Source organism: Phocoena phocoena, chromosome 13, assembly GCF_963924675.1.
Source record: "Phocoena phocoena chromosome 13, mPhoPho1.1, whole genome shotgun sequence".
Classification (NCBI taxonomy): domain Eukaryota; kingdom Metazoa; phylum Chordata; class Mammalia; order Artiodactyla; family Phocoenidae; genus Phocoena; species Phocoena phocoena.
The window spans coordinates 23,355,104-23,499,282 of NC_089231.1; the positions used below are offsets into that span (position 1 = coordinate 23,355,104).

Here is a 144,179-nt window from a genome sequence, read left to right on the forward strand (position 1 = left end):
GTTGGATCTGTTTCTTTTACATTAAACCTTTGCTCTCTGTTACTTTTTGTTGCTATAATCACTAAAATGATGTTGTCTACAGCTGTTGGCATAAATAATGTCATGCCTAGGGGAACCCTGCCCGTCTGCCTGAATGTTAAACTAAAGTGCCTTTGTTCAGCTCACAGGGAGACTTTCTGACAGTGCCCACCTGTGAATGGCTGCAGAAAAGAAGAAATTAACACATCCCCTCCCTGATGCTGGCCAAGCCAAGAGATATTTTGCAAGACTAATGGCCTTTTCACTTCACTTCCTCACCTCCTCCCCGTCTCTGTTCTATAAAGGAAACTGGCATCCATACCTCGATAAGATGGTACTCTAGGATATTAGTCTGCCATCTTCTCAGATGCCTAGCTTTCCGAATAGAGTCGCTATTCCTGGCCTCAACACCTCATCTTCCGGTTTATTGGCCTGTCGTGCAGCAAGCAGAACGAGCTTGGACTCGGTACCAAATCTGGCTTATAGAAGGTGCTCTGGAAACCCTAGTTAATTTTGCTCCTCACCTGCAACCAGCTCTCCAGATACTGTTCCTTCTCTTTCTGAAGGCACCCAGGTCTTCAGCAAGGCCCACTCTGGCCTGTGGTATGGGGGTGTGAGTCTCATCCCAGTTCTCCCCAATGAATGACTGGAGCCCCAGGGGTAGCTGTGCGTCCTGCTGCTCACGAGGCCCCCAAGACTGTGGCTTTGAGCCTGGCCCACCAGCCGTATTCGGTGAAGATGGTTGCGCTTATTGAATTGCAAATGCTGGTACCTCAGCCAAGCCTGAATCTGTCACCTTGTAGGTGTTGGTATGGCTTAATGCATCTTAATAAGAAAGAATCGTAACTGAATAAGAATAGCAAGTTGTTCTTTTCCACTGGGCTCTTGCTGGGGTGCTGTGACTGCTCAGAGCGGGAGGTGGGCCTTTGCTTGTGTCTTTTCTTCCTCCAGAGATAGCTTCAAGGGCTCTCTTCATTCCGTCCTAACAGCTCTGTTAATCATTCTGTGTTGTATCTTGGGAGTGATCGCTTGTTAATAATTAACGCCTTACCTTCTGTTTCCAAATATGACTGCTGTAATCATGTTCCTTTCAAGCTAATGAGTTTCCTGCAGCACTTTGCAAATGTTAACCAGGAAATGGCCCCAATGTCTCCCTGCAAGAAGAAGTGTTTTTCAGAAATGTAGATCAGAGAGTTAAAATGTCATTTCTTAACCCATGCTACTAGAGGCACAGGCCTCTGCCAGAGCAAAAATGTGACCAGAAGTCCAAAGCTTTCCACCTGCTTATATTGACTGCATCAGCAGATATAGCCTCCAGAGAAACTTGATTCCCAAATGTGACATCATGTGCACTGGAAGGACACAGCACTTGACAACAGAAGACCTGCACCCTGACTTTGTCACCTACTGGCTTATTGCCTTCAGCAAGTCACATAATCTCTCAGAGCCTCCGTTCCTTCATCTGTGAAGTGGGAGGAAAACTCACCACACAAGATATTCTGATGATCAAATGAGATAGTCTGTGTAAACTGTAAAATGTTACCCCAAGATGAGGTGTTAATTACATGGTAGCCACTCATTATTGTAGCCTATTTATACAAGGAAAAGCAGTGGAAAGAATGAAATACAATATTAACACAGGTTTCTGTTTAAAAATAACAAACAATCGGGACTTCCGTGGTGGTCCAGTGGTTAAGAATCCGCCTTCCAATACAGGGGAAGCAGGTTCGATCTCTGGTCGGGGAACTAAGATCCCACATGCCATGGGGCAACTAAGCCCGCATGCTGCAACTACTGAGCCCACGTGTTCTGGAGCCCACGAGCCACAACTAGAGAGCCTGTGTGCTGCAACTAGAGAGTCTGTGAGCTCTGGAGCCCACACACGACAACTAGAGAGAAGCCCACGAGCTGCAACTAAGACCTGACGCAGCCCCCCCCCAAAAAATCCATATATAAAAATCTTAAAAATATAAAAACAGTAAAATTAGGTACACTACATGGCTTTACATCAACATGCTTTGCCAGATAACAAGTACCCCTGTTACTCTGTGAAATAGGATTCCATTTACAAGTTCAACACGGATCTATTTTGTACAATTTAGTTACACCCAAACCTTTTCTATATGATAGGAAGAGTAATGTTCAGAAATCATGGCGATTTTCTTTTGGATCACTCGAATATTGGGATCAAATTTAACTCGAAACATTTATGACTCTGTTAAGGAAAAATAAAAGTTTCAATCTGTTTAGATTTAAAGCTGCTAGAGTGACAGTTTATTTATTAGACCCTTATAAGCCTGAGAAAAACGAACCCAGGAGTTGGGGATTTTCTGACCAGCAATAAAATCCATACCATGTGCAGAACGCTGGGTTAAATTGATTCACTAGTGAGCTCATCTGACAGCCTTAGCAAACGAATTCAATTCCCTAAACAAAAATTTTGTGACATAAGGGAGCAAATCTAATTTCCTGTATTAAACATAGTTTACTTGTTTAGATGGTTAACCTATTTTATTTATGTGTTGCTTCTTATTAGCTACAAGTAAACAAAGAAAGAATATTATCTTGATAACGGAATACATGCAGTTAAGTCTGTTTTCAGGCGTACCTCATTTTATTGTGCGTTTTATTGCCTTTCCCAGATATTGCATTTTTTACAAATTGAAGGTTTGTGGCAACCCTGCGTTGAGCAAGCCCACGAGTGCCATTTTTCCAATAGCATTTGCTCACTGCACGTCTCTGTGTCACATCTCTGTGTCACATTAATTCTCTCAATATTTTAAACTTTTTCATGATTATATTTGTTATGGTGATCTGTGATCAGTGATCTATGTTGTTACTATTGTAACTGATTTGGAGGGGTCACAAACAACGCCATCCATATAAGATGACGAACTTAATAAATGTTGTGTGTGTTCTGACTGCTCTACCATCCGGCTGTTCCCTTATCTCTCCCCTTCTCATTGGGCCTCCCTATTCTCTGAGATACAACAATATGGAAATTAGGCCAATTAATAATCATACAGTGGCCTCTCAGTGTTCAAGTGAAAGGAAGAGTCACGTATCTCTCACTTTAAATCAAAAGCTAGAAATGACTAGGCTTAGTGAGGAGGCACATTGAGAGCACAGAGAGGCCGAAAGTTAGGCCTCTCAGGCCAGTTAGCCACACTGTGAATGCAAAGGAAAAGTTCTTGAAGGAAATGAAGAGAGCTACTCCAGTGAACACATGAATAATAAGAAAGTGAAACAGCCTGTCGCTGATGTGGAGAAAGTTTTAGTGGTCTCAACAGAAGATCAAACCAGTCCCAACATTCCTTTAATCCAAGGCCTAATCCAGAGCAAGGCCCTAACTTTCTGCCATTCTGTGAAGGCTGAGGGAGGCGAGGAAGCAGCAGAAGAAAAGTTTGAAGCTGGCAGAGGTTTGCTCATGGAGTTTAAGGAAAGAAGCCGTCTCCATAATATCGAAGTGCCAGGTGAAGCAGCAAGTGCTGACGTAGAAGCTGCAGCAAGTTATCCAGAAGATCTAGGTAAGATAACCAGGGTGGGTGGCTATACTAAACAACAGGTTTTCAATGTAGATGAAACAGCCCTCCCTATATTGGAAGAAGATGCCATCTAGGACTTCATAGCTGAAGAGACGCCTGGCCTCAAAGTTTCAAATGTCAGGCTGACCCTTTTGTTACGGGCTAATGGCAGCCAGTGACTTTAAGTTGAAGCCAATGCTTATTTATCATTCTGAAAATCCTAAGGCTCTTAAGAATTATGCGAAATTTCCTCTACCTGTGCTCTATAAATGGAAAAACAAAGCCTGGATGGTAGCACATCTGTTTACAACATGGTGTACTGGATATCTTAAGCTGAGTGTTGAGACCTATTGCTCAGAAAATAAAGATTCCTTTCAAAGTTTTACTGCTCATGGACAATGCACCTGGTCACCCAAGAGCTCTGATGCTCCATGTACAATGAAATTAATGTTGTGTTCATGGCTGGTAACAAAACACCCATTCTGCAGCCCATGGATCAAGGAGTGATTTTGACTTTCAAGTCTTATTCTTTAAGAAACACATTTCAGGGGCTTCTCTGGTGGCGCAGTGGTTGAGAGTCCTCCTGCCGATGCAGGGGACACGGGTTCGTAGCCCGGTCCGGGAGGATCCCACATGCAGCAGAGCGGCTGGGCCCGTGAGCCATGGCCGCAGGGCCTGCGCGTTCAGAGCCTGTGCTCCACAACGGGAGAGGCCACAACAGTGAGAGGCCTGCGTACCGCAAAAAAAAAAAAAAAAAAAAAGAAACACATTTCGTAAGGCTATAGCTGCCACAGGTAGTGATCCTCTGATGGATCAGGGCAGAGTGAATTGAAAACTTTCTGGAAAGGATTCGCCATTCTAGATGCCACTAAGAACATTAATAAGAGTTTGGAAGAAATTGATTCCAACCCTCACAGATGACTTCGAGGGTTTTAAGACTTCAGTGGAGGAAGTAACTGCAGATGTGGTAGAAACAACAAGAGAGCTAGAATTAGAAGTGGAGCCTGAAGATGTGACTGAATGGCTGTCATCTTATGATAAAACTTTAGTGGAGGTGGAGTTGCTTCTTCTGGATGAGCAAATAGAGAGGTTTCTTGAGATGGAAGCTACTCCTGGTGAAGATGCTGTGAAGATTGTCGAAATGGCAACAAAGGATTTAGAATATTCCATGAACTTAGTTGATAAAGCAGTGGCAAAGGTTGAGAGGATTAACTCTAATTTTAAAGACGTTCCACTGTGGGTAAAATGCTTTTAAGCAGCATTGCATGCTAAGAGAAATAGTTCATGGCAGGAAGAGTCAGTCGGTGTGGCAAACTCAATACGTCTTATTTTAAGGAATTGCCACAGCTGCCCCAACCTTTAGCAGCCACCACCTCCATCAGTCAGCTGTCATCAACATCAAGGCCAGACTTTCCATCAGCAAAAAGGTTATGACCCACTGAAGATTCAGGTGATGGTTAGCATTTTTCAGCAGGAACGTATTTTAAAATTAAGGTATGTGTGTTGCTTTTTCCGACACAATGCTATTACACACTTAATAGACTACAGTATAGTGGAAACATTCATATGTACTGGGAAACCAGAAAATTCATGTGACTCACTTTATTGCAATAGTTGCTTTATTGCAATGGTCTGGACCTGCAATAACTCTGAGGTATGTCTATAAACTTAAAAGACCTTTGTCCTACTTGGTTTATTTCTGGACCTCACTATTGATTAACCTCCTCTCTCTACCTTTCCCAAGAAAAGTAATGGCTGGCCTCGCATTTTGGATTTCACAAGGCTTTTTATTAAATATGATTTAAACTTACATGTCAATGAATGAAGTCTGCCTGAGAAATCAAAGCCTGTAACTTCTGGTTTCCCCAACATTAATGTAACGCTGTCCCCAGCTGGCTCCTGGGAAGGCACTTCTCAGACTGTAGCATGGGGAGCTGTCAGAAGGGGGGACATGGGGTTATACCTTTTCTAAGGGGGCATCCAAATCTTACCCTTCACGCTTCTAGAGCTGGAGCCCGTGGTGTGGCAAATGACCCACAGTCCACAGCAGGGGACTGAGCTTTGGGGCTTTTTTCATTTATAACGTTCTTTAATGAGAGCAGTGAATGGTGATCTCTCAAACAATTAAAGGCACCCGGCAATTTTTTTCCTTGCCTGGGCGTGAAACAACCATTCAAAATAAAAAACCAAACTGGCATCCCCCTTTGCCTCTTCTTTGGTTCATCCCTCCAGTCTCCTCTTTCTGGCCCTCCCCTGGCTCCCCTGGGCTGAATAAAGGCAGTTTCTGTGCTATGTGATGTCCTTGCATGAAGGGGTGGTGGACAAGACAACATAGGGGGCTCACTGGAAGTGGGGGTCTAACTAGGATGGGATTTGCCTGCTGGGTCTGTTGGGTGGAAGGTAGAAATCGTTTCTGGCCTCAAAACTCAACTCCTTCCTCCCCACCACTAACAGAGCTGCCCTCGGGGGCCCATCAGGCACTTCTCCTTGTTCTTTTGAGCACAGCTCTTCCGCTTGAGGTCAGCTCAGTGAGTGAATGCTTAGTATTCAGTTTAGGCTTCGCACTCTTCCGCTGGGTTATTCATTGTAGCCCTGCCTGTTATGGCAGGTTTGAAGGTTGCCTGAAGAACTCCGAGTTCCTCATGCTGCCCTGGCCTTTCTAGGACTACTTAACAGCACAAGCTGAACTAACCACACAGACTCTGCCAGGAAGGCAAGCATAGTCAATTAGGATCGCTGTACACCTCCTCCTGCCATCAGACTGTCATTTCTTGCCAAATTTAAACTTATTTCTTTGGTATTAATTCCAAAAATCAGTGGGGCATGAATGTGTGTGTGTGTGTGTGTGTGTGTGTGTGTGTGTGTGTGTGTGTACAAGGTATGTTTGGGTAACTGCAGAGAGAAAATCTCTTCCAAGCATACTCCACTTATTAAGGAACCTGTATCACAAAGAGTGCTAGAAAACTCAGTGCAGCTGCTTTAAAAACACCTCCATCCCACCACAACAAATAGCCCAGTCTAGCCGGGCTCCCATTTTGTCTTCTCAAATTTTTCTTCTGAGGCACTTAGGATTTGACAACCTACTTTTGGGCTCTAGGGATAAATCCCTTCTCTGATCCATTCATTACATTCAGGGCCCTTAGAGACCATCCAGGACCTTGGCGCCCACTTGATCTCTTGAAGAAGGCCTTCTATATTAAGAACTGCTTCTCTTTCCCTGGGACCCCATTTGGAAGTGCTGCCTGTAGGATTCTGCCTACGTGGTGCTGATATGAGCTAATGTATTCACTTCAGCTGCATGGAATGTTCCTGGGAAGAGAGGTGCTCTGAGTGGATGATGGCTAACAATGTTGTCAGCTGAGGAAGCCTAGCTGGATGGGGATGGAAGCGTGAGGCCCTCCTCATTTCTCTGTATGGCCCCGTGACACCCCTTCTCACTTCCTCTTCTGAAAGTCGTCACCAGGGGCCCTCAGCCCTGGGTGTAATTACCCTCTTGCAGCCCCTTGGCCTGCTATCTCAGACCATGGATCCAGGTGCAGAACTTCTAGCGTGGGCCCCCTGCCCAGAGGTGGGTGGCAGCAGCCCCAGGTGAACCTACACTTCTTAGTCTGGCCTTGACTTTTCTCTACTACAATCGATAATCAATAATTCCATATCCTATTTCATAAGGGCCCTGTTCCCTCTGACCTCCAAGGAGACAGAGCTGTTGGATGATGACACATGAACGGTGATTGCGCTGTAGTATCCTCCTCAGGGATGTTTGCATAGTGTCCTGGGCTTCTAGTATACACAGTCCAGTATGGTAGCCACCAGCCACAAGTGACTATTCATTACTTTAAATATGGCTGGTCTGAATTAAGATGTGTTGTGAGTGTAAAAAAAATGAACTCCTAGTGCTCCATTGTGTGGTTGTATTATGATTTATTTAACCCCTCTCCTGTTGAGCATCGAAGATTTCCCCATTTTTGTTATTAGGAGCTGTATTGCAATAAACACCCTTATCATTTCATCCATGTAGAAGGATATATACTTGATGATACGTGAAAGTTGAATTGTTGAGTGAAAGCATCTGTGCATTCAAAATTTTGACAGATATTGCCAAGTTGTTCTTTGTAGAGGCTGCACTAATTTTCACCCCCATGTGCAACAAATAGGAAACGGCCTGGCTTTGCCAACTTGGTAAATTATCAAACTTTTTTTTTTTTTGGTGGGCTGTGTGGCTTGCAGGATCTTAGTTCCCTGACCACGGATTGAATCTGGGCCATAACAGTGAAAGTGCTGAGTCCTAACCACTGGACCACCAGGGAATTTCCTTATCAGACTCTTTGATCGCTGCCAATCTGGTAGTGAAAAATAGCATCTCACTGCAATTTTATGTTGCGTTTCTCTTATCAGTTGTGAGATTGAGTATGTTTCTGATGGTTTATGAATATGTCAAAGTAAAGTGGTCAGCTAGTAAAGGCTGTATCTTTGGGCGGGCAAGCTTGTCGTGATCTCTCCTGTTACCCTGAGCGGGCAGCTCTTTATCTACATAAAAGGTCCAGGGAAGAAGTCCTTGTGGTCTGGGCAGCCCCCTGTTAGATCTTCAGAGATGAAATGAGACCAACTGAGACAAAGGGGACACGTGTTTGCCAGTCTGATCTTTGTCACTGGCCTGGGAAGAAGAGTCTTCTTGGTGAGCAATCCCAATGGCTCTCACTGTGTCTGGGCAGATTGAAGGAGAGAGTGTAGGAGAGTTCCCTCCCTAGGAGTGGGAGCTGGAGTCATCCCCAATTTATCACCCCACAAAGGAGAAGTCTGGCACTACGAATAAGAGGCATTATATCTTTGTAATTTCTCCAGGTTCTCAGTAGGGATTAGCTGTGAACATGGAGGAAGGTGTGAACCTGTCTTCTGAGCAGCGAGCAGAGGGATGTGGATGTCTGCAGGGTCAGATGGGAGAGGAGGACAGGCTGGGACCCAGGAGCCTGACGTATGGGAGGGTGGAGGGTGCAGGACACCAGTGTGTGTGTGTGTGTGTGTGTGTGCATGTGAAGGGGTGAGGGGACCGCAAAGGCCGTGCTGCCTTCACAACCCCAGTCCCTCAAGCTTCCTGAACATCTCAAGACCCCAGAATGCACGCAGAGTGAGGGGGGAACCTCTGGTGCCTCAGCCAGCGGGTAGTAACCACCTTCCCGGTGGTTTTCTCAGAGGGAGAAAACCAAAGCTGCTCAGTGGCCAGAAGAGGGCGACAACGCCCTGCCTTTCACCTTCTAAGAGGCATTCTTCAGGTGGTGGTGACTGCGGGACGATGATTTAGGATTTCCAGGGCACACTCGGAATTCTCGGGGGAGAAAGGATATGTTCTTCTGCTGCAGGTGAAGTGGGGAGGGGAAAGTATCATTCTTCACAGCAAAGGCAGGAAGTTTCTTTCATTTTTGTCTCCAGCGCTTCAATAGGAATTTGTTGAAGTCTTTCATGTGCTTAGTTGGCAACTGCCTAAGGGTCACCTTAGGCAGTTATGTGGAAACTGCAGGTGCACGTCTGGGCTTTTGAGATGTCCCTGCCCTGCGGCTCCCCTTGGCCTGGGTTGCCCCAAGGCAAGCACCTCTCCCTGTTTCCTGCGGCTGGCTAACTCCCCCTCACTCCGTGCCAACTCCTTTTCCATATATTTTTTGTTTTGTTTTGCTTTTTTTTTTTTTTTTTTTTTTTTTTTTTGCGGTACACGGGCCTCTCACTGTTGTGGCCTCTCCCGTTGCGGAGCACAGGCCCCGGACGCGCAGGCTCAGCGGCCATGGCTCACGGGCCCAGCCGCTCCGCGGCATGTGGGATCTTCCCGGACCGGGGCACGAACCCGTGTCCCCTGCATCGGCAGGCGGACGCTCAACCACTGCGCCACCAGGGAAGCCCTTGCTTTTTTTTTTTTTGGTGGTCATATTCATATAACTTAAAACTCACCATTTAAATCACTTTAAGTGTACAATTCAGTGGCATTTAGTATAGTCACAATGTTATACAATCATCACCACTATACAGTTCCAGAACTTTTTCATTACCGCAAAGGAAAATGCTATACCCTTTAAACAGTCACTCCTATTTCTTATCCCCTCCCCCCTCCAACCCAATCCTTGGCAACCACTAATCTACTTTCTGGATATTTCTTATATGTAAATGGAATTGTATTGATACAATATATGGTCCTTTGTTTCTGGCTTTCTTTGCTTAGTGTAGTGTTTTTAAGGTTCATCCATGTTTAGTGTTGTTATGACTTTGTGAAATGAACATTTGTTAAGAGGAGCACAGGGTGCTGGTGAGTCCCCTAGTTCAACAGACCACAAGAGAAATTGAAATAGAGACGTTCATTACCCACAGGTCCTGGCGGAAGTGTATGGCATACCTCAAGGGGCCATGTGGGAGGGTCAAGGCAGGGGCAGATAGAGAGAGACAAGACCTGGGGCACATGCCTTTATTAGGCTCCATGGATGGAGTGTTTTTTTTGTTTTCTTTTGTTTTTGTTTTGCCATAGAAGGGTTTTATTATTCCATGTCATCTTTCCTGAATTCTTTTTTTTTTAATTTTATTTTGATTGAAGTATAGTTGATTTACAATATTATATTAGTTTCAGGTGTAGAACACAGTGATTCAATATTTTTAGAGATTATACTGCATTTAAAGTTATTATAAAATATTGGCCATAGTCCTTGTGTTGTACAAGATATCCTTATTTATTTTATAAATGCAGTTCGTACCTGTTAATACCCTACCACTATCTTGCCCTTCCCTGCTCCTCTCTCCCCACTGGTAACCACTAGTTTGTTCTTTATATCTGTGAGTCTGTTTCTGTTTTGTTGTGTTCGTTCATCTGTTTCATTTTTCAGATTCTACATATAAGTGATAATATATGGTGTTTACCTTTCTCTGTCTGACTTATTTGACTAAGTATAATACCCTCTAGATCCATCTATGTTGTTACAAATGGCAGAATTTCATTATTTTTTATGGCTGAGTAATAGTCCGTTGTATATATCTACACCACATCACATCTTCTTTAATCATTCATCTGTTGATGGACACTTAGGTGCTTCTGTATCTTGGGTATTGTAAATAATGCTGCTATGAACATTGGGGTTCAAGTATCTTTTAGAATTAATGTTTTAATTCCCTTCAGATATATACATGGGTGCAGTGTTTTGGGGTGCCTTGCTTAGGGCCAGATTGGTCAATTCATAACAAAAGAGTAGGGTTTTGGTAAGCTCCACAGGGGGTCTCTCCTAAGGGATGCCTAAGGAACACAAGTGTTGGGCAGTGGGGAGGCTGTTGATCACAAGGGCTGTTGGGGAAACATATCAGGAACTTACATATGCTTGTAACTCTGTGGATGCCATCTAGGGCATGTGCTTGCATGAGGGGATAGTGTCAGTTTAAGGTCCCTATAAGCAGCTTGGCCAAACAAAATGGATGCTGAGGCAGCAATACTCAGGAGTAGCTTAGCTAAACTCTTGACAAGGCTGCATCAGTACTTCATTCCTTTTCATGGCCGGATAATATTCCATTGTGTGGACATACCACAGTTGGTTTATCATTCATCTGCTGAGGAATATTTAGGTTGTTTTCACCTTTTGGCTATTGTGAATAATGCTGCCATGGACGTTGGTGTATAAGTGTCTGAGTCCCTGCTTTCAGTTCTTCGGGGTATATACCTAGGGGTGGAATTGCTGAGTCATATGGTAATTCTATGTTTAACTTTTTGAGGAACACCCAAATGTTTTCCACAGTGGCTGCAACATTGTGCATTCCCACCAACAATGTATGAGAGTTCCAACTTTGCCACATCTTCACCAACATTTTATTTCATGTTTTTATTGTTGCTATTGTTATTATATCCTTCCTAGTGGGTATGAAGTGATATGTTATTGTGGTTTTCATTTACATTTCTCTAATAACTAATGATGTTAAGCATCTTTTCATGTGTCTGTTGGCCACTTGTATATCTTCTTTAGAGAACTGTCTATTCAAATCCTTTGCCCACTTAAAAAAAATCGGATTTTTTTGTGGTTGAATTTTAAAAGTTCTTTATATATTCTAGATACTAGAACCTTATCAGATATTTGCTTTGCAAATGTTTCTCCTAGTCTGTGGGTTGTCTTCACTTTCTTGATAGTGTCCTCTGATGCACAAAAGTTTTAAATTTTGATGACATTTAATTAATTAATTTATTTAGTTGCTTGTGCTTTTGGTGTCATATCTAAGAAACCATTGCTAAATTAAAGGTAACAAAAACATTAACTCCTATGTTTTCTTTTGAGAGTTTAATAATTTTATTTCTTATATTCAGGGCTTTGACCCCTTTTGAGTTAATTTTTTAATTTGGTATGAGGTAAGGGTCCAAGGGTCAACTTTATTCTTTTGCATGTGGCTATCCAGTTGTCCCAGCACCATTTGGTGAAGACACTATTTTTTCCCCATTGAAAGGTTTGGCGCCCTTGTTGAAAATCAGTTGATCATAGATGTATGGTTTCTAGACTCTCATTTCTATTTCATTCCCTTTGCTTTTAAGCCCCCCGGACTATTTGAGAATAAGGTGCTTCCCTTCTATTTTCCTATTCCTTGTCACTCTTCTTAGTCACTATCATTGATGCTCTCTTTTCATTCGCCATGTGCTCCCCTCCAAACCTTTGCCTAAGATACTGTGATGTCTGTGTCCATGTAGACAATTCTGTTTATGACCTGATCTCTCAGGTCTGAAGCCTCTTCTAGTCTAGTATTTTTCCCTTACCCTACCGTATCTGCCCACTTCCAATGATATTCTGTTGACCTTGTTGTCACCAGTAGCTCCACTCTCCCTAATCATAGTTTCAGAAATCCCAGGTTTCAACCACCAAATCGTACATCATTAGGGGATTGCAAATTAAAACAATGAGATACCAATACACACTTACGAGAATGGCTAAAAGCCAACACACTGACAACACCAAATGCTGGTAAGGATGTGGAGCAACAGGAACTCTCATTTATTGCTGATGGGAATGCAAAATGCTACCGCCACTTTGGAAGTATCCATCTTGCAACCGTAATAAGGCTGAGCACAAGACCAAACTCCCCAAAGCGAACAGAATTTTTAAAATCCCATCTTTGAAGCTATTGAAGGGTAAGATTAACTCTGAAATTGCCCCCTTTCTCGTAAGAAAATAAATCTCTCATTGTTGTCACTTTTAATTGATCTTCATTTACCCTCAGTTGAAAACATCCTAATCCATGTATGAGTCTAATTAGCCCATTTTATACATAAGTAAACTGAGGTTAGGAGAGATTCATTGCTTTTAGGTAGATAAACTGCTTGTCCAAGATCACACAGCAATAGAAAACTAATAAACTATCCCTTGCATGAGCCATATTTTGATTCTCCACAATTATCTAAATTGTGTTTTACAAATCTTGACATTGATACAAATATTAGATTTATGTTTCAGATGGGTAAACAATGATTCTGGAATGAAATAATTTGCCAGCAAGAGTTCTTATTTTCTGTTTTGAATTTCAGAAAAAACAAAAGAAATGTGTGTCATTTGAACTGAACATAATTAAACTGTCTTTCTTGAGACCTTGTATCAATCTGATTAGCAAGCAAATTAAAAAAAATTTTTTTTATATGTGGTGCACGGGCCTCTCACTGTTGTGACCTCTCCCGTCGCGGAGCAGAGGCTCCGGACGCGCAGGCTCAGCGGCCATGGCTCAGGGGCTCAGCCGCTCAGCGGCACGCGGAACCCTCCCAGACCGGGGCACAAACCCCTGTCCCCTGCAGCGGCAGGCAGACTCTCAACCACTGTGCCACCAGGGAAGCCCGCAAGCAAATTGTTTTTGCTTTTAGTTACCTGGGTTGTAAATATTCTATCTTCTAACTCCTTTTTCCAGAAAGGATTGATGACATAAATAACACAGTACTTTCTGGTCCAAATGATTTGTTTCATAGTTTTTTTTTTTTTTTTTTTTTTTTTTTTTTTTTTTTTTTTGAGGTACGCGGGCCTGTCACTGCTGTGGCCTCTCCCACCGCGGAGCACAGGCTCCGGACGCGCAGGCTCAGCGGCCATAGCTCACGGGCCCAGCCGCTCCGCGGCATGTGGGATCTTCACGGATGGGGGCACGAACCCGTGTCCCCTGCATCGGCAGGCGGACTCTCAACCACTGCGCCACCAGGGAAGCCCAGTTTTTTTTTTTTTAATAATGAAAAGCTTATCCTATTTTAAAGAGACCCATGCAACTGATTTTATATTTCTCTTTCTAAAATTGGGACTTAAATACGCTAACTATACGCATAGACCTCACGTAAGCAATTCCTGTTAACAGCCCTCCACCAGACAAAGGGTACAATCTCTTATATTGCGGAGGTGTAGCTGAGATGCAGCCTGGAGGGAAGAATCATGATTTCCTAGCCCAGTCACCCCAGCTCACAGGTTTGACTTACAAAAGTGAGATTCCGTTACACTGAGGACCAAGGGGGTGGAGAGAACTTCAAAGCCAAGTCCATGCCCAGTTCTAGACCATAACATTAAAACTAGCCAAGAACTCTGGTTTTGAGTTACTAGCATGTGGGACTGACTAGAAATAGACTGGAATTCTATTAAATTTTTAAGGAAGCTTTATTGTCAAAGAAATTCCAGAGCTGGCAGACAATCACTAGGTCAATTCTTAAGTTGCTCACAAAGAAAGGGCTGCCAAACCTGTAGGATCCTCAGAAAGGACATTCTTTCCAATGGCCACCTGAGAAGTGACTGTGGAAGACAAGCTTCCCCTTCAGGGAGCAGAACTCTGGGCAGCCACTGGACTGCCACCAGGATAGGGAGTCCTCGCTATTTCTATTCTAGGGACCCCAGTGTGTGGTTTACCTTTCTTTTTCCAAGTGGGAGTTCGTATTGCAGTTATCCTTTTCTCTTCATAGCTGGATTTTGGGCTTGATGGGATAGATTGCTTCTTCTTTAGCCTTTGGTCACTGATTTGCTCCATCAAGGCCTGTTAGGGGATTGGTCATATCTCAACGATCCTCTGTTTGGAGGTGGATGAAGCAACTAGCTCAGCCTTTAGATACTCTCTCGGGGAGGGACTGAGCATACAGCATATGGCCTGAGGTTTTGGAAAGTGTACTTACAAGAGGAAGGACATACATGGAAGTCAGGTAGCCAAGGGCTGAACTATATTAGATATTTTCTGGTTGTCTCTCTCTCCTCCATTTCCGTCTTTTCACCTGGAAATTCCTTACGGCAACAGTGAAAGTGGGTGCCCATCTGATAATAGTCCTTTGAGAAGTTGACCTCTCTCCTGTCATTTGTATGACCTTGGAAGTTACGACTGTTAAGCTACATAAAGTCAGAGAGATCTGCAGAATCCAATCAAATGTCATTTTGATGGATTCAAATGGATTCATGGATTGTAGGGAGACTATGAAAAGAATTCACAGGAGAAATAAGTAAATAGATAGTGAAATCCCATCAAGTGGCTGCCAGTGATTTAGGTACACAATCATTTAGATCTAATGAGGTAAGGTGTAATGAATTCAAGCAACTTAATCAGTAGAATCACCCTGTCAAACGGTGGTCAAGTTTAATCCGTTAGAACCACTTTACTAACAAATGCATACTGCAAGTAAAAATGTCCCTTTAGCTATGTGCCTAATGTTAAGAAAACTGATTCAGTCCTTTTCTATGAGTTGAGTTCATTTGAGCCAGACAAGTGCTGTCATAGTGAATTAATTTGTCACCAAGATTGTTGGGAAAAATCAACTTCCTATGACAAGTGTAGCTTATAACTCAAAGTGAGCAAACACCATTTTCTACAATAAACATCCTTTCAAATGTAGTTACACAAAACAAACCTATTAGTCTTAAGATTATAAGTCAAAATCCTTGGAACTGTAAGAATAAAACTTTTAATACTACAACAAAGCTCTTTGTACTTTTTAGCAAACTAGACAGGATTTCAACTGTGATGACAAGATACAGAATGTGCATAGAATTAGCTTATGTTATCTGTTCACAGGTGTGTAAATATTCACTACTATTTCCTTTTCTACCTAATAAGATTTAATGGCTACCCCAGGACTTACGTTTGCAGAGCACCTGTATCAACAATCTCTCATTTTCTCAGGAATCTTCTTTAACAATGGCTGAGTCTTAGAGATTCTGCCTCCTCCTCCATTTTCCAGCCAAAGCTGAATGAAAAAATGTGTAGGATATGATCTCTGTTTCCATAATTCCGTTCAGAAGGCATGGACTTGGATTCACACTGGCCTAGTGACTGTGGAAGATGTTTCTGTGTCTCCTCACCCTGGAGAACCACAGTTTCTGTTCTCACATCCTGCCAGAATCTCTGGTCAATTTGAGAAATGGTCAGCTGAAAGGTAACCTCAAAGTTTGCTTGGAAATCCACTAAATTGATTAGAATAACTTAATTGTTCCCTTAGTGTTGTTATGAATTGAATTGCATCCTCCAAGAAAGACAAATTGAAGTCCTAATTTCCAGTATCTCAGAATGTGATCTTATTAGGAAATAGGATCTTTGCAGATTTATCCAAGTTAAGATAAGGTCGTTAGGGTGGGCCCTAATCCAGTGAGTGGTATCCTTATAAAAAGGGGAAATTTGGACACAGACACACACAGAGGGAAGACGATGTGAAGAAACACAGTGAGAATGCCATGTAAAGGCAGACCGTAGAAGCTGCAAGCTGAAGGACTCTAAGGATTGCTAGTTGCCACCAGAGCCTGGGAGAGGTAAGGAAGGATTCTACCCCGAGTCTCAGAGGGAGGAGAGCCCTGCTGCCACCTTGATTTCAGTCTTCCAGCCTCCAGAACTATGAGAGAATACATTTCAATTGTTTTAAGGCATCCAATTTGTGGGACTTTGTTATGGCAGTTCTAGTGGGTCTTTAAACCTGGGGATGACTTAGAATTGAGAACAGAGATTATGAGGCAAAACAAACCCATGGTATCACTATTGTGTGAAATCTGGGAATCATACGTGTGTACTGCATCACCCCTTAGCCTGCATCACCCCTAGGAAGCAGAGCTGCTATGATGATGGCGTTTGGGCAGGTAATTTGTTTTGATAAGGAATCCCAGGGAATAGGAAGAAAACAATAAAACTGGGTGCATAATTGAGTTGGTCATCACTGTGGGTCGCTGAGGCTCCATCCTTCAAGCACCTCTGAGGAACCTTGTGGAATGTGCCATAGAATTGTCTGCCCGAGGAACAGTAGAGGAGAACATGGAAAGAAACACTGGCTTCTTTCTCCCACTGGATTTCCCCTACATGACATCAAATCCCTTACACTTCTGGGTCTGTGCATGGATGCAGAGTGGTTCCCAAGGGGTCCTTGGCCTTGGGTCTGAGAAGCAAGACAAGGGTGAGAAGCAAGAGAGACTGAGGATGGGAGATGCTGTCAGGCCTCGTCTGTGCAAAGCAAGGGGCCGCAGCAGTGACTAGTGCAAAGGATGTGAGGTGGGACACAAGAGTTATCCAGAAGGATTTGGAGAATTTGACTTATTAGAGTATTGAACAATTAATTCTGATTTTAAGCTGAAAAGCGCAAAAGACATGTAGTCTATAAACAACATCAGAACATTTAGAAGAACTTAACCATCATATTGATCAACTTTATTAGATTTCTAAGAATTACTTAAGTACTTGGAAAAGTTGTTCGGTTTGCCAGCCACTGACTTACTTTAAAAAGGAAATTGAGTATGCTGGATTTATCCATATAGTTAAAAATACTTAAAGGAATTTAATTAAATTATAAAAGTCTCCTTAAACATTTTTGTGGAAAGTTGAAAGATTTATAAATAGAACTTATTTCTAAATTGAGCTTAAAAACTTAAGGAGAACCAGGACTTTGAGTGATTTGAATATTAACTTTAAATACCAAAGTAGCTCCTGAGTGTTCTTTTCTGTAAAAAAAAGCCATTCCTAAAGACTAAAAAAAATTCATAATTACATCTTCCATTCCTATGGAAATCATCATTCTTTCCTATGCTGTTCATCCAAAAAGTGGGATAAATGTAACACATCCATTTAATTTGCAGCTTAAATTGTGTTTTAGTTGGGGTTCTTTGGCTGCAAATAACAGAAAGCAATTTTGGCAAAGTAAAGGGAACTTACTGGAAGGATTCTGGGTAGCTCAGAGAGTCAATGAAAAGGCTGGGATGCAGTCTCTGAAATGGATAGGAGTCACGTTTGCTTGGTAGTCTAAGCAGGGTGCATGGACTCTGCCCCAGGGCGATTCAGTTGCAGGTATCAGAAGCCACTCTGGCTCTCGTCTGTGGAAAAGGATTTAATACTGGGAGTTGGGTGCTTCCAAGATCCATGGAAAGGCCAGAGGAGCGGGGTGTAGAACACCACCAGGAGACTCACCTGCCAAGGGAGTGCTAACTTCGCCACTGCCAGGAAGTCCGAGAGTCCTACGAGCTGTCCTTCCCTCCCCATAGCCTCACCTTTCCTGGTACCAGAGCATCTAAGTTCCCAGCAGGTCTCTCCTCGTGCTGGGATGACTGGAGCTCAAGCCACTTTCTCCTGCCGTGTACTGGAGAGTCGTCCTCAGCACCTGGGGCTGGCCCAGTGTCCTCAGCTCAAGCCTTTGTTGTGATTGATTCATTGCTGCAAAACAACTATGCCAATACCTCGGGGTGTAAAACAAGGCACAGAGGACAGGGCTTCCTCTGCTCTGCAGGGTCTGGGAAGACTCGAATGGTTAGACTCTGGAGTCACTGGAAGGCTTCTTTGCTCATGTATCAGGAGTCTCTCTGAAGAATGGGCTGGACAGGGGCTGCCATCCAGAGCTCACACATGTGGTCTCTCTGGGATGCCGTCTTAGGGTAGTGGAATTTCATATGTGGAAGCTCAGTTCTCCAAGGGCACAGGTTCCAATGAGCAAGATGGAAGTCCAAGGTCAAGGTGCCAGCAGATTTGGTGTCTGGTGAGAACCCACTTCCTCATAGACGGCCTCTTCTCACTGTAACTTTACATGGCAGGAGGGGCAAGGGAGCTTTCTCAAGCCTCTCTTATAAGAGAACTGAACCCATTCATGGCTCCACTCTCATGAACTAATCACCTCCCAAATTCCCCGTCTCCTAGGGGGTTAAAATTTCAACATGAATTTTGAGGGACACAAATGTCCAGCCTATAGCACCCACTTTCCCTCCAAGACCTCCATCATAGTCTACCTCCAAACCTCTGGGCCATCTGGGCCTCCAAATTTGGAGGCTCAATTCCATAGCCCAGTCCAGCCACGGACCAGTTATGAAGGCGTGGACAGAGCGCTGAAGCCCCTCCCTCGGAGTTCGTATCTAGAACTTTCCTGTCTCCCTCCTGGGCTGTGTGGGGCTCATAGTGGAAGCCCTCTCTGCAAGTTCAGAAGGCTTCTCAATAGGGAGGCACATGTGCTTTTAGTTGAAGGTCTGTAGTATTTATCTGTTTTCCCAGGTCTCGGCCCCAGTCGCCGGGCTATAGTAGATCCTCACTCTGTATTTGTTCATTGAGGGAATGATTGAAGTGATTTTAAATTGCCCTGGTTTTGCACCTCAGGAAGTGGAGGCACGGAGGCGGGAGAGGCCTGACCTGGGCTGAGGGACAGGTGAAGTTTCAGATGGACACTTGCTGAATCGCCCATTGTCTCGGCCCCCAGATGTCTTCCTTTCTTATTGTCCACGTCGGTTGGAACAATGAGGCCCGAGGATCAAATTCAAACTGTGGCTGCGAGAGCGCTCAGGCTTTGTCAATTCAGCATCTCTTTCTACTCAATTCAGCGGGTTCCTGCTCATTTCATTTCTTCCCTGATTCTGATGGAAGTTTGGCTCCAGGTGCTGGGTCTGCAAGTCAGGCTCTTGGATGCAGAGCGAACATTCCTGGCCGAATAGTGCAGAGAAGAGCAGAGACCCACCAGCTGGGAGTTAGAGGTGATCGGTGCAGACTCCTCTTGCAGGGGCCTCATTCCAAGGGCAGGAAAGGCTCATTCCACGTCTTTCTCGTGTCCTCTAGTTTTCCCACTTGGTGGGTGTGTTTCGCGTATTTCGAAATAGATGTCTGTCCTTGGCCTCCAGAAGGGCAGGTTGTGAATCAGGGGAGCTGCTGGGGGGTGTGCTGTTAGAGACACTGATTAGAACAAATAGCTCTTGAGGGTAAGTACACAAAAAACAAACTGAGAGACATTCTCATTCACATGAAAACAAGCCCCTGGGTCACGGGTGCCAGATGAGGTAAGTGGAAAACATGATGTCATTATTCAGACAGGAGTCTCTCTCTCTCTCTCTGGCACCCCTCCCCACTCCCTTCTGCTCTGTGTCTCTTTCCATCACCTCTTGTTGCCTCCCTCCGTCTCCCACTCCTTTAATCTCAGGGTAAGCTCACCTCCTTGCCCTCTCTCTCTCTCCACCAGTCGTGGGGGCATCTTATTTCCTTCCCTTGGGCCCTTCTGACAAGACCCATGCAGGGTATCTCCCTTCCTTTAAGATAAACTCAGTAACGTGAGGGGCCTGACAGGGCATGGAATCTGTTGGTTTCCGAGGGCACTATATTGGCCTTTTGTCAGGCGACAAGCCTCTCAAAGCTTCCTCCCCAAAGGAGAAAAGGGGTCTCTGATGGTGGAGCTTCCTCCCCATCCCAGGAATGGGGGGTGCTTTCTTGTGTTTGGGCCTATTTTGGAGTCGTATCCTACAGACCCTACCTACGAGGCTGGCAAATTCAGAATTCAGCTGAGTCGAAGCATTTGGGGAGGTGGGAAAGGAAGGGACCCAGTGAACTCGGCCCAGAAGCAGATCTGGTCGGTTTTGCGGGCCTGTGGGACCTCCCGCCGCCCCTCCCTCCTGGAGCAGGTGGTCGGTAGAGCCTGGACAGGGGGTTGGTCCTGCCTGTTCCTTTGTCTTCGCCCAGTCGGGTCAGATCTCATTTTCCTCTCCTCCAGGTCTTTGCAGCAGCTGCTGGCTGATTCCTCCTCGGCAGTTCCCCCCACCCCCAGCCTGCTGCCCTCACTTCTCCCCCTCCCAACGCCCCCAGTCCTCCTTGTACTTCCTGGTAATTCCATCACCAGGCATTTGATCCAATTTGGGGGGCACAGCTTCCCAGGAGTGGCAGATGGAAGGCACCAGAGTCCCCAAGTGAAGAGCTGGCTTGGGACTTCCCCTGAGTCAGAGTGGAGATGCTCGAAGCCTAGGAGCAGCCATGGTGGATCAATTTCCAACTCCCTTCACCTGGCTGCCCGGTCCTTTAGGGGAGGAGTAGATTGGTTTTGTTCATGCTCCATCTCAGCTCTAAGCACCATAAAAGTGCTTCATCAGATGTGTTCAGCGTGTTCAGTGTTAACCTTGTCCTGTCCTGCCTGAGGCTCTTGTTGCTGTGGAGACTTGCCCAGAGGAAACCTCTTGTGGCCCTAGAACCATCCATCCAGGCGTGTGTACACCTTAGCTCTGTTTTGTGAAGTAGTCTTTCCCACTACACGTACGTGCAGGACTTCATAAGAGGGCACATTTCTGAACTCATCATCTCGTGCAACGGACACAAGGCATGGTCCACACTCGCCATGATACAGGTGGGCAGGCGAGGGACCCAAACTCCTATCTCCTGGCCCTGAGGTCTTCTCACTACTATACATACATATGCCCCAAGCCTTCTTTACATTTCTGCTTTCCCACAGTCCACCTCACTGGAGAGTGAATCCACTCTCCTTCCCTCTGTCTGAACCAGCCGTGCCAGGTTTAAACCTGGGCTCTGTAGTCTAGCCCTACATCTCACAACCAGAGCCCTGCTTCCCCGACCCAGCTGCTTGGATTTCACATACGCCGCCCAGGGCCCCTCTCTGTCTCAGCCAGATTCCCCACTTACGCTTTCACGTCTTCCTCAGCATAGCGAAGGCCATCTTCTGGCCCTGACCTGAGGATTGGTCCTCTCCTTAACACCCCCCGACCCCTGCCCCTCACGTTTGACCCTGGTTCTGTGGGTATTTTCCAGCAAATTCTTAGCTTCTTGAGATATCTAAAAATAATGCCCCTCCTCCCACTGTTTGGAACTGCTAACCCCTCTGCTCAGTATGTGGGGTTCGCATTTCAAAGCCCTGATTAAAATTGTTTAACATTCCTTTATAGCTAACTACCCCTAACCGCTACTTCCCAGGCTGGTTAGGAACAAAACAGCAGTAAAGGTAGAAGCTACGGTTCCTTTGACAGTGGTCACTGTTTCTTCCTCGCACCCCACTCGTCCTCCACATCCAGCCGAAGGGAGCTGGGAGCCATGGGGTGGCGGGAGTGACAGGAAGATGAAGGATGCTCTGGGCAGGTGAGTGCACAGTGAGGGCAAGGTGCCTTTGATGGAAACCTAGCGCGATGGCTCCGTGCGGCTGCTTCATTCTGGGGCGGTCGCTGAAAACTGTCCCCTCTCAGTTGTGAAGGAGACCAGAATACGCCACCCCCAAAATATGCCACTTTAGCATAAAGATTATTTTGAGCTGAAGGCAATTGAGAATCAAAAGGTACAGAAAGAAACCTCCTTGGGGCTGCTTTCCTCATCTGATTAAAAGCAACAAACTCTGGGAAATAAGGCTGCCGTAAATTTCTTCTACAGGGCAGATCTACCCCCAGAAGGGAGAATGCGAATAAAATCCACATTAAGTCTCTCCTCTAGGGGAGTTTTGAGGCCCTGAAGGAGACGGAAACTTTATTCGTACTTGTACAAACACTATCACAAGTTTTATCTCTTGATTGCTCTCCTAAAAACTCATTTATTTTTTCCAAAAGCCCATAAAAGGCTTTTCCTTCCCCTACCTTTCCCCTACTAGAGGTATATAATCCTCTAACTTCACCTACAGTTGACCCTTGAGCAATGCAGGGGTTAATCTGTGTATAATTTGGACCCCCGCATCAGAGGTTCGTCTGCACCTGTGGATTCAACCAACCCTGGACCGAGTAGTACTGTAGTATTCACTACTGGAAAAAATCCATGAATAAATGGACCCTCACAGTTCAAACCTGTGCCGTTCAAGGGTCCGCTGTACTGAACAAGCCAGTTACTTCTTTTGTTGGCTTTCATGTGTTCACAAATAAGCCTTTTTGTCTTGTTAATCCGTCTTTTGTCAGTTGAATTCACAGACCCCAGATTAAGAACAAAGGAGGGGGGAGGAAAAGTTTTTCCTCTCCAACAGTCGCATGTCTTGATGTGGAGAGTGACAGCCGGCAGCTTGGACTCTGGACCCACCTTCCCGTGGGAACACCTCACACACCTTCTCTGGACTACTGCAGATGATTTTAATTTAGAAGGGCATAGCTTTCCACTGCACGTTACCTCAGCCCCCAAAGTAAACACATTTAGCCTTCATCTCGGGTGGTTTACAGAGGGAGATTTATAATAATAATAATAATAATGTCAATAATAATAATAAACTGTTTGCTTCATAATCATTACACACAAAAATCCATACTCACAATCACTATTTTTCAAAGCACCCCTGAACTGGAAGTACAGCTATTGAAATCAAGACCTCCAAAAAATGAGGGTTTATCGCCATATCTCAGTCTCATCACTTGTTTGGTTCTCACTAAACCTCCATAGAGCTACGAGCCATGTAAACAGAGAGTTAAAATGAAGCATCGCACTTTCCAGGGAGGGTTGAGGTCTGGCCCCAGCACAGTGGAGTAGTGGTGTCCTTGGAGAGAGTGAGAGACTGTCTTCCAGTTCTTTCCTCTCTTGCCATCACTCTTGCCTTTGGTTCCAGGAAGACCATTTGCAGTGTAAATCAGGGGCCTGGGAGGTGGAACTGCCTTGGGGCTCCTCCTGGTCTAGTTACCTAGTAAGTCAATTCTCTCAAATGGACACTCCTTCAGGGTGCCTGGATTTTCAAGCATTCCTATGGGAGTCCTCCTTGGTCCTTTCTGTTGTAACCTGTCACTAAGTCAGATGGTGGAAGCTCTGGCCTCTGGGGCGCGTCACCACATCTGGGCACCAGCTGGGATTTGCAGGTGGGGCTGAGCCCTGTTTGACGGATGATAGGACTGAGCTGCCACGTAGAGCAGAGAATGCTGAACTTAATTCTGACCTATCAGCCCAGCCTACCGGGGAATCCTCCCCCTGGAAGCCTGGTGTTCCTAAACTTGAATGGTGACTTCACGGGGTCCAGTCCCATAGGCTGGCAGGACTTCCCCCTCCTTCTCTGAAGTCAATAGACTTTGTTTCTAGAAGAGAAGATCCAAGGAAGTGACCTGCTTCTTACTTGCACGGCAGGGACTCTGGCTTGAGCCCCAGAGCACAGACAGGACTGGCCGCTCAGAGGCAGGTGGGGAGGCCCTGCTGGGAGTCTACCTCAGGGGAATGAGCCTTCCCGCTCCCTCTGTCTAAGTGAAGGGAGCCTTGAAGCAGTAGGAAGAGGCAGGAAAATGTAGAATGGTTCTATGTATAGAATTTCTGAGAAGCTCTGGCAGCTACAGGAAGGGGCTCTGAGTTGGGCTTCACCGTAGCTTCTCTGCAGCTACTGCCACTTGGACATTCATCCCAGGGGCCTCGCAGCAAACACGGCCTCTCAGAGCCTGCGCTGAAGAGGGGAGACATGGTAGGTGTCAGGAGTGGCCAAGATGGCGTCTTTGGTGCACACGTGGAGAAGAGCTTGGCTAAGGCTGGGAGTCCTGCACGATCTAGAGAAGAGACGAGAAACGCTATCCCATTGCTCTTGCTGCAACAGGCCAGCTCAGCTCTCCGGCTACTCGGCTTGGGAAACATGGTGATAGAGTTTGTAGAAGGAGAAATGGTCAACTTGGGCTTTACTACCACGGAAAGATGCTCTACGGGGCTCCAGATTAGCAGCCAGGCCAGCCCAGGAGGCAGCATCTGAAACACTGAAGGTTCCCAGCGTGGAAGAAAAGAAGGTTAAGCTCTGGGGCCTCACATTGCCAAGAGTTTCTGATCTGAATGCTCCTACTCTATCATCCCCACCTTTTCATAGTCTCTCCTGGGATGGATTTCAGAGCGTTTGTCCAGAAAAAACTTTCCCCAGAGGCCCTTCCCCACATCTCCCTGTGGAAATTCCCCCTTCATTCTCAGCCCAGCTCAACTTCCTTCATCAAGTGGCCAATGGTTCTTCCTCCTGGTTTCCATCTCTCTTCCTTTGAAGAGGGGAGGCCAAACTTCACCTCTAAGCATCTTAGGTTTTCAGGTGGGACCCTAACAAAAAGATTAACAAGAGAAAAACAGTTTATTAACATACAATGCATATCACAGGGGAGAAACCCAAAATGAAGAGTAACTCAAAATGGCGGCTCAGAACTCTGCTTTATATAGCATCTTCAACAAAGGACAATGCATCCGTAGAGAAATGACACACAAAGGAAAACAGTTTCAGCCTTCCAAAGGTGGCAAGTGGCAGGAAGGTAAATTAATGGGAGGAAATGGAGTGAGGTTTGTTTGCAGATTCCTCTGGTGCCTTCTCTGGGCTGATAAGAGTCTGTCTCCAGTAAAAGGAAAATTTATATCTTCTCTTTAGGCAGAAAAGAGGACAGATAGGGAGAGCTGAGCTTTCTTGCACTTGCTGCTTTTTTTTTTAAATTAATTAATTAATTTTTGGCTGCTTTGGGTCTTTGTTGCCGCACACGGGCTTTTCTCTAGTTGCGGTGAGCGGGGACTACTCTTCGTTGCGGTGCGTGGGCTTCTCATTGCAGTGGCTTCTCTTGCTGCGAAGCACAGGCTCCAGGCGTGCGGGCTTCAGTAGTTACGGCACATGGGCTCAGTAGTTGTGGCTCGCGGGTTCTAGAGCTCAGGCTCAGTAATTGTGGCGCACGGGCTTAGTTACTCTGCCGCATGTGGGATCTTCCTGGGCCAGGGATCGAACCCATGTCCCCTGCATTGGCAGGCGGATTCTTAACCACTGTACCACCAGGCAAGCCCCGTGCTTGCTGATTCTTAATTGCCTTCAGCTCAAAATAATTTTTAGGCCAAAGTGGCTTATTTTGGCGTGGCATATTCTGCTACCCTTCATTCCATTGCAGGTCACACTAGTTGTAGGACAAGTTTGGGTCTCACCCGAGCTAGTCTGACCTCTGTTGCTTTCTCTTAGGCCTTGCTCTCAATGTAGTTGGTGAAGGATCTCATGCTAGTGCAATGTGTTGTTCCTTCCAGGTAACATGGTGCACGCAAGAATGGAACGCTGGAATGTGAGAGGTGTTGGCTTGGGAAAGAATGGAGTAGGAGGGTCAGTGAGGGGGTCTTCTCTGCAGAGCTTTGTTCAATCCATTTGGGGAATGTCTGCCACCCACACGAGAGGTCTAACCTTGACCGCTTTTTTTTTTTTTTTTTTTTTGCGTTACGCGGGCCTCTCACTGTTGTGGCCTCTCCCGTTGTGGAGCACAGGCTCTGGACGCACAGGCTCAGCGGCCATGGCTCACGGGCCCAGCCACTCCGCGGCATGTGGGATCTTCCCGGACCGGGGCACGAACCCGTGTCCCCTGCATCGGCAGGCGGACTCTCAACCACTACGCCACCAGGGAAGCCCTTGACTGCTTTTTTCATCTGACCAGGTCCCATTAGGGTTTTAAGGGATGAAGTTTTGTTTATACAGTCCTCCACATACGCAGATCTTTGTAATAATGAGTTATCTTAACGAGTTCCCTCCCTTGTGACCTAATTTTACAAGCTCCCTGATGGTGAGGAGGCACACCCACCATTAAATCAGTGTCCATCCTTGGCACAGCTCCTTCTGCTTTCTGATTCAGACTGAAATTTCCTCTGTGCGCACCAGGCAGACTCAGCTCATTGTCAAGTCTAATAAATAAATCACAGCTCAGCGTGATGGGATCCAAATGTAAAATGCAGTCTCTGGCGCCACTGGAGGTAAAATAAATTACCTGTAATCTGGTAAGCAGGTCATCTTGATCCTCCACTCTGTTCTGGTGACTTCAGTGATTGATTTTGCTAAACTCAGAAAAAGCAGAAGGACGTTCAGGTTCAGGGCTCCAAGTCAAATGAAAGTGGTTGGGTGGGCCAGGAGATGAGATAATAAAACCCTTTGCAAAGGGAGGTGAAGAGAAGAACTTTGATTCTTGGCTTCTCCAGGGCTTCTGTTTAAGTTCCTCATAACTCTCCATTCTGCTTCTGGCCTTCAGATTTCAAGAGACACTATTGTATCTGTGTAATAAACACTTTTTTTGGTTTGTTTGTTTAGGGCTGTTTAAGTGGGTCTGCAAACAATCTTTAAGACAAGAGGCCAACACTTTTATGTTCTGATTTGATTTGAAAGAGACCTGTTCCACATAGACTGCTTGAGGCCTGGAATTCTGGGGTCACTCTTTTAGTTTGAGAAGATGGAGACCTCACTGAAATGAAATATTATTGTAGAAGAATTAAAGCCATAGTCAGTTCATAGCATTCTAGAACTGTACTGTCCTACAGAAGTACAATGCGGGGCACTTATATAATTTTAAACTTTTGTATTAGCCAGCCACATTGAAAGAAGTAAAAAGAGACAGGTGAAGTTAGTTTTAATATATCTTATTTAATATGATTTCAAAAATGTTATAATTTTAATATATAATCAATATAAATAATTATGAATGAGATATTCTACAGTCTTTTGCAGGGGGTACTAAATCTTTGAAATCTGATGTGTATTTGACACTTACAGCACCTCTCAACTAGGACCGGCTACATTTCAAGGGCTCAGTAGCCACGTGTGACCAGTGGCTACTGAATTGGACAGTGGCTGGAAGTCATGAGGGAATGGGGCTTGCAGATGGGCACTTCTCTGGATAGATGTCTATCTTCTCCCAGGAAGTACAAAGGTGGGAGATAGGAGCAGATATGAAAGCCAGGGAGGAGGACTTGTAAATCGGGGACTGTGGCTATTTCTGAGAGGAGCTAGGTGTCCAGTAAACATCTCGGGAAATAGGCTGGAGAAACAGGATGGCTAGAGAACTATAGGTTAAATACACAATAAATAATGCAAGAAGGTTTCCCTGGGTGGCAGGAGGGGATGAGAACAACATTTGGCTGCCTCTACAAGAGAGCCCAAACACTCATTTTGGTTGGGAACTTTTGCACGTGTGTTCTAGGAAAAGCCAGGTTCTTTGCAATAAAAGGCATAACCCTGAGCAGAAATATGCCCCTGCGGTCAGCCAAGAGTCTACCAAGCTGCAGGAGCCTGGACTGTAACAGTGACAGGAATGAAGTAGAATAAGATAGTGGAGGAATTAGGGACCTTCAAATAAGTATTCACTGGGATGCTTTCAGCTGCGAGTTAAAGAAAACTTGGAACTGAAGACTAATGGCTTAATCACAAGGATATTTATTGTTTTCTTAACAAACAGTCTGAAAGTAGGCAGTTCTAGGACTGGTTCAGTAACTTAATGACATCATTATGAACTTGGGCTCTTTCTATCCCTCTTTTTTCACCCCCACAGTCTGTTTAACTTTTGTTCTGTTCTTTGGCTTTGTTGTCTCATGATCTTAAGATGGCTGCTGCAGTTCCAGCACTGCATCCAAATTCAAAAGCAGGAAGCAGAGGTAAAAGGTTTTCTTCTCATATGTATTGAGAAGATCCTCAGGAAACATCCCTTTATACCTCATTGACGAGAACTGGGTCACATGGCTGTAGAATGCTTCCGGGAAGGTTGGAAAAGCAAAGTGTTTCAGCCTCTAGGGACGTAGACAAGAGGAAAGGGTGTTGGAAATTACTTCTGGATAGCCAACCATAGTGAATGCTTCAAGCCCCAAGATAAGGCATCATGCTGTAGAAGGAAGAGAATTAGATTATGAGCCAGAAGCCACCATCTTGCTATATGATCTTACTCTGGTCAGCTAGCTCTCCCTGAACCTACAACCTTATCTCTAGGGTAAAATTCAGTAGATGGTCTCTTTCTGCCCTGACACTGCTGATTTTATTAAAACTCCTTGAGGGCATTGAATGAGCTGTCCAGTGGTAATGTAATTAATTTAATGAGATCCATTTGGTAAAACTCAGCTGTGGCTCTTTTCCTTCCTATGGTCAGAGGACGTTTGTTGGCTGGATAAACTCTCATGCTCACAGATTTTGATAGAAGTTTAATTATACCAACAGCTTGGTGTCCTTGATCTTTTGAAGTTTGTTCCCAATGAGAGTGTCAGAGAGTGCTATCCAATAGAAGTAAAAGGTGGGGCACATACGTAATTTAAAACTTTTGTATTAGCCAGTCGTATTAAAAAAAATAATGGGACACAGATGAAGTTAGTTTTAACATATTGATATTTTATTTAATACCATATCAAAAATGTGATTTTAATGTGTAATCAATATAATTATGAATGAGATATTTTACATTCTTTTTTGAATGTAAACCTTTGAAATCTGGTGTGTATTTGACACTTACGGCACATCTCGATACAGACCAGCCACACTTCAAGGGTTCAGTAGCCACATGTGGTGAGTGGCTACCGAATTGGAAAGTGGCTGGAAATCATGAGGGGGTGGGGCTGGCAGCTGGGAGCTACTCCTGCCATCGACTGACCTCTGCCCTTCTCAGTTCAGAGCAGCCTCAGGCAGAATTTTAGAGGAGATGAAACTGGCCCCAGAGGTCCTTCCACATCTTTCCCTGCCACCTGGCACTCATTACTCTCCCACAGTTGGGTTCACAAAATTCTGATCCAGGTGAGGGCTTTATCTAAATCCTTCCCAGAGCCCCTCACTTCATGGAACTACCACGCAGTCTCCTCCCTTTTTCTGCAAAGAACTGCTCACAGGAGGCTGCTGTGATGAGCGACCTGTGCCAAAGTGTGAAAGGATGCTGGGGGATACAGGTCCTCCACATCCAGGTCAGGTGTGGAGGTTCAGCACAGGCTTGGGCTCTTCTCAGCCTCCAGAGTCCAGTCAAGGGAGTTGCACATAAAGCGGTGTTAGTCTAAGGTCATGGGGTAACCAATGGGAACCAGGGGCAGAAGGTGCAGCCAGGTCCCCACAAGACACTGAAACTGGGAGAAACCTGACCAGCACTAGGGCAGTTTCTTTGTCTCTCTCTCTCTCCTCTTGCTTTTTCCTCTCCCTTTGTGATTAAAGATACACAGTGAACCTGGTCACCTCACAGTTCTGAGGTTGGTTTGTCCTCAGTTCAAGCAACAGCAAACACTGACAAATGTCTCTGCATCTTAAATTTAAATTCCCAGGAGAAGGAACGTGATTGGCCCAACTCAGGTCAGGTGTGTGCCCTGGTCCAGTCACCTGGGTGGAGGTGGGACAGGTGAGGGAGGAAGGTCACCAAAACACAAACGTGGATGCAGAGGACTCCCCTGTGAATGCGGGAGTACACTTCTCAGAGAAGGGAGGTTGTGGGCTGGGCAAATACTTCAGATGGTGGGGTTTTGCTCTTGACTTTTGTTTTTAATGGAGATGTGGATTTTCCACATGTTTGACATAATGTAAAAACCCCAGAGAACAAATAACACTGAAAGTGTTATTTATTAGGTACAAATTTGGGTCCACCACTTACTATTGGTATTATCTTGTTTATCTTAATTACTAATCAAACACTTATAAAGCACTTTCTACACATATAACGCTGTATTGTACAAAGACTAAGTGCTTTACATATTTTAACACTTTAATCTTTGCAATGATTCTATGAGATAGCTATTATTATTATTATCCCCATTTTACAGATGAGGAAATGGAGGCATAGAAAGGTTATGTAACTTGCCCCAGGTCACACAGCGTGTGAGTGGTGGAGCTAGAATTCCAGCCCGGGCTGTCTGGATCTATTAGTCCTGTTCTGAAACCCTATGTTATACTGACCTTGGATAAGTTATTTAACTTCTCTGTGGCTCAGTTTCCTCATTTCTAAAATGGGTTTAATGACATCGGTCTCCTCAATTGTGGTGAGGATTAAAATGGAAAGTACATTTAAAGTCCTGCCCTCTTTACTAGTCAGGGCTGTCCAGGGAAACAGGACCAATAAGGTGTGTTTGTGTGTGTGTGTGTGTGTGTGTATGTGTGTGTGTGTGTGTGTGTGTGTGTGTGTGTGTGTAGAGAGAGAGATTTATTTTAAAGAATTGGCTCACAATTATGGAGGCTGGAGTCTGACAAACCTGAAATCTGCAAGGTAGCCCAGCAGGCTGGAGACCCCACGAATAGCTGACATTACAGATTAAGCCCAAAGGCTTGTCTGCTGGCAGATTTCCTTCATGCTCGGGGGAGGTCAATTTTTTTCTCTATTCAGATCTTCAACTCATTGAATAAGGCCCCACCATATTATGAAGGGCAGTCTGCTTTACTCAAAGCCCACTGATGTAAATGTTAATTTCATCCCAAAACACTCTTAAAGAAACATCCGGAATAATGTTTGACCAAATACCCAGCCACCATGGCCCAATCAGGCTGGCACATAAAATTAACCATCACACCCTCTAATCACACCTGGTAGGTGCCCGTAGGTAAAGAGTCTGGTCTTTCCCTTCCTTCTCACCTCCAGAGCCCCCCGAGCACCATCTTCTTGAGGACTGGAGCTGGCCGTGGCTCAGCCTGACTGTTGCATCCTCAGTTCTCAACCGTGCCTCTTGCTTCACGTGGTCATCCCTCAGGCAGCTGCACAGCCAGAGAGCTCCTTCAGCCGCAGAACTCCGCAGCCGCAGCGCGGTGTTCCAATGCAGATCTGGTATCGTTGGAAATGGTTGCTTCCCAAAGCAATCCATCATGCACGTGGCACAATTGCCCCAGTGGTAATAACCACGCTGACAGAATGAGCAGTGAGCTAGCTTGCAAATCTGGTGACAGTCTGGGCTTTCATAAGCAGACTGTGATTTAATAAGAAAAGGCATCTCAGGTGTTAGATTTGCCTAACACCTGCCTCAGCATGCATGCTATTTCTATTTTTTATATATATATATATATATATTTTTTTTTTGCGGTACGCGGGCCTCTCACTGTTGTGGCGCCTCCCGTTGCGGAGCACAGGCTCCAGACGCGCAGGCTCAGCAGCCATGGCTCACGGGCCCAGCCGCTCCGCGGCACATGGGATCTTCCCAGACTGGGGCACGAACCCATGTCCCCTGCATCGGCAGGCGGACTCTCAACCACTGCGCCACCAGGGAAACCTCTATTATTATATTTAAATAATGCTGCATATTCTTAAAAATAAGTAGGCATATTGTACCAAATAAGATTTCTATTATAAGCAGCTGTGTTGCCTCAGCTTTGCTGTAATGGTCACATTAGACAAACTCTCACGTGACTTTAGAATTGCAGGAGACACAAATATATTCAATGTCACCATGCAGTAGAGGGTTAACTCAGCAGGGCCTAGTACAGCTGATCCTTGAACAACATGGAGATTAGGGACACTGACCCCTACACAGTAGAAAATTCACATATAACTTTATGGTCAGCTCTCTATCAGTTTTTCCAGATTTGCAGATTCAACCAACCGTGGATTGTGTAGTACAGTAGTATACATTTATTGAAAAAAATCTACGTATAAGTAGACCCATGGAGTTCAAACCCCTGTTGCTCAAGGATCAAGTGTACATTCCAGAGGAAGGCCTATCTTCAGAAGCACTGGCCCTTGACTGGCCCCTGAGAGGTAATCTCTGAGCCTTTGGAATACCCTGCCTGATAAGAATGTTTTGTATGTCTGAGGCTCTGGGCCATGCTGTATCAGTTTGACTTCTTGGGGGGCTGGAGACTGAGTAACGTAGATCAGTCCAGAGTCCTGCATAACTGATCCCCGGTAAAAACCCTGAACGCCGTGGCTCAGGTCAGATTCCCCGGCTGATAATACTTCACATGTGTTGTCACACATTGCTGCTGGGAGAATGAAGCATGTCCCCATGCAACTCCGCTGGGAGGGAAAACCTGGAATCTTGTACCTGGCTTCTCCTGGATTTAGCTTATGTACCTTTTCCTTTCATGTAATAACCCATAACCATGAGTATAATAGCTTCTCTGAATCCTGTGGGTCCTTCTTGCTGTGAATTATCAAGCCTGAGGGTGGTCTTGGGGACCCCCAACACAGTCACTTGGCTGAGGGTTCCATGGTAGGGGGCAGTGGTGGAGAGGCTGCTTTTGGGAAAGTTAACAGCAGGAAATGTATAACGAAAGGGCTGGAACTGGGCCTTGGAGTGCTCACCAGGTGGGGAACTTTGAAGGTCTCTTACTTGCACCTCAGAGGTTTTATATAGTTGCCCCATTTATCCACTCAAACCATAAAAGTCTGCTGGGCAGTCTCCTTTTCTCCCTCTTTATCCCCCATAGTGCCTAGTGCAGTGCTCTGTGATGTGGGTGGTACCCTACCCAGATAGGTCCCCTTCAGCAGTGAGTCTGCCAATTGCCCAGTGGCTGTGGGTTTGGCCGCTGAATGGCTCACGGCTGCTCCTAGGAGAGCTGCTTTTGGTGAGAAGGTTCTACTCCTCCATCTTACCCTCACAGCCTGCAACCAGGGACTGGCTGACATGGAGGCACAAAAGGCCGTCCTCTTATCCTCAAGGTGGGGTCAATTCCATGGTGCAATTTGTGCTCCAGAGCTCTCTGTAGGTTGGAGCTGAAGCTGGTTTTTAGCCTGGACCATGTTCTTGCTGAGTGTTCTTCCCCAACCCTAATCTGCATCCCATACTCCCCCTTGTCTTCAGGCATCCCCTCCATCAATCATTTACTCAGGAATCCCCATCCCAGGATTCCTGAGAACCAAGCCAAGACGGTAGTGACTAAGCTCTGATGGCCATTGGGACCCCTACAACCATATTTTGATGCATCTCAGCCTGGCTCACAGTATCCTTGTTTCTGCAAAGGAATTTCTCAGTCATTTAAAGCTCTATCTTAGTTTTGAGCCCATGAATTAAAGTGGAGAAGATGTAAGCCTTGTCCAGACAGAGGGTGGAACAATTGTTGGACGGGAGGTTTTGCTCTTAGACACAAACTTGTCATTCATATGCTTGTTCTCTCCCATAACAGAGCCTGTTTGCAACAAGCCTGTCAACTAAGATTGACCAGAGGGACTGGGTGAAGTAGGTGCTCCGAGGGCCAATCTGATCCCACATTGTCATTCCCATGGGAATTAGCCACTGGGCGCTCAAGTAACGAGGCCTACGAGTGTTAACGTTCCTGTTAGTCAAGAATGTGCAGAGCAAGAAAGAGACATCAGTGGAGACTAAGTAACTTGAACTCTGAATGTCAAAGTCTGGAAGGGTTTTTTACGGTGTTCGTGAAGTTCTTAGGGTAAAAAGCAAAATTCAAGCCTCAAGGATCAAAGTGGCCCTATGCACAGGCAAGAAAAGTGCTCCTGCACTCACACCACAGGCCTGCCAGTAGGTTCTGACACAAAGACCCCCATTGGTTTGACGCCACATCTTCTCAACAGTGACAGGGATTGCTGATCCCAGAGTTTGATGAGTGGGACTAATGGCTGGGACACTGATGCTGGGCATGGGATGTTTAGGAGGTTGAAAGGAAAAGCCGCGGGTAGCTTAGGTAGCAACCCAGCTTAGGTAGTACCTCCAGCTTCTTTCACCTCTACTTGCTGAAGCTTTATGAAAGTGCAGCTTCCTGCCCTGTGACCAGTTTTAATTGTTATAGGCCGGGAGGAGGGGATAGGAAAGGTTGAGAAAACCTGAGTGTATTGCCAACACTAGGAGATGTTCTCTGTCTGGGTCCTGAACACTCTTCAACGTTAAATCCCATTGTTGACACCTGTGGGTGTAGTTGGTGCTCTACCGAGATCCCCTTTGTCCTCATCTTTCTGTGTGTGCCACTCCAACTTCCACCTGCCAGCACCTGTGTCCTTTTGCCTGTGGCCTTTCTCTGTCCACTGGAGCCTGTGCTGCGGTGCAGAACAGGCCAGAAGTGCTGGGGAAGTAACAGCCAGGGGTGTGTTCATCAGCCAGGGGTGGGCAGGGTGGGAAGGCCCTGAGGTGGATGTTCCTTCCACTCTGCTTAATGGAGCTCCACACCAGAATGAAGCTGCTTTGCCCACAGTGGTGACGCGCACGCACCCTTTGTTGGCTTCTTTCCCCTCCCCATCACTTCCCCATCACCTCTCAGTGTCTCCTGAGGTCATTCCTCCCACCCCCAAATTATTTGCACTTGATTCTTTGTCTCAGAGTTTGCTTCTGAAGGAAACTAAGCCAGTGCCCCATTTGACTTTTCTTACCGATAGAGCCCCAAGCTAGGAAGAAGCTATCGGACCAAGGACCAGCCTTGGTCAGAAGGTTTGGAATTGGCTCCAAAAGTTGGTTTGAAATCTACTATATGGACACTGGGCCTGACCCAGGTGATTCTGGAATGTCTTCCCTTTCTACCAATCTGTGTAGATTCTCCCCTCGCCTCCCCTGCAACTGCAAACCCTCAAAACGCTGGCCTTCATGGGTGCAGGGAGAAGCCAGCCGGGCTCCAGTGGCTCATCTGCTGTTAAAGACGGGATCAGATAATGTGTAAATGAATGAGAGAGTAAGTAAATGAACAAACGGATCTATGTTCCAATAAAGCTTTATTTGGCCCATCCTGATCAAGTTTAATAATGTTTAATAGATTTTTTTAAAACATGAGTAAGTCATAGCAATTCCTCTGTAATAACAATTATACATGAACTCCTGGTCAAGGTCAGCAGCTTGCTCCTTTACCAAAAAAGTAAAGCCACCCTTTGAGGACAAATGGCACATGAGGAGTGGTGTACATTTCCTTTTCTTTAAAACAAAAAAGAAAGAAAAGAAACCCAGACACTTCATATTTACATATTTTCCATTTAAAAATTGGGCAGTATGGTTGTTTTTAAATATAAGTTTCTAACGTGTTGCAGGTTTCGACGCACAGATCCTAGTTAGCGGATTAGATTTAAGGTGCTGTGGAGGTGAGGGTGAACCCAGCCTAAGCTCAGCACTGAGGAATCCTCTGTTTACAGACTGGCTCCTGTGGGCATCTTTGGGGGAAGCTGAACGCCAGCGGTGGAAATGGCAGAGCTTTTCCAGGGGACTGGGCTCCATGCTTCTGCAGAGGGCCTGCTGTGCCCACACACCATCCCCCCTCAGGCTCTGTGTACAAGTGCACCTTTGGTTTGCCATGCTCCGAACTCATCCCGGCCTAAGCTAGGAGGGACATGGTGGCCTCGAGTCCTTTCTTTTGTCGTGGGGTCCCCATGCTGGTGCCTGACCCCTGAAGGCCCTCGATGTTGGCACCCCCCCTTTCATACCTTCCTACCCTTCCAGATTCCCTGTCCCCAAGGCCTCTTGCTCTCCAATGCATTTTTTCGGGGCCTGCTCTTTGCCGGGGCTAAATGGATAATCAAAATCAAGGGCAGTATTAATGAAGTCGGATGGGCCCTGTGTGAAATCTTCTCTCCTAACACATTTGCTCTAGGCAGGCACCTCACTGCTCTCCACCAAATGAGCAATTCATGCCGAGAACATGAGTTCCTAAAGTAGGCTTGGAGCGGGGCTATGAGTATGGGGGTTGGGGTGTGGGGCAGGCTGGAGGGATTCTTGGAATTGCTGTCTTCAAACTCACCCGTGTATGACATTCCCTCGGGAGCAAGAGCTGTGTCATTGTGTCTGTGCGTGTGTCAGGAAGGTGCATAGGAAGTTCTGCAAAAGGTGTGTGCACAGGCCTGGGAGAATGGGTTATTTTACCCACAGAGCCCAAACTGGTCTGGTCTGCAACCAAGATTTCAGACCACACGGGGTGAGGCAAATACTACAGGGGTGAGGCAGATGGGAATATTTACGTACTTGAGGAGCCAGAAAAAAAGATGCTTGGTGACTAGGGGAAAGAAGCTGGCTCAGTTTCCAGTTTCAGAGTTCAAGGGGCATTGCTCTGAGTAAAAGCACGTAGAATGGGTCAGATGGTAATGGACAGGGAAGAAACATCTTGAAGCAAGTTTTCTGAGCGAAAAGCCGGAGTGACGCCAGTAGAGGAAGACACTGTTTAGTGGACAGACACTGGCCTGGGGGCCAGGGGCCTGGGGTTCAAGGCTTTCCCTGACACTGACTAGGCCCTGAACTTAGAGTCACTTTGCTTCTCTGGGCCTCACTGTCCTTCCACATCTGTCAGCTGAGGCTAGCTGGGCCAGGTGGTTCCAACACACTGCCTACAAGGTTCCACTGCACACAGCCACCCAGGTGGGGCCTGCAGACTGCTAAGACATACTTCTGCCCTGTACACCGCCACTTATCAAAGCACAGGGGCCTCATCCTCACTGGGAAAGTGATCAACCCCCAATCTCGGCTCCTATTCAAACCCACTCCCAGAGGTTAAAGGCTAGTTATTAAGGCAGTTTAAGAAATGGATATTCCTCTCGCTCCTCGGATCCTTCCTGTGTTCTGCTAACCCCAAGGCAGCAGAGAGGGGCGGCAGGGGTGGTGGAGATGCCAGGGAGGCGGTCTTCGGGATGGCCTGGAGCGCCCCTCCGCCGCCCTCACCACCTTTCTTTGGAGAAGGCCTCAGTCTGCACGAGATCGCCAGGGTGCTCGGATATGCAGGCGCCGTTGAGGTCGCCCAGTTTACTGTCCGGCAGGTCCTCGGGCTTGGTGCAGAGCTTCAGGGCGCGGGAGATGAACACGTCCAGGTCGAACTGGGGGCTGGCGCCCCCGTCGATGGGGGCCGGACGGCCGGGTGGGGAGGCCGACAGGCGGCGCTCGGGGCCGTCGGGGGGCGGGCTGGCGCGCTCAGGGACGCCCTGCGTGCTCTGGACCCACTGCGCAATCTCCAGGAAGAGGCTGGCCGGCTCTTCGTCGCGCGGCCCCGCGTCCGCCGCCACCGCGGCGGTGGGGGGCGCCCCGGCCGCCTGCTTCCAGTGCGACAGGTCCAGGATGAGCTTGGGCTCCGAGTAGTGGTGCGGCTTGTTGTCGCGCCACAGCAGCTTGTCCAGGTAGGACGGCGACCCCACCTTGTAGTCGCAGGAGCGCCCGTAGTCGGCCTCGAAGGCGCGCTCCATGGACGAGTGCGACTGCTCCAGGAAGCGCTCCGAGCTGCTCTGCGAGTCCTTGCGCGGGTCCACCTGCACGTCCTCCGCCAGCGGCGCCGAGCCCGCGCGCGGGTCGAGCTGCACCTCGCTCGCGTCCTGGTACCTGTCGGGCCGCCACTCCAGGTCCGACGACAGGCTCACAGGGTACCTGCAAAGGTAAGCCAGGATGGTGATTGGACCCTTCCAACCGGGTTGGCTTTGTGGAGGGAGCCAACCCCCCGATCCCTGTCTGCCACCCACAGGCCGGCTTTCCATTCCTTCCCAGTCCCTCCAGCTCCTTCCCTCACCTCCCAGGGTGGGAGGGTGATGGGACAAAGTAACGGTGAACCTCCAGGGCTCAGGCAGAAGGACTGATTGCCCGGCTTAACTCTTGTATCCTTTTGTATTCATTGAATATCCTACAAATATTTCTTGAGCACCTCCTATGTGCCAGGCGGTGTTCTGAGCATTACCGGACACAGCAGGGAACAAAACAAAATCCCTCTCCTCATGTAATGGTACTTTCTAGTGGATGCACCTGTGCAGTACTCCGCAACCTTTGATGTGCACACAAATCACCTGGGGACCTTGTTGGACAGCAGATGCTGATCCAGTAGATGCGGCAGGGTCTGAGAGTCTGCATTTCTGACAGGCTGCCAGTGATGCTGATTCTGCTGGTCCCTGGCCCACACTTCGAGTAGCAGGGCCCTAATGAGGGCTTCACAGCCTTGGCTCAGATTAGAATCACTTGTGGGGGGGATTAAAAATAAAATTCCATGCCTGCCCCGCATCTCCAATGCTGATTCAGGAGGCCCAGGGAGGGGCCCAGCATCTGCGTGGTTGTCAAACCTCCCCAGGTGTTTCTAAGTTCCAGCCAGGGCTAAGTACCCCTGCCATAGTGGATCTGGTTGGAGGCCCTGCAGCACCTTGCGTAGATGCTGAGCAGGCAGGGCGTACTGAAAGATTACAGACACCCTCAGGAGAGGCCAGAGATCCTTGAAATTCTGCCCTCCGTCAACTGTCCTGCGGCCCTGAAGAGCCATGTCTGCTAGCCAAGAGCAAATGAAGGGCAGGTGGGCAGGCCATCAGCTTGGGCTGAGCCCTCCCTCCCTGTGCCAGGTGTTCTATGCAGAATTGAGGGGGCGGGGAGAGGCAGGGAGCCCAGGGGAAGCCTCAGGCAGCAGCCAGCCGCTCCCAGAACAGGAGGCCTAGGGCTCACACAGGAAAAACCAAGGACAGGCAGGTTTGGCTGTGTGACCGGGCAGGCGGGCAGCTGCAGTCCACGCCTTGTGGTTTGCGAGGCACAGGAAGGTCCCAGTTCTCCCCACCCTCCCAGTGATGCCATTAAGGTAGGAGTCACTCCTAGAGGTGAACACTGCCTCCTCCCATGAGGGTCCTTGAAATTGCAGGGATTTCTAGGAGGAAGAACTTGTGAAGCCCGTCACCATTGGCTGCTACATGCCAAGGGCCAGATGTAAGGTGTCTGCAGTCTCCAGGCAACCCTGTGGAGTGAGTGCTATCACCTGCTTCATAGATGAGGACACTAGCGTTCAGAGGTAAGCAGTTTGCCCGAAGCAGCAGGGCCTGTGGGAAGGGGTTTGCCGTTGCCTTTGTCGTCCGCCTTCCTCATGCAGGTGTGATGGGAAGGGTCGGGAGCAGAGGGGCACCAGGTTTAGAAGTGGTCAGAGTTGATGGGCAGGGGCCAAAGAAACCCTGCTACAGTCTTCCTGACACCATGCCATAGCCATGATAAGCAGAGGACAAATCCTGCAGAGCCAATGCTCCGTGCCCCCAGGTGCTGTGGAGTGGAGGACGAGGGGCTGCAGGAACCACAGTCAAGGGCAGGGCTAGCATGGGGGTGGCAGAGGAGAGAGTCTTCATTAATCTCTATGTGCTGGCAACTCTTGATAACAACAACAACAAACCAACAAACCTGTCCTGAAATAGCAACGTTGCCCTGACCCTCCCTCGGAGCCTCCTTAATCTGAAATCCATCATCTGTCAAATGACTGAAAAGGAGAAACTGCTTATCTGTCACTTATGTAACTAGCTGTCACATTCTCGCAACAGCAGCGCTCCCACTTAGGCCCCCTTGGAGTCCTAGCTTCTAAGCCCTCGACTTCTATTTCTAAACCGAGCGGCTACCAGTGCTTCCTTCCAGAATTAGCAGATGGTGATGCCCAAATGTTTAGGTGCCTGATCTAGGAACATCAGAACAGGAAGGGACCTAAGAGATCATTGTGTGCTTATGCGGAGATTGTCAAAAACTGTATCTTCTATCCAACTCTGATTCATTGGTAGTGACTTCCGGGCACACTGTGTTGAGAAGGATTCTGAGGCCCGGCTCAGTTTAGCAGGGAAGAGTCTTGTGATTGCTTAGCAGTGTCTGACATGGGTGCAGATTGGGGAGGGCCCCGCGTAGGCCAGGAATTAGGTGTGTGACACAATGCCAATCTCTAACCTCTCTGAGCTGTGGCTTCCTCGTGTGTCAATGAGCAATAATAATATTGGTGCCCCTTTACTGGCATCTCAGGAGGTACAAATGATGTGAACGGCATGAAGGTGTTGTGTGGTGGTAAATGTCACATTGTTTTCTTGTCTTGCGTTGCTGCACTTTGCTTTTCTGGGGCAAATTCCCAGCCTACTAGACGTGAGCTCTGGCTGTGGGTGCTCATTAAATGCTTGCCCAACATTGTATCGAGCCCTGTGTGCAGGACACTCGGGGTGGGTTGGAAAGCTGGTGGTGACCGGTGTTGCACAAAGGCAGGCCCCGACCACGCATGCAGGACATAGCTGGTCATCTACCAGGAATGTCTGGGGACAGGAGAGAAAGGCAGGAGGCTAAGCTGGGGAAAGCACCCTATGGGCTATAGAACTTGGGAGACAGAAGGAAAGGTCATGGGGGATCAGAGGCAAATAGAAATGAGAGGACGGGAATGTGGGTTCCAGACTCCAGGGCTGGCACCGCACCTGTCCCAGTTGGAGAGCTGGCTCTGGTTGGCAGCCATCAGCAGGATGTCGTCAATCTCATCCTCTATGCGGAAGGGGTGCTGCGAGGTGGGCTCGTCCTCGGGGCAAGCGTACGGGCTCATGTAGGGATGCTGCAGCCCCATCTCGGCGGTCAGGCGATCCATGGGGTTAAAGGTCAGGATCTTCTCCAGAAAGTCGATGGCTGTGGAGAGCAGAGCAGGACAGGAAGGCCATTTGTGTCCTTGCCAAGCTGAGAATAAGACTCCTCAGCATGGGGACACCCCCTAGTGTTTGTACTTTTCCATGTGTAAAAAGGCTTTCGGATGTTTCCTTTCTCAGGATCCTCACCATAATCCAGGGACAAATTCAGAGCAGACGCTGCGTTTTGACTTCGCTAATGAATTAATAGAGGTCCAGAGGGGTACAGTGACTCAAGGCCACCGTTGGTTACAGGAGGTCCAGGGCTAGAACTCTGCCTTAGGCTGGATTTCCCCAGAGACAAGGAATGGGGCGGAGGTAGTTTATGCGGCAGCGATGCCAGGAAGCACCAGTAGGGCAATGGGGAAGAAGCCAGTAGAGGATGTGCCAATGAACAGTTCCTGCTGAGAGCCCCTGGGGCTCTGTTCCACTGAGTCCTCCAAGAGACAGCATGGGACACACCTCAGAGACGGTCCCACTTTGGGGGCAGGGGAAGCTGGGGTATCTCCATCCCCACTCTCATTTGTCATGGGTTGAGTGCTGCTGGAGTGGGTGGAGGACCCAGCAGCAAAAAGCCTCAGTGAGAATGGTCGCCGTGGAGCTAGGCGGGTGGGACAGAGCCTGACAGCCCAGGGCTCCTAAGTCCAGAGCCCTTTCTACCATATGTTGCCCCTGGAGGTTTGACAAATAAAGGCCATCTTCAAAATATTTATCCCCTGGGCTGAAGCCCCCATGCTGTGCCAGGCAGTAACCCTTCAGTGGCTAGATCAAGGGGAGGACCTGGCAGCTGAACCTGGGCATGGAAACGGACACTCAGGAGCCCTGTGCGGTGGCTATTTGCCAACCAGCATGAAGGTATATCAAGATGGCCGCAACCTGTAGGGCGTTGTGGGCGTGCACTGGCTGAACACCACCTCCGCTCACAGATGCCCTTTGTCCTGAGCGGGGGGCAGGGACACCTGTCTGCCCTGTGAGCTCAGCCCCGGGTTATCTCAGGGCAAGTCCCGTCTGGAGGTTTGTATTCCTTCTCAGCCCTGGAGGCTCCACTTAAATCATGGCTTGGCTAATCATGTTACAGCCCACATGGAAAAGGAGGAAAGCGCCAGGTTTCTGTACCCTCTGAGGGGCTCCCGGGTGGGCCTCAGCCTGCACCATTACCCTGCCCCTCACACCAGCCCTGGACCTCTCTGCGGAAAAATTCATCAGTGGTTCAGGAAATCGATGGATTCTGAAGGTCACTGGTCTCCCAGGAGGATGCAGTTCTGTTCCATAATCCTAGACTGAAAGATCAGTTAAGCAGCAGTAACTCTGATCCCTCCCCAGTGCTCTGGGGCTCAGGGCATGCTTCTGCGCCCAGGGCTGCAGACCTGAAAGAGAACCGGCCTCACAGGTTCCCAGGACTGGGAAGAATCAGGCAGTGCAGGGCCCAGCTCTGCCACTGCCCAGCTCCGGGCTGGGCAAGTCTTTCCTTCTCTGGGCTCCCAGCCCCTCACTCGGCCCCACCTACTACCCTGAACCTTTTGACAAGGAAGTGAGAGAGTTGGAGCTCTAAACGTTGGCAGGCATCATCACCATTATCATCAGTATTAAGAAAGACCCAGTGAACCCTGACGTTGGAAAATGCCAGCCCCGAAGGCCGCTTCACTGACTCTAGTAAGGATGAGAATTTCCCCTTCCCTCTCTCTGACAGCTGGTCCTCCAGCAGGTGCCCCAGACACTTCTGGGAAGCCCAAGTGTTAGAAAATCCTGCCTTACAGCAAAACCTAAATCTGCCTCTTTAACTCCTACCCTCGAGCCTCGCTCTGCCCTCTCTGGTCTCCCCATGTCAGCATGCTCTCTCTTCCCCATGACTGTTCCCATCATGTTTCAAGGCAGCAGTCATGTCCCACGCAAGCCTCCTGTCCTCCTGGCACACAACTGGCCTACATCTCCTAGCCTCCCCCGCAGTTCGGTGTGGCCGTGTGACTGGGGCCAATGGGAAGGGGCTGGAAATGATGTGTGTACCCCGCTTCCAGGCCAGACCCATAGAAACCTCCTGCAGGAGCGTCTGCTCTCCCTTCCCCTGTCTTCAGCCGGAAGTTGGTGCCTTGCGGGTAGTGGGGAGCCCTGAAAGTTACGATTGAAGATGTCACATGGCCAGCATCCCAGGCGCGGCCCCCAGGTTCCCCCACTCTGTCTGAATTTGAGTTGAGCAGTGAATACACTGCTAGTGGGTAAGCCACAGAGACTTCAGGTTTATCGGCTACAGCACTGGCTTCACCTTAACTCATAACCACACCGCCCCGCCTCCACCAACTCCTTTTCTCTAAGTTCAACCTCCCACATGTTTTCTTTAGTGCTTCTAATATAATGAGGCTTCTGTACAATTGTGTCACCTCTCTGGGGCCCCAGTGGATTCCCGGCTGGACTTCTCAGAGCCCCAGGGATCCTCAGGAAGGATTCTCAGGGGCGTCTCTGGAGATCAAGAGGCAGGTGGGCCGGGCTCCGCACCCCTCACCCCTGCTGCACCCAGAGGACTCCTTTCCCTGTTTTGTATATTAGATTTCCTCATCAGCTCTGTCATTTGTGATATAGTTTCTTCTTGTGAGTGGAGCTCAGAAGTGAACGCCCTGGCGTGGTCTCAGGCCTGCTCCCTTGTCCTGAACCTGTGGTGTGACGGCTGCTGAGGGATACAGTCCACCCGGACTATGTCCATCGAGCCTCTGAGGGTGACAGCCAGAGAGGACTCCCACCTCTTCCCAGGCCTACGGGGCCTCAAATGGACAATCCAGGACAAACCGAGAGTCACCAACTGACTCTTAGGGACAGCTGCGCGTGATACCCTTTCTCCCACTGAAGTTTCATTTCAGCCATACCTCATTACCCTGAGGCCAGGCTGATTGGGGCCACTTTTCAAGCCCAGTGGCAGACAAGAGAATTGTGGTTGAAGCTGGCGCATTGGGAGGGTGAAGCTTTCGTGAACATCTGTTCGGCTACAGGATCAAGTCTGTACACGTCCACTGGGTATTCAGAGCCCTGCAGTCTCTTGGCCCTTCTCACCTATCCAGCTTCACTTCCTACAGTCTGTTTCCCGCTGATCTGAGCCCTCACCAGTCCCCCAGGCCGGTTCTTTATCCCTCTCAGTGCTTGGTGGCTCTTTTCCCCTCCCCAAATACCCAGAGCTCTCGATAGCCCCTTAGGATGTGTTCCTTCATCTGCTCATCTCTGACGTGTACTCCATCTTCCCAGCTAGACCACCACTTATGTCTCTGATCTCTGCGAGACAGGCCCATCACACTCAGAGCCAAGTCACCGAGGGACTGCTGTGCGTCTGGTGGTTTGGGGGATGGGGACGTGGGTGACACATCCCTGATCCAGAATTCCTGAGGATTCTGAACCTTGTGTCACATGGTGGGATTTCTACAGAGGCCTAGGAATCAAAGTAAATGTGGATGGGCTGAGTCTTAATTTGTGGGGGATCAGATTGCCCCCTCCCTTAAAGATGGGGAAACTGAGACAGATTGAATGGGGATCATGGCCAGAGAAATTGTCAGTCCAAGTTCTTGGTTTCTTGATGGGGAGGAGCGTGGCAGAGACAGCTGTACCCCATGTCTGTTCTCCTCTTTCATAGTAATGGACACAGAATGGCAATGGAGTAAGTGTCCACTTCCCAGCCTCACTGCAGCGAGGTGGGACCATGTGACTAAGTTCTGGCCAACAGGACACGAATGGAGGTGAGGTTAAGTCAAGGGAACTGCCCTCCTTCCCCGCCTTCCCCCAGCTGGTAAGGGCAACACCCTAAGGTGGCAGAAATACAAGACAGAAGGGGCTTGGGCCCTGGTAGAGCAGGTCTACCACACTGGCCCTAGACTATCTACTTTGGATTATTATATAAGAGAGAAATAAACTTAACTTCTTTTTTCTTAAATAAGAAATACATGTTATTTAAGCTGTTGATAATCTGGGTTTCTTTTACAATTGGCAAAACCATATCCTACCTGATATAGGGGTTTCCTAAGGGAGCCTCTAGCAGGTAGAAGGCTGGTGGCAATGTAACATCTCAGACGATGGAGCAACTATCCTATGCTAAGGGCTTTACAAATTCTGTTTTACTTACTTGTCACAGTGACCCTGTGTGTCATGTATTATTACATCCATTTTACAGTTAAGGAAACTGAGATGCAGAGAAGTTAAGAAACTTGCCCAAGGCCAAAGAGCTAGTCACTGGTGGAACTGGGAACTGAGCCTGGGTCTGGCTTTGAAGCTGATGAAACCATACCATGCCTTACAGAGGGAAAAATAAAGGGAGATGGAAGAGAGGGAGGGAGGCAAGTGAGGAAGAAGGAAAAGGAAGTAAAATCAGGGGTAGAGTGTGGAGGACCAGCTGTGACCACCCTGAGGGTGGCCTGATGGCCGAACTCAGTCTGGAAGTAGCGAGGGCAAATGCCCGCTGCCAGGGGTCCCCAGCTTCTGTGTCTAGGGACTCTGTTTGGTCCTTTTGGAAGAGACTGCCTGCCCCAGCCCCCCAGGGTGAAACCAGAGTGCTGCCTCCAGGTGCTGGCTTGGCCGTCGGACTCTGGTACCTTCGCTGTTCACTTCAGGGAGCAGCTTGCGCAGTGGCCTCTTCACCTCCCAGGCGCTGCTGACGAAGGAAGGCATCACCTTGAGCAGCTCGTCCTTGTCTTCCTCCCGGATCACAGGGATGGTCTCCAGGATGAGCTGCATCTGCTCCAGCTCGTGAGCCCCTGGGGAGGTAAACACCAGATGGTTGAGCATGCTGCCCACGTGGCTGGCGTGTGTGGAAGCTCCCGCGCCGCTCTACGACCCTGGGGCAGGGGGACCAGAGCTGGGCTGGGAGCCAGGGAACCTGAGTTCACTCTGCCATTAACTTGCTGTGTGCCTGTGGGCAAGTTGCTTGCCATCTCTGGGGCTTGGTCAAATGTAGAAAGAAGGGGTAGTCTCTGGGGCCCCATCCGTCCCCCTAGCATTCTGTGCCTCTGGAATGGACCAGTCTCATATAGCCTGAGTCAGCCATCGCTAAAGTGACGGGAGCAGCCTGGCCCAAGTCTTTCCAAATGCTCTTTCCCATATGCCTCTGTGCATGTCCTTTACTGGGCTGGGGAAGGAAGTGATTTTAAGGCTAGGAATGAGTCTTACCTTTTGGATTTCCATTAGGAGGGAAAAAAGTCAGGAAGAACAAATTAAGCTTGGGACGTGTCTTGAGCACACTGTCTCTGTGCTCCTTTGGGCAGAGGGAGGAAGGCAGACTGTGCCACGTCTGTGGGACAGGATGGAGTCGAGCATTCAAGCACTCATTCACTTATTCATTCATTCAACAAATGATTATTTATGGAGTGTCGTCTCCATAAATGGAGTGTAATCTCCAGGAATACCATCCTCATCCGTAAGAAGCTTCGGGCTTTGTGCATCTTGGAAACTCAACTCCTCTTCTACGCTTAGGCCATCACGGATGCTGCTTCAGAGCTTTGACACTGCTGGGATGGGTCAGGTCTGAATCCTTGCCGCCCCCTCTGACTTCCAGGCTGTTCTTACCTCCAGTTCCTCCATTTTCCCTTTTGGCATGAGTAGCCTTGCCATTTACCTCTACCAGGTTAAATCCAACCAGGCCCCATCTTCCTTAAGAAGTGCCCCTGACTCACCCAGCTGCACAGAGCTCCCTCCCCTTACCACCGATTCCCATGGGGTCCCAGTCTTCCAGAAGCTGGTAGCCAAGGGCGGGGCTCTTCCGTGTCCCCCATGATGCCCTGTGCGGCACTAAGCACTTGTGGATGCTGTGAGCGCTGACCCAGAAAGTGCCTATGGATCAGCATCTGCTCTGAACGAGTCCCTTGGCCTCTCCCTGCAGTGGGCTCATGTAGGCTCAGTTCAGAGACTCTGGGAGACTTGTGGGGTCTCCTCTCCAAATGAGCACTCCAGACCGACCTCTCACAGTGGCAGGGAGAGGAGAGGAAGGGGCTGAAAATGTAGGACGGGTGTTTTCAGGGGTCAGTCTCAAGGTGTTTGAATATACACGATTATCGATTTTGAAAGTTCTGTGCTCAAAAGGCTTTTTTTTAGCCTCTCCAGTATTTTGCCTGAAATGGTTGGTAATCAGGTGCCTCCAAGTGGTGCCCTAAAAGCTGCAGAGGTTACGTCAAAGAGAAAGACTGGCATGTTTGTGATTAACGTGTGTTCCCCCACCCCGGCTTTTTTTTTTTTTTTTTTTTTTTGCGGTACGCGGGCCTCTCACCCCTGCGGCCTCTCCCGTTGCAGAGCACAGGCTCCGGACGTGCAGGCTCAGCGGCCATGGCTCACGGGCCCAGACGCTCCGCGGCATGTGGGATCTTCCCGGACCGGGGCACAAACCCATGTCCCCTGCATTGGCAGGCGGACTCTCAACCACTGCGCCATCAGGGAAGCCCTGTTATCCCCTTTTATTGAGCTACAGCAGAGGAGAAGGAAGGTGCCTGGGTAGCAGCTTACCAGCAAAGAGCATCCTCCCCGTGAGCATCTCTGCCAGGATGCAGCCAGCGGCCCACATGTCAATGGCTTTGGTGTAGTTGTTAGGGGAGAGGAGCAGGCGTGGTGAGCGGTACCATTTCGTTACCAACCCTTCTGACAGGTAACCCTGGAAGACAAAATCCAGGCTTCCAGTAATCAGTCATTTGTAGACAGCCCCCCTCACATGCCTCTCCTCCTTTCCCTTCCCAGGGAGACAGGACACCTTTCACTCTCCATCCTTTCCCATTGATCGTCTGGTTAGAGGGGTTTAAGCAGCGTTGTGGGGCTCAGAGGCTTTGGTGGGGGAATCTTATGAGGCCCTGGAGTTCTCTTCTGTGGAAAGGGATCCAGGATGACACTATTTAAGAAGCAGTGCTTTCCCAGCCCATCTTGATGTAATGACGCATAGCACTCTACCCTCATCTAGTAAGAAGATGGAAAAGTAGGAGCCATACTTGAGTTTGTTATCACCATCAACAGAGTAATGATGAGACAGTGGAATTTGATTTATTCAGTGGCTGAATGTCAGAAAGAGCTGTAAAATTTAAATCAAGCCAGTTGCTTTGGTGCAGATGATAATTAATTCTGCTGTGATGTCAGACGCCAAGCCCCTGCTGGGAATGGATTGAGGCCAGCTTCATAATGGGTGCGGGTGAAGGGCTTTTGGAAGCAGCCCTAAAAGGCAGAGTGGACACAGCTTTGGTTGGCCCAGAGGATTCTGGGAGTTGTACAGAGTGTCTTTGTGGGGATAGATGTTCTAGCTGATTTCAGCCACTGCTCAATGTGCGGTCTGGAGTGGAATCCCTCACTACAGGATATAGTGACAGCATAGGTGTTTTAGCACAGATAGGGAAGTATAGCCAGGCAATTCGGAGCTTGTTCTCTATGTAATTCACAAAGCTGGCCCAACAGTGGAATCTGGGAAATGTCTGTTGAATTACATGGAACGGTCTCTCTAAATTGAAAAAAATAGACCTATTTGGTGGTCAAGGTCAGATAATTAGCACCAGGGGCATCCAGTGAGAAATTCTAGGGACGGTTTTGTTATTTGCTGTTGTAATTTCCAGTTTAGCATCTAATTTTCCATTTTGCTGATGTAAAAAGTATCACAGACCTAGGTTAAAAGCAGATGAAACATTAGGAGGCCCAAGTACCCAGGAGCTTTTGATCAATTAATCTGAAATCTCATCACTTGTTGTGCAAAGATTTATTATGTTTTAAACCTGAGAGCCCTGAGTTACAGCAGTTTTCTCTCCTCTGTGGCACATATTTCTTTAGAGCAGGTCCTCAGACTGGTGGAAGGAAGGAAGGAAAGACTAAGGTATACCCATTCCCCAGCCTCAATGCTCCAAAATGAGCTCCTTATAATTTTTTTTTTTTTTTTAACATCTTTATTGGGGTATAATTGCTTTACAATGGTGTGTTAGTTTCTGATTTATAACAAAGTGAATCAGCTATACATATACATGTGCTCCCATGTGTCTCCCCTCTTGTGTCTCCCTCCCTCCCACTCTCCCCCTCCCACCCCTCCAGGCTGTCCCAAAGCCCCGAGCTTATATCCCTGTGCCTTGCGGCTGCTTCCCCCTAGCTATCTACCTTACTACGTTTGTTAGTGTGTATATGTCCATGACTCTCTCTCGCCCTGTCAAAACTCACCCTTCCCCCTCCCCATATCCTCAAGTCCGTTCTCCAGTAGGTCTGCGCCTCTATTCCTGTCTTATCCCTAGGTTCTTCATGACATTTTTTCCCCTTAAATTCCATATATATGTGTTAGCATACGGTATTTGTCTTTGTCTTTCTGACTTACTTCACTCTGTATGACAGACTCTAGGTCTCCTTATAATTTTTAAAATATGCCCCCTTTCTCTGTCCTTTGGGCCTTTGCATGTGTACTTTCCAGGGATGGGTGTCCTCACACCCACTGTCCTTCCTGGCTAACTCACACTCAGGCCTGCTTCCTCTCAGAAGCTTCCCAATTCCCTGGGATGAGGTTGAATGCCCCTTCCCAGGAGCTCCATGATCCCTGTCTTGTTACTGTTTCTTTACTTCTCTGCAGTTCCACCTTCACCCACCCCCACCCCCAGGACCACTAGACCACTAGACTCTGCCCTCATGGGCAGAGGCTGTATCTTGTTTCACAGCCATTTCTGCATTGCCTACTGCCAAGTCTGCCTCCTAGGAAACGTCCAATGAACACAGATGGATGGATGAGTAAGGAACATCTCACATGGTCTGAGCCCCTTCAAAATGGGGCACCTTCTGGAGGAACCACGGGTCCCCTTCTTTAACAGACCTGATTTTATGGAGAGATCCAGTTCCCACTTTCAATGGTGGATGAGGAGTTTAGAAAAGTTGTCAGCTTTTGCCTTATGCCTTGCCTTCTTCCAGAAAGGACTGGCAAGTGTAAGTAATTTTTTTTTTTTTTTTGTGGTACGCCAGCCTCTCACTGTTGTGGCCTCTCCCGTTGTGGAGCACAGGCTCCGGACGCACAGGCTCAGCGGCCATGGCTCACGGGCCCAGCCGCTCTGCGGCATGTGGGATCTTCCCGGACCGGGGCACGAACCCGTGTCCTCTGCATCGGCAGGTGGACTCTCAACCACTGTGCCACCAGGGAAGCCCAGTAATTTTTTTTTTAAGTCAGGTTTATTGAAGTATAATTTATAAACAGTAAAATTCACTCTTTTTAGGGTATAGTTCTATGAGTTTTGACAAAGCGTAGAATCATGTAACCACCATCATAATCAAGAGACATACAATTCCATCAGCTCACACAATTCCCTCGTGCCCCCTTCTGGTCACCCCCGAGCCCCAGTTCCCTAGAAACCACTGTTTTCCATCCCTTTAGTTTTGCTTGTGCAGAACGAACGTCATATAAATGGAATCACAGCGTGTGGCCTTTTGAGTCTGAATTCTTCCCCTTAGCATAATGCATCTGGACTCATCCACATTGCTGTATGAAGAGTAATCTGTTAGGAGTTTAAGTTTGATTCTAAAAAGGAAAGAGACAAGCCAGACTGTAGAAGCTCACATCTGGGTGGGTGGCTTATAAATAAAGAATGGTCCAATTTTATTTTCCAGTCAGAGGGTGAGTGTGTCAGAGAAAGACTAAAGCAGAGTACCCAGAGGGGAGGTGACTTAAGGTGAGTTTACTCTGATGTGTAAATGAGCAATCTTTTATGGGACAGAATTCCCTATAATTAACACCTGCCTATCTGCAGAGTCTGGAGCTGAAGTGGGACACAGGGAGCTTCCTTCTGAAACACCTGCCCTGAAAGTAAAAGAAAGATGTTTGCATGGGCAAGGCTGCCCCAGGGCCAGAATTATGGGCAAGGCCATGATAACAGCTGAGAAAGTTCACCCCTGGCTCTTCCTTACCTTTGAATGAAAACCAAGAACCTGCCAGATTTTTGTCAACTACTAGCTGCTTCCCTCAAGTTACTTGTCCCTCAAGTCAGGGGATTTACCGATATGTTTCAGAAGCCACAGGACAGAGGAGAATTTGGGAAGGTGCAGTGGCTTTTCTGCCAGTCTCTGGAGCAAGGGGAGCCTCCATTCCTGGGTCTGTGGGGCAGACACGGGGAGGGGCTGGAGGTCTTGCCCTCAGCTGAGATGACCCCTGGGTGTCTGACTGGGAGAGGCACTGGGGCCCACCACACAATACTGGTGATCTGAATTCAACAGAGGAGTTTTAGTTGAGTGGATGGGGCAAAAGTCAGAATTTTCTAGAATAAAAAAATCTTTAAAGATACCCAGGAGTAGGGACTCAGTTTTATCAGAAGGGCCCATAAATCCGTAAGTGTACTGGCTCAACAGAGATCCTTAAATGGCTTTCCTGCCGGAGCCTGCAGGGTGAAGATAGTTTTCAGCTCCATTTGGATGTAGAGGAGGCTGTCTTCAGTGATCAGACATGGTCTCTCCTGGGGCTCGCCCATCGGCAGGCTGACCAGTGGGTGGGACAGCGGGCACAGGCAGGGCGTGTTGTCTCATCACCACGCTGGGGAGACGGGAAGCGGACGCTCCTCGGGTCGCCCCCTGAGTGTAAGAGGCAAGACCAGAATCACCCTTTCCCTAGTGTCCCAGTCCTCCTGCCAGCCTGTCCCTTGGTGTTTCCAGTGAGAAGGCAACTCCGGAGGCACCACTGGGAGGGGTGGACACGGTTTCCTGTCTAGACCCCACCATGGGGAATTTGGGCTTCTTCAGCTATTACTCCAACCAGCCCATTGTGCTGGAGTCATGTCCAGCCAGTGAGAGGCTCTGACTTTGAAAGCCTTATAGGTGTTTGGAAATAATCTGATAGCAGCTACCCCAGGAGGAGAGTAATTAGGGACCCCTCACAGATCCAGAGGGAGGGTAGAATTAAAGCTGAGCATTCTCTTTGCTGAAGGAGCAAGGAAACCACACTCAGTCCCAGCTGCCTGCCAAGGAATTCAGAGCAGCCTCCATCAAACTCACCCTGGAAGGGTGGGCACCCATCCGCTGCTCCGGCGAGCCTGTATTGGGTGGGCTTCAGCTCTGCTCAGCTTGCCTTCTCTGTGCCTCCACTGGCCCAAGCCTGATCTCTTGGGTCTGGGAGTCAGAAGGCTGGAGGAGAGGGCTTGATCCCATAAACTTTCCACTTCACCCTTTAATGCACCTACTGGCACCTCACAGAGGTAGGGCAAATTTAAATAGGGACAACACTCTCCCAAGAATAAAAGCCCTGGGTGTGGGAAGACGCCAAGGTAGCGTCTCCCCACAACTAGGGCGCCTGCCAGCTGCTGGTGGGGACCCTGACGCCCAAGGAGATGGGAGGAACCCCCAAGTGAACTGGTAGGACGCGGGGCGACTGAAGGGGGAGCAGAAGTGGAGGCCAGACAGGATTGGCACCCCTGAGGCTGGGGAGATCGGGAGAGGCAGGCAGGAAGGACCCTCATGAAAGAGTGGAAGAGGAGCGGAGGGTGATCTCCCGGCCCACTTGGGCTGGGGAGCCTGCTGAGCTCCCAGGCCGATACCCCCACTCCAAAGCCCCCTCCAGGCTGCATGGGTCCTGGGGGCATAGGAAGGAGGCCGAGGGGAGAACAGCAGAAGCAGGTGGGAGGGGCCCTCCCAGACGGGAGGAGCAGGAGAGGAGAGGAGGGTGTTTGCCCTGCCCACTCGAGTCTGGGAAGCCTGCTGTGCTCCCAGGTGAGGTCCCCTGCCCTCTCAGACCAGCGGTGGGGGGCACGCCTGGGCCCCTTCTGTTCCTTGAGCCTAAGCCCCACTCCCCACAGCCCCCAGGGCCTTTTCCAGCCCTGTGGGTCCTAAGCATAGGCCGCACCCACCACCAAACCTCTCCCATGCTTAGACCTCGCCCTCCACAGCCAAGGCCTCCCCCCGCCTTTTTTTTCTTTCTTTCTTTCTTTTTTTTTTTCTCCTTCTTCCTCCTCCTCTTTCTTACTATTGTGGTACTGATGTGCCTTCTGGTTGTTGATTCATGTATATTTTTATCTTTATATTCTTTCTAACATATCTGTTAGTTTCCTAGTCTAATTTTATTTTTTACTTTGTTATTGTTCTCTCTCTCTTTTGTTTTTTTTTTTGCCACCCCACACGAATTGCGGGATCTTGGTTCATGAGCCGGGGGTCGGGCCAAAGCTCCCGCGATGGGAGCTCCGAGTCCAAACCACTGGACTAACAGAGAACCTCAGACCCCAGGGAATATTCATTGGACAGATGTCTCACAGAGGTCCTTATCTCAGCACCAAGACCCAGCTCTACCCAACAGCCTACAAACTCCAGTGCTGGAAGCCTCAGGCCAAACAACCAGTAAGACAGGAACAGAATCCCACTAAAAAAAAAAAAAAAGATGACAAAAAGTATGTCACAGATGAAGGGGCAAGGTAAAAACCTACAAGACCAAATAAATGAAGAGGAAATAGGCAACCTACCTGAAAAAGAATTAAGAGTAATGATAGTAAAGATGATCCAGAGTCTTGGAAATAGAATGGATTCATGGATTGAGAAAATACAAGAAATGTTTAACAAAGATCTAGAAGAACTAAAGAACAAACAAACAGAGATGAACAACACAATAACTGAAATGAAAAATACACTAGGAGGAATCAATAACAGAATAACTGAGGCAGTACAACGAATAAGTGAGCTGGAAGACAAAATGGTGGAAATAACTGCCAAGGAACAGATTAAAGAAGAAAAAATGAAAAGAATTAAAGACAATCTCAGAGACCTCTGGGACAACACTGAACACACCAACATTCGAATTATAGGAGTCCCAGAAGAAGAAGAGAAAAAGAAAGGGTCTGAGAAAATATTTGAAGAGATTATAGTTGAAAATTTCCCTAACATGGGAAAGGAAATAGTCACCCAGGTCCAGGAAGCACAGAGAATCCCAAACAGGATAAACCCTAGGAGAAAGACACCAAGACACATATTAGTCAAACTAACAAAAATTAAATTCAAAGAAAAATTATTAAAAGCAGCAAGGGAAAAACAAAAATCAACATACAAAGGTATTCCCATAAGGTTATCAGCTGATTTTTCAGCAGAAACTCTTTAGGCCAGAAGGGAGTGGCAGGATACACTTAAAGTGATGAAAGAGAAGAACCTACAACCAAGATTACCCTAACCAGCAAGGATCTCTTTCAGATTCAATGGAAAAATCAAAAGCTTTTCAGACAAGCAAAAGCTAAGAGAATTCAGTATCACCAAACCAGCTTTACAACAAGTGCTAAAGAAACTTCTCTAGGTGGGAAACAGAAGAGAAGAAAAAGACCACAAAAACAAACCCAAAACAATTAAGAAAATGGTAATAGGAACATACATATCAATAATAACCTTGAATGTAAATGGATTATATGCCCCAACCAAAAGACACAGACTGGCTGAATAGATACAAAAACAAGACCCATATATACACTGTCTACAAGAGACACTTCAGACCTACGGACACATACAGACTGAAAGTGAAGGGATGGAAAAAGATATTCCATGCAATTGGAAATCAAAAGAAAGCTGGAGTAACAATACTCATATCAGATAAAATAGACTTTAAAATAAAGATTGTTATAAGAGATAAGGAGGGACACTACATAATAATCAAAGGAACAATCCAAGAAGAAGATATAATAATTATAAATGTTTATGCACCCAACATAGGAGCACCTCAATACATAAGGCAAATGCTAACAACCATGAAAGGAGAAATTGACAGTAACACAATAATAGTAGGGGACTATAACACCCCACTTACACCCATGGACAGATCATCAAAACAGAAAATAAATAAGGGAACACAAGCTTTAAATGACAAAATAGACCAGATACATCTAATTTATATTTATAGAATATTCCACCCAAAAGTGGCAGAATACACTCTCTTCTCAAGTGCACATAGAACATTCTCCAGGATAAATTGGATCTTGGGTCACAAATCAAGCCTCAGAAAATTTAAGAAAATTGAAGTCATATCAAGCACCTTTTCTGACCACAATACTATGAGACTGGAAATCAATTACAGGAAAAAAACTGTAAAAAACACAAATACATGGAGGCTAAACAGTGTGCTACTAAATAACCAAGAGATCACTGAAGAAATCAAAAAAGTAATTAGAAAAAACATAGAAACAAATGACAATGAAAACATGACAATCCAAAACCTATGGGGTGCGGCAGAAACAGTTCTAAAAGGGAAGTTTATAGCAATACAATCTCACCTCAAGAAAAAAAAATCTCAAATAAACAATCTAACCCTACACTTAAAACAACTAGAGAAGAACAAAGAAAACCCAAAGTCGGTAGAAGGAAAGAAATCATAAATGTCAGAGCAGAAGTAAAAGAAATAGAAAAGAAGAAAACAATAGCAAAGATCAATAAAACTAAAAGCTGGTTCTTTGAGAAGATAAACAAAATTGATAAATCCTTAGCCAGACTCATCAAGGAAAAATAGGGAGAGGACTCAAATCAATAAAATTAGAAATGAAAGAGGAGAAGTTACAACAGATACCGCAGAAATACAAAGCATCCTAAGAGACTACTACAAGCAACTCTATGCCAATAAAATGGACAAGCTGGAAGAAATGGACAAATTCTTAGAAAGGTATAACCTTCCAAGACTGAAACAGGGAGAATTCGAAAATATAAACAGACCTATCACAAGTAATGAAATTGAAACCGTAATTAAAAACCTTCCAACAAACAAAAGTCCAGGACCAGATGGCTTCACAGGCGAATTCTCTCAAACGTTTAGAGGAGAGCTAACACCGATACTTCTCAAACTCTTCCAAAAAGTTGCAGAGTGAGAAATACTCCCAATTTCATTCTACGAAGCCACCATCACCCTGATACCAAAACCAGAAAAAGATATCACAAAAAAAGAAAATTATAGACCAATAACACTGATGAACATAGATACAAAACTCCTGAACAAAATACTAGCAAACAGAATCCAACAACGCATTAAAAGGATCATACACCATGATCAAGTGGGATTTATCCCAGGGATGCAAGGATTCTTCAATATACGCAAATCAATCAATGTGATACACCACATTAACAAATTAAGGAATAAAAACCGTATGATCATCTCAATAGATGCAGAAAAAACTTTTGACAAAATTCAACACCAATTTATGACAAAAATCTCTCCAGAAATTGGGCATAAAGGAAACCTACCTCAACATAATAAAGGCCACATATGACAAACCCGCAGCAAGCATCATATTCAATGGTGAAAAACTGAAAGCATTTCCACTAAGATCAGGAACAAGGATGTCCACTCTCGCCACTCTTATTCAACATAGTTTTGGCAGTCCTACCCATGGCAATCAGAGAAGAAAAAGAAGTAAAAGGAATCCAAACTGGAAAAGAAGAAGTAAAACTGTCACTGTTTGCAGATGACATGATACTATATATAGAGAATTCTAAACATGCCACCAGAAAACTACTAGAACTCATCAATGAATTTGGTAAAGTTGCAGGATACAAAATTAATGCGCAGAAATCTCTGGCACTCCTATACTGCAACAATGAAAAATAAGAGAAATTAAGGAAACACTTCCATTTACCACTGCAACAAAAAGAATAAAATACCTAGGAATAAACTTGTCTAAGGAGGCGAAAGACTTGAAGTCAGAAAACTATAAAACACTGATGAAAGAAATCAAGGATGACATAAACAGATGGAGAAATATACATGTTCTTGGATTGGAAGAATCAATATTGTGAAAATGACTATACTACCCAAAGCAATCTACAGATTCAATGCAATCTCTATCAAACTACCAAGGGCATTCTTCACAGAATTAAAACAAAAAATTTTACAATTCATATGGAAACAAAAAAGACCTTGAATAGCCAAAGCAATCTTAAGAAAGAAAAATGGAGTTGGAGGAATTGGGCTCCCCGACTTCAAACTATACCAGAAAGCTACAGTAATCAAGACAGTATGGCACAGAAACAGAAATATAGATCAATGGTACAGGATAGAATGCCTAGAGATAAACCCACGCACATACGGGCACCTAATTTACAACAAAGGAGGCAAGAACATGCAATGGAGAAAAGACAGCCTCTTCAATGAGTGGTGCTGGGAAAACTGGACAGCTACATGTAAAGGAATGAAATCAGAACACTCCCTAACACCATACACAAAAATAAACTCCAAATGGATTAAAGACTTAAATGTAAGACCAGACACTATAAAACTCTCAGAGGAAAACATAGGAAAAACACTCTTTGACATAAACCACAGCAAGATCTTTTTTGACCCACCTCCTAGAGTAATGGAAATAAACCCAAAAATAAACAAATGGGACTTAATTAAACTTAAAAGCTTTTGCACAGCAAAGGAAACCATAAACAAGACAAAAAGACAACCCTCAGAATGGGAGAAAATATTTGCAAATGAAACAACAGACAAAAGGATTAATCTTCAAATTATACAAACAGCTCATGGAGCTCTATATCAAAAAAAACAAAACAAAAAACAATCCAGTTAAAAAATGGGTGGAAGACCTATATAGACATTTCACTAAGGAAGACATACGGATGGCCAAGAGGCACATGAAGATATGCTCAACATCACTATTAGAGAAATGCAAATCAAAACTACAATGAGGTATCACCTCATGCCAGTCAGAATGGCCATTATCAAAAAATCTAGAAACAATAAATGCTGGAAAGGGTGTGGTGAAAAGGGAACCCTCCTGCACTGTTAGTGGGAATGTAAATTGATACAACCACAGTATGGAGTTTCTTTAAATAGCTAAAAATAGAACTACCATATGACCCAGCAATCCCACTACTGGGCCTATACCCTGAGAAAACCATAATTCAAAAGGAGTCATGTACCACAATGTTCACTGCAGCTCTATTTACAATAGCCAGGACATGGAAGCAACCAAAGTGTCCATCAACAGATGAATGGATAAAGAAGATGTGGCACATATATACAATGGAATATGACTCAGCCATAAAAAGAAACAAAACTGAGTTATCTATAGTGAGGTGGATAGACCTAGAGTCTGTCATACAGAGTGAAGTAAGTCAGAAAGAGAAAAACAAATACCGTATGCTAACACATATATATGGAATCTAAAAAAAAAAACCTGGTACTGATGAACCTAGTTGCAGTGCAGGAGTAAAGATACAGACATAGAGAATGGACTTGAGGACACAGGGTGGGAGAGGGAAGCTGGGGTGAAGTGAGAGAGGCATGGACATATATACAGTACCAAATGTAAAATAGATAGCTAGTGGGCAGCAGCCTCATAGCACAGGGAGATCAGCTCGGTGCTTTGTGACCACCTAGAGGGGTGGGATAGGGAGGGTGGGAGGGAGAGGCAAGAGGGAGGGGATATGGGGACATGTGTATGCATACGGCTGATTCACTTTGTTGTACAACAGAAACTAATAGTAATGTGAAGCAATCATACTCCAATAAACATCTATTAAAAGAAAAAAGAATAAGAGTGCAGTCAGCCATAGCTCTGTGCGTGCGTTAGGGTGGGGGGATGGCAGGGCAGGCAGGAAGGGTTGCTGCTCCGTTCATACCGAATGGCTGTTGAGGGCTGCCCCTGCTTCCAGGTCAGGATGGAGCGGGGCTCTGACAGCCTCACCTTGCTGACCAGAGGTCTGTGTCATGTGTCCTGGGAGTCCAACATGTGTCATCCACGTGCGGCAGAAATGAAATGACTAAGATCATCCCTGGCTTCAAAGAGCACGTAATGTGGTTAAATAGATGAAACGTTCAATAGGCAAAGATGATGGGAAGGACCAGGAGAGGATCTCGGTCAATATTTATGTAGGACTTGCTCTGTGCTGGGCGCTGTGTTAGCATTTTACCTGAATTTATTCAACAATCCCTCCATCAGATTCTAGATGCAGGCTCTCTACACAACTTGTCCAAGTTCACATGGCTGGGAAGTGGGCCAGGGCATGCAGCTGCAGAGCCCATACCCTAGCCCTTATGCTGCTGGACCTCCACCACCTCGCATACTAAATAGAGTCAGTGGTAGGCAGCAAGGCAGAGGCGTGCTCAGAGCACCGAGGGGTGGTATTTTGTCCTGAGGTGGGTCAGAGAAGACTTCATGAGAAGAGGTTGGTTTCAGTTGGTCTTCATGGTTGGGGACATCTTGGATAGCTGTGCTGGGGAACATCTGAGGGGGTGGTGGCCAGGGGGAGCCAGTGTGAGTAAAGGTTGGGGGGCCAGCGAGACCTAGAATGTGCTCAGAGGACAGACATCTGTACATGTGGACAAATGGGACATGGGGAGGGGCTGAGGAGACTGACCTTCATCCTGAAGGTCAGCGTTCCCCAAGGACCTCCTGTATGAGAATCAGGGGAAGTGCTTGTGAGATGTGCAGACTGGCCAAAGCTGACTTAGAGTCCTCCAATCTCCATCTCATATGAGCTCCCAAGGGAATCCTTATGCCCCTCCTACTTTGAGAACCCCAGGAAGGATGCAGGGAGCTGTGGAGGGATGTCGAGTGGGGCGGAAGGGATGGTGGGTAGGATGGGGCTTTCAGCGTAGGCTGTGGAAAGCCCTGGGCAGGCCTGTGCCTGTGATTGGGCTCCTGCTGATTCTGACTAGTGGGAGGGCCGTTCTTGGAGCACTCGTGGCAGTTGCAGGCTCAGCACACCTGTCACTGGAAGCTGGCGAGGCTTGCAAGCTGGGCTGGCAGCAAAGATGCTGCTCTCCAGATAGCAGGGGGTTAACAGTCTCAGAAAGGCTTCGGGAAGGCCCCTGGGTACCACACTTCCTTGAAAGCGGGTAGGAATGCACACATGGACTCCTGTCTGATCTAGAAGAAACTAGGTCAAGGGAGAAAGGAATCAGGCTATGGAGAAGTAAAAACTTTGAGCTTTAGGGGGTCAATGGTGGCGGTTGCACGATTGCTGTGATTTTGTGGAGGTGCAAGTTCCCAGAAGAGCTCCTGGTGGATTTGCTGTGGAAACCAAAGGAATATCACATAAGGAATGGGAAAGACAGGGCACGCTGAGCCTGGAGAACATTGTGGGGGGCATGAAAGCTGCCTCTAGACACATGCAAGGCTGTCATTCGGACCAGGAGCTAAGCTTGCTCTCTGAGGCTCTTGGGACAGACATGCGCCAAAGCGTAAGGCAGAAATCCATGCAATACGCTGATAATACCTAACATTTATTGAGCTTCTCGAACTGCTCTCATGCTTCATATGGATTAACTCATTTCATCCTTGCAACAACCCCATGAGGTAGGGACTCTCATTATAGTCATTTGACAGGGAGGCATCTGAGGCACAGAGAGGGTAAGCAACCTATCCACAGTCACACAGGCTGTAAGTGGCACAGCTGGGATTCAACCCCAGGTGGTGCTGATGTAGCACCTTTGATGTGAATATGCAGTTCTTCTGCCTTTCAAGTAAAGAGAGCCCTCGAAAGCCACCGGGCTGTCCAAGGGGGGCTGGGCTCCTGACAGGCAGAGGTGGGCAAACACAGAACGGGCAAGCTCGTGGGAGATGTGCCAGCACCACCCTCCAGAGCGCAGCTCCTCAGACCTTGGCATGCACTCGGATTCTTGGGAATCCGGGCTGAATACGTGTAGATTCCATTTCGCCAGTCCAACAAGGTGATGCCCATGCTGCAGGTCAGGGGACTGAACTTGGACGAGCAAAGTCCTGGATGATCTTTAATATCCTGCCCTGCCTGAGGGATCTATGACTTGCCTTGTTCACAGGCCAGGCAGATTTCTCTAACCGAGCAGCAAGCTGACCTGTAATAGGGGCTAATTCTTTGTGTTACAGACACACATCAGAAGATCACTTAGAAGAACAACACCCTCCCAGAGGCCCAGTTTAGGCAGAAATATATGGCCTCCCTCTCCACAGCCTCCTTCCTCTGAGGGTATAATTCTTTTTTAAAAAATTATTTATTTTGCGGTACGCGGACCTCTCACTGTTGTGGCCTCTCCCGTTGCAGAGCACAGGCTCCAGACGCGCAGGCTCAGCGGCCATGGCTCACGGGCCCAGCCGCTCCGCAGCATGTGGGATCTTCCCGGACCGGGGCATGAACCCACGTCCCCTGCATCGGCAGGTGGACTCTCAACCACTGCACCACCAGGGAAGCCCCTGAAGGTATAATTCTTATTTGTGCCAATATCCATATCATGTACATTAGAAGCCTTTTAAAAAAGAAATAACAGCACAGCGGAATCGCCTTTCTTATTGCTGACTCTAAACTCATTCTGTTAAACGCATTTCCATGCATATAGGCAGCAGGGAATCTGTCAGGCTGAGGGAAGGAACACACAATCTTAAAAGCCCACCATTACAACACAGTGATTGGTAAGTCACCTGGTACGTTGTGTTTGTACAGCTAAAGTACACACGGTGAAGAAACAGTATTGTTAAATCAGCTGCACTGAGTTTTCATTAACTTCTAAGATGCCCTTAAATGCTGATCTGCTGCCCTCCTTTCTCGGGGTTGCGCCTTCCCCACTCCATGCTGTGGGGAATCCTGTCCAATGAAATTCATCTCTTCCACAGTTTCCATGGAAATCAACCAAAAGCCCAGTTAAGTTCCTATAGGCCTGCAGCCCCCATGTGGTCCCTTCGTTTTACATTAAAAAAAAATTATAGTAGAATTGCTTTAAAAAACAACTTTTTTTTTTTTTTTTTTGGCGGTACGCGGGCCTCTCATTGTCGTGGCCTCTCCAGGTGCGGAGCACATGCTCCGGACGCGCAGGCTCCGCGGCATGTGGGATCGTCCCGGACCGGGGCACGAACCCGCGTCCCCTGCATCGGCAGGCGGACTCTCAACCACTGCGCCACCAGGGAAGCCCCAAAAACCGACTTATTTTTAATCGTGGTAAAATACACATAAAATTCACCATCTTAACTGTTTTTAGGTGTACAATTCAGTAGTAGTAAGTACATGTTGTGCAACCATCACCACCACGTGCAAAACTGAGTAAACACTAGCTTACCATACTCCTCCCCCCAAAGCCCTTGGCGACCACCACTCTACTTTCTGGCTCTATGAATTTGACTACTCATCTAAGTGGGATTATATAGTATCTATCCTTTTGTGGCTGACTTCTTTCACTCAGCATACTGTACTTCTTACTTTTAAACAGCGGGAAAGTGGAAACAATGGAGTTGGGCTTCTTTTTAACAAGCACTTTCTTGAAATTTAACTTTCTTCTAATTCATCTAGAGCTGACCATCACAGATAAAAGCTTTGGACATTATCCTCCTGGGGTCCAAGTCATCAACTCTGAATTCTCTTACAGTTCAAAGACACGATCAAATGTTTTGTTTGTTTGGTGATGTGCGGGGATCGCCAGCTCTAATCCCACCGTCCTCGCTAGGACCAGGGCTGGGCTGGTTAGAGAGCTGGGTGGAGGGAAGGCTTCGTGTGGCTGCTTCAGCCTCAGTTTCCCCATCTGCTTGTGCTGCTGGTCTCGAAGCTTTCCTCGGTGGGGCACTAGAGTCCTAGGATTCTGCATCACAGTCACTAGCAACCTCTAAGTGAGGGATCCTGCTGGGCCAAAGTGATTCATTTTTAATGGGCCGGTCTGTGAGCAAATGGCTCCTTTTAGGAAGATACATCAACCACCAGGCCATAATTAGACATTTGTCTTGCTGACTTTCAAGGGGAAATTTGGCAGCACCCTGGAGCAGCAGCTCTCAAACCTGATACACATTAGAGGCACCTGGGGAACTTAAGAAAAATCCCAACTCTCAGGCCACCCACCATGCTGATTACTTCAGAATCTCTGTGGGAGGCCCCAGGCATCAGTCATTTAAAAAACTCCCTAGATGACCCCAATGTGCAGCCATTTTTGAGAACGGTATCCTAGGGATCCTTAGCTCATCAGCTATGGAAAGGTAAGCAGTATTTTCACAGTCCCCCAATTAGTGCAGCCTTCTATTTCTGGCTCCACTCAAGATGGGATGAATCCTTGAGTAGCCACAGTGGTCTCCAGATATCTGACTCACAGGAAGTAAAAACTTACTGGAAAATAACCAATAATAACAACAGCTGCTATTTATTGAGAATTTAGGATATGCTCGGCACTGTGCCCAGTGCTGCTTTATTATCAGCGCACTTAATCATCAAAGCGACCCTATGAAAAACGTATAGAGAGATGAAAAACTTGACCAAGGCCAAATTAGATACTAACTGGCAGCACTGAGAATCCACCCTGGCAGTGAACAAAACAAAGTCCCTTGTAGTCATGGAGCATACATTTTGGTAGGAAAGACAGCTGAACAAATGGATGGATAATATGTCTGGTGGAGAGACTGTGAAGGATAAAAAATAAAGCAGGGTAAGGAGATACCGTGATGCATTGAGTGGGTGGCCCAGGAAGGCCGCTACGAGAAGGGGACATGTGAGCAGAGAACAGAGTGAATCAAAAGGAGCGGCCGTGTCGGGGAAGAACATCGGAGAAGTTGATCTTTGAGCCCCAAGGCCTCCCCTTCTGTCCCCAACTCCTGTCCCCAAATGGGGGCAGCTCTTTCACCTTCCCCTCTCATCCAGCAAGCCCTCCTCTCAGTCCCTGATTAATCCCCACGTATAAATAAATGAGAATAGTTTAGAAGTGGGAGGGAACTAATATTTGTTGAGCCCCCATTATGCACAAGGGATTGTGCCAGCATTAGCTCAGCTGACCTCCTGATAACCCTGTAAGGTAAGTATTTATTTTTTCATTTTCTCTGTGGGGAAATTCTTGCAGGCCCCTCTCCTCTGCCTGGCTTAGCTGGTAAGCCTTTGTGATCCTGGCCCCCTTCACCTCTAGATCACAGCTCCATAGGAGGGGAGGCCCTGAAGGCAGGGACCGGCTGTTTTGTCTCTGCCGTGCAGGGTAGACGCTCACTTTAAATGCGGTGAATGAACTGGATAAAAATCTAAGCCAAAGGAACGATTGATATGCCCGTGGTGGAATTTCAGACACAGACCACCAGTCAAGAGGAGATTGTTTTGAAGTTTGTTTGTTTGGTTTTTTTTTGAATTTTATTTTATTTTTTTATACAGCAGGTTCTTATTAGTTATCCATTTTATACATATTACTGTATATATGTCAATCCCAATCGCCCATTTCATCACACCACCACCACCACTTCCCCCCTTGGTGTCCATACGTTTGTTCTCTACATCTGTGTCTCAATTTCTGCCCTGCAAACCAGTTCATCTCTACCATTTTTCTAGGTTCCACATATATGCGTTAATATATATTTGTTTTTCTCTTTCTGACTTACTTCACTCTGTATGACAGTCTCTAGATCCATCCACGTCTCTACAAATGACTCAATTTCGTTCCTTTTTATGGCTGAATAGTATTCCATTGTATATATGTACCACATCTTCTTTATCCATTTATCCGTCGATGGGCATTTAGGTTGCTTCCATGTCCTGGCTATTGTAAATAGTGCTGCAGTGAACACTGGGGTGCATGTGTCTTTTGGAATTATGGTTTTCTCTGGGTATATGCCCAGTAGTGGGATTTCTGGGTCATATGGTAGCTCTATTTTTTAGTTTTTTAAGGAACCTCCATACTGTTCTCCATAGTGGCTGTATCAATTTACATTTCCAGCAACAGTGCAAGAGGGTTCCTTTTTCTCCACGCCCTCTCCAGCATTTGTTGTTTGGAGATTTTCTGATGATGCCCATTCTAACTGGTGTGAGGTGATACCTCACTGTAGTTTTGATTTGCATTTCTCTAATAATTAGTGATGTTGAGCAGCTTTTCATGTGCTTCTTGGCCATCTGTATGTCTTCTTTGGAGAAATGTCTATTTAGGTCTTCTGCCCATTTTTGGATTGAGTTTTTTTTTTTTTTTTTTTTTTTGTGGTACGCAGGCCTCTCACTGTTGCGGCCTCTCCCGTTGCGGAGCACGGGCTCCGGACGCGCAGGCCCAGCGGCCATGGGTCACGGGCCCAGCCGCTCCGCGGCACGCGGGATCCTCCCGGACCGGGGCATGAACCCGCGTCCCCCGCATCGGCAGGCGGACTCTCAACCACTGCGCCACCAGGGAAGCCCGAGTTGTTTTTTTAATATTGAGCTGCATGAGCTGTTTATATATTTTGGAGATTAATCCTTTGTCCGTTGATTAGCTTGCAAATATTTTCTCCCACTCTGAGGGTTGTCTTTTCATCTTGTTTATAGTTTCCTTTGCTGTGAAAAAGCTTTTAAGTTTCATTAGGTCCCATTTGTTTATTTTTGTTTTTATTTCCATTACTCTAGTAGGTGGACCAAAAAAGATCTTGCTGTGATTTACGGCAAAGAATGTTCTTCCTATGTTTTCCTCTAAGAGTTTTATAGTGTCCGGTCTTACATTTAGGTCCCTAATCCATTTTGAGTTTATTTTTGTGCATGGTGTTAGGGAGTGTTCTAATTTCATTCTTTTACATGTAGCTATCCAGTTTTCCCAGCACCACTTATTGAAAAGACTGTCTTTTCTCCGTTGTATATCCTTGCCTCCTTTGTCATAGATTAGTTGAGCATAGGTGCATGGGTTTATCTCTGGGCTTTCTACCTTGTTCCATTGATCTATATTTCTGTTTTTTGTGCTAGTACCATATTGTCTTGATTACTGTAGCTTTGTAGTATAATCTGAAGTCAGGGAGTCTGATTCCTCCAGCTCCGTTTTTTTTCCCTCAAGATTGCTTTGGCTATTCGGGGTCTTTTGTGTCTCCATGCAAATTTTAAGTTTTTTTATTCTAGTTCTGTAAAAAATGCCATTGGTAATTTGATAGGGATTGCATTGAATCTGTAGATTGCTTTGGGTAGTATAGTCATTTTCACAATATTGATTCTTCCAATCCAAGAACATGGTATATCTGTCCATCTGTTTGTATCATCTTTAATTTCTTTCATCAGTGTCTTAGAGTTTTCTGCATTCAGGTCTTTTGTCTCCCTAGGTAGGTTTATTCCTGGGTATTTTTATTCCTTTTGTTGCAATGGTAAATGTGAGTGTTTCCTTAATTTCTCTTTCAGATTTTTCATCATTAGTGTATAGGAATGCAAGAGATTTCTGTGCATTAATTTTGTATCCTGCTACTTTACCAAATTCATTGATTAGCTCTAGTAGTTTTCTGGTGGCATGTTTAGGATTCTCTGTGTATAGTATCATGTCATCTGCAAACAGTGACAGTTTTACTTCTTTTCCAATTTTGATTCCTTTTATTTCTTTTTCTTCTCTGATTGCCGTGGTAGGACTTCCAAAACTATGTTGAATAATAGTGGTGATAGTGAACATCCTTGTCTTGTTCCTCATCTTAGAGGAAATGCTTTCAGTTTTTCACCACTGAGAATGATGTTTGCTGTGGGTTTGTCATATGTAGCCTTTATTATGTTGAGGTAGGTTCCCTCTATGCCCACTTTCTGGAGAGTTTTTATCATAAATCGGTGTTGAATTTTGTCAAAAGCTTTTTCTGCATCTATTGAGATGATAATATGGTTTTTCTTCTTCAGTTTGTTAATATGGTTTATCACATTGATTGATTTGAGTATATTGAAGAATCCTTGCAACCCTGGGATAAATCCCACTTGATCATGGTGTATGATCCTTTTAATGTGTTGTTGGATTCTGTTTTCTAGTACTTTGTTGAGGATTTTTGCATCTGTATTCCTCAGTGATATTTGTCTGTAATTTTCTTTTTTTGTAGTATCTTTGTCTGGTTTTGGTATCAGAGTGATGGTGGCCTCATAGAATGAGTTTGGGAGTGTTCCTTTCTCTGCAATTTTTTGGAAGAGTTTGACAAGGATGGGTGTTAGCTCTTCTCTAAACGTTTGAGAGAATTCACCTGTGAAGCCATCTGGTCCTGGACTTTTGTTTGTTGGAAGATTTTAAATCACAATTTCAATTTCATTGCTTGTGATTGGTCTGTTCATATTTTCTATTTCTTCCTGGTTCAGTCTTGGAAGTTTATGCCTTTCTAAGAATTTGTCAATTTCTTCCAGGTTGTCCATTTTATTGGCATAGAGTTGCTTGTAGTAGTCTCTTAGGATGCTTTGTATTTCTGCGGTGTCTGTTGTAACTTCTCCTCTTTCATTTCTAATTTTATTGATTTGAGTCCTCTCCCTATTTTTCCTTGATGAGTCTGGCTAATGGTTTATCGATTTTGTTTATCTTCTCAAAGAACCAGCTTTTTGTTTTATTGATCTTTGCTATTGTTTTCTTTGTTTCTATTTCATTTATTTCTGCTCTGATCTTTATGATTTCTTTCCTTCTACCAACTTTGGGTTTTATTTGTTCTTCTTTCTCTAGTTCCTTTAGGTGTAAGGTTAGATTTTTTATTTGAGATGTTTGTTGTTTCTTGAGGTAGGATTGTATTGCTATAAAGTTCCCTCTTAGAACTGCTTTTGCCGCATCCCATAGGTTTTTGATCGTTGTGTTTTCATTGTCATTTTTCTCTAGGTATTTTTTGATTTCCCCTTTTATTTCTTCAGTGATCTCTTGGTTATTTAGTAACATATTGTTTAGGCTCCATGTATTTGTGTTTTTTACGTTTTTTTCCCTGTAATTGATTTCTAATCTCATAGCGTTGTGGTCAGAAAAGGTGCTTGATATGATTTCAGTTTTCTTAAATTTCCTGAGGCTTGATTTGTGACCCAAGATGTGATCTATCCTGGGGAATGTTCCATGTGCACTTGAGAAGAAAGTGTAATTTGCTGTTTTTGGATTGAATGTCCTATAAATATCAATTAAATCTATCTGGTCTATTGTGTCATTTAAAGCTTCTATTTCTTTATTTATTTTCATTTTGGATGATCTGTCCATTGGTGTAAGTGAGGTGTTAAAGTCCCCCACTATTATTGTGTTACTGTCGATTTCCTCTTTTATAGCTGTTAGCAGTTGCCTTATGTATTGAGGTGCTCCTATGTTGGGTGCGTACATATTTATAATTGTTATATCTTCTTCTTGGATTGATCCCTTGATCATTATGTAGTGTCCTTTCTTGTCTCCTGTAACATGCTTTATTTTAAAGTCTATTTTATCTGATATGAGTATTGCTACTCCAGCTTTCTTTGATTTCCATTTGCATGCAGTATCTTTTTCCATCCCTTCACTTTCAGTCTGTATGTGTCCCTAGGTCTGAAGTGGGTCTCTTGTAGACAGTATATATATGGGTCTCGTTTTTATATCCATTCAGCAAGCCTGTGTCTTTTGGTTGGAGCATTTAATCCATTAGCATTTAAGGTAATTATAGATATGTATGTTCCTATGACCATTTTCTTAATCGTTATGGGTTTGTTTTTGTAGGCCCTTTTCATCTCTTGTGTTTCACACTTAGGGAAGTTCCTTTAGCATTTGTTATAGAGCTCGTTTGGTGGTGCTGAATTCTCTTAGCTTTTGCTTGTCTGTAAAGCTTTTGATTTCTCCATTGAATCTGAATGGATCCTTGCTCGGTAGAGTAATCTGGGTTGTAGGTTCTTCCCTTTTATCACTTTAAATATGTCATGCCACTCCCTTCTAGCTTGAAGAGTTTCTGCTGCGAAATCAGCTGTTTACCTTATGGGAGTTCCCTTGTATATTATTTGTCATTTTCCCCTTGTTGCTTTCAATAATTTTTCTTTGTCTTTAATTTTTTCCAATTTGATTACTATGTGTCTTGGTGTGTGTCTCCTTGAGTTTATCCTGTATGCGGCTCTCTGTGCTTCCTGGACTTGGGTGGCTATTTCCTTTCCCACGTTAGGGAAGTTTTTGCCTATAATCTCTTCAAATATTTTCTCAGGTCCTTTCTCTCTCTCTTCTCCTTCTGGGACCCCTATAATGCGAATGTTGTTGCATTTAATGTTGTCTCAGAGGTCTCTTAGGCCGTCTTCATTTCTTTTCATTCTTTTTTCTTTATTCTGTTCCACAGCAGTAAACTCCACTATTCTGCCTTTCAGGTCACTTATCCGTTCTTCTGCCTCAGTTATTCTGCTATTGATTCCTTCTAGTGTATTTTTCACTTCAGTTACTGTATTGTTCATCTCTGTTTGTTTGCTCTTTAATTCTTCTAGGTCTTTGTTAAACATTTCTTTCATCCTCTCAATCTTTGCCTCCATTCTTTTTCCGAGATCCTGGATCATCTTCTCTATCATTATTCTGCATTATTTTTCTGGAAGATTGCCTATCTCCACTTCATTTAGTTGTTTTCCTGGGGTTTTATCTTGTTCCTTCAGCTGGTATATAGCCCTCTGCCTTTTCATCTTGTCTATCTTTCTGTGAATGTGGTTTTTGTTCCACAGGCTGCAGGGTTGTAGTTCTTCTTGCTTCTCTGTTTTGAAGTTTGTTGACCATGTTTGAATCGCAGGACAAAGGCAGCTGCCATGTTCAAGTCCAGCACCCTGAAATCTAGGGGCTCCCTCAGTTGTGGGGTGTGGCTGTGAATTTCTGTTTGACCTGACCTTGATGCTGGTAGCTGGGCCCTTGGCGCTGTTATTCTTGCCTGGGGCCAAGATGGAGGTCAGACTCAGGGCTTTAGTGCATCCCTTCTAATTCACTCTCAAAAAGAAAGAGAATATTCATCCCAAAGCACTACTGAGTGATGCGTACAATAATAATGAATGTTTGCCAGGAGCTGACCACGTCCTCGTTAGCACCTGACCTTTCTCTGCGTTCTTTCATTTGATTATCAGCCTCACAAGGTGGGCACTGTTACTGTTCCTGATGGGAAGGGGTGCAGAGCTGAGGCAGAAGGTCAATGACACAGTGCCAAGGTCATCACGTCCCCCAGCAGACAGTTCAGTCCCCAAAGTTCCTCTTCTGCTACCAGCTACCCCATTTCTGCTCATACATCATCCCCTCACAAGAGGGTTAGTATTCTCCCCTGTTCAGCTTGCAGGGAGAGACTGTCCAGAAGAATAAAAGGCACTTTGTTGGGCTACCCCCTTCTCAGAAGGCTGTGGGGTATAAAGCACCACCTTTATTGAAGATGGACTCAAGGGACTATGAAAAATAAGAGAGAGATCCCTTGCTGTCTTGCTTGTTTTCATTCAGGATCAGGTGGAACTTAGCAGGGCAGATTTTAGAGCCCCCAGGTGGCTTCATTACACAGACGGCTGTGGGAGGGGACAGGCTTTGGGCTCAAGCATGCTTACCTAAAGGTGTTACAAGTCCCTCTCTCCCAGGGTCCTGAGAAGGGCAGGGGTCTGGGGGAAGGAGGTGGTGGTCATTCAGGGCTCCTGCTTCAGGAAGGCCCCTGACCAGGGTCCAGCCTGTATGTAGGAAGGAAGTTGCTGCCTGCAGAACTTGATAGAAAGTGCCAGAAAAGCCCTGCGACTGCTGAATTTGACTACCTACCTGTCCTGGTGAAAGTCTTACCCACGGTTGCTTAAGGCAGTTTTCCCTAAATGGGTCCACATCCCAGAGATGCTACTAGGGACAGGTCAGGTGTGCATACAAACACCCTTGGGACAGGTGGGCAGCAACCAACAGGATTATTTACAGCCTCAGAGATTAAGGATGCAGTACTTGCCACACCTCTTTGTCCACATAACCATCTGTTTTTTCTAGGTGCTTCTTGGGGACCAATCTTCTGCAGGATCCACTGTGGGAAATGCAAGGTAAGGTCCTTGTTAGCGCATTTACCTGGGAGAGGAAACATACTGACCCATTTGTCCACTGTCTTCTATTACATCGGCAAAGACTACTGACATCCTGGCTCCTGCAGAGTGTGCTCTGTGTGGATGGAAACTCACCACCTCCTCCGCTTATCTTATCTCTGAGCATCTGAGGTCAGGGACCACTGGACTCGCTGCACCTTCCAGGGCCTGCAGGAAGATGAGGCTGAAGGCAGGGTGGCTGCGTGTTACAAAAGCCACTAGAAATGTGGGGATTGCAGGCCACTGGGTGAATAGCATCGAGGCCACTCCACCCCTCTCTCCGGGACACAGGCTGCATGGGTGGAGAGGAGGCAGCAGAAAGGCCCTGAGACCAACTCCAGCCCTTCTGCCATGTTGCTTCTGTCAGGGTGTGAGTCCAGGCTCAGCAACCCTGCCCAGCACTCACCTTGAGAAGGGTCTTCTCTCCTTGGTGACCAGGCAGCCAGCCCGGATCACATTACCAACATGGGCCATAGCCTCCCTCTGTGGAAACACTTCTCTTCATAGAAAAACTGCAGGTCCCTGGCCCAGGTGAAGTGCCCCAGCACTGAGAGGCTGCCTAGGTCACCTGGTCCAGGGAATGCCAGTCCCATTTCAGACAGGTATTTTGATAGGCATTTCTTAAGTGTTTCTGGTGTTTCTGGCCCTGTGTGTGGTGTTCTGAGTCAGGGAACTGTCCTCAAGGAGCCTACAACCCAATTCTGGGCAATGAGTTTGCTGGTTCAACTGCAATCATTTAATCAGCGACAAGTCAACACTGGGTGAGGGAGGGAGGATGGGGCAGTCACCAAGTGAACAATGAAACAGCAAGGGGGCCACGGTGGATCCAGACTCGGGGGGGTGCTTAAAAATAGGAAATTATGAACACAAAATTAAGTATGAAAATGAATATTTATTTTTGAATCAGAAAATTGCAGCAAATTAAAAATTATAAAAGGCTGGCAAATACCACAAACATCACAACATTCATAAAAATAACATTTTTACTAATTAGCTGCTTGGCAGACTGTGGGTAGCAAACACGTGAATGGATTGCATAACCTCTGATCATAATTTTTTACAGACAGAATTTAAAGCTAATTCAGTATTTGAAAGATAATTGAAAAGATAACTCAGTCTTTCCTTTAATACAGTCAATTCTTCAGTATGGTTGATATTCTAGAAGTTTCTTTCACCTTCAAAACGAGTTACCAGTATATCATATAAATTTTCAGGATTATTGTCAGATTTGGGAAAAACCTTATTAGGTATTCTTTTGTTGATGAGCTGTAAGATTTGGGGGTATTTCCAGTTTTCTTACGTGGTGACTAAACATCTGTTTGAATCAATGATACTCATCAACCAGGCTGTTCGTGATGTCCTAGTTGCTGTCATGTACTATAAGCTGTAGGGTGGGTCCTGCTGCTTTGTCATGACACTCCATGAGTTGATTTGGTGGGCCACAGAGGGATTCCTAGAAGTTATTCCTACACCGAGATGCTGGCACTAACTAAACTCTATACAGAAGTAGCTGCAAACCATATCAACATATCCCATTAAACCCAAACTAAATGCATCTCTAGCCCAACCTACCCTTAATCAGATTCTCTGAATGCCCAGTCACACCAGCACCATCCAACACAAGGGGAAGTGTCAGGGAGGGCAAGTCAGAATGGGAATAGACCACTTCCTAAGAAATTGCTGCCCACATATCTTACATTTGCAAATATTACAAAAATACGTGATATATCATTAGGGTTCCTCCCAGGGCCTTGGGTGCGGGGGTGGTCATGCAACTGAGAAGCCCTGAGTTGAGTCACAAGCTCCATGGTAAATCTGACCCCCACCAGGAGTAAAACAGGCCAAAGAAGGGGTCAGTGGCCAAGGAGGACAGGGAGGCATCTTGCCAGGATTTTCAAGATAGGAAACCAGGTACCCATTCTAGGAACCTTCTCAGAAGTAAACCACGGCAGGGCCCATCTTCTTATCGGACGAGGCAAACTGTCTAGAGAGCTGGTCACCCAGAGAGTTTGAGAAGAGGCCCTAGGAGGAATGTGGGTGTAGGGAATGATTACAGGGGGTTGAAGGATGTTTCCTTCCCTCCTCAGACAAACAAGCTGGTATGATTTTTAGCCATCAGAAAAGGTCTGTCTGATTTTTTGGCCATCTAAAAATGTTCCCTCACCACCTCACTCCCTTAAATCCATTTACCAAAGGCCCAAACCCCTTGGTTTCACTTTTAGAGGAACGTCTAGCAAAGTAAATTCCTTGCTGCCCGGAAGAGAATATGCAAGGATTTTATTCTCCACTCTTAGGAATGCCTCTGGAAAGTTTTGGACAGCTAAGGGAGGTAAGAGAATACAAGAGCCCTGGACACGTCGAGGGAGGGGGTAGGGGGCTGTGGAGGGTAAGGGGCACAGGAGGAGGTAGGAATGGGTCCCAAAGAGAAAGTCTGCCTTCTTCCCAATTTTCCACCACCCCTCTTGGTGGGCCCTGCCCACTCTTGGAATTTGGTTCTACAAAAGAATGGTGATCTTTCTTTCACTGTTTATTACAAAGCACTGCCAGTGAATTTGGTTTTCAAAACTGTAATTCATATAGCAGTTAATGTGTGAACCTGTAGTTCATTCATTTTCACAGCTGTATAGTATTCCAGCATCTTTATAGAGGGAGTTTGTGAAGAGGCACTAGGTATTCTTTTATTAGATTTACTTCTAATAAAAGAATTATAATAAAGAATTTGGCTGGTCTTTATTCCCAGTTCCTGGGAGGGAGACTCTAAACCCTCTGGAATTTCCTGAGTAATAGGAATGTCTTTGTGATTCATGGTGGACCCCTAGACATTTTCAGGATGGGTCTAGACCAAAAGACCAACCAGATGATTAGAGGATTATGGGGCTGGAGATTGAGTTCATTCAGGTGGTCAATGATCCAATCAACCATACCCCAGTAATGAAACCACAATTAAAGCTCTGGACACTGAAGGTTGAGTGAGTGTCCCTGGTTGCTGATACACATCAATTTGCCAAGAGGGTGACCAAGAAGCTTCACGTTTGGACCCCTCCTAGACTTTGCCCTATGGGTCTCATCTTTTGGCTGGCTGTGATCTGTATCCTTTATAATAACACTGCAGTTTTAAGTATAGGGTTTTCCTGAGTTTTGTGAATTGTTCAAGTGAGGGGGTGTGGGAATCCCCAAATTTGTAGCCAGTTGATCAGATATGCAAGTGGCCTGGGAAACCCTGAGTTTGTGGTTGATGACTGCAGTAAGGGCAGTCCTGTGGCAGGGAGTGCCCTTAACCTGTGAAGTATGTCCTAACTAAGGGTAAGAACTGAATTGCCAAATTACCAAATATTTTTGGATTGCTATTATAAATGGTATATTATTTAAAATTATGTTTTCTGCTTTCAGCTGGTGTGTAGAAATGAAGTTGACTTTTGTATACTGATCTTATATTCAGCAACAAAAAGACTAAAGTCTTTTTATTAGATCTATTGATTTGGCTGTAGATTGAGGTTTTATTTAGACAGTCAAATCATCTGTGAATAATAACAGTTTTGCCTTATTTTGTTTGCCAGGACTAGTGCAATCTTAGCATGTTCCTAGTTTTTTGTTTTTTATTGTTTTGTTTTGTCCACACCGTTTGGCTTATGGGATCATAGTTCCCAACCAGGGATTGAACCTGGGCCCTTGGCAGTGAAAGTGCCGAGTCCTAACCCCTGGACCGCCAGGGAATTCCCCAACATGTTCCTTGTTTTTAAAAAAGGCTTTTATAAAAAGAAACAAAATTGAGTTATTTGTAGTGAGGTGGATGCACCTAGAGTTTGTCATAAAGAGTGAAGTAAGTCAGAAAGAGAAAGACAAATACCATATGCTAACACATATATATGGAATCTAAAAAAAAAAAAAGGTTCTGAAGAAGCTAGGGGCAGGACAGGAATAAAGACGCAGACATAGAGAATGGACTTGAGGACACGGGGAGTGGGAAGGGTAAGCTGGGACGAAGTGAGAGAGTGGCATGGACATATATACACTACCAAATGTAGCTAGTGGGAAGCAGCCGCATAGCACAGGGAGATCAGCTCGGTGCTTTGTGACCACCTAGAGGGGTGGGACAGGGAGGGAGGGAGGGGATATGGGGATATATATATATGTATAGCTGATTCACTTTGTTATACAGCAGAAACTAACAAAACATTGTAAAGCAATTATACTCTGATAAAGATGTTAAAAAAATGAGACAAAAATTATTGATAGGCTTAAGTAAATAAATAAGGCTTTTAATATTTCACTGTTAAGTATAACATTTTTGAAGATTTTTGGTAGAAACCATTTTTTAGATGGTTTAGGAAAAAACTATCTAAGCATTTAGGAAATGCTTTTATCCCTAGTTGGTATGAGTTTTTACTGAATTTTTTTTTTTTTTTCGCAGTACGTGGGCCTCTCACTGTTGTGGCCTCTCCTGTTGCAGAGCACAGGCTCCGGACGCGCAGGCTCAGCGGCCACGGCTCACGGGCCCAGCCGCTCCGCGGCATGTGGGATCTTCCCAGACCGGGGCACGAACCCGTGTCCCCTGCATCAGCAGGCAGACTCTCAACCACTGCGCCACCAGGGAAGCCCTGGTATGAGTTTTTATTATTCACAGATATTGAATAGATATTGAATTTTCCAGAATGTTTTTCTGCATCTATTGAGATGATCGTGTGGTCTCTTTTTTTTTCCTCCTTTAATTTGTTTCTGGTTTTGTCAGCAAGCTTTTAATGTAGCAGAATATTTCCTCTTTTTCTATTCTCTATAAAAGTTTGATAAGACTTATATGTTATTTAAAAGTTTGGTTGAACTTGCCTGTAAACTACAGGGCCTGAGGTTTTCGTTGTGAGATTTTTAACTACTGATTCAGTTTCTTCAATGATTATTGCATTATTGAGGTGTTCTACTTCTTTCTGAGTCAAATTTGATAAAATTTTATGTTTATTTATTAAATAATTATATGAAATGAATAAATTCTTAGAAAAATATAAGTATATATTTATTTAATAAATGAACATTTATGAGCATAAGGTTCATAGTATTCTCTTAGTTTTGAATCTGTTGCATCTGTGGTTACGTTCTTTGCTATTTTAGGGCTGTTGGGATAGTCTGATCCTAGAGGCCGCTTGCCTCTCTGTGGAAGGCTGACACTGAAGCCTGCGACTTCCTGCCCGATTTGATTTTATTCCATGTTGATCAAAGATGTACCACATAGGGCTTCCCTGGTGGTGCAGTGGTTGAGAGTCCGCCTGCCGATGTAGGGGACGCGGGTTCGTGCCCCGGTCTGGGAAGATCCCACATGCCGCGGAGCGGCTGGGCCCGTGAGCCATGGCTGCTGAGCCTGCGCGTCCGGAGCCTGTGCCCCGCAACGGGAGAGGTCACAACAGTGAGAGGCCCGCCTACCGCAAAAAAAATAAAATAAATAAAAAGATGTACCACATATAGGAGTGTTTGGGGGCATGACCCAATAATATAAACCTAGGCCCTGACTGGGTTTCTTCCTTCCTTCCTTCAGGAGAATGAAAACCATGATCATCTGTCATTTTGATTCCCAGAGGGAAAGAGTATTATTGTCTTTTAAGAGCTCATTTGTGTGGTCTTACTATGGTTGAGTACTTTTTAGAGTGACAGAGGAATATGGGTGATCTCCTCTAACTGAGTTAAGAAGGCTTCACAAGTCCATCCCTTAAGGCAGCTCTGAGAAACTGCTCACTGGGCAGGGCCCATGAACCCCTGTACCTGCAGGTTGTCTGGGGCCTCATGTTGAGCATTTAGGACTCAGACTCAGCTGATAGGAATGACTTGGGCCAGTGAAACTTCCAAGCTGCTCAGGAGACCTTGAAAACTCTCTAGATGGCTGAGAATGCTCTGTACTTGTTGGGCCCAAGGGCCAGAGGTGACCAATATCGTCCTGCTTCCTTCTATTCCCTATGAAGGGACAGCCTACCTCCTTTCTCCTCCCCATTTAGGTATTTTGGTGCACAGTTAGAACCCTCAGAGGCTGTGGATCTGATCTTCTGACTCTTCCTCTGAAAGAGATGTTATAGGTCATTTCAATCAAGCCTCTTATTTTGCAGAAGAGGAACTCCTGGCCATCACCATTATCAACAACAGCCATGATTACTGAGCCTTTACTAGATGCCTGCCAAGTACTGTATCCATACTTTACATAAAGAACTTCAATGAATACTTCACCAGAGTCTTGTTAAATCATTAATACAGCAACTATCTACTGAGCTATGTTCCAGCTACTTTTTCTGAGCGCTGGGACAGAGCAGTGAACAAAGCAGATAAGTTCCCACCTCTGCTGTCCACATGCTACTCCTGTAGAGGAGGTGTTTTTCCTCCTATTTTACAGATAAGTAAAGTAAGGCTTAGAAAAAGATAAGGTGACCCAGCTAGTTAAGTGGCGAAGCTGTGAATAAGCCAGGTCTTGTTTTGAACAGCTTTGCTCTCCATTAGCAATTCTCAAACTGAAGCAGGCATGAGAATCACCTGGAGGGCTTGTTAAACTCAGAGTCCCTGGCTCCACCCCCAGGGAGTTTCTGATTCAGTGAGTCTGGAGCAGGGCCAGAGGCTGCGCTAAAAAGTTCCCAGGTGATGCTGATGCTATGGGTCTAGGGGCCGCACTTTGAGAAATCACTGCTCTGTATACAGAACCAGGACTCTGAGTTCCTCGCTGCTTCTTTCACACCCCACTTCCTCTTCTCCGCACCATGTTTCTCCTCGCAAGGGGCCCCATACCAGGCTGACTCCCCGCACGTTCCCAGGACCTCAACCCCACTGCTGCCAGCCAGCGCCGCCATCATCATCTGTGTCTATGTGGATAATTACCCTAATTAAACATGTTCTCACACTCCAAGTAAACGAGTTATGCTGGGAAAAAGGGCTGTTCCTGCACCTGATTTCTCAGCCTGTGTTATGGGCAACACACACAACTCACGCCTGCTAATGCTGGCTGCTTTGGCCCTAAGTCGGTTGAGAAGGAAGGTCTCTGGATCCAGAAGAGACCCCGGATTGGAACCTCATAATCTTTCAGGGTATCTGGTTAGGCCACTTGAGATGCCCGTCCTCTTGTTCTCTGTACATCCCCTGCTCGACTAAGCCCTGCTTCACTTACATGACTATCCAATGCTCTTAATTATAGGGCTTAATTAGCCCCTGGTAACCAATGAGCCCTGACATCAATTCTCCCTATAAACAGTAGCCTCCTTCTCCCGCAAGCAGTGGATGTTGCTGTCACGTCCTGCCTGCCGCACACGATGGTATGTAGCTCCAGGACCCTTTGTCTCTGACTTAAGATTCCCGTCTCTTTCGTAAGACATCGTAAGATCGATGTCTCTGTTGCTGTCTCTGGGCTCTTTCTCTGGTCTCGAAGCTGGGCAACTATTATACAAAGCTTGCAGCCCTGCAGGGTACAGCCCAACACAGGGTGAGTATGGCCGAGTCCTGTTTTCTCAAATCTGCAATTTCTGCAGAATGATTCTTGTGTCTCTCCAGGGAAGCCCACACTGTCCTCAAGCAGCCCCTGTGGTTGGACGTTGGGGTTCAATGCCAGGGAGCACCATCTCATGCTGTTCTCCTGGCTCTCAAGTGTCCAAGCCTCATCCCGACTCGTGGTCAGGACCTCATGGTCTGTTCTCTCCACAGTCCTCTGCTCGGTGGGTCCCCAAGGCCAGGAGAAGCTTTAGAGGCCCTTAAGACTGATCTATCTCGGTGCTCCTTTCCTGTATGTCATTCAAGTAAAATCCACACAAGCTACAGAATAAGTGTAAGGAAGCCTGTTTTAGGCTGAATTGCGTCCTCCAAAATTCGTATCTGGAAGTCCTAACCCCCAGTACCTCAGAACGTGACCTTATTTGGAAATAGGGTCATTGCAGATGTAACTACTTAAGATGAGGTCATTGGGGTGGGTCTTAATCCAGTATGGCTGGTGTCTTTCTAAAAAGGAGAAATTTGGACACAGACATGCATGCTAGGAGAAGAGGAAGGCAGACATCAGGGTGATGCTTCCACAAGCCAAGGAACACCAAAGATTGCCGGCAAGCCACCAGAAGCTAGAGGAGAGGCACGGGACAGATTCTCCCTCACAGCCCTCAGAAGAAACCAGACCTGGCGTCTCCTTGGTCTTGGACTTCCAGCCTCCAGAACTGGGAGACATTAGATTTCTGTTGTCCAAGTCAGTCCGTTTGTGGTGCTTTGTTACAGCAGGTCTAGCAAACTAGTACAATGTCCGACAAGGGTCTAATTTTCTTCCCACAATGATTACTTTGATTTTTTTTTTGTTGTTGTTGTTAATTAGCAAAAATCAAATTCCTTACAAAATCCTTTTGGGTGTTTCTGTTCTGCTGGGGCCCTGACTCTTGGGTACAGTGCACTGAAATATCTTTGGGTTTTCTTAGCAGGAGGACCTGGCTCTGGCCTCATCCAGTGCAACTTGCACTGCCCCGCCAGACAAAGATTTCTCAGATGCTGGGTATCTGTGTTGAGAACGTGAGCTTGGGTGCAAATCCTGGACCAGCAAACTTACTTGCTGGTGACTCGCAGTAGCTTTCTTAACCCCTCTGAGCCTCAGATTCCTCATCTGCAAAACAGAGGTAATACTTTCCAAGGTTGCTGTCAGGGCCCAATGGGAACATACGAGAAGCACCGAGCTCCGAACAGATGCTCCTTTGCCCTCCCTTTCTCAATCTCTGTGTCGATAGACTTTAAGAGTTCTTTCGCTTGTTGTGTCATCGCTAAACCCACCAGCCTGCGCGCTCTGGTTCTTCCTGCCCTGCCTGCTCTCCCAGGCTTCTCACGCTTCTCCCACCGGGGTCACGCTCTGCTGTGGATGAGATGCCCACCACCTCTGCTCTTGCAGTAGCCCTCGCCTGGAATGGCTCTTCCCTCATTCCTATTTAGATCCTAACAACCCACAAGGCTCACTCCACGCCCCACCTCCTCAGGACGTCCTCTTTGACCCCTTCACCTCCAAATGACCTCTAACTCAGAGGAAACACGGGCCAGAAAGGGAAGCAGGGAAAGGAAAGTTTTCAACAAAGGATCTCATCTGTGTCACTCATTCCACACTGACTAGATGCCACCTTGTCTGATTTGCTAAGATTTTAGTCTATCTTCTGTCTTTGCCGTTGGATCATTGGCTCCCAACAGGCAGGGAGCAGCAGTCATAGTCAACACTGCTATTTATCAAGCATTTACCATTCAGGCTGATTGCTTAGAGTGGCCAGGTGAAGGAGAAGTAGTATAATTTCCTTCTTAAGATACCCAGCACAGATTTCCCACATTCAGCAAGTGTCTGCTGGTGGCAGCAGTGGAGACGTGTTAATGACTAACCTCTGGTTGTCACTCTCACACTCTTTCTTCCTCTCAGGGTGGTGTGGGTGCAGTGACAAAGTGAGCAGGGCCAGATCTTCCTGGGTGAATTAGTGGCCACCAATATGGTGTCGCGGAAGCCCAGTCTATGCAGATAACGCTCCTGGGGGCCTGTCGAGGGGGCCTGATATCCCCACCTTCAGATAAATGACATGGGGTGATACTCTGGTGTGTAAGAGGCCACTTGTTAAAATGCAGAAAGATACCTGTCATTCATTCGACAAGTATTACATGTTCGCAGCTGGGGAGACGCATACAGACATGAGCTGGTATTAAGGACTTTACTACATGCTTTGTTCGGGAGAGAGGGCACCATGTGAGGTAAGCTTTGTTAGCGGAGTATCGTTGAAGAGTTTGCCAGGTGTCTCCCAGCGGGACTCTGAGGGAACAGGACACCAGAGGTGCAGAGGAGGGACCTGTTTGGCCCATGAGACAGCGACTGCAGAGGGCATCGATGGCCCTGGGTGGCCTGAGGACCCTGCGTACATGCGTGGTGGGTAGAGGGAAAGTTAGCAGAGAGTGGAAGCTGAGAACTTTCCATCTAAGGTCGGTGGCTGAGCTCACCTGGGGCAGCCCTCAGGTAACCTGCATCCCAGAGGACTGGGACATCCCTGGGGGAAGTCATTCTGGCCAGCTGAGATTTCCAGAGAGCAGAAAGTTTGCCCTGTGTGCACAAAGCCCCGTGATGTTCTTTCGATTTTAATAGTTTTGTATAGAAATGTTCCCAAAATATTTAGGGCAACATTTTCAGTAGCTTCACAGTTTTTTCTCTTTCTTCAATTTTTTTCTAGGCAGCAGGACCTTTTGATATTCCCCATTTGAAGTCTCTTGCAGACAAATACTGAGCACTCCTCATTGAATCAGAGGTGGGAAGTCACAGCCCTGAAAGGGGGCCGCCCGTGCATCCCTGCAGCAGCCCCTGGGCAGAACCCTGGGGCTCCAAGGAACACAATCTGTGAAAGCATCTGTGGTGGAAACAGCATTGGACCACAAGTCAGAAGTCCTGGAGGGAAGCCCAGCTCTACCACGCACAAGTCACGTGAGCCTAGACCAGTCTCTTGGTCAAGCTAAGCCTTCATTTCCTCATCTGTCAAATGGGAGATGATAGCATGAGCCCTGCCTTTACCCCAGGATTAGCATAGGAATCAAATGATAATCAAATATGTGGAAAGAATTTGCACACTTGAAAGTGCCTCCCCCCCAAGGTTCTATTGTCCTTCAAGTTAAACACACCACTGGCTGCTTGAAATACACTGAATGTGACTGAACATCCTTCAGCAGGGTCAAGACTTTGAACGTCGTGATTCTGAGCCATCACACACAGCAGCTCTCAGAAATCAGAGGCAGAAACTCCTTTCATGAGCCTGATGGCTGTGACTCTTAGTTAATCCTAATGTCTGTCTTTCTATTTTTTTCTGTCTCCTTCCTTGTCAGACTACCGACTGTCACTTCTCTCTGCTCTTCGGGTGCCTGTCTCGTCCCTGGTGTGCTGCCTCTTATCCATTGTGGACTTGACAACCGGATAATGAAGTTTATGAGAACTGTGCGTAAAGCGAACAGGCTCAGGTAAAATGTATAATAAACCTCGTGCACGGGCTATACACCATCTGTTCGGCAGTTAAAGATCTTTTAGCTTCTGTCTTGCCTATGCCTCAGATGAACGAGGCTGCAACACAGAGCGACTGCCGTCCTCAGTCATCATTTCAAAACTTGTGCTGGGCTTGGGAGCCACCAGCCAACCCTCACGCGTGCTCGCCCACTGCAGGACCCACAGGAGGCTGCCGGGTCAAAGCCGCGCTGACAGAAACAGGTGTCTTTGTGTCAAGTTCTCTGACCCCAGGTTCTGGCTGCCTTTGGGCCTTTGGTTTTCTTTCCTCCCACATGCCCTGCTCTGTTCCACCAAGTAAGAAGAACTCACATTTCCTGAGGGGTCCCTCCCTGCCAGGCCTGGTGCTGAGTACTTTGCATTCTTTAGCTCAATCCATCCTTAACACAACCTGAGAAAAACAGATGCTGTTATTTCTTTCTTACAGGTAAGAAAACTGAGCTTAGAGAGGATGAATAGCTTGCTCAAGGTCACACAAGTTTTCAGAAATAGAATCAGGGCTGGAACCCTGACTGCTATGTTCCAGAGTTCCTTCTCCTGGGCTCTCAACAGTGAATCCCAGGCCCTGCTGCATCCTGGGTGTCCAGATTCTCTCCTACAAAAGGTGAGTGGTCTGCGCCAGAAACCTCCATTTAGTCTGTGGAGAACAATGAAAGATGTCCTCTGGAGGGCAGAGGGGGCCCCCCAGGACTGGGGGAGGCCCTGTACTGAGGCTTTGGGTGGGAAGACCCAAGACCTAGGCAACAGTCAGGTGGTGTGATTTCTGGAGCAGCAGGGAAGTTGCTTGAAAAATGCTGCCTCCACCTCCTGGCTGATGGCTGAAAATTCCTTTCCCTGGGATTCAACCTTTCCTTTCACAGTCAAGAGTAAAACTTACTTTGTCCCAGCTTACCCTTCGCCCTCTCCGTGTCCTCAAGTCCATTCTCTACGTCTGTGTCTTTATTCCTGTCCTGCCCCTAGGTTCTTCAGAACCTTTTTTTTTTTTTTTAAGATTCCATATATATGTGTTAGCATATGGTATTTGTCCTTCTCCCTCTGACCCACTTCACTCTGTATGACAGTTTCTAGGTCCCTCCACCTCACTACAAATAACTCAATTTCGTTTCTTTTTATGGCTGAGTAATATTCCATTGTACACGTGTCACATCTTCTTTGGGACGAAGTGAGAGAGTGGCATGGACATATATACACTACCAAATGTAAAATAGATAGCTAGTGGGAAGCAGCCACATAGCACAGGGAGATCAGCTCAGTGCTTTGTGTCCACCCAGCGGGGTAAGACGGGGAGGGTGAGAGGGAGATGCAAGAGGGAGGAGATATGGGGATATATGTATATGTATAGCTGATTCACTTTGTTATACAGCAGAAACTAACACACCATTGTAAAGCAATTATACTCCAATAAAGATGTTAAAGGGCTTCCCTGGTGGCGCAGTGGTTGAGAGTGCACCTGCTGATGCAGGGGACACGGGTTTGTGCTCCAGTCTGGGAAGATCCCACATGCCGCGGACTGGCTGGGCCCGTGAGCCATGGCCACTGAGCCTGCGCGTCCGGAGCCTGTGCTCCGCAATGGGAGAGGCCACAACAGTGAGAGGCCCACGTACCTCAAAAAAAAAAAAAAGATGTTAAAGAAAAAAAGGAGTAAAACTTAAAATATAAACATTTCCTGGCTCTGTGGCCATATTTTAACATTCATACTAAAGTGTAAATGATTGATACCAGCTTCCCTTTTTAAGATCCATGGAGGGTTTTTGGTTTTTTTTGTGGTACGCGGGCCTCTCACTGTTGTGGCCTCTCCCGCTGCGGAGCAGAGGCTCCGGATGCGCAGGCTCAGTAGCTGTGGCTCACGGGCCCAGCCGCTCCGCGGCACGTGGGATCCTCCTGGACCGGGGCACGAACCCGTGTCCCCTGCATCGGCAGGCGGACTCTCAACCACTGCGCCACCAGGGAAGCCCCATGGAGGGTTTTGAGAAAAGGAGGAAGCACCCAGTGGTGCTCCTGTGGATGTAAGGAAGGATGGGAAAGGAGATGGGGGATGGGAAACTGAGGAGGGAAGCTCTAATGTGAACAATGGGAGGCAGAGAGAGGAGACTAAGAGATACAGATTCTATCAGCTCGGCAGTTTTGGCTAAAACTAGTCCTGGCTCTAGACACGCTCACTCTCTTAAACCGTCGGAGGTGCTCTCTGTACAAAGGTACATGGGACAAGAGCCTACTGAAAACCTTGAAGTAAAACCTGAGAGTGATAAAAACCTATTTTGCAATGAAATTATCCAGGCGCTTTTTTTTTAATGCTCTGACTTTAGGATGATTGGTTTTGGAAAAGTGCTTCTACTTGAATGCCACATGGGCATTTAAATGACAACGTGTGGGTATGTAGGAAGTCCCCGATATCAGCGGTCCCCAACCTTTCTGGCACCAGGGACCAGTTTCGTGGAAGACAATTTTTCCACGGACCGGGAGGCGGAGGCGGGGAGAGGGGGGTGTTGGCTCAGGCAGTAATGCGAGTGACGGGAAGCAGCAAATGAAGCTTCACTCGCTAACCGGCTACTCACCTCCTGCTGTGCGGCCCAGTTCCTAACAGGCTCCGGACCGCTATCGGTCTGCGGCCCGTGGTCTGGGGATAGGGGACACCTGCCATATATACATAGAGTAGGCTCTTACACAGACTGTGCCCCAGCGTTTAAGTTCAGTAGCACAGACCTCCATCAGAAAGCAGAAAATGTTAAATTTCAAGTGACCACGAATCCTTTCTTTATAGAGTTAAGTCAAATTCTTGCTCCTTCCGTATCTCTCTGGTGCTCTGCCCTTCCTGGAGATGCTTTGCCTTCCTGGCAGATTCATTTCTGGAGCTTTCATTTTGCTGTCTTGCAGGACAGATTTTTATTTTATTTTTTCATTGCAAAGTGGTATAGGTTCACTTAAAAAAATTTCAGCCATCAAAGAAATAATCCTTAAAGTGAAAGTTTTTCCTTGATTCTCAGGGTACCCCACACCCTAAAGGGAATCGAAATTTAGCATAAGTCCCGTTTTTTCCTTTCCTCTCTCCATCCACACACACATATACCTTCTTTCCAAAAATGAAATAATTCTATTATACTTTACCTTAACCTGCTTTCTTCACCTCAGTCACAGACGACTTCTCATTAGGATGAAAAGAGCTTTTTACATGATTATACAGTGAGTGCAGAATCCCTTTGTCGTTTATAATCTCTGTTCAAAGCCCTTACATTTTTGTTCCAAATGCCTTGTTCTCTGTGGGGATTTGGGTGCTCTGAAATATGTCAGCCTAGGTTAACTCACTGTGTCACGCTGTTGTTAGCAGCAAGATGCTCTTCCAAAAGGAAATGAGTGTAACTTACCTATCAACTCTCACCTGGATCTGAATAAGTAGGAGTGGGGGTGGGTTAGGAATGTGAGAGCCCAACCTGAACAGTTATCACTTTAAAATAGGGGGACAGCTACCACGTTCCTTTTCTACCGTCTATTACGAAGAGGCCCTGGAGAGAAGCGAGGTCAGAGGGGCTGGCCGAGAGGCCAATGTAATGACCTGAAACAGCCAAGGCAGGTGAAGCAGAAGAGCTAGCTTGGGAGACATGAGCCTTCTGGGCTAACTCAGGCCTCGCACCCCTCCTTTTTGGGCTGACCCTGTCCAGGCTTTGTGGAGAAGGCTGGGGGTGGGCAGAGTCTAAGGTGGATTTGCCAGGGACTTCACATCCATCCTGTCTTGCTTCCTTGATCTCACTGCTCTGAATCTGTGACCTGAGTCCTGACTCTGTTCCTCTCTCCTCCAATCAGCCAGAGGGGGCTGAAAAAAGCAGTATCCCTTTCTTGGATGGCCCTGGGCATCTATGCCCCTACATAACAGAGACAGATTTCAGGAAAGTCTCATTGCATATAGCAGACGTGTCCCTGAAAACTTGGGCCCGTGCTGGATGGAGGAAGATCTCCATCTGCTTAACATGTACAAGCTTAAAGGGAAGTACACTTGCAAAATGGACTTTGGGTTTGTAATGTGAGCAAACACACCTTATTTAGCTCTCCAGCAAGCACAGAGTTGGGCAGTTTGGTTTGCTTAAATCAGGAGCCACTTCTGAGAAGAAAATCCATTGTTCAAGAAGGAAGCAGAATGTTACAAAGAATATGGTGTAGACAAAGTTTCGGTGCTTCTGAGGGGGCGGTTTGGTGTTCTGGCTAAATGAGGGCTAAGCAGAAAAGGCTTTTTGTTTCAACCCCTGCGGCTGGAAATATCTCTGAAATGTCCCCATTCGATTTCCTGCCTTGGTGCATAGCACCCAGGGAACAGAATTCAATTTTTGGTGTGACTGAATGACTTTCTTCGCTTCCGGGACTTTCTGAATTTTAGTTCATTATGGTGCCAGGCACCAGAGAGAAGCATAGAGAACATGGAAGACATTTGGCATTTGGTCCACAGACTTCAGAACCGAACTGAAGTGAAAATCCAAAGAACAACGGAATTCTTGATGAGACTTGTATTTATTTTGATGTCATTTGTTTGCTCCTTAGGGCCAAATCTAGACTTTACTAACAGGCAAGTCACTTTTTGGGAGGTCCTTTCTGGGTAGTGAGATGAGTTGATATCTATGCTCTTACGTGGCCCTCACATTCTGTGTCCCTGAGAACCATGCCGCTCTGGTTACTTGAGCGTTCCCGTTGATTGCTATTTTGCTAACAGCCGCCTGCCCCAAGCTCATCAGGAAACTCATCAAGCGCTGACACGCTGGCTCCCGCGGCAGGACGCGCTGTGGAGGCAGCAGACTTACATCACGGTGACAACAGAGCCCTCCAGGGGAGCTGGACACGCCGAGGGTCATAATCTGGCACCACTCGAGAAGATGAGAGTCTTTAAACCTGGCTGTTTCTCCCAAGCACAGTCTGAGGGTGATGTGAACAGAAATGGCCTTCCTGGCGGAGGCGGAGGTGCAGGGCAGAGACCCGACGATCAAAGATGAAGGCTGCTTTGATCTCGCACAGCCTTGCATCTAAAATTCTGGGGTCTCTGTCTTGCGATGGACTGAGGGGAAGGCCCTGGGACGTGAGTCCTTGACTGGCTTGATAATTAGCCTGGGGGCTGGTGTTCTGTGGTCACCGTGCCTCGCACGCATGCGTGGCACGCCCGCATCTCCGCTCTTCCCCACAGCAGCGTGCGGGATGCGGGTGTACTCTCTCTTTCATTTACAGAGAGGAGGATGAGCCCCGCAGGGTGGGGTGACTTGCTCAAGGTCACACAGGTAATGCGTGGGAGGCAGCGCTGGAACCCAGGTCTCTGACGCCAGCCCCTTGGTCTTTCTTCCGGTCTTGGAAAAGATTCCACATTGCTTTAAATTCTGATCTTCTGCGCCCTCAGGAGGGAAGAAGTGCAGCCACTGTTCCCTTTCCCAGTTGGGGAAACCAAGGCACAGGGCAGGGATATTTGCTCCTGGTCACTTGGTGAGTTGGGAGTGGAATGGAGCCTAGAAATCAGACTGAATCTCAGGCCAGGGTTTTGTTCCCAAACGAGCAACTTCTTTAGTCCCGTGCATTCGTGATGGTGTGTGGGATGCCCGCTGCGAGTGTCCTGAGCAAGGAGGCTAGGCAGAGGAACCGCGAAGGCGTGGTGGGGAAAGGGGAAGGAGGAATCGCGGGTGAGAAAAGCCGGGCTGGGACCGCCTCCTGGGAGCCAAGCCTACAAATGTGGCGCTGCCTGCCGGTCACCCCACACCCCACTCCTGGCCCTTTGGCCCCAATCCTGACAGGCCTGCCGAGAACCTACTTCTTTATCCCTGCAGCAGCCTCCATCCTATTCAGCTTCATCCCAGGACATTCCTGAGGATGGTCTCTAGAGCCCCGGTGGGGTGCTCACCCAGGCCTACCTTCATCTGTACGCCTCAGGACAGACCTTCCTCCCTCCCGCGTGGCTGCTCTGAGGACAGTGGGAGCTGCTCTAAGGAGCTGATCCAACCCACACCCGTGTGCTGCTGAGGGCAGAGGGTCCTGCCCACCACGCCTCGTCTCCTGCTCTCCTGAAGACAGAGGCCACCCCGAGGAAAGAAGGGAGTCAGAGCTCTTCTTAGCCACAATAACAGAAGCCACTCAAAGGAGTTTAAGCAGAAGGTGAGGCTCCTCCAAGGGTATTTGATGGAGGGTGAGGGTAACGTCCGCAAAGGACTGAAAACATTAACCAGAGAGGTCTCTCTCTCCAGGTCTCCGGACCCGACTTCCCTCTTCACGTGGCACCTTCCATCTGCACATGTGGGCTGCTGTCTGCTCTGCTCTCAGACAAGAGCGACCACTATGCCTGACCCCCTTCCTGCTGGTCAGGGTGGGAGAGCGGATGGTGAGTCAGATGCCTAAAGGGGGACCCCCAGAGAGAAAGGAGAAAATCCAACTATGGTTCTTCTGGGGCTGGGCCCCAGCTCCATGCAGCCCTGCATCCAGCTGTGCTGCCCACTCTCCTGCAACTTCTGGAAGGGAGGGAGCTTCTCCATCTGGGGCTGAAAGGGTTGTGTGGGTGAACTCTGGGACTGTTAAAACATCTAGTTTCCATAAGCTTCCCACTTAAATATAAACTCCATGAAGGCAGGAACCTTGTCGACAGTCTTGTGTTTCGGTTTTGTATCCCCAGCACCTTGACCATGGTTATCATTCAAATATTTGTTGATTGAATATTTTTAATTTTGGGGTCTTTTTATTGAGGTATAGTTGATATACAATATTATATAAGTTACAGGTGTGCAACATCGTGATTAACAATTTTTAAAGATCGTACTCCATTTATAGTTATTATAAAATATTGGCTATATTCCCTATGCTGTATACTATATCCTTGTAGTTTACTTTATACATAGTAATTTGTACCTCCTTAATACCCTACCTCTATCTTGTCCCTTCCCCTACTGGTAACCCCTAGTTTGTTCTCTATATCGCTGAATCTGTTTCTTTTTTGTTACATTCACTAGTTTGTTTTATTTTTTAGATTCCACATGTAAGTGATATCATACAGTTTTTGTCTTTCTCTGTCTGACCTATATCACTTAGCATAAAACTCTCCAAATCTATTCATATTGTTGCAAATGGTGACACTTCATTCTTTTTTATGGCTGAGTAGTATTCCAGAGTTATACCACATCTGCATTATCCATTCATCTGTTGATGGACACTTAGGTTGCTTCCATATCTTGGCTATTGTAAATAATGCTGCTATGAACAGTAGGGTGCATGTATCTTTTTGAATTAGTGTTTTCATTTTTTCCAGATATATACCTAGGAGTGGGATTGCTGGTCATACAGTAGTTCTATCTTTAGTTATTTGAGAAGCTTCCATACCGTTTTCCACAGTGACTGCACCAATTTACATTCCCACCCACAGTGTATTGGATTCCCTTTTCTCCACATCTTCGCCAACATTTTTCATTTTTGTTCTTTTTGATAATAGCCATTCTGACAGGTGTGAGGTGATATCTCACAGTGGTTTTAATTTGCATTTCTCTGATGATTAATGATGTTGAGCATCTTTTCATGTGTCTGTCAGCCATTTGTATGTCTTCTCTGGAAAAATGTCTATTCAGGTCTTCTGCCCATTTAAAAATTTCTTTTTTTTTTATGTTGAGTTGCGTGAGCTGTTTATATATTTTGGATTTAACCGCTTATTGGTCATATCATTTGCAAATATTTTCTCCCATTCAGTAGGTTGTCTTTTCACAGTGGTTTCCTTTGCTGTGCAGAAGCTTTTAGGTTTAATTAGGTCCCATTTGTTTAGTTTTGCTTCTGTTTCCTTTGCCTTAGGAGACAGATCCAAAAAAATATGGCTACATTTATGTCAGAGTGTGTTTTGCTATGTTTTCTTCTAGGAGTTTTATAGTTTCTGGTCTTACATTCAGGTTTTTAATAATTTTGAGTTTATTTCTGTATATGGTGTTAGAAAATGTTCTAATTTCGTTCTTTTGCATGTAGCTGTCCAGTTTTCCTGGTACTGCTTCTTGGAGAGACTGTCTCTTCTCCATTGTATATTCTTGCCTCCTTTGTCATAGATTAATTGACCATAAGCGTGTGAGTCTATTTCTGGGCTCTCTTTTCTGTTCCATTGATCTATGTGTCTGTTTTTGTGCCAATACCATAATGTTTTGACCACTGTGGCTTTGTAGTATAGTCTGAATCTAGGGCACATGATACCTCCAGCTATGTTTTTCTTTCTCAAGATTGTTTTGGCTATTCAGGGGCTTTTGCGTTTCCATACAAATTTTAAAATTATTTGTCATATTTCTGTGGAAAATGCCATTGGTATTTTGATAGGGATTGTACTGAATCTGTAGATTGCTTTGGGTAGTATGGTCATTTTAACAATATTGATTCTTCCAGTCCAAGAATGCGGTATATCTATCCATCTGTTTGAGTTATCTTCAATTTCTTCCATCAGTGTCTTACAGCTTTCTGAGTACAGGTCTTTTACCTCCTTAGGTAGGTTTACTCCTAGGTATTTTATTCTTATTGATGTGATGGTAAATGGGATTGTTTGCTTAAGTTCTCCTTCTGATAGTTTGTTGTTAGTATATAGAAATGCAACAGATTTCTGTATATTAATTTTGTATTCTGCAACTTGATTGAATTCATTGATGAGCTCTAGTAGTTTTCTGGTGGCATCTTTAGGATTTTCTATGTATAGTATCATGTCATCTGCAAACAGGGACAGTTTTACTTCTTCCTTTTCAACTTGGATTCCTTTTATTTCTTTTTCTTGTTTGATTGCTGTGGCTAGGACTTCCAATGCTATGTTGAATAAAAGTGGTGAAAGTGGTAATCCTTGTCTTGTTCCTGAACTTAGGCTTTTCACTATTGAGTATGATGTTAGCTGTGGGTTTTTTATATATGGCCTTTATTATGTTGAGGTAGGTTCCCTCTATACCCACTTTCTGGACAGTTTTTATCATAAATGGATGTTGAATTTTATCAAAAGCTTTTTCTACATCTATTGAGATGATCATATGGCTTTTACTGTTCAATTTGTTAATGTGGTATATCACATTGATTGATTTGCTGATATTTAAAAATCCTTGCACCCCTGAGATAAATCCCACTTGATCATGGTGTATGATCCTTTCTATGTATTGTTGGATTTGGTTTGCTAATATTTTGTTGAGGATTTTTGCATCTATGTTTATCAGTGATATTGGCCTATAATGTTCCTTTTTTTTAATTTTTATTTTATTTTTGGCTGTGCTGGGTCTTCGTTTCTGTGCAAGGGCTTTCTCTAGTTGCGGCGAGCGGGGGGCCACTCTTCATCGCGGTGCGCGGGCCTTTCACTATTGAGGCCTCTCTTGTTGCGGAGCACAGGCTCCAGACGCGCAGGCTCAGTAGTTGTGGCTCATGGGCCTAGTTGCTCCGTGGCATGTGGGATCTTCCCAGACCAGGTCTCGAACCCGTGTCCCCTGCATTGGCAGGCAGAGTCTCAACCACTGCGCCACCAGGGAAGCCCCTATAATGTTCCTTTTTGTGTGTGGTATCTTTGTCTGATTTTGGTATCAGGACGATGCAGGCCTTCTAGAATGAGTTTGGAAGCATTCCTCCCACTGCAAATTTCTGGAATAGTTTGAGAAGGATAGGTGTTAATTCTTCTCTAAATGTTTGGTAGAATTCACCTGTGAAGCCATCTGGTCCTAGACTTTTGTTTCCTGGGAGTTGTTTCCCTCCCCCCCCCCCCCCCCTGCACTGATTCAGTTTCATTACTGGTAATTGGTCTGTTCATATTTTCTATTTCTTCCTGGTTCAGTCTTGGGAGATTGTATATTTCTAAGAATTTGTCCATATCTTATAGGTCATCCATTTTTTGGGCACACAGTTGTTTGTAGTAGTCTCTTATGATCTTTTGTATTTCTGTGGTGTTGATTATAACTTTTCCTTTTTCATTTCTGATTTTATTGATTTGGGTCCTCTCTTTTTTTCTTGATAAGTCTAGCTAAAGGTTTATCAATTTTGTTTATCTTTTCGAAGAACCAGCCCTTAGTTCCATTGATCTTTCCTATTATTTTGTAGACTTTGTTTCATTTATTTCTGCTCTGATCTTTGATTTCTTTCCTTCTACTAACTTTGGGTTTAGTTTATTCTTCTTTTCCTAGTTCCTTTAGGTGTAGGGTTAGGTTAAGATTTTTCTCATTTCCTGAGGTAAGCTTGTGTTGCTATAAACTTCCTGGATAGAACTGCTTTTGCTGTGTCCCACAGATTTTGGATCATTATGTTTTTGTTTTCATTTGTCTCCAGGTATTTTTTGATCCTCCTTGATTTCTTCAGTGATTCATTGGTTGGTTAGTAGCATATTGTTTAGCCTCCATGTGTTTGTGGGGGTTTTTTTTGCAGTTTTTTTCCTCGTAGTTTATTTCTAGTCTCATTAGTATTGTGGTCAGAGAAGATGCTAGATATAATTTCAATTTTCTTAAATTTACCGAGGCTTATTTTGTGGCCTAGCATGTGATCTATCCTGGAGAATGTTCCATGTACACTTGAAAAGAATGTGAATTCTGCTGCTTTTGGATGGAGTGTTCTAAAAAATATCAATTAAGTCTATCTGGTCTAATGTGTCATTTAAGTCCAGTGTTTCTGTATTGATTCTCTGTCTGGATGATCTATCCATTGATGTCAGTGGGGTGTTAAAGTTCCCTACTTTTATTGTGTTACTGTCTATTTTCCCTTTATGTCTGTTAATATTCGCTTCATGTGTTTAGGTGCTCTTACGTTGGATTCATATATATTTACAATTGTTATATCCTCTTGGATTGATCCCTTGATCATTATGTAATGTCCTTCTTTGTCTCCTGTAACAGTCTTTATTTTAAAGTCTACAGCAAGTCCCCTACATATGAACAAGTTCCATTCTGAGTGCATGTTCATAAGTCCAATTTATTTGTAAGTCCAGCAAAGTTAGCCTAGGTAGCCAACAATTGTGAAATAGGTTATATAGTACTGTACTGTAATAGGTTTAGAATACTTTTTACACAAATAATACATAAACAACAAACACACACAAAAAAGAAAACATTTTTAATCTACAGTACAGTACCTTGAAGTGTACAGTAGTACTGTGCAACAGCTGGCATACAGGGGCATGTTCGTATCTTTGAAAGTTCACAACTTGAAGGTCTGTATGTAGGGGACTTACTGTATTTTATCTGATATAAGTATTGCTACCCAGCTTTCTTTTGATTTCCATTTGCATGGAATACCTTTTTCCATCCCCTCACTTTCAGTCTGTGTCTTTAGATCTGAAGTGAATCTCTTATAGGCAGCATATATACAGGTCGTGTTTTTGTATCCATTCAGCCACTCTATGTCTTTTGAATGGAGCATTTAGTCCATTTACATTTAAGGTAATGATTGATATGTTTGCACTTATTGCCATTTTGTTAATTGTTTTGGGATTGTTTTTGTACGTCTTTTTTGTTCCTTCTTTTGTTCTCTTGTGATTTGATGACTGTCTTAAGTGTTATGTTTGGATTCCTTTGTCTTTTTTTGTGTGTAAAGCTACTATAGATTTTGGTTTGTGGTTACCATGAGGTTTATGTATAGCAATCTCTATACACATGTAATAGTTTTAAGTTGCTGATCTCTTAATTTCAAATGCATTTTAACAACCCTGCATTTGTACTCTCCTCCCCTGATGATTACTGTTTTTGATATCATATTTTACATCTAATTGTTTTGTGTATCCCTTAACTGCTTATTGTGGATATAGATGATTTTACTACTTTTGTCTTTTCACCTGCCTACTAGCTTTATAAGTGGTTGATCTTCTATCATTAATGTATGTTTGCCTTTATCAATGAGATTTTTCCTTTCATATTTTTTCATGTTTCTAGTTGTGGCCTTTTCTTTTCCCTCTTAGAGAAGGTCTTTTAACATTTCTTGTAAAGCTGGTTTGATGTTGAACTCTTTTAGCATTTGCTTTTCTGTAAAGCTTTTGATCCCTTCACCAAATCTGAATGAGAGCCTTGCTGGGTAGAGTATTCTTGGTTGTAGGATTTCCCCTTTCATTACTTTAAATATATCATGACACTCCCTTCTGGCCTGCAGAATTTCTACAGAAAAGTCAGCTGATAGCCTTATGGGAGTTCTCTTGTATGTTATTTGTTGCTTTTCCCTCATTGCTTTTAATATTCTCTTTATCTTTAATTTTTGCCATTTTCATTACAATGGGTCTTGTGTTTCTCTTTGGGTTAATTCTGTTTGGGACTCTCTGCCCTTTCTGGACTTGGATGTCTGTTTCTTTCCCAGGTTAGGGGAGTTTTCAGCTATTACGTCTTCAAATATGTTCTCAGCTCCTTTCTCTCTCTACTCCTTCTGGGACCCCTATTACATGAATATTAGTGCACTTTATGTTGTCCCAGAGGTCTCTTAAACTGTCCTCATTTCTTTTCATTCTTTTTTGCTGTTCAGCATCAGTGATTTCCACTAGTCTGTATTCCAGCTCACTGATCCATTCTTCTATATCATTTAGTCTACTGTTGATTCCTTCTAGTGCATTTTTCATTTCAGTTATTATATTCTTTATCTGTTCTTTATATTTTCTAATTCTTTGTAAAAACAAACAAACAAACAAAACCCTTCTAAGTTCTTGCTCTGTGCATCCATTCTTCTCCCAAGTTCTTTGATCATCTTTATGATCACTACCCTGAACTCCTCCTTGGGTAGACTGCATATCTCTACTTCACTTATTCTTCTGGGCTTTTTTATCTTGTTCCTTAATCTGGAACATGTTCTTCTGTTGCCTCATTTTGCCTAGGTTGCTGGGTTTTTTTCTTTGTTTATTTTTATGTATCCAGCAGGTGGTTACCTTTCCTGACCTTGGAGAAGTGGCCTTTATTGGAGATATCCTGTGCATCCCAGCAGTGCGGGCCCCTCTGGTTACCCTATGAAGGCTGCGTGGGTCCTTCTGTTATGGCAGGCTGACTATGTGAGTGGTGTGGTAGGCTTGGTTGTCCCTGGTCCAGTTGGTTGCCAGGCCCTGCCTTGTGCAGAGGCTGCCAGCTGCTGGTTGGCAGGACCCGGTCATGAGGTGGCAGATTGTGGAACCCTGTGTGGGGGTTGGCACTAGTGCTGGCTCACTGGTGGGCAGAGTCAGGGTCCAGAATACTCCGGGGCTGTTGTCCATCTACTGGCAGGTGAAGCCAGATCCTGGGCTTAGTGCCAGCCTACTGGCAGGCAGAGCTGGGTCCTGCAGTCTGATTACAGGGCCCAGGGGTCCCAGAGCTTGTGTCAGATCACAGGTGGGTGGAGCTGGTTCCAGACACAGTTGGGTACAGGGTCTGAGGTATCCTGAAGCTTGTACTGACCTGCTTCAAGTGTGCAGGGCCAGGGTCCAGCCAGTCCCAGGTCAGGATTTGGCTTGCTTGTGGGGGGGTTGGGTCCTCAAGCTGTGGGATTGTAGATTTCTTGTGTCTTGTGTCTGCCCCCTGGTAGGTGAGGCTGGTCCAGAGTCTAGAGCAGGCTCTCTGGAAGGCAGGGCCAGGGTCCAGGGGATTCTGGGGCTGGTGCCCGCCCACTGGTGGGTGGAGCTGGGTCCTGGGCCCTCTGGTGGGCAGGGTTGTGTCCAGGGGCAGCTGTGGGCTTGGGGGGTGGGTGGGGGGTGGGGTCTAAGGCAGGCTGTCTGTTGATGGGTGGGGTTGTGTCCCTGCCCAGTTAGTTGTTTGGCCTGAGGCATCCCAGCACTGGAGCCTGTGGGCTGTTGGCCCAGAGCAGGCTGGGTCCTGAGCTAACAAGCTAGAAGGAGGATTCCACAATGGCTCTTGCCAGCACCAGTATCCACGTGGTAGAAGGAGCTCCCCCAAATGGATGCCACCAGTTTCTATGTCCCCAGGGTGAGCTGTAGTTGCCTCCTGCTGCTCCAGGAGACTCTCCAAGATCAGCAGGTTGGTCTGACCCAGGTGCCTGTCAAAATTACTGCTTCTGCTCTGGGTCCCGGAGTGTGAGATTTTGTGTGCACCCTTTTAAGAGTGAAGACTCTGTTTCCCCCAGCCCTCTAGGACTCCCAAAATTAAGCCTTGGGGCCCTTCAGAGCCAAATGTTCTGGGGGCTCATCTTCCTGGTGCAGGACCCCTGGGCTGGGAAGCCCAATATGGGGCTCAGACCTCTCACTACTCTGGGAGAACCTCTGCAATTGTAATTATCCTCCATTTTGTGTGTTGCCCACCCCAGGGTATGACACTTTATTGGGAGTCTGGCCCTCCTACCCTTCTTGTTGTGACTCTTCTTTATGTCTTTAGTTGTAGAAGATCTTTTCTGGTAGGTTCTGGTCTTTTTCAATGGTTGTTCTGCAGATAGTTGCGATTTTGGTGTGTCTGTGAGAGGAGGTGAGCTCAGGTTCTTTATTCCACCATCTAGGCCGATGTCCCAAGATTTTTCACTTTAAAACATCTTTGAGGTATAAATGAAATACAAGCTGTACATATTTAAAGTGTACAGTTTTGATAAGTTTATATACTTATATCTGTGAAACCATCACCAATCAAAATAATGAACATATGCATCACCCACAAAAGTTTCCTGATGTCCCTTTATAATCTCTCTCCATTCCCTAGGCAACCATTAATCTGTTTTCTGTCACTACAGATTAGCTTACCTTTTCTAGAATACTGTATAAATGGAGTCTTATAGTATTTGCTTCATTCATTCATTTTGGTCTGGCTTCTTCTGCTCAGCATAATTATTTTGAGATCCATCCAAACTGTTGTGAATGGTTCATTGCCTGTTGTTGCTGAGTAGTAATTCCATTGTATGGATATACCACAGTTTGTTCACATGGATGTTGATGAACATCTGGGTAGCTTCTAGTTTTTCTCTATGAAAAGAAAGCTGCTATGAACATCTACACACAAGGCTTTGTACGGACATATGTTTTCATTGCTCTTGGGTAAATATATAGAAGTGGAACGTCTGAATCATATGGTAGATGTAAGTTTAACTTTTAAGGACACTGCCAAATCATTTCCCCAAATGGTTATAACATTGACTTTCAAATAGGAAGCCAAACTTGCATTCCTGAGAGAAGACATACTTGACTGATGTGCATTTCCTTTTTTATATCTTGCTAAAGTTTTGTTTAGAAATTTTGCATCTGTGTTAATGGGAGATATTTCATTTCTTGTCATGTTTTTTGTCAGGTTTTGCTTCACAGTAATGCTTAGAATAAATTGGGAAGTAGTCCCTTCTCTTCAGTTTTTTGAGAGTTTGTAGAATTGGTACTTAAATATTTGGTAGAATTCACCTATGAAGCTATTTGGGCCTGGAGTTTTCTTTGTGGGAAGGTTTTTAACTAAAAATTTAACTTCTTTCAGAAATATAGTGATGTTCAAATTATCTATTTATTAATTTTTTGAGATATAATTGACATATCATAAAATTCACTATTTAAGAATCCAGTGGTTTTTAGTACATTGTACAATCTTGCCAATCATCATTACTATCTAATGCAAGAACATTTTTATCACCCAAACATAAAACCTCATACTTATTGGAAGTCACACTCTATTTTTTCCCAACATCTAGCCCCTGGCACCAAATTTATTTTCTGTCTCTATGAATTTGCTTATTCTGTGCATTTCATATAAAAGGAATTATATAATATGTGGCCTTTTGTGACTGGCTGCTTTTCACTTAGCATAATGCTTTCAAGATTCATCCATATTATGGACTATATCCTTTTTGTGACCTGAATAGTCAACACAACCTTGAAAAAGAACAATGTTGTCAGACTCACACTCCTGATTTCAAAACTTATACAAAACTTCAGTAATCAAGATGGTGTAGTACTGACATAAGGAGAGACATATGAAAGAAGTTGGACCTCTATCTCATACCTTATACAAAAATTAACTCAAAATGCATCAAAGACCCAAATGTAAGAGCTAAAACTATAAAACTTTAAGGAATCATGGGTTAAATCTTCATGACCTTGGATTAGGGAATGGTTTCTTAGTTTTGACACCAAAGGCAATAGCAAGAAAAGAAAGAATATATAAACTGGATATCAAAATGAAACACATTTGTGCTTCAAAGGGTAACACCAAGAAAGTAAAAAGATAGCCCAAAGAATGGAAGAAAATTTTTTGCAAATCATTTATCTGATAAGGGACTTGTATCTAGAATATATAAAGAACTTATACAATTCTGTTGTAAAAAACCAATTAAAAATGGGCAAAGGATATGAATAGACAGTTCCCCAAAGAAGTTGTACAAATGGCCAATAAACACATGAAAAGATGTTCAACATCATTAGCCATCAGGGAAATGGAAATCAAAACCACAGTTGACATGCCACTTCACACCCATTAGGATAGCTAGGATAGAAACAAACAGAAGATCTCAAGGGTGAGTGAAAATTTGGAGAAATTGAGCCCTCATACATTGCTGTTGAGAATGTAAAATAGTACTGCCATTTTGGAAAACATCCTGGTATTTCCTCAAACAATATCATATGACCCAGTAATTCCACTCCTATGTCTACATCCAAGAGAAATGAAAACCTCTGTAAACACAAAAACTTGTGCATGAATGTTCATAGCAGCATTATTCCTGATAGCCCCAAAGTGGAAACCCAAATATCCATCAGCTGAGGAATAGGTAAGCAAAATGTTGTATGTCCATACAATGGAATGTTATTTGGCAGTAAAAAGAAAGGAAGTACTAAAACCTTCCACCACGTGGATGGACCTTGAAAACACTAAGTAAAAGAAGCCAGTCACAAAGGATCACATATTGCACAATTCTATTTATATAAAATGTCCAGAACAGGCAAATCTATAGAGAAAGAATGTAGATTTCTTGGTTGCCTAGGATTGGGGGGATGGAGACTTTGGGGGATGATGACTCAGGTGGGTGAGGTTTCTTTTTGGGGTAATGAGGATGCTTTAAAATTGATTCTGGGGATAGATGCGTGACTCTGTGAATATACTAAAAGCCATTGGATTGTACACTTTAAATGGGTGAATTGTATGGTATGTTGAGAATATCTCAATAAAATTGTTTAAAAAGAGAGTTTAAAGGCAAATATAAACCAGTGTTCTACTGAAAGAGATACGCTAGCTGGTAGCCCTTTTCCAGCTGGCTGAATGCTGGAGCAGGGAGCTTTGGGTCCCTCGGTGGGAGCCTGTGTGCCAAGGAAGCAGGTCCTGGGCTTCAGTAAGTTTCCAGTGGGGAGAGATGGAGGGAGAGGGTGTGTGGGAGTGCTGGGGGACAGCAGCAGGGACGTGGGAAGGTGGGGACCCATAGAGAGAAGAAGGGAGGGCCAAGGACACAGGGATCATCATTTCCTGTCCTGGCTCCATCTCTGCCCACTGTGGGGCACAGGGAAGGTCACAGAACTGCTCTGTTCTCCACATGTCCTCATGAGAAAGCAGAAGCAAGTGGCCCCTGTTTCGTGACTCTTCCCTCATCTCATCATGGAAGGTAGCAGGGGAGTTCTCAAGTTCTGAAGCTGAGCCCAGTTGCATCAGCTGCTCCTGGTCCCTGGGGGCAGGTCTGGTCCAGCTCTGCTGCTTATTGGTAGTGGGTCTTAGATAAGCCCCTCAACCCCAGGGGCTCCCTAGTCCTCAGCTGTCAGGTGAGAACAATAATTCATGTGCCCTGCCTCCTTCAGAGGGTTGGTGTGAGGATCCAGAGTTATCATTGATGGGAAAGTACCCCCAAGGTGTACTATTGTGAACTGCAGGAAAATTTTCAGGGTAGATATCATGATATTGGTTCCCCAACTAGAGTAGCCATTGGCTCTTCACACACTCTCATTAGCGTCTGACCCACCCAGCATATGCGAATTGGTTGGGGTCAGGGTTGAGGGCAGCACAGGGTGAGCACAGAACAGAGCTCACACAAAAAGCCAAAGACAACCAGACTTACAAACTCAGTCTTCCCAGCTGGAGACTCCTCTGCATTCATCACGTGATCTATGGACAACCTCTTTCCACCATGGTAATTCCTCACGCCTGTGAAGCCAGACCAGTCCGGTCATTCTGTGCTCCTGGGTTTGCTCTCCCACACAGGGAACTGTGACTCCAACTCCAAAATAATTGGGGTAGGGGTTGAAAATGGGAAAAGTCCTGCATATCACAACTGCTTAACTGAGCTTACCATCAGGAGGATGCATGGTTTCTGCAGATGGTAGTAGTTCCGTGTAGAAGGTGCAACAATAAAATCTTCATGGCCGCACTCTAGAGGCCCCAACATCCTGGAAACCTGATGTCCAGGTCATCTGGGGACACAGGAGGGGCCAGCATGGCCCAGAAGGGAGACTAAGGAATGGCTTCACTTTTCCTGCTGCCAGGTGTGTGTTGGAGAGCAGAGGGCAAACATGGTATCATGGACGAGAGAGAAGGAAGCAGGAATAAGTGCGGGGCAGCTCTGGGACAAGGGCCTGGCTCTCAGTTGCTGCTCTGCCTGTCTGGATGTGGAGTCACTGGCGGACACCTAAATGAGCACCTCTGGAGAGGCCAGGCCCTGCTCTCCAGGCTTTGTAGGGTGAGGTGTGCAGCAGTAGCCAGGACCCATCCTGATGGGTCATCACCGATGGCAGTTCTGATTGGTTGGTCCCAAACCTTAGAAATTATTAAGTATTTTGAATATCACTCTTAGCGTATAACCTCAGTACTAGAATCAGTCTTTGGCTAAATTGCCAAAGTGTCAAAATTAAGACAGGAGGCTCCCTATTCTGGTCCCCTTGTGGGTTAAACACACTTCCCCCAGCACACTGCTTCCTAATCCATCCATTTTCATAAGTTCATTCAAATAAAGGCTTTCTGACTTGTTCCCCCTCTTCTTCATTCCTTCAGTTTGTATCTTAGAAGAGAAACTAAAACATGGTCAACTGCTTCAATAAAATGTACTGTTAGTGAAATTGAGCAGGACCCTGAGGGGCTCCTGGGCACAGAAGTCTGTGTACCCCATTTCTTGTTTGTAGGGAATAGGAATAGGCTTCAGCCTCTGTGACTTTCCCTGAGTTCCAAAGGGCAGGTTCAAACAGTTGCTAATCAGGGAAGGGAGGGGATGCAGAGACAAGGGAGGAGCAGTCAAGAAGCAATAGTGCAGCCTTGGGGCAGGGTCCTGGTTCTGCCTCAAGGGATACACATAACAATATCTTTGAGCTCTTCTGCAGAACTGAAACTTCCAACAAATGGAAGATGTTAATCACTTGATGAAGCATTCTTCATTCCAGAGAGAAGGTTATAGTCTCATAACCTCGAGAACCACAGAAGCTCATCAAGCTCATCCCAGATTAAAGGAATGCAGGCCCTGCACATAACCTGATCCTTATCAGCAACCTCACCCTTGAACAATTGCTATAAAACTCACCAAATCCCCCCCCAGGTTGGGACACACAGTTTTGAGGACATGAGCCTGCTGTGTCCCCCTTTGCCTGGTAAAGCAATAAAGCTATTCTTTTCTACTTCACCCAAAACTCTGCCTCTGAGATTTGATTCGGCACCAGTGCACAGAGGCTGGGTTTCGGCATCATTAGTGGTTGAATTTCAGGTATCAGAACTCCCTCCAATGGTGATTCATAATCATAGTTAAAAAAAAAAAAAGAGCTAATATTAACCAAGTGCTCCCCAGATGGCTGACACACACATCACACACATCATCTCCTCTACTCCTCACACAGCCCTTGAAGTAGAATCTAGTATCATGAGAGGATGGAGCCAGCCAGAGGCAGGTTACATAACTTGCTCAGGGTCCCATGGTAGCAGTCAGTGTATGCCCACCCCACCTATGAGGAGGGTGGTCCTGCTTCCCAGGGGCATGGCACACCCAGAAGAGCCTGTCCCATGTTCCCATGGAGACAGCGGCCAAGGCAGGGCTGCCACTCTGGGTGAGGAGGTAAGATCTACACATGCAACACGATGGGCACCTCAAGGTAGAATACAGTCGAGGGTCAGCATGCACAGGCTCTTGGGCCAGATGCCACTGTGTTTGACCCTGCTCTCTTAGGGACCAAATAATCTCAGTTTACCACTTTCTGCAATAAACATCATGTAAACTTACTCTTCCCACCCAGCAAACTTCCCCAACTTCCTACCTGAAAAGGTTACTGTGATAAAATTATGCATGTTCATGCTGTACTTTTTCTGGAATTATAGAAAAGTAAAAAGAAGGAAAAGCCATGTGTAGTCGAATCATTAGCATTTTGGAGTTTCTACTTCTAGTCTATTTTTTATATGTCATTCTTTTCTCCTTGTTTTAAACTTATGATCATACCAGCTATCCAATTCTGTATCTTGCTTTTTAAACCTAATCAGTATTACATAAAGAGTTTCTATGTTATTGTAAACTCTTCAAAATCACCATTGAAAATGGTTGTATAACTTTCCATTCAGTGGATGAACATAGTTTATTTAGCCATACACTAACCTCCAACACAAATTTGTTAAGTTTAAATTTTCATGTATCATGTTTTCTCTAAGCAAAGAGGTAGTGTTTGCCAATATCTGAGTTCTGTGTATCTAGGAATCACAGCTGGTCATGCAGCTTGAACTGGGATTTTTTACTCTGGGATGAGTTTGAAATTGTACAGAGGTAGAAGGAGTGGATTCTATAGACAATGTTCCCGAAACTAAATAAGGCATTTAGCTAAATCTCATAGGACATCTTTGCGGACAATGAAGAAACATGGGTCAGACCACTGTATAATTATGTAAATTCACAACTGGTTGGGCAACTAAACCCGAAGAATTCTGGCTTAGGGTCAGTGTCACCCTGGAGGGAGGAGTCTGGTGGCCATAAGATGAAGCCTTTCACCGAATCTCTTCACACATTTTAAAACTGGTGATATGGGTGAAGTCATAGAAGATAGGCTTGTGAATTGTGAAGCTGTATGGGATAAGATTATGTGATAGAACAAAGATCCAAAACGATCTTGTCAGGTTGGAATATTTGCCTGAAGCCAAGCAGATGAAACTTGTCAGGGAGAAGGGTAAAGTCTTGTACTAGGACTAAAAATCAATGATATGAATGTAAAATAGGGAATACAAAACTGAACGGAAGTTGGGTACGATCTCAATATGAGCCAGTAGAGTGACATGGTTGCCCCTCAAAATACCAACAGCATGAGCAGTGAGTCATTTATGGAGCAGAGATGTCACCCTCCCTCTGGGGTCTAATAAGTAGGAGGAGGTCAGTGAAAGGACAGTCAGGATAGTGTGACCTCTGGAAACACTGTCATCTAAATAGTCAACAAGGCAGTATGCTCAGTGGAAAAAGCATGACCTGAAGCCACTATTAGGTGGCTATTCTATTGGGCTTTGAAATCAAACTCTGCCATTTACTAGCTGGGGGACCTTGGACAAGTTACTCTCTGTGCCTCAGTGTATTCATCTGTAAAATGGGAACAGCAGCACTTATTATTATTATTCATATTACATTGTTGTTATGAAGACTAAATAGGTCTACACCTTTCAAGCACTTAGAACAGTACCTAAATATTATTGTGTAAAGACAAAGGAGTTCTAGGCTCCAGAGATTTAGAGGGACATGGTAGATGACTTCAGATATTTGAAAACTGCCTGAAGAAGAGAAATTATACTTTATCCTGGGAGGTTCTTGAGGATCATGCTTGATTCAGTGGAAAGGCATTTAGTCAGTAAGCATTTAATGAGCACGTATATGTCAGATACTGTGCTTGTTGCTAGGACGACAGAGATGAATGAGATTCATACTCTTTCCTAAGGGCCCTACTGTCTATTGGGGGAAGAGGCATAATCATAAACATATTAGATCACAAACAAATAATCACAATAGTGTGGGGAGGACTGCTGTGGAAAACCAGAGGAAGGTGTGATTAACTCTCCCCTGGGAAGCTGGTGAAGCTTTACAGAGGTGGGGCTTTTAAGTGGAGTCTGCAGGGATAAGTAGGAGTTTATGTGGGAGCAAAGGGAACAGTGTGTGGGACTAGAGCTGTCACCAAGTATGGCATTTTCCAGCGAATGTTGACAAGTCAGTGATATCACAGCACAAGATGAGTGGGGTGGCAGCAAATGAGGCTAGAGATAAGGACTGGTCTCTCCCAGCTCCCAGAAGTGTGGTACTGAATTATAAGCTACCCATGAAAGTAAGGATAAACATAGCAATCAATATGATACTCCCCTCAAGCCTTCTATTTCTATAGTACTGTCTTCTTAACAGGCTACCAAAGTAAAAGATGAAGAAAAAAAAACACATTTCAGGAGAAAATTTAAAAGGGTTTGATCGCATTTTCTAACCTTTCTTCTTCAGTATAAACACAGGAATATCTGCCTATAGAATAAGACAGTGTCATGTTCCTGAGACATTTACACCCTTGGAGTTCCCAAGTAGAGAGACTGGAGCCAGGAATAGAGCAATTGGGATCTTTCCCACCAAGACTGAAGATGCTATCTGAAAGGAGTTTCCTTCCCAGCACATCTCCTAGGTATAAAGGAAGGAGTAGCATATAATTCAACACTTATCTCCCAGACTCTCCACTTAATTCCATTTAATAATATTCATTAAGCATGCTACAGGGAGGCAGAGATAAGTACGTCATCAACACTTCCTCCAAGGTGCTTACAAGCTAGCATTAAAAGATGTTCAGCCACACAGACCATTACATCATTAAATGTTAGCACTGGCCATTTCTGATCATGATGGAGTAACAAGTACTGGATTTTCCCTCCCGTTGAAAGCAACTATAAAACTAAACAAACATACATAGCAGTTCTCAGTCATTGGGCAATAGGCTGTGCAGGATCCCTGAGAGAAGGGAAGCAAACCCATAAGGTGAGCTTCATCTTCACCCTGGCACTCTGCCTGGGTAGATTTCCCAACCATAACACAGGGAGGTGGAACAAAGCAGAACATGTTTGTCCTACTGACTTGAGGAGGTAGAGTCCAGGGCTTCAGAAGCACTGGAGCCGGTGGGGCAGGATACTGGAGAAGAAGAAGCTTCATAGGGTAGGGGCCCAGAAGTTTGTAGGGGGTTCCCCCACAGATCTCTGGCTGAGGGCTGGTCTGCATATGATGAGGGCCGGTCTGCATATACACAGGGTGAGGTCTAACAGAGAGTAGTTACTTTGGTACTAATAGCAGAACAGGGATAGTAGAGGTTGCAGAAACATTGGATACATAGGAGTTTCAGTCCAGCCAGAGGGAAAATGCCTTGTTAACATTCTAGGCATTCAAGTGAGACAACAGAAAGGTCATACCATAGGAGTAAGTATCTTGCTCGGAGTAAAATCCCCTCTAGGCCTGCATAAAACCAAGCCTTAACAGGATCAAGGATTCCACAATTTACCATCAGTAAATTAACTCCCTGTCAGAACAAAATTCAACACTCATTAAAGGAAGACAATATCATTCAAGTTTCTTTCAGAGTATCAACAGTAATATCCACAAACACCCCCAAATTACTAGAAATGTGGAGGAAAAAGTGACCCAAATTCAAGAGAAAAAAAGGAAATAGGAAACAGATCCTGAGATGTCCCAGAGGTTCAAATTAGCAAGAATTTAAAGCAGTTATTATAAATATGTTCAAGGACTTAAAGAAAAATATGGTCTCAGTGAGTGAAAAGATGGGGAATCTCAGCACACAAGTGGAAACTTATAAAAAAGAACCAAATAGAAATTCTAGAAAAGTAGAGTATCCAAAATGAAAAATTCACCAAATGAGCTTAACAGCAAATTAAAGATGGCAGAAGAAAGGGTCAATGAAGTTGAAGACAGACCATAGAAATTACCCATTCTGAAAAAAAGAGAGAAAAAAGATTGGACAATCTTTTGGGATGATACCAAGCTGAGTAACATAGTAATCAGAGCCCAGAAGGAGAAGAGAAGGTGGGGCAGAAAAAATAATTTCTGAAAATGTCCCAAATGTGGTGGGGAAAAATCAATTTGCAGATTCAAGAAGCTCAATGAATTAACTAAATAGGATAAGTACAAAGAAAACCACACTTGTGCACATCACAGTCAAGCTGTTGAAAGTTAAAGATCAAGAAAAAATGTTGAAAGCAGTCAGAGAAAGAAAGACGTTACACACAGAGGAACAATGATACGAATAAAGACCTTCTGAGAAACAATAAGGATAGGAAATAAAGCAATGACATTTTTTAAGTACTGAAAGAGAAAAATACATAGGTTCAGAGTTTTGTATCCCGGGCAAACAAACTTTTAAAATGAGAGTAAAATAAAGACACTTTCTAGATAAACAAAGAATTTGTCCCCAGCAAGCCTGTACTGCGTGAAATACTAGCTCCTCCTTTAGCAATCCTAGCAGGAAGGCTGACTTTCTGCTTCTTGAATTCTTCTGGAGCTTTGGAGCTTGCCATAGGAGGTGGCAGCTTTAATTGTGAGTAGGTGAGTGAGTAGGCTTGTGTTGACAGTAAGGAGGGAGCTAGTGATCTCTTTGCACTATTTAATCCACCATTCACCCCCAGTGGAGAACCAGACCCACACGCACGTGGGAAGGGTGAGCTTTGACATGAAGAGGAAGGCACTGGTATGCACTGGTACAGCTAGGCCAACTGTTAGAACAATGAAATACCTGCAAACTGGTTGGGAAATAGCTACTGCTGAAGCCCCTGGTTCCCTTGCTCATCACCTTTGTCTCATTCCCAGATACTCCCAGACCTCCCTATGATCCAGCAATAAAGGGTCAATTTCTGGCAAGCAGGGCACCTCCAGAACCCTGCCTTAGGACTCTGCCAGCTTCCTTTCTAATTGGTTGGTGCCTGAACCATGCCAGTTATTAATGATTTATAATATCACCCCGGGAGCTAAGTGGGGTTGCTTCCCAGGAAGGGAGGCCTGGGTGTAGCGTTCTGGGAGTGGGTAGAAGAGGACCCCAGGAGGCCCAGGGACAGAATGAAGACCCTGCTCCTGGGGACGGGGCTGCAGTGGGAACTAGGGGGATGCACTGAAAGCCAACAAAATTGGCTTTTCCAAGTCGGCTTAAGTGTTCAGGGACACTTGACTCTCTAGCACAACCTCTGTTCTAATCCCCTAGGTCATATTTTTCCCTTTTAAAAAGGGATATTTCATAGCCTTTTAAATAAATCTTTTCAGCTCCACTGATTTGGAATAACATGCTTAAGAACTTCTAGCTGGGCCCTCAGCAAGTTGTCCTTCAATGAGCCCATTTTGTCATGAACCCTGGCTCTCGAGAGTGGCTAGACCTCTCCCAAAGCCAGCACTGTGGACCCCAGTCCTGTTCTGGGATCTCAGGCAAGCCCTTCCTCCCTTCCAGCACCTAGGGACCTGCATCTTCAAGGTGGAGACCATGCAAAAAACAGGCACACAGAACAACAAATGAACATTCTGTCGATCAGCTGCCAAGACTCTATTTCAGCCACAGAAATGGGCATTCCTCTTCCTAGGTTCAGTTTCAAGGGAATCCGTGCTCTAGGGGAGCTTTCTGTGTGTCTGCCTAGGCAGAGGGAGATAGACAAGAAGCCATCAAAGGATGGCAGAGTGGCCAGGCGGTGGGGCTGATCGACACAATTTAACCAGCATAAACACAGCTGATCAAAGCTCTGTGCAAAGCCCCTGGAAGCTGGCTGATATATACTCCATCACGTACCTCTTTGCCTCCTTTGGGACCTTGAACCACAAGTCTTACCAAACTGCAGGAATTTGCTGAGCCCTCAATCAAACACTCAATCTCACTGAACTGTGAAAGCAAGGTCTTGTCTTTAAATAACATCTAGTGAAGTAGTTTACACCAGGATGAAAAGCATGTTTTCTAAAATCATCGTTCGTTGTTAAAGTAAAACCTAAACAGAACCAACACTCCTATTGATGGAGTTCCCTGGTCTGTACAGCTTTCTGCCAAGCTCAAGGGATGGTGGACCAGGCAGTTTCTAAGTGATGTGACCGAGGCCCTAAAAGCCATGCTGCCTAAAACAATCTTCACGATTCATCGTCACAGTGCCTTATATCCCCACCATTAACTATCCTTTCTGGTTAAGATACCTACTTCAAACACACTTGTGTTACCTGGGAGGAGTTCCTAGTCTGTTTCACTGTGTTCAAGTTTGAGAACCTTGGCCGCAAGCAGCAGCAGACACACCAGGGGCGTCCGCTTTCTGTCCACAGACAAGCTACTCCACATCTTCAGGTCAGTGATGCTTAGAAGTTCACAGGCCTCAGAATCACCTGGAGGCTAAACCACACCTTGCTGGGCCCCACACTGGGTTTCCGATTCAGTAGGTCTGAGATGGGACCTCAGAATTTGCATCCCTAACGAGTTCCCAGGTAAAGCTGGTGCTGCTGGTCCAGGACCACACTTTGAGGACCACCATACTAGTTGATCTCTAAGGAATCTTCGTGATATGGAGGCAGAGTGTGAGAACATTCTGATCATGAACCATGAGGTAAGAAGACAGGGTTCTGAAGTAGAAAGGGGTCAGGGCTCAAAGGCAGGCCAGCCTAGCAGAAAACTTAGACTTGCTCAAATGATCCACCAAAACATACTTTATGAACCTCTTACTCTTGCTTTCTTTCCTTTGCTTGCTTTTCTGCTTACTGCCCCCAGGAAAGGCAAGTCCGCTGGCAGCCCCAGCAAGGACAAAATGTGGTTCCCTCTCCCAGGCCCCTTCCTGAAGGGACGCGTTCACACAGCTAATCGGACTGTCAACATGCTGCTCAGCCCTCTGCACCCTCTTCTGGGGGCTCCTGACACGTCTTAGAATTTACACAGGACTTAGTGAAGTCTTAAACTACATTTTTTTTCTCTTTTGAGACCATCTACTTCCTAATAGGATAAATTCAATGGAAAACATGCTCTGATCCTTCAGCTGCCTCTTCTTGACACAAACACAGGGAACTAATTAGCAGGCCTGCCCAGGAGGCAGGCAGAAAGGGGTTCATGACAGGACCACAGGCTGGGCAGCCACCATCAGGTAGGACCTCACGACTCACCCTTTGGCCATCACGTCAGGAGCCGGGTCCATATGTCAGTGGAGGGGAAACTGACATGTAGGTGTCTGCCTGGTGTTACCATGGCATCTACTGGGCAAGTAGGTTCTGTTCAAGATTTAGCTCCCTGTACGTCTGAAAGCCCTTGACATCCCCGCTTTCATGTGACTCTAACAAGAATCCTGCGAAATAAGGAGAATGGAACTGATGACCCCATTTGGCAGATAAGACAATTGAGAAGGAGCTCAGAGAAAACTGGACATTGCACTCCTGGCTCAGCCACTCCTCGTGTGGTCTTGAGCAAGTCTCTTCCCCTTCCTAGGCTTCAGTTTTACCATCTGTGAAATGGAAGGAATGGACAAGGTGATTGGGAGGTCTCCTTATAGATCTCTTATTCTGGGAGTAAGCTATACAAGAAAAGGACTTGCCTGAGGTCATGCAGTTAATGACACAGAGAAACCAGGGGCCTCTATACCGTGTCTGTTGAGTGAGAGCCATCAGAGCACCCCCATCGCCGCCCACTGCCATCTTCCTGACAGTGTGGGCCAACCGGGGCCTCCAGTTGCCCTCTGCCTTGCAAAGACCAACACCCCTGGGATGGTGTGGTAGGGGAACACGTGCTCAGAATGCTCCCTGACTGTGACTTAAAGCCCCAGTGCTGCCAGCTGCTCATTAGAGAAGGCCATTTCCTCCGGCACCTAGTTTACCAGACAAACACAGTGGACGCCTACCCTGTGCCAGGCCCTGCGCTAGATGAGGGGATGTGGAAGGGAAGGAGGCTTGCTGTCCACCCGTGAGAAAGTCACAATGAGGAGAGTGAACTCCGGCTGCTGCATCCGAGTCCAGCCCCCCGTCAGATCACAAAGCCCGTCCCTGGCAAGGGGCTGTGGCCCACGCAAAGGCACTAGCTGCAGCCCAGGTGAGCGCGATCCTCTTCAAGGCAAGCACGGTAGCCATGCAACTTTAGGAGGGGTCAGTTTAGAGCCGTTCACAGGTAGGCACTGTCCTCCAAACACACCAGGAAAAGCAGATGCACACGTCTGACTCCCACCAATTCATTGGCTGGAAGAATGCCGTGCTCTCTCTCTGAGAGTCAAACCTCCTAAGCACATGGAATCAATGAGCCCAACTAGCTTCCTATCTGTGACGTGCTGACCAATGACAATTCTTCCATTAGTTCAAGACAGTCAACACAATCAACTGGGCCCATGTCTCAGGTACAGGATTAGACTCCCTGGAGGAAACCAAGATGAACATGACACGGCCATCAGGAACTAAGGAGCTCTCAGCCTAGGAGAGCATGGAAGACGCAGACACACACACAGTAAAACAGAGCAGAGAATGGTGGGCGCTAGAAGATCCAGGTTAGGGGGTGGGGAATTCAAAGGAAAGAATGACTCATTCCAACTGGAGACCCAGAAAGCCTTCGTGAAGGAGACAGCACACAGAAAGGTCATCCATCAAGAAACAAGAAGGCCAAGTTCTCACGTCCCTTCTGCCACAGTCAGCCAAGTAATCTTGAGAAAGCCAATTCTCTCCATTTTAAAATGGACCATTTGCCCGAAGTGCCTCACGGCATTTTGAGAATTAAATGAGAACTGATTTAAATGTACATCAGATAAATAAAGGCACCAAATATAAAGCTTTCGTCATCACTCGGGGCAGAGCAGGGAGGAAGGTAAAAGCAGAAAGTATATGGGGGAGGAAGTAGGTGGGGGCACGGGACACCTGCCAAACGCAGCGCTGATGTGAACACCTACTGGGATCGTAGCTGGCTCCAGTGATTTCTTTTTTAACCTCCCACGGCTAATTTTACTGAAGAGAGCACAGGAAGAGGAAGTCAGAGCATCTGAATTCCTCTGCATCAGGAAAATGAAAGTTCCAAATGGAGAGGTGGCTCCCCACCCCTGAGTGACAGGAGCACAGCCACCTGCGGTGGTCCGTAAACCTGGGGCTCCTCCCGGGCTCCCAGCATAGGGCCCGGGCCCTGTGTACTCAGTAGACGCTCATTAGATGAACGGATGGGGTCCTTACTACTTTACAACGGGCTTTGCTTTCATGTTCCATTTTGATTCACAGCCACAGGCCAGCAGGGCAGGCAGGGAGCATATTATCATCCTCGTCAAAGATGGGGTGACGCAGGCTCGCACAGGGTGACTGTCCACGCCGCAGTCAGTGCCGTCAGAAGGGAGCCCGCGACTCTGCCTCCTCAGACAGTATCACCTTCTCAGACAACCACACACCACCTAAGAATTGCTGCCACAGCCAGCCTTTGGCCCAGTGACCACCTTCCCTGATTTTCCCAAACGCTTACCACGTGCTGTCCTGCGCACGTTCCCTGTAACACTTAACCTAATCAGACCCTTTCATCGAGGAAGGTCCTATTATGACTCCCAAATGTACTGGTTTATTCCAATTCAGAAGGTGGTTTTGTGCATCCCAGAAATAAGAGTGTCATGGATTCTCTGGTCTCTTTACCAAATAAGAACTGATTTGGATTAAAACCGTTGGTTCAGTTGTTTGGGGTCATTGTTCCTCAGAAGAAAGAGACAAAGCACAGGGAGTTAGGAAGACAGAAGGGCATGATTTTTTTTTTTTTTTACCATGGACATTCCTTCCTACAGAGTCGGCTGTCAGTTTTGACAGATGGCCTGGCTGCAGGAGGGGGGACAGAGGGCAAGCTCACGGTTAAGGCAGCACCAGGGAACTAGAGCCAGCTGGGCTGATTCGAGGTCTGAAATCTGGGCTGGACCCCAAGTTCCAGCCAGTCAGGGTGGGACAGGGAGCCCTGCTCCGCCCACCCCCACCCCGCTGCAGCTGTACCAGGCGGGTCAGCACGTTTCTTGCTGTCCGTGACCTCCTGGCTGCAGGCAAATAGGGTGGCGAGGGAGAGCAGAGGAATGGGGCCTCAGAGAGAAAGCTGAAGCATGTTCAAGGTCAGAGCTCCCCTCCCCTCCCATCACCCACCCCAGCCCCTTGGCTGATAACAGTTTATGGTGCACCTACTTCCTGAGGGATGTATTCATTCTAGTAAAAATTCATGATACAAAAGTTTGGGCAGGAGGCTGGAAAGCACAGCCACTCCACAGCTCTGTTGAGGGGTGCCTGGCTGAGGTGCTCAGAGACTCCCGTAAAGTGGCAGGAACGGAGGTAAGGGGAATAGAATTTCAGAGGACTCCCAGTTCCTGAAGGGCACAGTGGATTAGGTAAGAAGAGGTCTGGGGCCTTGAGAACAAGGGTCAGTGTGGCCGGGTCAGCTCTGATCTCTGCTGCTGCTGGAGCATTTAGCCGCCCACCCCGTGGGGGGTCAGCACCTGTGGCTTTAGCGTCACACTAGGGGGCTAGTACATCAGGGGCCTGGGAGAGCCGAGCCATTAGCTGGATAATGTACACCGAGAGTTAGTTTATCAGATTCACTGTTTATGCCTCCGTCCACGGACAGAGAGAATGGAACACAGAGTGGGGGCAGCTTTGATGGGAGGAGGGGCTGACATGAGCCAGAGCAAAAGATTCCAGTGGTGGGAAGCCTCCCAGGGAGTCCTGAGCAGAAAGTAGGCAGGGTAGGTGGTTAGGTGGATGGCAGGAAGAAGAGGGTGCTAGAGGCAAATTCACCAACTGCACAACGTTTTCGTTTTTGTTTTCTGGCTGCGCCGCATGCCTTGCGGGATCCCAGTTCCCCACCCAGGGACTGAACCCGAGCCACAGCAGTGAAAGCCCGGAATCCTAACCACTAAACCACCAAGGAACTCCCCAGCAGCACAATTTTAAAGCCATAGAGTTTAGAGCTGTATCACCTAATCCAGCCCTGCTTGTATGGCCTTGAGTCATCGGTCACAGCCATGACTAACGGCCAGAACCATTAGACCAGACTAAGAACCAGAACTTCCCTGCTCCCCCAACAACAACTTCAGCCCCGTGATCCTTCTAGCACCCTCCAGCCTCCCCCCAATACTGACCCCAGTCCTCTGATTCCATTGGAGCTAGGAATACCCTCTTGAACACTGAGCATTCTTGAGGATTACATGCACCACCCATATCAGCCATTCTGGACAGACATACCTTGTGTGAATACTGCTGATCAACAATCCTCGCCAGCCCGAAATCCCCAATCTTGAGCACGAGGTCCTCCGTGCTGATGAAGATGTTGGCGGGCTTCAGGTCCCTGTGCAGCACGTTGGCGGAGTGGATGTACTTGAGCCCTCGGAGCAGCTGGTACATGAAGAGCTTGGCGTGCTCCTCCGTCAGCGTGCCCTGCTCCAGCAGGCGTGCCAGGTCGGTTTCCATGTACTCCTGGACGATGTAGGCCACGCTGAACTTGAACAGCTCGCCCTGCAGGTCGGCACCCTTGGACCCCAGCACCTCATACACCTTCACGATGTTGTCGTGGTCCAGGCGGCGGATGATCTTGATCTCCCGGAGCGCGTGCTTCATGCTGCGGGCGTCGCTTAGGGTGATCTTCTTCACGGCCACCTTCCGGCGGGCCCTGCTGTCCACGGCCGACAGCACCAGCCCGTTGACGCCGAAACCCAGGGGTTGGAAGTCAACGAAGCGCCCGCCAAGGTCATACCCGTAGACGCTGGCGATGCAGTCGCCCTTCTCAGCCATCGTTGGCTCAGTGGTCAGGGGCTGACCGTGGGACGAAGGGGCAGTCAGGAAAGGCCAAGTCCCAGCTCGTGGCTTCCCCAGCACACCTCATTCTGTCAAGTCCCAAGGCTGAGGGATGCTTTTTCTCCGGGTGATGTCACTGCCACCAGCTCCCTGGAGACAAGAGTGGCATATGTCCATACTCGCTGAGCTGCAGAAGTTGGAGGCTCAGACTGTTTCCTTAACCTGTACCGGGAAGGCTGTCCACCAACTCCTATGTATCCTGCTCCTCCCTGGAAGCTTAGAATGGTTCATGATTCTTTCAAATATAGCATCTTGGAAAGAAAAACCCGTCTCCTTATCTATGTGAACGTAAAGTTCTCTATCATGATGGACCACAAAGTAGAGATGCAGAAACTCTCCCCTTTAAATCCTTTGTTAAAAGAGGCTCCTTCTTGCTGAAATGTGGTGCTGCTGCTGAGCTGTGTTCGTTTACTTTCGATGGTCCAAAGCTCAGTGGTATCACAGCCCTCAGCAGCTTGGGAGCTGCCCTCTGTGTCCCGAGCAGTATGAAGAGATCCCAACAATGGATTCTAGAGGCTCGTAGGGACTTCTTTGTACCTCTGCCAGCTCTCCTTTCTACCAGCTCCTCTTAGATTCTGAAACCCAAACCAGTCTGTTGAGCGTTGGTGAAGAAAGCTGGAGAAATCCAAGCACCTTCCATGAGCTCTACACCAAGTTACACCTGAAGTCCCAGACCTGAGGGCAGCTCAGCTGTCCAGCCAGGATCCTCTGGAGGCTTCAGATGTGGGCAGCATCCTCTGTCACCCCCTCATCCACACTATCTTGAATGAGACAGTATTCTGCTGGACCCAGAGAGGCTGGCAGGAACGCAGCATCTTTCAGACCAAGTCTCCTTTCCTGTCAAAGAAACAATGTTGGGTAAATTTCCACACTTCAGCTTCCAGCACCTTCCCACTTGTGTGTCTTTTGTTAACCAGCCCAAGTGTTATTTGATCTGTCCAGCCAGCTGAAACACTGCTTGCTCAGGGGATTCCAGGCTTTGCACTGCCCAGCCACACCGCGTGCTGTGTGCAGCGCTCCCCTGGAAAGGAGAGAAGATGGATTGATTTGATAAGATCATCAACTGGTATGCCTTTTATGTAAATGCCTGCTCCCCGAAGGTTAATATGCACAAACTGTGGGTGGCAATGATCAGCTCTGACCTTTGTGAGAATCATTTGTTATGCTCCCCAGACACACACAGCAGCACTAGCTGAGAAGGGTGAGAGTCAAAAGTAACTAGTTGCAGACAGAAAATAAAGGATCAATAATTTTGTTTTTCTACTTGGACCCCTTTTCTTCCTTCTTTTGCAAATGTCTTTTTTGAGAGAATTTGCCATGCACTGAGATTTAATTACTTTGTATCTCTTGCTGCCCATGTAGGCAGCATAAGCATACATACCAGATTATAAGGAAATTTTATTGCCACCCTGGAATAAGGATTTTCTGCACAGCAAATCAGGGCACAGACTTCTTAGCATGACACCAGGGCTGGCATGGTGAACTGTATTCTTTTTGATAATGGGGACCTAGCTCTTCAAAGCAATGAGTCAAATCATATCCTGACTGCTCCCTGGTGGCTGCTGACTCAAATTACAGGCATAGGACCTAAGTGGGGAGAAAAAAATGGCAAAACTAGCAATGTAAATTCAGACCTCTGAAGTAAAGGCAATATCATAGCTTCTAAGGAAGTGACAGGCTTTATAAGTTTATAAAGTCCACACACACAGAGAGAACAAACACTATATCCTGTGCAAAGGACTGAATCTAGCCAGGGCTGCTTCTTAATTCCCATAATCCTGTAGGGTCCCCTGTAGGGATACTTTCACATCTGAACTCTGCAAATGATAAATGAAGCAAAACAACAGTCAACTCAATGTTCTAAAACCAAGGGGGCAAATTAGGGGACAGAGACGACCTGAAATAGTAAATAATCAGATGCCCTCTAAAGACTACTAATGAAAGAAATTTGCCAAGAGTCTGGAACATAGTAATTGCTCAACAGATGTTACCTGTTGTTGCTATTGTTAAAAATTCCCTTATGCTTGAATAAGATGTACCTAATATTCTGATGTCTCATCAATCTTCAGCAATTCTACTCTGCACGTTTTTATCGGGCCCAGCAGCAAAATAATCAGAACTTAAGACTGGGAAATAACTGTAACAAACAAGTCCTGTGGCCCTCAACTGGGGGTGGTCCTGCCTTCCTTAGCTGCTCTGACGAGGAGTCACTACAGGCCTTTAATGAGCAGGGCCAGATTTGCCAATCATCCTGCCAAGCATCCCTATCAGTGAATAACTGACACCCACCCCCAAATGCCAGCATGTCCACTGAGAGACTACGATTCCAGTCTGAGTTCTCACTTTACAGATAAGGGCACTGAAGCTCAGGGAACACCAGCTCAGTGCTCCTAGCATAGATAGGGTCAGTAAACATTCGATGAATTGATAAATGAATACCATTCACTCTGAGGATTCCTAGCCAGTTAGAGACAGTGCTGGGACCACCCACTGAGCCTGTCTATGGCCTGTGCTGTGAAGTCCACCTGGACACCTAATTTAGGGGAACAAAAGAGCCACCTGGGGCCCCGTTCCATCCCTCCTCCAATTCCTGCTACCCAAGTCTGGTAACAGAAACTAAACTGGAACACCTTTCACTTTCTACCCATATACTTGGCCTGATTCCCAAGGGCAGAGCAAACAGAGGAAATTATATATTGCTTTATAAGGGGAGATGCTGAAGTCTTCTTCCCTTTCTGGCTCCCAATGGGCTGTAAACAGAGACAGGAATGAGCACCTAAGCAGGGAGATGACATCACCAGCAAGCTGAAGGCAGGATTTGTTCCAGATCAGCTGCAGTGCAGATAATCTGTGGATAATTAAGAGGGGCTTTATTTATTTTTAAAACTCTTTCTTCTTCCTCTCACAGAGGGAGGAAATATCTGTGTGTGTGTGTGTGTGTGTGTGTGTGTCTCAGTGGTCTGCCCAACATGCTATCAGCAGGAACCCCGTCACCTTGGGAAGGCTCGATTCCAGCCAATCCACCATCCTCATGGCCTCTAAATACACTCTTTTAATTCCCATCCTGCTTCTTTGCTTGCACCTTTCCGGTTCCTGAAATATCCTGCTTCTTCCCCACTTGTTAAAATCCTGTCCATCATTCCAAATCCAGATGAAATCTCACTTCCTCTCTGATTTACCATATACTAATCTGGGCTGTTACTTAAATTTTTATACATGTCCATCTCTCAACTAGGCTTTAAGTTTCTCAAGCCCAGGACACAAAGTAGTGCTTAGAACATAACTGTGAATTGGAGTTACCTGAGGTGCATTTGTTATGCCTACGAAACCGTGATGCCTACCTTCCCTAGACGGTCAGCCTCCTCCCCTTTCCATCGCTGCCCCAGTGCAACGTGTTCATTGCAACAGGGATCTTCACACAACAAGCCCCAACTGCTCAGACAAACCAATATCTCTGAACTTCAGTATCATCTGCTTAGATGCTGCCTCTCTTAGCATTTCAACACGAACAAGGCAGCCCTCATCTGACCATTTCTCTGTGCCCATTTGAGTTTACTGTTATTCATCTCTTCTCAAGCCTCCTTATTTTCTAAGTTTTCCCCTATCATTCCTCTATAATTTCTACCATAAGCCCTTTGCCTTTCCCTACAGGTGGACTGATTATGAAATACCAATTACCTAAGAAGTCTCGGATTAGGGCTATCTTCTTGCGTGGTGTACCAAGAGGCGTGGGCCCATCGGCCCTGGAGAGGGGCACATCCAGCATCTGGACGTGCCCACCTGGGCAGAGGAGTGGGTATGGCAGCTCTTGGTGTGATGCAGCATCTCAGGGCAAAGCACGGTCATTCTCCATTTGGGGGTGGTGACTCACAGCTGCTCTGAATCACAGGTGTGATTTGGAACCAGGGAGCTGGCATTCACCTTGAGAGGCGGAAAGGTCATGGGTTCAGCTGTGCTCAAATGACAGTCAGCGAGAAGAACACATGTAACTCTTCCAAGGGCAGCAAGGCTCCCACAATTCCATGGTGAACATCGTAATAAACACAGGAGTAGAAATCTCTACCCCAGGACTCCTAGCAATGGTGCTTCTTTTCTCCACTGATTTCTCACCAACTTTCCATCAGTCTCTTATTTGAGGCCAATTAATTATCCTCTCATGCATCCAGCCTTTTAACACGTGGAGGCAAACCAGAGATTGGTGGTGTGTGCCAATTGTCCCTTTCTGGGATTCCTGGAGCTCTAGTTTACAAAGCGGCTTTGGAGAGTCTAAATTTAGACTCACTTCCTCTGCCTGCTCTGATCCTCCCAAACCTCAGGCTGGTGGCTTTCAGCAGGAACTAAGGCCTCCAGCATTGGAGGCCTTGTCTGGAGGACATTTCCCAGATACTGCTTTCTTCCCTCTCCTGAGCACCCCAAAACTTGCAGGAAAACCTTCCCTGGCAGGGCTGATGTTTACAGTTGAACAGGCTGTACACTGCACAATTCCAGGTAGTACCATTCATATCAGTCAAGTCTGTCTGACTCGAAGTTCCATGATCCTAATTGCTGCAATCTATGTGAATGAAGTCCCTAGACAAGAGATTGGCAATTTTTTTTCTATAAAGGGCTAGAGAATAAAAATCTTAGGCTTTGTAGGACAGTCTCTGTTACAATTATTCAACCCTGCCTTTGTATCACAAAAGCAGCCACAGACAATACCCAAATGAATGGCATGGCTCTGTTTCAATAAAACTTTATTTACAAAAATAGGTGGGGGGCTGGATTGGGCCAGGGGGTAAGTTGCTCTAGACCCCTGCTCTAGATTGTGTAGGAATGCCCTCTAGCTTGTTCCCAAGGAGGCACTGAAGTGTGTGGTAACCAGGCCCCTTTCCGGCTCTTTCTGCACCGTCTCCTCTCTCCTGGACTCAATCCCCTACCACCAGCCCCGGTTGCACCTCACAGTGGCACTATCCCACGCCTGCCCTCCCCGGGAGGAACGCTGGGCTTGGGATCCCACCCAGGCTTAGTTCAGCTCATCTGTAGGTCTTGTGCCCTCAGGACCCAGCTCTCTGCTTTCCACAAGCTACCTTCCAGCTCTGCGATTCTATGGTGCTGTTGACGGGCCTCGCTCCCAAACCCCACGTGCATCTTAACAGAGCCTTTCTGGGGAACTGGTGAAGATGACACTATGAAGATGGGGTAACTACACACGTGGAGGGTTCACTCTGGGCCAAGGGACTGATTAGTTGGGTCTCACAAGAACCCCATGAGGTTGATATCATTCTCCCATGAAGCCCCCACAGGGAAATGACTTTCCCAAAGTCGCACAAGTAGCCAGTGATGAATCTGGGGTGTAAACGCGGGTCTGTCTGACTCCAAAGCCCATACTTCTCATCACTGTAGCCCATTAGCTGAGCCCAAGTAGGTGATTCCCACCAAGAACCATCTAGACCCAATGTGACTTCCCAGGACTAGTGAAGGACAAATTTGGGGTTTGCACGCCGTGTGGTTCTTCTCAAACTAAAGCACAAGCCAGCCAGCTACCTTTTCAGCCTGTGTTTAGCTTCAGTGTGGAGATCACAGTTAATTAGCCCATTTGATAAAAAGAAAAACTGAGAAATAAAACATTAAAATGAGATTAAGAGTTAAGGAAAACTAAACCAAACCAAAAAGAAAACACAACACACAAAAAAACCCCAAACAACAGCAGCAACAAAAAACCTCCACCAAGTTCAAACAGCCATAACCCTGCTTTCCAACCAGTACTTGACCTCTTCTTTAACTGTAAACCTCAGATGCCAGAGGCCCTGGCTGCAGGGACTGGCCATCATAGAGGGTAGCTGAGCTGAGCATCCTCCCAGCTGGTCCTGTAGCTGCCACTGGTCACCTGCCCAGGAACCATTCCCACTTCCTCCAAAGGAACAGAAACCAAGTCTGGGTTAGCCATTGAGCAGCTGAGCCCAACTCAGGGTTGACTCATGGTTAGATGATGGGTCTAAACCAGGGCTTCTCAACCTCAGAATGATTGAAATTTTGTGCCAGGTCCTTCTCAGCTGCAGGGCTGTCCTGTGCACTGTAGGATGTTTAGCAGCATCCCTGGCCTCTACCCACCAGATGCACTAGTAGCACCCTCCCAGTTGTGACAACCAAAATGTCCCTAAACAGTGAAAACTATCACCAGTGGAGAAGGCACAAAATTACCCCTAGTTGAGAACCACTGGTCCAAAGCAGCAGTCTCCAGCAGTATTGGCAATTGCACAGAAGGGTTATTTGTTTCATGGAGCTATACGGTACAGGGTATGGTATCGCCAAAAGTTTAGCAACCCCAGCCTTGCTCCACTAAATGCCAACAGCGCCCCCTGGTTCCTGTGACAGCCTCACACATAACCAAAATCCTAGAGGGCAATGACATCTCCCACACGCATCCCTGCTGAGGGCCATGAATCTAAGTCAATCGTGCTAACCCAACTCCCCTTTGACAATGGGTGGTTCAGAGGTGATCATATCAGCCAGTTCTGGACAATAAGCCTTAAAGGCACTAGAGGGGCCTCACTGAAAAAGTTTTCTTTCCCTACTCCCTGTCCTTAGATGCACTTGTAGGAAGAAGTGGTGTTGGTGCCACAGCAGCCATCTTGAGACCATGTGGGGACAAGCTTGGAGACCAAGCCAGCACACCAGAGTTGGCAGATGAGCATGGGGCCTTGTAGACATCGCTGAGCCAAGCCTGGAAATGCCTGCCTCCAGCTTTCTTGCCAAGTGAGATGGTCAAGCTCTATTTTTGTTTAAGACATTTTTACTGTCTTTTTTCTTTTAACCTGAAGCTGTCACTGTCCACCTGATAGTAACCTGCTAGGTATATGGTTGGTCTAAGTGGGAAATAAAGAGATGTAGAACATATGGCTCCCGACCTCAAGGAGCTTATATTCCTATAGGGAGAGAAGGACCACATAACAATAACAGAAACAGTGCAAGAATATTTGGGGACCAACTTCATAGTTCCACTGCAAGTGCAGTAGGAGGCCCAGGAAGATGAGTCAGAGAAGCCTCCTGGAGGAGGGGGAAGGCAGCTTCCAAGACCACCACCAATGGTCCCCGCCTCCTGGCTTCAGGCTCTGTGGAATCCCCTCCCCTAAGTCTGTGTGGACTTACGGACTCACTTCTAAGGAACAGAATATGGCGGAAATAATGGGATGTCACTTCTGAGATCAGGTTATGAGAAGACTGTGGCTTCCATCCCAGGTGATAGCTCTGGGGGTAGCCAGTGGCCATGTCATGAGGCAGCCCTGAGGGGAGACCAGGGTGAGTTCTTGCAACGGGATCTTCTGAGGCCCGCTGGCCACTAAATGAGTGAGCCAGGAAGCAGATCTTCCCCAAAGTGAGCTTGAGAGGACTCCAGCCCTCTCCGGTGGCCACGGCCCCACTGAAGGCTCACAAGAGACCTTACACCACAGGCACCCAGCTAAAAGCTGTGGCCGGATTCCTGCCTCACAGAAACTGTGTGACAGCAAATGCTGTTTAAGCCAGTAAATATGGGGGTATTTATTATAGACAACAGGTAACTAATGGAGAGGAGGGATGCAGAGACCTCGGCTCTTGACATGTCCAAGATGGAAAAGATGCAAACTTGGCCTGAAATCTTGAGGCTTTGGGCATGGGGTCCTGGGTCTTACCTGGCTTAGAGCCCATCAGATTCCAGAGCCAGACAGAACCTTGGGAAGTCAGCAGGGTTGTTGCAGGGGGTGGCGGTGGGGGAATCTTACCTCCCTTTTTTCACTGACTTAACCCCGGGGGTGAGTTCTGTGTCTAGCACACAGTGAGGGTTCCAGAAATAAATAGCAGTTGACACAGGAATGGCTACGTTGTGCAGTAAGATTAGGATTATGACAAAGTATAACCCAAATGGAAAGACAAATTTAAAAAATGTGCCCCCTGAGGCGCAGATCAGAAAGTTTTTGAACCCCTCCATGGTGAGTGGGAGATAAAGCGGGGGGCTCAAGCAACGATGCCACACAAGCCCCAGAAGAGAGGTGACCAGGAGGCGTTTCCTCACCAAGGAGAGGACTGCTAGTCCCAAGGCAGTGATCACTGCGTTACCTCTGATTTTTAGCATCAGGGCCCCCAGGAATCAGGAGAAACAACTCTTCCTGGTCATCCAGCTCTTGAAGTGAAGTACCACTCCCCCGACCCAGGAGGGAAACAGGCTGGAGGCGTTCATGGGCAGTAAGGTACCCGAGTCTGGAAGCCCCTTCTGTTTGTGGAAACCCACATGCACGGGCAGATGGTTCTTTCCAGTGTTATCACCCATGAGGCCAACTCAGGCTGCAGTGTCCCGAGCCTCTCTTGCCCCCAGGACCACTCCAACTGAGGTCCCGGGATCCCCTTCATACACCAGCTGGCAGGACAGTAACCAACCCAGGCCCAAAGCACTTCTTGGCCTAAAATACGTATGTCTCAAGCAGGGAGCCACTGACAGGCGCCCCAGTGAGCATCCGCCTCTGAGATGTGCAAACTCCCTGAACGTCCCTTTGAGGCAGTGAGGCCACTGGCCCTGGTTTGTTTCCCTTATACGGTTTCCTCCAGAACATGCCGGTGGGGGTGCCACCGAGTAAGAAACAGGAGGGGAACCTGTTTTATCCTCAGATCCCTGAGGGGGGATGGGAGGAGAGCTACAGAGGGCTGGAAAGAAAAAACGAGTGGCTAGAACATCAGATTCTGGGATTACTGCCTCCCCCAAAAGCAAACTCTGGGCGTATTCAGTTCAGTCTTTCCTCTGCCTTTTTCTCTTGAAAATTACGTAAGCAGCCAGGGAGAACAAAGGCTTCCCAAGCCTCCCAACAATACTGAAATAGCACGGAGAGAAATTCCGGAGGCCTCATTTGGAGCTCTGATGCCCACATCAGCGCAGAGCTGGGGGCGGGCAGTCAGTCTGGGTCCCTGAGTGTGGGGTGTGGGTGCTGGTCGCCACGGGAACAGCACGGGGGCAGGGGCTGTACCTGCCTAGGCTTGAGGCTGGGAGTCTGATTTTCAGATCACCAGTGTGTGAGGGTGTGACAGCATTTAAATCCTTCTGATTTGAGACAACTACATTTGACCTTTCTGGACGCAAAGGGAAACTTCTCATTTTTCTTTCTTTTTTGTTTTTTTAAAGGAAGGAAACCTGGCATCACAGAAGATGTTAGCCTCTTTCAATATCTAAATCAGGACAGTTATGACTTAAGTGGCTAAATAAGGTGAGCCTCTTTGGGGCTTGCTTTGTCTGGACTGTATTCTAAAGGGTAGAGATCCCAGCCAGGGTCTAGGCTTCTCAAAAGCAGAGCCTGCATCTTTCATTTCTCCCACACATTGTTTTTTTTTTTTGCATTACGCGGGCCTCTCACTGTTGTGGCCTCTCCTGTTGCGGAGCACAGGCTCCGGATGCGCAGGCTCAGCGGCCATGGCTCACGGGCCCAGCCGCTCTGCGGCATGTGGGATCTTCCCGGACCAGGGCACGAACCCGCGTCCCCTGCATCGGCAGGCGGACTCTCAACCACTGCGCCACCAGGGAAGCCCTCTCCCACACTTGCTTTAGCACCCACTGCAGAGTGCCCACGGGCCACTGTGTCTTCCTGAATTCCGAGATTACTCTCTGTGAGCCCAGGTTTCATGAGAAAGTCACTTCCAGGCACATGGTCCGCCTCAGCTGGCATTTATCGAGGACCTACTATGTGCTAGGCACGGTGACACACGTCCAGTGATGTTTGAACTTTCACAGCACACTGTGGGGAACTATTCCCTGACATGAATGAACACTGTGCCAGTGATCTGTGCATGGTAGGCACCTGTTTCCTCCTCTTCCGTTTTGAGAGAGCGCAAGTAACTTTCTGAAGATCACACACTAGAAAGGGGTTGAGCCCGCTTCCTGACCCAGGCTTGGTTGCAATGCCAGTGCATTCTGTCACCTCCCATGGGGACTTCTGTCATGGGGGGTCCCACCCCCATCCCTCTCACATTTCAGTGCTTGCTTTTGTTTTTCTAGTTTCCCCAGTTCCTTGGAGAAGAAGAATTTGCTTTCCTCCTTTAAGTCATCTTGGAAATTGGCATCGCTTCTAAAGGTCTCAGCCTCTAACCTCATAGTTTCCTTGGTTCTACTCACCAGCCATACAAAATGTCTTTCAGCCCATTGAAGATGTCATCTTCTCTCTTGCCTCTGGGCCTCCACACATGCTGTTCCCCCTCCTTTTCCTCTGGCTAATTCTTATTCATCCTTTGGGTACAAGTTTAAATGCCCCTTCATCCAGGAAGCTTTCCCTGATACTCCTTTCCCTCCCCAGACTAGCTTATCTGTCAGGTTGTGTCCTTCACCTCCCCCTCTCATATCACTTTCTCCCTTTTTGTTTCAGCTTTAATCGCTTGTCTTCAGTGTTTGACTGGAAGCTTGGTGAGGGCAGGGACCCCTTCATGTGCATCACTCTAGCCCCAGTGCCTAATTCCTAACCTACTCAATAATAAATAATACTTGGGCAGAACAAATGCATTCCGAGAAGCCCCATGCTCCAGAGGACCATTTACAAATTCAAATTAGTGAAACTCACTTCTTTCCTCCCCGTTAGAGATGCCAACCAGATGTGAGAATTTCGCAAGTCTCTTCTGACTCAAATCCTCTGTGCAGTGCGGTCCCTTTAAATAAATTTCATAGGGTTCTTGACTTCTTTCACTGGTCTGTTTCTCACCCAGTTACCTGGCCCATTATCCAGCAAATATATCACACACTACTCCCTCCTATTCTCATGGAGGCTAATCATTTACAGGGGTTGCACTCAGAGGTACAAAGAAATCATTCATAGAGGAGAAAAAATGTCCCCTCTCCTGGTGATTGCATCTCCCTGTTCACAAGTGACAGAAGAAGTGGTATTTTGACAGCTCAGGTGACAGCAACAATGTCTGGCCCACACGGGACTGCCATAGCTGAGGAGGAAAGCCATAGGCTGGGAGCCAGGAGGCCTGGGTTCGAGGCCTACCACTGCCTGGGAGCTCTCTAGCAAGGAGTTTCTAATCTGTGAAGTGGGAATAACCATACTTCCCCACTTACTCGTGGGAATCAGAACAGGGTGGTGATCTGAATATACTTCCAAAAGTATTTCGCACAAATTGGAGGTAAGTCACGACCACAAACCAATTATACTAAAATTAAACCACTTCCACAGTGATGTTAGCTGGGCTCTAGGGGGTCGGAACTGTTACCCTTTCTCATCCCTTCACAGTCCTCCAAGAGTGGGTGGCCTCTGCATGGGAAGAAGTGAGTATTCGTTCACTAGCCATTGCACAATCGTTTTGAGTCTTTTTTTTTTTTTTGGCAGGGGGCAGGATGAGGGGAACTTTAGGCTAAATTATCCCTGTCTTCTCTTATGACCTAGAACACACTGAGACACCCAGCCCAGGATGGAGCGTCTAGGAATGAGTCTACAATGAATCACTGCAATGGACCGGATGTTTGTATCTGTGCCCCACACACAATTCATATGTTGAAATCCTAATCCCCAATGTGACGGTATTAGAAGTGGGGCATTTGGGAGGTGATTAGATCATGAGGATAGAGCCCTCATGAATGGGAGTCCTGATAAAAGGGACCCCAGAGAGCTCTTTCACCCCGTTTGTACCATGTGAGGATACAATGTAGATACAATCAGCCATCTACAATCCTGAAAAGGGCTCTCACCAGAAGCCGACCATGCTGGCCCCCGATCCTGGACTTCCCAACCTCCAGACCATAAGAAATAAATTTCTATTATTTATAAGCCACTCCGTCTATGGTTTTGTTGTAGCAGCCTGAACAGACTAAGATATTCACCAAGGGGTTGACCAAGTCCATCATGGTGAGGCCATTTGCTCTCACTTATTAACCTCCATGTATCCATCGCCCTCTCCTCGCTCTCCTTGTGAGTGCCTCCTTCACTGAAAGCTTATTAGACCCCAAGAGTCAGAACCCCATGCCACAGAGATAACACTGTAGGAACCTGACCCATTGGAGGGGAAATGTGCTGACGGGGTACTTTTCATTTTCCTCCTCGCTCTAGCAGGAGAGATACTGGGGAGTGTCACTGGCCTCTTCGGAACAATGAACTCCCACAAGCCTGTGAGGGATTCCACATGCAAATAAGCCTCTTACGTTCGATGGTCAGTGACATCAAACCCCACCGGACATAGAAGGGGGAGGGAAGGAAGTGATCAGCCTTCCGATGGATCATGAGCTCCCTGGAGAAGAAGACAGATGGCTCCAGTGCCTGGGAGGGGAGTGGAGGAAGGTTGGGAAAGAAAGCAGTGGAAGCAAGAGAGTAAGAATGAGGAGAGAGAAGGAAGGGTAACAGGAGGAAAGAAGGATCCTGCCCCCACTCCCAGAGGCCACTCCTTCCTCCTTATTGAGTCGCTGGGCTGTTGTTAGCACTTGGCACACTCAGACCGTCCTCACAGCCCGGGAGCCTTAGACACACATATCAATAAAGTCCTCATTGCAGAAAATGCTGGAACCTTGACAAAAGCAGCAGTATGACCAACACAATACAGCGCATTAGCTTGACAAACATAATGGTGCCAGCAGCCACCAACTCCACAGCTCTCCCAGATACAGGGGGTCCTGGGCAGGAACTGGATTTTACCAGCTCAGTGTCATTAGCTGGAAACCTGGATCAGGCTGGCACTGAGGCCAACACAGTGTAAGCATTTGGGTGGGACAGTGACGCAGTGAAGCATTCCTTCACCTCTCCCATTCTCTGCAGACTCCAGATAAACGAACCTTGGGATTTAATGAGTTCTGAAAAACCAGCACAAACCAGGCTCTGTGTCCTTGTTATGCTAGAGTTCTCAGGTGCCAGGAACAAGAGAAAAGCCGATGGGTGTGGGCAGGGGGCTGCCTGGGGAAGGGCTCAGCCACTCCCAGGCTTAAAGGTAGATCCAGCTTCCAAGCCACCCTCTGAGAGGAAGACTACTGGGTAGACATTGCCCTCAATATCTACCAAGGCTATAGGGCCAGGGCAAATTAGGGCTCAAAGGAGTAGGTAAGGCAGTTGACTGGGTGGGCATTGTGGACAGAGCTGCCTTCCAGAACATGAGCGAGGAGGTAAGGCCAGATAGTAAGAAGGGGTGGCGGGAAGGAGCTGCCCCCTCCAGCACTGGTCACCTCTCACTCAGAGTAAGCAGAGAGAGATGACCATCGTCCCCTCGTATCCATGGGGATTGGTTCCAGGAACCCCTGTGGATACCAAAATCTGAGGATGCTCAAGTCTCTTATATAAACTGGCATGGTATTTGCATATAACCTACGCACATCCTCCTGCATACTTCGAATCATCTCTAGATGACGTATAACCCCTAATACAATAAAAATGCTATGTTACTAGTTTCTGGAGTTCAGCAAATTCAAGTTTTGCTTTTTGGAACTTTCTGGAAATTGTTTTCAAATGTTTTTGACCCACAGTTGGTTGAATCCACAGATGTGGAACCCATGGATGCAAAGGACTGACTCCCCTGCTCACCGCGGGTGGTGGGAGGAAGCGCTACCCACCCATCAGTAAGAACCTCCTAGGGGGGAAAAAGGCTGCTTTTACAGTAAGGCTTTATATTATGACAAAAATGACAAAAATCAATGACAAAAATCACTTTCTTTTTTCAAGCAACAATGTAACTTGTTTTTAATTTAGAATCTGTTTCAACTGCCCAAACTGTGAATTAGGATCCCAAGTGCGGACAGATAGAGTCTCGGGATATAGTGCCTGTGCTCATGAGGCCAGGCTTCAGGAAGCCTGGAGAGAAGTGCAGTGTGGGTCTCATCAGGATGGAGCCGAGGGTTCCTGCAAGAGTCCTGACCAACCGGAACTGAGGTAGAGGGTTCGGGACCCAAAGTCCACCCGCATCCCTTGGTTCAGTTTTATAAGGCGAGTTTTTCTTTGAAATAAAGCAAACCAGACGCTGACTTTGATAGTCATCTTTTTGACCTGTGGAGCGATTTGTTCCGTCTTTCTTTGACACAACTGCAGAAAGGGACGGAGTGCCAGCTTCCACCCCACGCTCACCAGGCTCCAAGGAGCAAAGATTGGCTCTGATTTCTTCTGAAGTGCCAGAAAAGATGACTGGGACTAAGGCCTGGAAAAAAAATCTTAGATACCTGTGCCTGTGCTCAGGGTGTTCTCTGAGCCTGGACTTGCCCTTTCTGTTCCCACTCCCTGCCAAGGTCGCCTATGGGATCACCTCCCAGGGGAAGCTGGTGAGGGCTGTGACCAGACTGAACAGAGTTGAGGCGGTGATGTGGGAGGAGATAGGACCCTGTCTTGGTAATACTGCCATCTGTTCTCTTTGCTTCAGCCAGACTACCTTAGTTTAGGTCCTGGATATGCTGACATGCTCAGAGTCTGCATCCCACCACCTCTAGCTTTTGTCCCCACTGTAGCAGCGGGGTGCGAGACAATTCACATTTGCTTTCCTGCAGCTGAGAGCACTGTAGCATCTGTGGCTTCCCTCCGTGAGCAGGTTTAGAATGAGTGAATGAATGAAGCCCCAACAGCCCCCAAATGGTCTCTCTACCACCTTCCTGCAACCTCTCCAATCCATCCTCCTTTCTGCTTCCAATTATCTCGGAAACACAACTGATCATTCCATTCTCTTGTTTTCCAAAGGTTTTCAATAGCTCCCCACTGCCCAGAGATTAAAGCCCAAGCGTCTCACACAGCCCCTGCGTCAGACCTGATCTGTCTTCCCACCTCACGTCCAACCGCTCCTTAAACTGCACCCCACACAGACTGGGGCGATTGTTCCTGACTTGCCACCTTCCCAGAACATGCAGCCCGTATGTTGGTGATACTGTCCTCTTTGGGTCCCTGAAGCAGTGCTACCCTAATGTCACCCTGCCGTCCTCAGAGTAAACTCTCTCTTCTCCAGGATCATGAAGCACAACGCCTACACCTAAGGCAGTAATCTCATGGGGTTGTACCTCTCTGTAGTCCTTCTTCCCACTACTGGGAATCCTGAGAGCAAAAGCACAGTGGCTGGCTCATCCTTATTTCCCCAGCCTTGTACAATTCCTGGCATACAGTAGGTACTCAATAAAAAGTTGATGAACAAATAAAGAGATGGGTGGGAATGGAGCCAGGGACTTGAGAGTGGAAGTGTTTGGAAGAGGTGCTTGGGGGAAGTGCGCATAGAGGCACATCCCCTGGAGGGGTGATGTGCTGGTGGAAGTGTGGTCGGTTCTCTGGGACAAGAGCGGGATGGTCACAGGAACAAGGGAGCAGTTGAATGGTGAGCACTGAAGACTGGGCCGGGCTTACAGACCGCACTGGGGCAGCACCCGCCAAGGTGTGGGTGACAGTGAGGTCAGATAGAAGCTGAGCGGAGGTGTGGAAACAGATAGTTGACTTAGTGGGAGTGTTGCAGAGAGTCCGGCGGAACCAAAAGGAACTGGGATCAGAGAAGGGATTTTGCTGGTAGGTTCCTGGTAACTGCTCGCTTTCAGGTATCACACCGAAGGCGGGGCATCACCAGCTTGGTAGGAACAGACCAGCTTAAGCAAAAATAAACCCAGAGAGCAACTGCATGCCATTCCCTTAGGTGTTCTTTGTTTTTTTTTTTCTCCTCCCAGCTTTCAGATCATCACACTGACAAACTCGGGATGCTAAATTCAGGTTGTTTACCAAGGCTACCTACCTCCTCAGGCCCATCTGTCTAGTTCCCTTCATTCATCAACAGCCACGCTGAAAGAACACATAGGTGAGTCTTCCCATGAACTGTCTTGCCCGATTTTTCTGGAAGCTTCAGCTGTCATAGACAGTGTGCCATATGGCAGTGTGCCATAGTTCTTTTATTGTGTGGTAGTCCCACAGATAGCAATAAAATTAAGGTGAAAACAAATTTGCAAAGCAACTTTCCACTCTCCAAAGCATTTGCATGTATTTTTAATATTTAATACTTTCATGTAATATTTACTGAGCATCACTTTGTACCAGGCAGTGGGGAGGACCCAGGGCAAATCAAGCAGACACGATCCCTGGTCCCAAGGAACTTACAGTCTGGGGGTGGAGAGGCAGATGTGACACAAATATTGGCACAAATAGCGTGTACATATGATTACAACTGTGATAAACGTATCATGGGAAAGTTCAGGATGCTATGAGCAGGGGTGACAAGGAGACAATTACTTTGCTGAAAAATGGCAGATTCCCTGAAGAAGTGACATTTAAACGGAGACTTGAGGAGTGAGTAGAGGCTCCCCGGTAGGTGTGGAGAGATGGGAGCTCTGGGCTGGACACCCTGGGGAGAGTGGCCCTCGCAGGTGCTCTGACAGTCCTGGCACAAGCCCATGGCCCTCGGGTCCACCTTGGCTATGCTCGGGCAGTCCGAGCGGGATGGGGTGGGGCTTGCTGAGGTGGCCCCCCCCTCCATCCCGTGTTCCCGGCAGCCCCCTACTCTGACTGACCATCTGCAGGTGTGCCCCCAGGTGCAGAGGATGAACAACATCACCTGACTCTCAAAAAACAGCCAAGAGTGAACGACCCTTGTAATGTCCCAGTTATTTTTATGAAGAGCCTCATATAATTTTTCAGAAACAGCCTGGAGGAGGCAGTGTCTCCCATGGGGAAGGTGACCGCCAGGTGCAGTGGAGGGCCTCTGGCTTATGAAAGAACTCTGGGTTCAAGTCTGACCTCTGCCACTCATAGATTACATGACCTTGAGCCTCAGTTTCCACATCTGTTAACTAGAATATTAATACCTTCCATATTTATCTCACAGGGTTTTTGTTAAAAGCAATAGCCATGAAGGCAGTGTGTAAAGTAAATATCACATAAAAGACTGCTGAAGTAATAATCACGTAGCTATTTACCTTCCCACACTAAATAATAACTGGTAACAATGTACTCCATCTCGTTTAACTTCACAATGATATTCCCAGGAACATACTGGGATACTGCAATACTGATGTATTGCTTCCATCTTACAAACAGGAAAACTGAGGCACAGAATGGTGAAGAACTTGCTCAAGCATACCCAGCTGGGAAGTGGCAGAGCAGGGCTTCAAACCCCAGCAGTCCGCCTCCAGACCCCACGCCCTTACCATTAGGCTATGCTAACTGAGTAAATTAAATGCCCCAGGGCACTGACTGCTAAGAGCTGTCCCAGCAATCAGAGGACAGAGCTCGTGTGCAAAGTGACACCACTAAATTGCCATTAGCTTGCTATGTGCCCCTTGACAAGGGACTGTCTTTCTCTTGCTTCCCTTTCCTTTTGTGACCAGGGACAGCAGTCAGATTAATGGGCTCATTGTAGGAAACCTCAAGAAGGTAACTAGCTCCCGTCGCTAGTATCAGATGGCTATATATAGTGTTTAACAATCACACAGCAACAAGATCCTAAACAGATGCTCACAAGCCCATCCTTCCTGCAACCGCAACGCAGCAAACCAGTTAGCCTCTGCCAACTTCGAGAGCTTGTGGTGCTCTGCCCAATTCTAGGGCCATTTTGGATGGCGCGTCGGCATTCATCCCTTGTCTTTAATCCCATAGCTTTAAATGTGCAACAGAAAGATCCCTCACCTCCCATCACCCCTCTCTCCACTCTTTTCCAGCCACCCCATTCCCTCCACAAGTACCTTTCTTTCCTGCTGCCCCATCATCCCTCTTTAGATGGTTCTCCCCTGCGAAGCCTCATCCCATCCCATATTCTCCACTGCAACTCTGAACAAGATCCCCTCAGAACAGCTACTTGGGAGTTTAGAGAAGGGGATGGGGGTGGTGGTGGTAGGAGTGGGTGGGAGGATGAGGGAACAGCCAATCACAGATGGTCAGGAAACATCTGTCCGATGGTTCCAAAGTCAATTTCTAATCCTTTTCTTTCTCTGCAGTGTTCTGTCTACCGCCTTTTCAAACACTCATACCCCTCCCCATTAGCACCCACAGAAGGGCTTGAGTCCAGCCGTCTATACTTCTCTGAGACTAAGATACCAGGTTCCCTCTCCCAGGGGATCTATATTTTAAGCTTTATCTCTAACCATGGAATGAAAACCCATGTCCTAGTTAGGAAAGGTTAGGCATCGCCTTGGCTATTTAGGGGAATGGTAAATTGACATCAGCGAGTTCATTTCCTGGGCTGCCGAGAAAAAGGAGAAGAGAGGGTCAAGGAGCCCCTCTGAGCAGAGGGGTGGAAGATAGTGTAGTAGTGCCCCACCCCCCCCAAAGCACAGCTGCCCGTTCTCCCTGTTCAAACAACTCCTGAGTCTTTTGCTTGCATGACTGAACAGGTTTGGGGCCCTCCAGATACCAATGACAGGTGTGATGTTGTTCCCAGCCATCAAGCCGATCCTAGCCACTGAGTGGTTCCAACCTTCCCTTCTCCCACCCCCATCAATCCCCCTGCCAGACCTGCTGACATCAGCTCTCCCCTTCTCCCTCAACCTCCCAGGTGTTATCTACAGAGGGAGGCTGTTACCAAGGCAACCGAATGTGGCCATTATTTTACACTATCATATTCTGTTTTTCCAGTGCCTCTTCCCCCCCCCAAATGAAAAGTTATCTAAGCAAGGTCTCCTCTCCAAAGCAGAAACCCCAAATCTTCTTGCACTCAAGTCCTGCTGGGAGGCAGCAGCAGAGAGAGGGGGAGCCAACTCAGATGCTGTACGAGATGTGGACCAAGCAGGCATTCATCTCCTTTTCCACTGAGATGGCATTAAAATGCTAGGAAGGGGGTCTTTAAATCAATATAAACCCATAAAAGTGAAGAGAACAGAAGGGGAAAGACCAGAAGACAAGGGATTTTAACACGTTCCTGTAAAGTTGAGAATTTGGAAGTCTCAGCTCAGAATGCACACTGGGGGTGGGGCAGGAGCAGGGTCAGCTGAGGAGGATGCTCTCCAGCTCCACTGACACCTGGAGATGCCCCAGGTTGAGGTCAAAAGGCAGGTGGGAAGTAATTCCCGAAACTGTGGAATTCCGTGAAGGTTTGCCTGTGAAACCACTGGACGCCCTCCCCCGACCACCACAACTGCTGTGTGTAGAAAAGCAAGTAGTTCCCACCTCCCTCCCCTTCCCACCCTCTTCTTGAACCCCAAGTTCTGAGGGGCCATTGTCGTTGTTTGCAATGCAGAATCAGGGATGGGATGAGAGTTACTGAGGGTGGGGGAGCATTTTTTTTCACATTTTTTTCATAATACAAATGAATCTGACATTTACTGGTTTTCAACTTTCAGAATCAATCTACAGGTGAATAGGCCACAAAATGTAAATGTCATCACCTTTGACATGTAAAAAAAAGATCCAGTAGAAAAAAAAGTTTGGAAGGTGGAAGGGAAGAAGGAGGGAAGGAAAAGGAATATATTCTCATACCAAGTTGAGAGCTACTGCTGAAATCTGATGGAAAGAGAAAGGAAGTTAAAGATAGTGACTACAATATAAGGACTTGAAGTTAAAGGATAAATATAAGTTCTTTAAAAAGTGATAATTACGATCAAAATCAAGTAAAGATGCTGACCACAATGCTTATTTTCTAGTGACGGAGGCATTAAGGATTCATCAAAAAATAAATACATAACATACTATCAGATTATTTCATGGGTGGAAAAGGAGATTTTCACTCCCTATTTAAATTACTCCTTTCTCTGCCTTGTTCTTGTTTTCTTAAACAACAACAAAAGTGAGCAAAAACAAACACAAAAACAAAACAAAGCAGGTAAAATATATTATTTAAAGATATGAAACTAAACAACAAAACAACTAAAGAAAGAAATGCTTGAAAGTTTGGGGTCAGGGATGGGAAAGATGATGGTAGCTTTCCATTATGAGTCCCTTTTGAACCTTAAAAAAAACAACAACCATGGCTTGCATTGATTAAAGTGAGAAAGACCAGGAAGTCATCCACTTACCGTCAACTTCATGGTCACAAGGACAACGTGGGAAGACGGAAAGCTGTTTTGGTTCCATGAGACAAGATGTTGGGAAGGACCCAGTTCAAGTCTTGCTTTTGGAAAGAAGAGAGGGCTGTGAGAGCTGCCTGGAGAACCAGGCTCTGAGAGCTTGTGCCCCTTGTTAGTGACTGGGCTTTTCCTTCACTGCCTATCCCATCCTCCTCCTCACCTTCATCAGGTGCCTTGACATTTTAACCGATTGATTCTCAAGCTCAGTAGCATATTAGAAACACTTGGGAGACTTTTAAAATCCTGATGCTTCAAGAGAATGAGAAGATAAGCCACAGGCTGGGAAACAGTATTTGCAAAAGACATATCTGATAAAGGACTGTTATCTAAAATATTCAAAGAAATCTTAAAACTCAACAATAAGAAAACGAACAACCCCATTAAAAAATGGGCCAAAGACCTTAATGGACAACTCACCAAAGAAGATATACAGATGGCAAATAAGGATATGAAGAGATGTTCCACATCATATGTCATCTTGGAAATGCAAGTTAAAACAGCCACTACACACCAATACAAATGGCCAAAATCTGGAACACTGACAACACCAAATGCTGTCGAGGATATGGAGCAACAGGAACTCTCATACATTGCAGGTGGGAATGCAAAATGGTACAACCACTTTGGAAGAGTTTGGTAGTTTCTAAAAAACTAAACATAATCTTACCATATGATCCAGCAATTATGCTCCTTGGTATTCATCCAAAGAAGTTGAAAACTTATATCCACACAAAAACCTGCACACAGATGTTTATTGCAGCTTATTCATGGCTGCCAAAACTTGGAAGCAACCAAGAGTCCTTCAGTAGGTGAATGAATAAACTGTGGTAGGTCCACACAAGGCAATATTATTCAGCGTTAAAAAGAAATGAGGTATCAAGTCAAGAAAACACATGGAGGAACCTTGAATGCATATTACTAAGTAAAAGAAGCCAATTTGAAAAGGCTACATACTCTATGATTCCAACTATATGACATTCTGTAAAAAGCAAAATTGTGCAGACAGTAAAAAGACCAGTGGTTGCCTGGCGTTGGGGAAATGGGGGCAGAATGAATAGGCAGAGCACAGATAATTTTTAGGGCAGTGAAAATACTCTGTATGATACCATAATGATGGATACATGTCATTATATATTTGTCCAAACCTACAGAATGTACAATGTCAAGAATAAATTATGATAATATGACAGTGTTTGGAGGTGGGTCTTTGGGGGGTAATTAGGTCAGGAAGGTGAAGCCCTTATGATGGGATTAGTGTCCTTATGAAAAGGGACATGAGAGAGTTTACTTCCTCTCTGCTCTCCACCATGTGAGGATACACTGAGAAGACAGCCATCTACAAGCCAGGAAGCAGTCCCTCACCAGACACTGTTGGCACCTTGATCTTGGACTTCCCAGCCTCCAGAACTGTGAGGAAGAAACATTTGCTGTTTAAAAAAAAGTAAGCTTTAATGAAAACACCTGACTTTGGGTGACTGTGATGTGTCAGTGTAGATGCATCGATTGCAACAAATGTACCACTCTGGTGGAGGATGCTGGTAATGAGGGAGGCTGTGAATATATGGAGGCAGGGGTATACAGGAAACCTCTGTACCTTTCTCTCAATTTTGCTGTGAACCTAAAACTTCTCTAAAAAGATAAACATGAAAAGAAATATCAATACCCAGGCTTCACTCTGACCATTAAACCAGAATTTCTAGGGCAGGGACGGGGAATCCCCAGGTGATTCCAACATGCAGCCATGTTGGAGGACCACAGCAGAAGATGAAGACTGATTTGCAAAATGGCTACCCTCCCAAGTAGCACACAGCTGAGAGGAACTAGTCTTTCACTACTATAGGCGATTGTAGAGTGCTGTGGCAGATGCGTGTGTGCTGTGGTATACGCGTGTGTGCTGTGGTGGATGTGCCTGTGTGTGTCTATATGCGTAAGGCCAATGGAAGGAATGAAAGCAGCCACCATTCCTGCTCCTTTGGCAAGAGCATCCATATCATTTTTTGTAAGCAAGAAGAGGACTGTCTGGAACCACAGCCAAATGAGGTTAGGGTGTAAGCCCAAGCTTCCTCTCAGGTCAGTTGGTATGACATCAACAGAAGTCCCCAGACCCGACTCCTGAATGGGCACCCTGCCTGGGTGAGCCATGACCCAGAGCAGCGGTGCTTAAATTTGAGTGAGCATCAGAATCACCTCAAAGGGTCTTGCAAACACAGGTGACTGGTCCCACCCCCAGAGTGTCCTATTCAGGAGGTCTGGGGTGAAACTGGATAATTTGCTTTTCTAACAAGTTCCCAGGTGATGCTGATGTTGCTGGTCTCAAGACCAGCCTTTGAGAACCACTGACTTAGGGGGACTTGGAGGAGGGAGAATAGGTTCAGAAACCCCTTTCCCAAGGCAAAAGGGAGCCATCAAGAGGATGACGGCAAAATAGCCCCTCTAGTCTCACTTTGAAGGCTCAAGACTGAGGCTGATTGATTACCAACAACCTCCTGCAGGGTACTAATCACAGAAGGACCGTTTGGGCTTTGAACACGGTATGATGAACCTGGCTACGGCGTTCTCTATTCACATACGCCACATTAGAGCTCATGCCCAGCATCATTTAACCCCTTAAAATAGTAATTAAACGAGGGGCATCCATTCTGTCCAGGGACACCAGCCTTAAAAAGTAGTTCTACTTAATGCTTCACTGAATTTATATTACAGGGCAAAGTTGCTCCCGAAAACAATTTCCTGATAGTCCTGACTACTCAAACTTAGGCAATTTCTTGGAGTATTCTTTACTTATAAAATAAGGGAAGGAAGACAAAATGCATATACCAGCAAAGTTTCTCTAAACCAGATCTGGAGTCAGTACTTAGTAATTTAATTTAGAATGATCAATTGGGCCATTGTCCAAAACCTATTCCCTAAAATCCCCTGCGGTGGAAATCTTTAGCTCTGGTTCATAGGCTAGTCTTTGCAATCTTCAAGTAAATTTCCTCTTCCCAAATATACAATAATGTGCTTTAGCTGACAACCAAATAGCAGCCAAGCAGTGGGGAAAATAATTAGCAAATTCATTAATTAGGATACTGCTTATACTTCTTTTATAATGGCTATCACTTAATTATTTTAATCCCCTGCCTTCCACTAAAATCACTAAAGGTCATTAGTATATACTATTATGTTTGGAGGGCAACAAGTACGTTTTGTGTTACATGTAAAAATGTAATTTATATAGAATGTCAGGTCTGAGGGGTTCTCAGAGGTAATGCTGCGGAACTTAAAAAAAAAATAAACAAGACAAGATCTTACAGGAAACCAAATACATACAGTGGAGAATTGCTAACATTCTAAATAACTGCTAACCACACCTACTGCAAGACAGACTCTGGACTATGCTATTTAATTGACTCCATTTTTAGTATAAATTCTAATCATTTAATTATAAAGACAATCAGTGAGAACATTGAACCTGATTCTTATGTAGTACCCATTTTATTTCTAAATTTTGTTAAATTGATATTATTGAAAAATCCTGATTCATAGAGATAAGTTACAGTAAATGTATAATAGCTTTAAAAAAATACAGTTCACACTGACAACCTCAAATTATTTTTAAGTTAAAAAGAGATGGCAGAATAAACTTTCAGGTGAGCTAAAATTCAAATTAACACATTGACTGTATTATAAACAACACATTTGAGTGTGGTTTGGGAGTTATAATTCTTTTTTAAAAATATTTATTTATTTGGTTGCGCCACGTCTTAGTTGGGCTCCTTAGTTGTGGCTCACAGGCTCCTTAATTGTGGCACGTGGGCTCCTTAGTTGTGGCATGCGAACTCTTAGTTGTGGTATGCATGTGGGACCTAGTTCCCCTACCAGGGATCGAACCCAGGCCCCCTGCATTGGGAGCACGGAGTCTTATCCACTGTGCACCAGGGAAGTCCCTATGATTCTTAAAAGAAATTAAAACTATATTTTAAAAGAAGTTCAAATCAAACATCTATGCAACACCAAAGCACCTTCAGAAACAAAAGCTACAATCTATATGAACTACTTTTTTTTTTACAGATGAAGAAATCAGGGGCAAGAAAGACTTGCCCAAACCCCACAGAGGGATTTAGTGACAGGGTGAGATTAGAACCAACTTCTCCTGACAGCATGTCCAGGCCACTTTTTATGTTCCATGTTTCAGAGAGGGAACGCTTCAGAGAGATTATTTTTTGGAAAGTGGCTCCTCCAGGGTCTTCAGTGAACTAGCGAAAAGAAAAAGAATGGAGCCTGATTTTGTGTCAACAACTGGATTTCTCACTCAACCAACACTTTTTTCAGATTGCAGCTCAAATGATTCTCTTGAAATTGACAAATAATAATCTTGGGCAATAACAAAGTAAAACAAAAAAAAATACTGATTTGTAAATTTGCAAACAATTTTTGTTTGCTGACATTTGCCTTTTCCTTCTTTTTTTAGATACATTCATAGAAGGCTGCTCCATGTATAGGTCTGTAAGTTGTCCCCTTTTCTCCTCCCCTGGTTGCTCAGCCACTAACACGTAGGTGTTATGTAAGTGTGTGTGTGTGTGTGTGTGTGTGTGTGTGCGTGTGCGTGTGTGTGTGTGTGTGTGTGTGAAGGCCAATGGAAGAGTTGAAAGCAGTCACAAGTCCTATTCCTAAGGCAAGGTCATTCATGTGACTTTTTTGTAAGCAAAGAGGGAAATGTACTGGGAATAAGAACCATTTGAGATTGAGGTAAATACCCGGATTTCCTTGGTGCAACACCCCAGGTGGCAGAGCATCGCCTCTGAATGGCCACACTGCTGATGTGCGCCCAAAGAAGATAAAAAGCCCATTTTGTAGTATGTCTCATTGCCAGTCTCCTTCAAAACATCTCACATCTCATTGTCATAGGAACTTTTCTATTCCCAACACGGTGGTCTTTGCCACTTGCCCTTTGCTTTTATATATGTGTATATATAAAGATCACGTGTGTGTGTGTGATGTATATAAAGAACATTGGGCTATGCCCACACTTCCCAAGATGAATCATCTTTCTCTAATATTCACTTCCAGAATAAAAGGTTTGTGACACATTTGAACTGTTTCTATTAGGAGGACAAAAAATGTGAGGTGGCTATAAATACCAGATACTGACACTAGTTCAGACCTCTGTTAGCTGATATTAGAGATAATTATTAACAGAGTGAACTGGATATAAATAGCATAGACTTCCCGCCTTGTTCTGCTATTGGGAGGTCCCTAATGGTCACCTACCAGGTGAGCAAATAGAGGGAAGAAACTCTCGACCAACAAGGAAGGACTAATTAGATTATGGTATATCACCCACTGGGGGAGAAAAATGTCTGTTCAAAAAGAACAGTTAAAGATATTAGAAAATGTGCATGATATAGCACTAAGTGATAAAAGTTTACTAAATGATGCAAAGTATGATCTCTTTTTTCGTCGTTTTAAAATTGTATAGAAAAGAGACTGGAAAAAAGATAGTCTTTAAAACTTTTGATGGTTATCTGCAAGTGGTAGATTACAGAATTTTTTTTCCTTTATAATTTCCTGTGTTTTCCTCTGTAATTTCCTGCAATAACCATAATTTTACAACCAGAAAAAAATTAATAAAGCAAAAGTGGTTTGACATTGAGACTACAGCTTTCTCCATTTCTTCCCAACCTCTCTTAATAAAATACCAACCTCTCCGAGCCCACTCAAATCAGCAACTAGAGAATAGAGTTTTTTCAGGGTGCAAACTGCAGTTGCCCCTTCATATACGCAGGTTCTGCATCCACAGATACCAAGGACCGACTACGGGACTTGAGCATCTGTGCATTTTGGATCCGCTGGGGTCCTGGAACCAATCCCCTGAGGCTACCAAGGGATGACTGTACACACAGAAAAGGCAGAGAACAAACTGCTATTTTAGAATTTAGATAATTTGGCTCAAGTGTAAGAACTTCTGCTTTCCAGGTTTACTCCCATTTCCAGTCATCAAGCTTGGCACCAGCCCTGAAGGAATTACTTTAGTTTCTTCAAGATTGCTTGCTTCTTACTCTCCCCACAGGCGGAGGTTGAGCTGTGTTTTTCGCCATCCCCTGGATATCTGAAGGGACAAGGTCATTTCAGCTCCGGGCACCAGGTACTCCCTTCTGACTTAGGAGGCAGCTGTTCTGCCCCATCCATCTGATCATCTACGTGACCTTCCCAGGTTGTGCCCTGGGGAGTCCCTGAGCAGGTTTCCTCCTCTGCTGAGCTCTTGCAGATAAGCAGACCTGGATTTGGATCCTGGCTCTGCTCCTTATGAGCTGTGACACCTCAGATGAGTTGTTTGGCCTCCCCAGGCCTCAGTCCCTTGTCTGAAGAAAGGGGATCATTAAACCTACTCTGAGGGTGGAGATAATTCACCGAAGCAGTTTTGCTCGGTGCTTGGCACGTAACGGGCTCTCAGTCCGTCAACACTGGCTGCTATATTTTTACCATACTGTTGCTGCTGCTTCTCGGTTCTTCCTTCCAGGGAAGAAGAATCTGGTCTTTCTCTAAAGGCTCCCACATCTCTTTTCATGTCCACTTCACCATGCTAGAGCATCTTCGTTAAGTCAGCAGCACTAAATTAATGTTTCCGCTCTCCTGGCTCCTCTCGGGCAGCTCAGCCCCAACATTCTGGGACTTTGGAAAGGTGGGCTCTCAGGAGGGAAAGGAGGCCGGAAGCAAACACAGGAACCACCAGGGTACAGCGGTGGGCAGCTCCAAGATGCCTGTTGCCGTTTGTATGCAAAGTGTTACTGCCTCAGCTATTCAGCTGCAAGAGGAGGGAGGTGCTGCCTTACTGGAGGAAGAGGAGAAATTCACATGTGAAAGGTAAGCAACCATCCCTGGTTAAGGGAGGTCATGCAAGTTTGAAGGCTTGTGTTTTATCATAACATTTTTCTAAGACTTCAAGGCTTCTGGCGTTAATTCTAGGGCTGTAAACCCTGCCTTAAACAATCTAAAAGGAGGGAGAGATTTTTTTCCACCCTAGAAATAGCTGCCAAACAGATTCCACCCCGTGCTTACTCGCATGCTGCCAACAGAGCATCATGTCTCATCATTACCCAGGAAAAAAAAGGGGTGGATGCGCAGTCAGAACTGGCAGTGAGAGGAGAGGGGAAGGACCCTGCATTAACCGAGTGCCTACGTGTGTCAGGCACTCTGTCCAACATGATGTCCTTGAAGGTGCATAAAACTCTCTTGTTATGGGCTGGATTGCATACCCCCCTAAATTCATATGTTGAAGCCCTAACCCCCAGGATCGCAGAATATGACTGTATCTGGAGACAGGACCTTTAAAGAGGTGATTAAAATAAAATGAAATCATATGGGTAGGTCCTAATTCAATATGACTGATGTCCTTATTAGAAGAGGAGATTAGGACACAGACATGCATGAGCACAGAGGGAAGACCATGTGAGGACACAGTGAGAAGTGCCACCTGCAAGCCAAGGGGAGAGACCTCAGGAGAAATCAAAGCTTCCAACACCTTGATCTTGGACTTCTAGCTTCCAGAATGGTGAGAAAATAAATGTCTGTAGTATTTTGTTATAGCAGCCCAAGCAACCTGATACACCTGCTACAGGTATTATTCCCATTTTACATATGGGAAAACAGATGTACAGAAGTACCCTGGCTGGGACTACACAGCTGGTAAGTGGCAGAATCAGTCCTCAAACCATATCTGTTTGACCCCAAAGCCTGGGTTCACATCCTAGCTCTGTCATTTCCTGGCTCTGTGGCTTTGAGTGAGTTGCTTAAATTCTGAGTTTCAACATCTGTAAAACTGAGCCACAGAAATCCCTACTTGGTTGCTTGTAGAGGGGATTAAAGAATTTAAAACTGAGCTATACATGTATGTGAAATAATATATATTAATTATATATATAAAAATAATATATATAATAGAAATATATATATATATATATTGGTCTCTGAACCTGGTTCCTGCTAATATTTGGTCTTTGATCCTGGTTCCTGACACAGAACTCCTATATCCCTCGGGATTTCTTGAGTTATAAGAGCATCTTTTGTTCTAATGAGGTGACTCTTGGTGGGCTCCTGGATGGGGGCTGGTCACCAACAAGACTAAGCCTTGCTATGCCTGGAACTTTCAGCTCCACCTGCCATGCTCTGGAGAGGAGACAGGGGCTAGAAGAGAAGTTAATAATCAATCATGCCTATGTGGTGAAGCCTCCATAAATCCCAAAAGTATGGGTTTGAGAAGTTTCCAGGTTGTTGAATAAGAATGCATCCCGGTGTTGGAAGGTGGCGCACCCCGAACTCCACAGGGACAGAAGCTCCTATGCTCAGGACCCTTCTGGATCTCACCCTATGTATCCTTTCATATCTTTTGTAATAGACCAGAAACCTAGTACATAAACCGTTTTCTGGAGTTCTGTGAGCTATGCTAGCAAATTAAGTGAATCTAAGTAGAGAGTTCAAGGGAACTTCTGACCCAGCTGGTCAGAAGCACAGGTGACAACCTGGACTTGCAATTGGTGTCTGAAATGGGTGCAGTCTTGTGGGACCGAGCCCTTCACCTGTAGAATCTGATGTTAACTCCAGGTAGACAGTGTCAGAACTGAATTGAATTGTAAGACACCCAGCTGGTGTCACAGAATTGGTCCGTGTCAGAGAAAACCCCATACAGTCTGCTGTCAAAAGTGTTGTGAAAAAGAACAAAGGAAAAACACAGCATTTTTCCTAGACAGTGTAAAATACTTAGTACTTGACACATGGTAAGTGCCCGATAAATATTAGCTAATATTACTCTAATTTTCACCATTATTATTACCATCACCGTTATTATTACTGAAGAATCCTTAATAATCTGATCCAAGCTTCTCGTTTTTCAAAATCAGTAAAGTGAGGTCCAGAGATGGGAAATGTCTTAGAAGGTCACAAAACCAGGTAATCGGGAGTCTAATGTTCTATCCATTGTTGTGGGGAGATTCAGAGAAACAAATGTTTGGATGCAGGGTTTAGTTTCTAGTGGCTTTTAAAGTGAGGGGAGGGCGTGCAGTGGATTAAAGGCAATCAGAAGGCTGTGATGGGAATTGGGAGGTTGCGGTCCTGGACCTCGTGTTCTCATCTATAAATAGAGATCCTCTCACGCGCCCCACTCAGCCCCCCGAGCATCACTGTGAGGCCACAAACACTAATATGTGAAAGCACCTGGATGACATAAGACACTATGCGACGGGATTCAAAACTAAAAAGAGCAACTCCTGAAATCCCTTGTGAGCCAAAGGGCAGGACAGAAGATACAGCTTAAACCCTAAAAGTTAAGATTTGGGGAAGTTCTAAGAAGGTTAGGAAATATCAAAAGATTCCCATAGAAAAGCAATTGATGGGCATGGATATTCATTGATCTTTAGGAGGTTGCTGAAAATAGGGCAAAGCAGACACGTCACGTGGAATCTTTCATATGACTGTGCGGTTAGGAACCAGCACAGGGTCTCAGGCAGGAGAGGCAGCCCCTGCCTAAGGGAAGAGGAGACAAGAGAAGCCAGCAGCTACTCCTGGGCATGGAGCTCTGGGACCAAAGATGCCTAGGGCTGCTCTGCAAGAGTGTCCAGGCATTCAGTCAGCAAGGGTTTACTGAGCACGTTCTAGGTGTTCTGCCCTTTGCTCGGCACTGGGGGTAGAAGGAGCAAAATCAGACGCGGCCCTGCCCCTCGTGGGGCTGCAGTCAGGCAGGGCAGAGAGACACGGGTCAAAAAATCACCCAGATGGAAGCTGAGCTACAAATTAAGGTAACCACGAACGGAGAAGCGAGCCTGAGGCCACAAGACCACAGGACAAAGAAGTTTCGGGCTGGGCCCTGAAAAGGCTTCACTGAGATAAGGGTTCTTAAGCTGAGAACTGAAGGGTCAGGGGCAATTAACAAGGCAAGGAGGGAGAGGGAGATGGGGAAAGCGTTCCCCTAAATGCATGTGCAAAGGCCCCAAGGCTGGAGGGAGCGGGGGATTCAAGGAAGCGAAAGAAAGCAAGAGCGGCTGGAGTGCAAAGCTGTGGCAGATAGCGCAGTGAACCGAGACTGAGAAAGTAGGTCAGACCCTGGTCTAGTGGACCAGACCACAGAGACCTGAAGACCAGACCACAGGGCCTTGTTAACCGGATTAAAGAGTTTGGTCCCCAACAGCAGTGGGAAGTCACTGAGGGGCTTTAATCAACAGGCCACAAGATCATATTTGCATTTTGTAAAGATGATTCGGACTGTGGTGTGGAGACTGGATTGATGGGGCTGGGCTGCCCTCAGGAAGCTGGCTAGGGAGCTTCTGAGGTAGTTCAGGGGATCGAGGATAGGACCGTGGATGAGGATGTGCTGGTGAGGATGGAAACAAACGCACAGCCGTGAGATAGATTTAGTGTGTAAAATCCCCAAACACAGTGAAGGACTGGGATGTGGCGGAAGGAGAGAGAGGGGCATCAAAGATGAACCCCAAGCTTCTGGCTTGTACTACTAGACAGACAGGGATGCAAATACTAGACGGGGAAGCCCCGGAAGAGGGATGAGCTTGGTCTTAGAATCACGTTGTTTGAAGTTACGTGACTTCCATGAGGAGATGGTGACAGGAGGCACTGACATCTGCTGAATACTCGCTCTGTGCCAAGCACTCTAGGAGGCCCTGGAGATAAAGTGATTTAATAAAACAGATTCCCCTCCCTCAGATAGCTCGTGCACAGCCTTGGCCGCATGCTGGAATCACCTGGGAGTCTGACAGCTACTGATGCTTGGATCCTACCCAGGGAGTCTCAGTTAACTGGGCATCAGGGTGTTTAGGGGTGGTTCCCAGATGAGTCTATTATGGAGTCAGGGTTGAGAACCACCTCTCTGGAGCATGAAAGATCCAGAATGGCGTGAGTCTAGTCACACAGGAAGGGGAAGTAGCAAAATGACTCAAGAACTTAGGCCTTAGGGATTTAGAACAGAAATACTAAAGCACACGGGTGTAATAGGGACAATATTCTTTGGATATTGAGCCAATATATTTTCATCCTTAGTAATTCCTGGTTCCTAGTTGTACCCTGGCTCCCTTATTAAGGAACTGAGCCTGGCTATCTCAGATCATAGAGCTTCCTCCACGACACACAGAAAACCTCTTATGCCTATGGTGGGATAAAAGATGGATGACAGGCAATCCCTTCCCTGAAAGAGCTGATGCTCTAACACAAGATGTAAGTCAACTATGACATAAGGCAGGATGTGATCCATGCCAATATCTAGGAACAAAATAAATGCCAAAGAATATCGGACTTCTCATGCTGTACTCCTCTTTCCAAGTCACTACAATGGACCACTCAGATTTCTCACTCCTGGAACTGAACTCACCTTGCCCTTGAACTCACTCTGAAAGCACACATTCCTCAAATTTCTTGAAGAGAAAAAAACCTGACAGCCAGGTTGAAAAGAAGTAGCATGTGTCGGGCAAACCCCACGTCAGCAATAGTGCCAGGGGCTCACATCCCGCCCTCTCCAGGAGCAGAGCCCAGCACTGCTCAGAACTTTCCCGCTCATCTTTGCTGCAGGCTGATGGGAAGGGAGGCGCCAGGCTTCATTAGGCCTGTCGGCAAAGGAAAGAAAT

At 46.2% G+C, this 144,179-nt stretch overlaps 1 protein-coding gene across 1 annotated transcript; it reads right to left on the reverse strand.

The window, feature by feature from the left end:
• Positions 1-36,889: 36,889 nt before the first annotated feature.
• MAPK4 (mitogen-activated protein kinase 4) lies at positions 36,890-112,604 on the reverse strand. The gene is made up of 5 exons (XM_065890063.1): positions 112,059-112,604; positions 47,048-47,192; positions 45,148-45,309; positions 40,388-40,589; positions 36,890-37,586 (listed from the first exon to the last, which is right to left on the reverse strand). The coding sequence occupies exons 1-5, from the start codon at positions 112,602-112,604 to the stop codon at positions 36,890-36,892; spliced, it is 1,752 nt and encodes a 583-aa protein (XP_065746135.1).
• Between the last annotated feature and the right edge of the window lie 31,575 nt (positions 112,605-144,179).

What these genes read in the sequence shown, in the direction of transcription:
- MAPK4 (XM_065890063.1), bottom strand. Translation starts at nt 112,604, where the DNA reads ATGGCTGAGAAGGGCGACTGCATCGCCAGCGTCTACGGGTATGACCTT. An exon ending in ATCAGCAGTATTCACACAAG is followed by an intron (nt 47,193 to 112,058) that starts GTATGTCTGTCC and finishes TTTGTCTTCCAG; the next exon opens with GGTTACCTGTCAGAAGGGTT. An exon ending in CAGCTCTCCAACTGGGACAG is followed by an intron (nt 37,587 to 40,387) that starts GTGCGGTGCCAG and finishes TTACCTTTGCAG; the next exon opens with GTACCCTGTGAGCCTGTCGT.